Source organism: Leuciscus leuciscus (assembly GCF_965113295.1).
Source record: "Leuciscus leuciscus genome assembly, chromosome: 11".
Lineage (NCBI taxonomy): Eukaryota > Metazoa > Chordata > Actinopteri > Cypriniformes > Leuciscidae > Leuciscus > Leuciscus leuciscus.
Genome location: NC_138735.1, coordinates 24,514,959 through 24,659,137, shown reverse-complemented (window position 1 = coordinate 24,659,137; position 144,179 = coordinate 24,514,959). Strand labels below are relative to the sequence as shown.

Genomic DNA, 144,179 nt, shown 5'->3' with positions numbered 1-144,179 from the left:
TGTATTAAGTCCAGATTACATTCATACTACACACATTCATACTATATAGAACATACTTAGCACTCGCAAAGTAAGTGCTTGTTCAAAATAAGTACCTACTCGAGAGATTATGTGATTTCATACGCAGCATAAGAAGTGTCTAATATTTCACGCAAAAAAAAAAAAAGTAAAAATAATTTAGAGCATCATCCATATCGTTTCTTGGTGTGAACATGCCTGTTGTTCAATTGGTCTTAAACTTAGGAATTTTTTTATTTTTTTTATTCCATGGGACAGTGGTTGCTTTGTGTGACCAAAAATCTTTTAAAAGCAGAAAATCTCAAATCACATGCAATGTCAAGAGCAACATGATTGATAATGAAAACCAAATAAACATTTGGAGTCCCAAAAATCCATCCTGTTGCAATGCATCTTGAGAATCTTAGATCTCAGAACTACAGTCTAAAGTGCAATAATCAAATAACAGCTAATCTTCCGAGTCGAGCCAGCCCTGGTCACAGTCTTTCTTGTGTATTGTTTGTGTTTGTCTGAGCTCTGCTGTATTGACAGCACCATCTGTTGCTGTGCTGCTGGAAGATGAGCCGGCTGACTGATAGCGACTTTTAAATTTATTCCCCTTCACTTCAAAGGCACATGTTGTGCGTGCAAAACAATACTGGTACCATTAAACATCAGGATCCGACCTTTTGCAACCTTGAGCGCACAAACAACCCAGATTAATAACAATATTAGACATAAAAGTATATATAAACAACATTGCTATGGTCTTGAAATTGGGCAGCAGTTTAAATGAAGATGCCAGATGGCAGAATTATTTCCTTTTATTTTACTGTATTATTGCGAGACATATCAACAAAATCAGTTCCTAAAAATAAAATAAAAATTACAATAGATGATGATGAACTTCAGCCCAAAAGGACTCAACAGCTGCAGTCTGCAATAAAATAGAAGGGAGAATATGTGAATAGTAATAAGATTTATGTGCGACAATGAATGGATTTTATTTTATGCTGATGCAGAAAAACATTGCTTGACATTTGGAAGAATTCAGTTATTACCTATATATTTTTGGATAAAAGCAAGCAATTTAAATAACTCTTTTAAAGGATATTTTAAAGGATATGAAGTAAAGATGGAGCTCCCGTAGGCTCATGATTGAGGTAATTTGATGCAACATCAACATCATCTTAAACAAATAGAAAACAAATCAAGCTTAAAAATCTAGAAGCTATAATAATAAATATTCAGTACATTTTCACCAACCCACTCCAACATACGGACAGCTTGAAAAATAAATACATATAGTGTTGATCTCAAAGTGATCCTTAACCCACCAGTTTAGTGTTTTTTCCCTCCTTTCTTTGAGTCAGCAGATTCCTGTTTAGGTTTTGCAGATCTGGCGAATTGCTAAAGTTCAAGTTAAGGCATAATGTTATTTTGACAGAAAAACATTTGTAATAATAAATCCTAGGTGAACCTAGACAAAAACATAAATTCCAGCATGTCTAAAAACAGCTTTGATTTGTCCAAAGTGGATTTCTATACATCTATACATGTCTGTCAGATTGTGAATGCAGAGAACGGCTGAAAACAAAGGATACCACCACAAGAGGTCTGTCGTTGAGTATATATCCATTGGTTTCCTTTAAGGCCTTCTCCGCGCTTCTCTCGCTGGGGAGTCCGACGAAGGCCTGACCTTTCATCCTCCCCTCTCTCATCAAAACAATATCAAACCTGACGGGAACAAGTACGCTTATACATCAGCACATGTTCATGAAGAACTCGCCTTTATTCATCGCTCCCGAGAACAATGTTTGCTTTTCATTGGCTTTGATAGTGATTGGAGGAGTTGAGGCCTCAGACAAGGGCCTGAGGCATTAGACAGTGGTGCTTACATGTTTCTCTCCTCCTCTGAGGAGATGTCGATATACCGGCCATAGATGAACTTCAGATCCTGCGGAAAAGATTGAGCTGGGTTATATATCTGGTACTAAAGTGAGAATTATGAGCTGTCAGGCTGTTCTAGACACATGCTGATGAAGTGGTATGTGAACTTAAGAATTTGCTCTATATAGAATACAAATATATATGGTATTATTTGGAGTATACTGTAATGATAAAGAGTAGTGATATCGGTAGCACTTTCCGCATGTACATACATTATAGTAATTACAATAACTGGGTAATAACTAGGTACTGACCCTGAACCTATCCTAAACCTAACCTTAACCCATGTAGTTACCTCATATTACCCAGTACTTTCTTAGGTAAGATACCTATATATATATATATATATATATATATATATATATATATATATATATATATTTATTTCCAAGACTATTATCCAGATACTTACTTTTTCTTCAATTTGCTTTGCAATATTCTTAACGTAAAGCCTGCAGGTTGGTTCTCCGGGTTCATAATTTTTAAACACAGACATTTTCTTTATCTCTGTAAATGTAAAAGAATCAATAACAAAATAAATCAATACAACAGACATACACAGTCATGTGAAAAGTAAATCTGAAACAAAGTCGTTAAAGGAATGACTGGCTGACTTAAAATAAATACCTGCCAGTAATCACTAGCAAACATCTGAAACATACAAACAGTCATATGACGACAGCCTGGTGTGCTATCAAATATTAATTTCCTCTTTAAAGACTGACTGCATCTTTCTTGTGAACACTCGAAGCTAAATTCTTTAGTAGAGCTTCTCAATTCTATTTGATGTTCGGTGTACTACAAAAAAGAGAGTGTTTGCGTGCACAATTTGAGAGTCTTTCACCGTCTCTGGAGAGTCTGCCTCTCTCTAGCTCTCTCCTAGAGATGAACTCCGAGGGGATGTCCTCATCTTCCTCCTTCTCTTCCTCCTGTCTGGGGACCTGAGCGCTTGGGTAGATCTTCCCGAACCCTTCTGAGGCTTCCTGAGCGGAAACCTCCTTCTCTGCCGTGTCTAGGAAGAAGTTGCATAAACATAATTAGAGCGTGTTTTGAACTGTCACGGTGCTCAATTTCAATCTGTTTGTGAAAGGCTGCCTGTTGCAGATTTCAATGATGACAAGTGAAAGGCGGCACCGAAGTCTTGTGTGAACAACACGCATCAAAATGACAAGCCTTTGACTCTTCAAAACAAACTAGAAAGCACAGGATTGTTTTCTTGTCATGCAGAAAAGCAGAATCAATACTTGTAATCAATAACAAAAGGCACGTAAATTCAGATAAAGTGGAAAATCCAAGCCAGAGGAAAAACAGGCGAGTGTATTAATCTCGGAGGGTGACACTGGTGTGTTTGCGGGGGGTCACGCTCCATGGGGTTTCCTTTCAGGTTCTTTCATAGCGCAGTTGGAGATGTCACCTGGCAGTTGGCAGTAAGCCGTAAGCAAAAGCGTATGAGGAATTATGGGAAGCAGCGAGGCTACACAAATCCTCTGGAAACTTGTCTGACAGATCTATAGTGCCTAAAGTGTACTAGAGCAGGAAGAGCTGATAAGTTCCCTCAGAGAGGTGGATTTCTTTGACGTTTCTCGTCATTTAAACATCAGTAGAAAGCGAGTATAATGAAAATAACTACCGGCCCTGTACTCGTTTTTTTTTTATAAAGAGGGTTAGGAAAGCTCTTTGACTTTGAACGGTTTTCATCTTTTGGTCATAGACATTAATGGAAAACAAACAGGAAGATAAAGTAAACAAAAGACCGGGAATCTCAATTTGAGAGCAGAGGATGACTTTTATTTGCTGTGTCTGCATGTGCCAACATTAAATAATTGCTAAGATGTATTCGCACCGAAAAGTTTAGTGTGCGTTTTATTTTGTTTAATAGTTCTGTCATTCCTAAATTTGGTTTGCACAACAATATATCGAAATAAAACTGATATCATAATAAGGCTTAGAGCACAGGCTGCGATTTAATTAAGTAAATATGTATGTGCTACAGGTTCAGAGTGAACCACATCATTTACACACGTGTAGTTCATGATACAGTGTCTCAGAACAGCTTGGTTCTTTTACTGTGAATAAAGCTGTTCTGAGATGCTGTGAGCTGCATGCGTGTAAATGAACATACAGCGCATTCACTCTGAAACTGCCAGCACATCAGTGTTAATTTCGTTGACGAATAATTTTCGTCATTATTTTCGTCAACGACATTTTTTCACAGACGAAAACGAGACGATAACTAAATAAAAACTAGTTTTGAATGACAAAAACTATGACGAAAATCTATTGACATTTTCGTCAACGAATAAAAACTAGACGAAAATGTTAGATAGTGACGATTTGGGAAGCGATCCAGTCTGATGTCCTGCATTTGTGGTAGATGCGCACAATTGTACTGTAACGTGATCTACCCAGCGGCACACGAGTTGGCATGCGCTGCATGTCTCATAAAACGTTAAAACATGTAACGTTAAACGTCTGGGAGAATGAGTAGAGCAGACATGAAGATCTGAATAAGAGTGACGACGCAAAAAAAGAGCTATTCGGTACGGTTTTCTGTGCGCACACACCCGACCCGAAGCGTGCAGCCATTCACATAGACACCTAGCCTATACAGCGCGCGAGTACAGAATTGAGCTTTCTTTCGTGTCTGAATGGACAAATACACACAAATATTATGTCTAAATGTCCGTTTTGGAGAGTATTCACGTAAATTATGTCGGTTATGTCTTAAACAGTTGTGAGTGTATCTATGTGCATCAGTGCATTGGATCCGCATGTCATTGGACATGATCCGATGTCTTAAAGTGACAGTGGGTAATAAACCTAATGCGGTCTGTGTCCTTAATATTGATCAAGCAACAAAAGAAAAAGAGGAAAGCATTCACTGCTCGTTAATAGCTTTAATAAGGATTAATTATATTTAATTCATTTAAATATGTCTGCTTGAAAGAATAAAGAATGATGTATGCAAGTAGTTATAAAGAATTCATATATCATTCATTGAAAAAAAGACTGTCTTCTACTTTAGGAAAAGTGGTTTTATTTAATTTTAAGATATTTTTTAAGTTACAGTAGTTAAATCTGTATCTGTATCGCAAGTTCAAACTTTAAAATCATTCATATTAGCAGGTTAATGTTTTCTCCGGGAGTATATGGGTTTGGACATTTTTGAGAAATTCTAAATAAATGCATTTAAATTGAAACCCATTATATTTTAGTCGACTAAATCTACTGTAGATTTAGTCGACTAAAATCTTATTGTATTTCGTCGACTAAAACTAGACTAAAACTAAAACAATTCAGATGACTAAAATACGACTAAAACTAAATGGCATTTTAGTCAAAAGACTATGACTAAAACTAAATCAAAATTTGCTGTCAAAATGAACACTGCAGCACATTTGTTTATCTGTTGGCTACCCGTCAAATTAAAAGCTTTAAGGTATGCAGTTTGAAAATGAACAAGTTAAGACGTAAATACTAGTACTGTAATTGTACAGTAAAATAAAATTAATTTTATTAATTAATTTTTTATTTTAAAGTACAATGGTACTATTACAATATAATTATTTTGTTTTGATTTATTTAATAATAAATCACAATAAAATTATAATTATGTGTGAATGTGGCCTGTGAAAACTCAAGTGTAAAGAGTTTTTTTATTTTTTATATTAACTTTATGGCTTAAGTTAGATTTTGCAAAGGGTAAACGCAAGTACATCCACATTTTTCAAGTTTTGCTCAAATAGTTCCGCCCTAAAAAGATTTTGAACTTAAAAGTAATTATTTACTCTGCAGAATTGTTTTATTTATTTATTTTATTTGTTTTCTATGCGGATCCCCAACAAAATCACCCCAATTATTCTAGAATTAATCACTTTCCAACAGGCTTGGGAGGGTTACTTTAAAAATGTATTCCGTTACAGTTACAAATTACTTCATAAAAAAAGTATTCAGTAACGTAATCCAAGTACTATAATATGAAAGTAATGTAACTGATTACTTTTGGATTACTTCAAGGTCACGTATATAAATAAAGTCAAGCAAGAAGAAATATTATAATTTTTTTTTTTATTATTTATAAAAAATTTGGTCCAGTGTACAATATTTGCAAAATATACACACATATGCCTGAATATATATTTATGTAAAGGGCTATACAGACATCTAGTGGCTAATGTATGGTATTACAGATTATTTTGTTTTATTTTTTACTAATTTTTAACTAAAAAATAAAAACACAACATTTAACATTTTTACACAATCTACATATTAGTTTATTTTAAAATAGGCCTACATGTTGACTAAAGCCGTGATCTTTCTTAATTTGCCTGACTGAACTTGGGGCGTTGGCAGTGGGAGTTCCCCTACGTTACCTAGACAGCGAACATCCCGTTACGCGAGAAAAGAATAAGAAAGGACATTTTGGGTACTAAAAAAGCTACTCTCCTAATTTCTACAAAATAGCAGCGGAACTTCCGTGAATTAAAAGCGATTTTACCCGCAGGCAGCATCGTTTCTACTAGCAGCAGTGATTCAATCTGCGTCTGAGGAGATTGTAGAAAGCTGTTATTTGCACATGCACCAGCGCGTGGCACACGTGAGTCATTACTGGCAACAGAACCAGGAACCACTGTATAATCAAGCAGCGCTTAATATAGTGTTATTATGCCAAAATACTTATTTATTTAGTTTTAAATGAAACCATTGTAATCCTGAAAGTATTCCCCCTTTTTTCAAAATGTAACTATAATCTGATTACTACGTTTTTTGACGTAACTGTAACGGATTACAGTTACTGGATATTTGTATCCTGATTACATAACGCCGTTACATGTATTCCGTTACTCCCCAACCCTGCTTTCCAAATAGAGCTATTCAAGTCATCTGGTGAAACTTCCTATACTTGTTCATATTGCAGAAAAACTAAATATTGCTATTTTGACGATTTATTGAGTTTTCTTTCCAGTATCGTGCAGCCTTATCCCGAATAAAGTTTCAGGGTTATCCTGACACAGGGGAGGGTCTCGGCGCCTCATGGTGAGAGCAGCTCGGTCTGCTGACAGCCCGATACATTAAATCTTCTCTCCAGCTGAGTCACTATTCTCAGGGCTAATTGCTGTGTTAATTGAGCAGGTCCGCTCAGGATGGATGGGTGAACCTGGGGCGCATTCGGTGATGCAGGCGGATAGATAAATGAATGATGGGATAGAAGGAGTGGCGGGGGACCTGCAGCCTTACCTTCAGTGGCATCTGTGAATTGCCGCTCTTGATTCTGCCCAGGCCCCTCGAGGATGGTGGACACCTCAGCCGATATATGGAACTCAATTTTCTTCTGTCCGAGCATCTGAGGTTGCTCGAACACGTCTGCTGGCTGCAGGGCTGGGCCTGAGGGTCTGAGAGATACAACATTGAGCTTTCAGCAAATCTCTTTGTATTATAAGGTGGTCCTTTGAAACTATAAGGCGTTGCTTAATTTTACTTAATTAATTATAAAGAAGCTTATGGTTGAGTGAAATGTAGCTGACAGTTTACCCGTGGGAATCCGGTTTGGGAATAGACAGGAAGTCTTTTAGTTTGGGTTTCTTTCTCTTGGAAGAAGTCTTTGCTCTCAGCGGTCTTTTGCATGGCTGGTTAGCAAGGCCCATCAGTCTGATCATCCTTTGTGGAACGCAGGGAGAAGAAGTGTGAAGCTATTAAACATGTATGGCTTTTGAAAGCAAGGCAAAATACGGCAATGAAACAAACAAACTGAACACTTTGCAGCTTTTAGCTGCTGCCATTCTGGAGGCTGACAATCTGTCATGAGAAAACATGCCAATGCTGATGATGCATAGTCAAAAATACTATCACATTTCTTTTTAGGCATTTAGATTTTAGACATGTAGCAAGCACAATATTTGTTAGTAATCTGTCTGTCTGCAGGGAAAATGCCCATTAAGGCCAGAAAAATCTGGTTTGTTTATTATTATTTGTTGATATTTTGATATTGAACATTTAATTGTACATGCTCATATCTCATATTTTTAACGCCCCAGTATAGTGATGGGGACACTATACTGTCAAAGAGCACCGTCCTTCGGATGAGACGTTAAACCGAGGTCCTGACTCTCTGTGGTCATTAAAAATCCCAGGATGTCTTTCGAAAGAGTAGGGGTGTAACCCCGGCATCCTGGCCAAATTTGCCCAGTGGCCTCTGTCCATCATGGCCTCCTAATCATCCCCATATACTGATTGGCTTCATCACTGTCTCCTCTCCACCAGTAAGCTGGTGTGTGGTGGCCGTTCTGGCGCAATATGGCTGCCGTCGCATCATCCAAGTGGATGCTGCACATTGGTGGTGGTTGAGGAGATTCCCCCCTTCTATGTAAAGCGCTTTGAGTGCTGAGAAAAGCACTATATAAATGTAATGAATTATTATTATTATTATTATTATTACATTTAGGACTCTGGTTAAAATATAAATTTTATCATGGAATAATACTGTTCAAAAGTTTAGGGTCAGTATGATTTTTAAATGTTTTTGAAAGAAGTCTCTTATAGTAAAACGAGTAATAGTGTGGAAATGCTACAATTTAAAATAACTGTTTTCTTTTTTAATATGTTTTAAAATGTAATTTATTTATGTGATAAAGCTTAATTTTCAGCATCATTACTTGTCTGATGTACTTGTCATTACTAGTCTTAAGTGTCACATGATCCTTCAGAAATCCTGATTTTCTGCTCAGGAAACATTTGGTATTATTATCAGTGTTAAAACAGTTGTGCTGCTTAAAATTTCGTGACATAAATGTCTTTACTATCTTGATCAATGTTTTGATCAATTGAATGCATCCTTGCTGAAAAAGATAATGCAGGTTTGCTATTAACATGTTCACAGTTTCTGAGAAACACTGTTGATGTTTGAAATCAACCCAAACAAACACACTCTCCCTTCTTTATCTCTCTCTCTCTCTCTCTCTCCTCCCCCATCATGAGTGTATAGGCCCCCTACTGCTGATTGGCTGTGTGGTGCGGTGCGGTGCTCGGTTCAATCCACTTTCAACAGCGTTTCTCAGAAATCTCTTACTGCACCTTTAACTTTAACTAACTCTATAGGCTATAGAGCCCCATTTGGAAACACTGAAGAATGCAACACATACAAGAATGACACATTCAACATAATTTACTACTGATTTTCTAATTCAGTTCGGATACATTTCAGAACACAACTTGCTTGCATACACTGCGCTTCAGACATTATTTTGATTGCACGCATCTACTAATAATATCAAACTACTTAAACAACTTGTAAATAAAATAGAAAGATGGAAACTTAGCTACCTCTCTTTATCTTCCTCATCTCCACTCTCATACTCGGATTCTTCTTCACTGCCCGACGCCCCCTCCTCGTGCTCCGGCAGAGGAGGGTTCTGTGGGGGGAAGGGTGGGGGCATGGGCGGCAGTGGGCCTGGGGGCATCTCAAACTGAAACGGTGCAGATGAGTGGGTTACACCTTCGTGTAGCTCATCAATATTAGCATAGCACTTATATTGATGGGATTCAGTGAAAGCAAAGCATCAGGGATGAGGTTGACTTTGAATTCAGACTTCAATTTAAGATAAGATAAACATTCACAAAAAGCGCATATACCAACTCACCATTGGCGGACGAGGCGTCACCGGGCCAAATGGGCTGGGGAGGTTCATCTTATTCATCAAGTGAAGAACCTGTGGAGGAACATGTTCATCTGATGAAGAAAGGAGTGTGTGTGTGTATGTGTGTGTGTGTGTGTTGTATTCACACACCTGGTGCTGCATATTTCTTGGGCACAAACATTAATTGTGACCCTGGCTCCATATGTAACCCAGATTGCTGCATTGGAATATATTTAGGCTCAGTGATGGCTCTAAAACGGAGCTCTGAGCAACAGATTTAATGTGATTAAAACACCAGCCTGTTAGAAGAAAGCTAGCGCCACCAAAAGGCAGGCCAGATTATATCATGCTGTTTCACAAAGTGGTGCGGTGTAGCTTAAGGGAAAATGTTAAATACATCACTCATCCCTCCCACATGAGCGCGATATTAATACCATCAGAATAATTCCCTCCAAATATTGTGGTTTGATGTTTTAGGGACTGGACTTGATTCAAAGAAATCACATTAGTGCCACTCTGAGAGCTGTGAGAACGTTTTCCTGTCTTTTTGACCTGATATGAACTAAAAACCTGAAAGAGGGAGAGAGATGCTGGTACACAAGAGGTAATCATATAGATGTGCTTGTTTACACATTCCCAACATGAACTGATAAATAAAACAACAGAAAAAGACAGGGGAAAAAAATACTTTGTTGTCTCTACTCACTTGAACGTAGAACTTGGGTACGCTCAAAAGTGTGTGTGAAATGTTTGTCAAAATTCCACTCGAAGGAGGAGGGTATAAATATTTCAGCGTTGGATTTGTTTGAAATTTCAACCTGCGAGATGAAAGAAAAAAAAAGCATACATGAAAAACTGGAAGTCGTTCCAGGAATGCTACCCATGACAAAATCCATGAACATAATGGTGAAGCATAAATATAAGAGCAAGGTACAAATATTTGGCTGTGTTTGGTAAATGCCCACGCCTGCATTCAGGAGCGGGTGAGCAGCAACCCTTAGTTAGCTACAGTTACAGCTACAAGTTACAAACAAAAAGTAACTTTTTTTTTTTTTTTTTTTTTTTTTATGGCCAACATTTTATATTTTATTATTTTTATGATTACAATCAGGTTATGTCAATTCTGTAAGAATTTACACACTCTAAGTAAGTTTGTACCATCATCACTTTTATTATACTACTACTCACCAATACTGAATATTATTACTATAGTACTTAATTTAGGGCAGGCAATATTTAAAATATTCATAATGATTTTGCTGGTAATATAAAATTAAGCTTTTAATGCATTTAAGTCTCATAAAGTCGCCATTAAACTAGTTTAACGATCCTTGCCAGTATGAGAGCAGTACGATTTTACCAAGATATTGAATTATAATATTTGTAATAATTACAATTAAAACAAATACCTAATTCCATTATGATTATTATTATTTATTAATAAGTTTGATGATAATAATAACAACAACGAGAATTTAAGTGTCTGCTATTAGATATTAAAAAAATTAAAAAATATATATATACATACACACACATAAAACAAACACTGGTGAGCCAAAACATTATGACCAGTCACAGGTGAAGCAAATATATCGTATCAGGTGAAGCAAATATCTTGACAAGGGCCAAATTGTTATGGCAAGGCAACTGGGTCAGAGTATCTGTGAAACAGCAAGGCCTGTGGGTTGCTCCTGGTCAGCAGCAGTGGTGAGAATTTACTAACAGTGGTCTGAGGAGGGACAAAGGAGGGACAAACCACAAACCAGCAACAGGGTGTTGGGACGCCCACGGCTCATCGATGCACAAGGGCAACGAAGGCTGTCATGTCTGGTCCGAGTCAACAGAAGGTCTACTGTGGCAGAAGTCACACAAAATTTTAGTGATGGTTATGGGAGGAATGCGTCACAACACACAGTGCATCACACTCTGCTGCGTAGCCGTAGACCAAGCCTATGTGCCTATGATGACCCCTTTCCACCTTCGAAAGTGCCTACAATGGACACGTAAGGGTCTGAACTGGACCTTGGAGCAGTGGAAGAAGGTCGCCTGAACCGCTTTCTTTTACATAAAGTGGACGGCCATGTACATGAGCAGGGTTTACGTGGGGAAGTGATGGCACCAGGATGCACTGTGGGACGACGTCAAACCGGTGGAGGGAGTGTGATGATCTGATGATCTGTTCTGCTGGGAAACCCTGGGTACGGCCATTCATGTGGACGTAAATTTGGCACGTACAACCTACCTAAACATTGTTGTAGACCAGGTACACCCCTTCATGACAATGGTGGTCCCTGGTGGAAATGGCCTCTTTCAGCAGGATAATGCACCCTGCCACACTGCACACATAGTTTAGGAATGGTTTGAGAAACATGATGAAGAGTTCAAGGTGTTGCCTTGGCCTCCAAATTCTCCAGATCTCAATCCACTTGAGCATCTGTGGGATGTGCTGGACCAACAAGTTTGATCCACAGCGGTTCCACCTCGCAACCTACAGGACTTGAAGAATCTGCTGCTAACGTCTTGGTGCCAGATACCACAGAACACCTTCTTGGGTCTTGTAGAGTCCATGGCTCAGCGGGTCAGCGCTGTTTTGGCAGCACGCAGAGGACCAACAGCATATTAGGCAGGTTGTCATAATGTTTTGGCTCATCTGTGTGTGTGTGTGTATATATATATATATATATATATATATATATATATATATATTTATATTTATAAAACAACACACACACATATATACTGTATATTTATTACAAACACATATACACCATAATTTTTAAAAAGCATATTTAGCTGTTTAAAATGTAAAAAGTAACATGGATACTGTGAAAAGAAAGTGCTAACCACAACTCCAACTCCAAGATCCAACTTTGTAACGGACTTTCCCTCGCAAGCCAAATGCTTTGAATGTCAAGACTCTTTCAAGTTGAATTTGATTGCATGTTCAATCATGGAAACTGTCTGCACCTCATTCAAAGCATCACAGCACTGAAAAACATGCTTTTCAAGCCACCCTGGTCTGTGCACGAGCTGCTCAGAATTAAATAAATAAAAATCTGTCACAGCTCCGCTCGTTAAGTGAGGGTGAAGTGCGGGCTCCTTGTGCAAAATTATATCTTAGCCCACGGTCTCTTTATCAAAGGCCACCTGGTGCCACCACATGGCAAGAGCAGACGGGCTGTCACCGAAGAACAGACACTCTGAGACATGGGCCTGTAATTGGACATGAGACGGATGGTGACAACCACTCGCCAACTTCCTCTCTCCCTCTTTCTCTATTCGCTATGGGCACTTCCTACAGGATTATCAGGGCCTGAACTACTGACACCAGGTACGGGATGTCAGCCGAGAGCGTTAGCCTGTCTCAAATCTCCAGTGACATCATAAACACAGTGACACAGTGAGATCGCGAATGCGAGAGGAAGTCAATGTGCTGATCAAACAAACACAGATGCACCTGTACACCTACCCCAGACTGGGAGCAATGCTGTTGTCCATCATAGGAACATTGTGTTGTTGTTGTTTTTCTTTCTTCCCCTTTTCAGCTTTAGCACCAGCACCACTGAAACAGGAGGAAAACTATTATGGGGGGCATTTTATTATAAATATAAGCAGTGTTGGGGGTAAGGCATTACAAGTAACACAAGTTACAAAATCCGATTATTTTAAGTAACTAGTGAAGTAACACTACTTTTACATTTACAACAAAATATCTGAATCACTTTTTCAAATAAGTAACATGAGTTACTTTGTTTTCCCATTTATTGACTGACACCTCTCCTGTCCCCATGTTAAGAGAAATTGGAAGTAAGTGCAGAGGCGTGAACATGATGGTTATTATAGATCTACTAAATGTGAGCATGTATTTATCTCTATGCATCTCATTTGCATAAAAACATTCAGTATTCCTCAAAATGAATAAAAATAGTGAAATGCAAAATCAGAATACGCAAACCTGCAATAATTAAATGTAAATAACACAAATATACTTTATGCATTTAATCTCACTTAATGAATCAATGTTTTTGCTGCTGACATTCAATGATCCAATTCAAGCATACCAATCAGCAAAAATGGCTTTAGATAAACATCACATTTGTGTTTTATTTTTCCTATTTTTCTGCAACCCAGAATGGTAGCACAGCCGAAAGGTTTGTCAGGCATGAATTTGCATTTCCTTCAGTCTGAGGCTTATTAATTTCACTTTTGGTGTGAAAAGGCCTTTACATTTGCTGAAAATAGATCTTTTAGTTTTTATTATTATTATTACAAAACAAACAAGCAAGGAAGCCCAGCCCAGGTGAGGAAAAAGTCATGCTAAAGTATAAAAAGTAACACAATTATTTACTTTTTTAGGGAGTAATGAAATATTGTGATGTATTGGACTGTTCCCCAACACTGAATATAAGGGTGTTTCTTCAAATATGGACGATTTTTGGTCAAGTGAACTTGTAGAAAATAAACTATCTTAAAACATATTTGTCATAAAGACTAGTTTAACTTGTCTACTAACGATGTTCAGCAGTGTATGTACATGCATTATGGGAAAATTGGCATTTTTCCTGAAACATCATGAAAATGTCCACATCATTTCTAATTATGAATCGTGTTTAATAGGATTAGGCTATGTGTTGGAAATTATATTTTTAACATTTTAAAAATAAAATAGCAGACTATTATGTCTTGCTAAGGCTAATTTCATAGCTATAATTATATGTATTCTTAGATCCTATAAATATTTTCACTATTGTTGTTATTTTTGCCATAAATAAATAAATAAATAAAAATACAGATTGATTAGAAATGACACACAACAAAAATATTTGTTTTTAACCTATATTTACCTCAATTTTTTTCTACACACTACAATTCTCATTTTACATCAAATAAACTGACAATTTTGTCGCAACTTTTGATAAAACTTTATTGGCAAAATTGTTGGTCAGAAATTCAATTATGTGTCGTTTTGTAAACAATGTGTGTAATCTTTGTGAATATTATCAATGTTTTTAAATTATGTAAGTCAATTGAGTTTTTCCTGAGACAAGGATCATGCAAATCTATTGAAAAAAAGGCATTTGAAAAGTAGCCAAATAAATGATTTAAAACATGAACAAATGAATTCCAAGAGAGTTTTAATGTGAACTATATATATAACTAAATGAAAAATTCTTGTTTAAATCAACCCGTGTCACATAAAAGTTCCCATATTTGAAGAAACATCCATAAACACAGTAATAATAAAATATAGAAATGGACAGTTAGCAAATCAGAGACACGTTTAGACAGTGTGTATTAGAGGAGGGAAGGAATATGAACAGCTGAAAGTCTATTGTTATGATTGATTTTGCCATTTACCTGTTAGACACAGGAGGGTCTTTCAAAATACTGACATTGTCTTGATCTTTAGCAAACTCAACCACTAGTGTGTGACCAAGGATTCTCAGCTGATGAAGTCTGTTCAGCGCCTGAGGGTGGAGAAAAGCAATTTGGATTACTAACATGTCGAAGCCATCTCTTAAACCACAAGAGGAGCATGGGTATTTTAATTTTACCTTAGAGGCTAAGGTCTGACTGCTGAAAGTTGCAAATGCCATATGCTTCTGCAGACGACAACACAATCAGGTCAGCTGTATTTATTCATTGCATCATTTACCCACAGCAATTTGCAACTTTTGTACTTCCAAATCTTATGACTTACTAGTGGTCCCTTCTCTGACAGCGCTCTTACGGAGGAGGCACCAAAATATTTCAGAAGATCCTCTTTCTCATCTCTGTTGAGTTCTCTGGGCAGATGCCGTACGATGAGGGTTTTGCTTTTCTTTGTTTGAACCTCGGCCTCGTCCGTCTCTGCCATGATTCTACATTCAAAGACAAACAATTAAGTCCATTAGTAACTTTGTTAGTTCATGATGCAAATGGCATGTGCATCTTTAAAGTGAGCAGAGGGTAAAAAAGCAAGTTTTCATTGTAGTTTAGTGAGCTAAAACAAAGACTTACTGCATTATAAAAGTTACAAGTCACCTTAATTTTGATTTCGTGACCACAGCTTTCCCTTACATTGCACACCAAATGAATGTTTTTAACATCAATATAAATGCAATAATGTGCATAATACATTTAACCAAATGAATGTTCCCAATCTAAAATAAATAATAATAAATGTTTGCAACAGATTTTTACCAATATTTTTTTCTTTTTCTTGAAAAGCCATTATTTTATGGCAATTATGCTAATTTCCCTCACCACATCCCAATACTGCAACATCAATACATATATCAATCCTGCCCAGACTCATTAAAAACAGCTGAACTGTATAAAATCTCAACATTATAATATAAAAAATAATAATAAGTATCATTATTTTTGCATTGGAATAATAATAATAACATGTTTTCACATTAACGAGAACTTGCGAGGGACATAAAATACTGTTCATACAATAATTGGCTTCAAACTGGATTCATCTAGACAGTTATTACCTTCATTATTAGGCTATATATTATAAGTATATTAAGTACATATAAAAAATAAATAGAATGCATGGGTTAATGCATTTTAGTTCTTTTCAATACTATGACAGAGCAAACTTTCTGCATTATCCTGCAGCGTGTCTGTCCGGAACTGAAGTTAAGCATCTATTGTTGTTCAGGGGGAATGAAGTCCTGGAAACACACAGTATCTGCACAGGCTAAAGAGGACTATTCTTATATCTGACCCTTATCAAAGACTGAAGGATACGTTGAATTTGCATTCAAGGAGTAATAGGCTTAAGATTTCGTTCGTAAGTAAACAGTTAAAAAATTAGCAAAAGCATGTTGAGAGGTTTTGTTGTGAAGCGAGCCTGACAAAACATTAGCAGCAACAGAAAACTCGAGTAGGCTACAGATAAAGGGACCGTTTATGGTTAAAATAAAAATGAATAAATAAAGCATTGCGCTTCTAAAGACATATAGAGCAGCATAAAGATAGTCAATGACACAGTCATGGGTTAAGAGCGAGAGATATGAGACACACATACCCGGTTCAAATTCACCCTCTTCCGCACTAAGTTTGTGGGCGTGTCTAGTGAGGTCAAGGAAATCGGATACCTGATTGGTTGTTTGCGGGCCATTTCCTTCACTGATTGGTGCGCAATGGACATCTATCACAAACGGTCAACTTCCAGAAAATTCTTCTCTCTTTTTTTTTGGCCAGGAGATGGCACTGCTGATAACGGAATTAATCACGATCAGCATTTTAGTCAGCATGTATTCAGTAAAGAGGTGCTTAACTTTCAGAAAGTGTTGAAATTCTAAGACTATATTAAATGAGCTGTTTGATTTATGTATTAATTTAATTAGTAAAAAATGTAGTATTGTTTGTAAAGTTGCGATATATATTTTTCTAATAATGTTGGTAACTGGATTGAATGGTTGGGCTTTGAATGCGGTCAGCGTGTATTCGTGTGTCAGTGTGTCAAACACAAGCTGACTTTTATGAGTGCTAATGGCTTCACTCTACTGGTCTTTCTCTGTAATGCTCATACTATGTGGAGATCAGACGAATGTGTGTATGGCTGGCATATAACCAAGCCAAATCTTTGCCTCCCTTCTTCCTTCCTAGTCATACTGCCCCTCTGTCTCCTGAGTCCTACTTATTCAGAATTTTTTTTCCATGACACCCCCTTTTCACATTTTCAAGAATCCATATTCAATGAGCTTGAAAGATAAATGTATCGTGTGGTAAGTTGGCAACAGTTTATATTTGCCTAGGGTGGCCTAGCAGTTGCAACTTGCAGATCTGGATTGGTTGTCACCATTGTGCCTTATAAATACAATATTTTTTGCCAAATTTCAGTCCCATGACATATTGTCTGTTAGTTTTTCATTTTTGAGTTATGAAAGGTAGTTGGAACCTCATTAGTATACAATTTCAAACTTGATGACAGCTTTTATGAGTTTGTGTTATACTCTGGTAACAGTCACAGAGCAGTGACCCTGGTTTAAGGGCCAACTTAACTTGGAGATCGTCCTCACCATTGTCAGACAGCCTCCAAATTCCAGTGCAAATGAAGTTTTTTTTTTTTTTTTTCTATTGCGGACAACATGGGCATTCCTTACGGGGGGAACAATACCCCCTTTCAGTCTGGCCGGCTCTGAAATTTCACAGGTGAAGGGAGGAGCGGAAGGTATCTAATCCCTGGCCTGAACAGCCAGAGCCTGGAGAGAGCAGGGAACGGGACTGCCCGTCTCTGACCACCCTGTCAGCTGGCTTGGCTAGTGACAGAAACGTGTCAAGAAGGAAAGGTTTGTGCCCCATCAGCATTGCCTTGTGAAGCATAAATCATCTATCATGCTGACTACTCGTGGTCGGACAGTACTGTGAACTCTCTAGAAGCCTGTCGATCATTGTTTGATGGTGGTGACGGATGTTAATGTAAAGTAGTTTGCAATAAAATATATTATAGACCTAATAACATGGTAAATGTTTATAATGTGTTTTTTTCAGTAAGTTTAAATGGTCCTGTGATGTTTATAAATGAGATTTTTTTTTAGATAAAGCATGCAATCTCTCTCTATTTGTATTTATTTATTAATATTGTATATTTTGCAGCTGCAGCAATAGCTTAAATGGTCCTGCAGCATTACAAATGATTTTTTCCAGGTAAACCATGTAGTCTTTCTTTCTTTCTTTCTTAAAAAAAGAAGAAATAAATAAAGAATTATTTATTTATTTAGTATTTTTTGCGCCTCATTTAAATGATCATGTGATGTTACAAATAAATGTTTGCCGTTAACCTCTTCTCTCTCTCTATATTTATTTATTTATTATTTGCAGTTAATTTAAATGGCATTGTGATGTTACAAATAGATTTTTTGCAGATAATCCATGTAGTTTAAAAATAAATATTCAATATTATATTTTCTGCAGCTCATTTAATTCGTCCTGTGTGGTTAATTCATCTTTGCAAGTAAACCATGTAGTATTTATATATATATATGTGTGTGTGTGTGTGTGTGTGTGTGTGTGTGTGTGTGTGTGTGTGTGTGTGTGTGTGTGTGTGTGTGTGTGTGTGTGTGTGTGTGTGTGTGTGTGTGTGTGTGTGTGTGTGTGTGTGTGTGTGTGTGTGTGTGTGTGTGTGTGTGTGTATTTCTATATATTAGTATTTCTATATATTAGTATTTTTGCAGATAATTTAAATGGTAATTTGGTGTTACCAATTAACGTTTGCATGGTCTTTAAAAAAATGCTATATTGTATTTTATGCAGCTTATTTAAATGCTCCTGCAGCGTCACAAATTCATTTTTGCAGGTAAACCATGTCTCTCTATTTTAAAACGAAGGGTAAAAATGTGTACAAATTAATAGATCAAATCAAAATTAATAGATTAGCAGTGGTTAGTGGACAAACATACAGTTGATTTTTATTGAATATTAATTTTTCTGATGAGCTAAATTAGAGATGACTATATTAAAACAAACTGATTCAGAACGGAATCCATATAAGAGTTTAAAAGCCAAGATTGAACTGTACCACTGTGACCATAGACGCACTGCAATGTGCCGTGGGCAGCACAGCAAGTCTGAGTTGTTTGCTTGTAACAAACATTAATTTGGGTGAGGGTGGGTATGGGGGCTAGAGATCAGTGTAACAGGCCTGTCTGCAGTAAAAGTGCTTTCTGGATCAACACAAGCAGAGACACTACATTCCTCTAGCTGTAATTTATATGACAGCTCTAAAACAAGCCTGCTGTCCTTGCTGGAGGCAAAGAATTCTTAATCCCAAATGTTCAGAAACAGCCGGAGTCCTATGTCTAAAGGAAAGTAAGTAAACAAATAAACAATCACAAATTTCCTGTTTATTCTCTTTGGTATGTGTGCTTTTCCCATTTTTCATGAATTCCTGGTTAAGACATTTTATCTGATACAACATAAAGGGAAGCAGAGGCATCACAGTTTTTTTTTTTTTTTTTACAGTTATTTTAAGATGCTTATAAACTTTTATCCTGCCTCTTAGAACATTTTTAAAGGGATGGTCCACCCAAAAATGACAATTCTATCATCATTTACTCACGCTCAATTTGTTCCAAACCTGTATGAATTTATTTGTTCTGCTGAACACAAAGGAAGATATTTTGAAGAATGTTGGTAACCAAACATTGCAGGGAACCATTGACTTCCATAGTATGGGGGGGAAAAAACGATGAAAGTCAATGGGGCCCATCAACTGTTTGGTTACCAACAATCTTCAAAATATCTTCTTTTTTGTTCAGCAGAACAAAGAAACTCATACAGGTTTGGAACAAATTTAAATGATAAATGATAAATGATAGAATTTTCATTTTTGAAAAGTGCATATGCATGCTGTTTCTTGCCTTCAACCAAACTTGCATTAAATATGGAATTTTGTGGCTTTTTAGCATACTCCTAAACATATTCAAAATAGTTTTGTAGCGGATACAGCATGTGCATTTAAAATTTACAGTATTTTATGAAAAGTGAATAATAATATTGATGACTCATCATGCACCCACAGGTGTTTTTGTCATACAATTCTCCCTAACTGTCCCTGCCCCTAAAATAACTACTTCTGATCAGGAATAGCAAATTGCTAAATATTGTTCAAGTGTGATGTAAATTAAAGTTATTGACTAATTTAATTGAGGAAAAAGCATGCATGTCTTTGTTGAAAGTGTGTGGTTTATGTTAGCAAAATGACTTTAATTACTTAGCACCTTTAAATCACATTCGACAGTGAGGCTTACGCAGTTGCTTCCCTTTGCTGTCTTCTTGTCTTGAAAAGTGAAAGGAAAGATTTAATCAGAAATAATTTCACAGAGGAAGGAAGCTACATTCTGTCTAAGTAATTCCTTATGTCATTGTGTGCAAGCATGCATCAAGAAAACAGACGAGATCTTCTGCTGTTGCTATTATCTAAACCACCACTTTCAGATCTCTCCTTACTCTCCATCTTTTTCTAACCTCCTCTCTCTTTCTGTTTCTTTGACTTTCTCTCCAAAAGGCCTTCAGCACCTGCCAATGTCTAAACAACATGCTTTTGACACATAGTGCTTACTAGGGGGTTGTTTTGGATCTCAGTCAGGTTGTAATTACGACAGATGAAACACTGCACCAGTGGAGTGGATTAGAGTTATCATTTCTTTAATTAGTCCCAGGACAACAGAAAATCAAGTCCATATGATGGTGATATCAGCTCAAACCAGATTCCTGAGCAATGTGCCATGCAGATGTGAGTCCAATACAATGGGAACAACCTATCCTTTGTGATGCCTTGCTCTGGTTTTGATATGACAAAAGACACTGAAGCTTGTGACAGAATGTGAAGCAGACAGATTTTCCATTTTGCAAGACAAAACTGCGAAAGGTATTAAAATAAATTCTTTTGTAAAGCTGTGATCCTTTTTTTTTTTTTTTTTTTTTTGCAGTTGGTAGGTTGATATACAGCAGATGTACATAATACCAGTGCTCCAGTGTTTTCAGACAGTGACTTTGCTCCAATGTTTAAAGTGATTGTTTTCTAATGTTTCCAGACAGTCACTGTCGTTGGCTATCCTGTGGTTTCAGATGGCACCTGTGCGCCAGTTATTTCAGACAGTAAGCTACCATTATCCAAGTGTTTGTTTTACAGTAAATTCAAACAGTGACTGTTCTTTTCAGTGACTATTTTGCCAGTGTGAATAGGAATTCAAAAATTCGAAGTAAAAACGTGTCATCTGAAGAAGAATTTCAACGTTTTTTTCCTCCCTCTCTCTCTGTACCATCAATTAAGGGAGTTATAAGTCCTGTGGCATCATTCCCTTGATCACAAGAGCTTTGAACTGTGTTGCTTTGACTGAAGTTATCATATAACTGTTTTGACAGATCAGCCAGGCTCAAAATGAGTCCTGCATTGACATGTAATATCAGATTAGAATCATTTGGGATGTTTTCAGAAAAGTCTTGCCTCATGCACACATTACTCGATGTGTTAAATGACTGACCTTATTCTCATGTTTCAGTGTCCCCTTGTGCAGGATTTGAGTCGAGTTTGTTAACAAGGAATTTGAGGCAGGGCGCTCCATACTTCAGCAAAAATGGGAGATTCACAAATCAAACCATGTCCTTTGGGCTGGGAGGAACCCAGTGTTTTACTCTAGCCCAAAGGACTTTGCAGTTTTTCGTTTTGTGAAGTGTTTTTGTGGTTATGCTCAGAATGCTCATAGACTAGAAGTGATGTACATAATTTGAATTAATCATTTAGATGGAAAGTCTGAACGAGGTTGAATTTACACAACAAAGAACAGCCTTGTTAGTTTTAGAATTAGACAAGGCTGAATTATAAAGAAGTAAGGAATACCCTTCGATGCCAAACCCTAACTGCAGCTAATTGCTATAGCAACATCATTTATTACTCAACTTAGCAGTGCATAAAGCTTCAAGGTGACCACAATGTTCATGCATGCGGAGGACATGCTATTTTGGCTTTTGAGCCCCACTAATAAGAGATTTGCTGAGCAGTCTAGCTGTATTTTTTCTTTTGATGTACGTTTCATGCACCTCGCCCAATGCATAGGCCCAACCAGGCAGCAATATCCCAGCTAGCAATTATCTCGGTGATGCTGCGCCCCACCCCACATGGACCACATGGCCATGAACACGTTCACCATAACCAGTATAGCGGTCTCCTCATTCACCCTGCACCATTAATAATCACTTTGATGTTGCACACATGATTTCTTTCTCTTTTTTTCCTTCCTGAAAATGTCTTCATTGCTGAGTGGGCAGGCAATCTTGAAATTCTTGATGTGTAGACCACCTGTCCCACGTTTTGTGGGATATGTCTGCACAGCCGTCATGTTCTGTAGAGTGGGAAAAATAATCAACCAATGCATTGGTTGCAAGATGCTCTGAATTTGATAAAATGCATTTACTGATGTATAGTCTGCAGGGCTGTAGTAGCTAGGCTATCCGGGGCCCTGGTGTGGGTTGTTTCTGTGGGCACCCCTCGGTTGAAATCACGTTTTCGTGAAACCAGTTTCCCCTTCAGTCACTGCATGTCACTTTATGTCACTGCAAATAAGCTTTCCAACTTATGTAAATCAATATTGGAAGCAATACAAGGACGCTAAAGACCTTAGTCTCTAGCGTCAGTCACTAGTGCACTTCTTGAGGCCAGGGTAGTGAGCTTTACCTGCACAGATCTTGCAGCTGGCCTCCGTTACACTAGTTTAGTTTGGATTTCAGTGTCATGCAACAGAATCCTGAACAAAAGGGTCCAGATGATGGCCAGTGAACAGACATTTCAGGAAAACTTGTCCATTAGCATTTAGCTGAACTGTAGCTATGTTGCCATCTTAACCTAGTTTGTGTTTCACACTACTGTACATGCTTATTTAGTGACTTATAGGTTTTATTTTGCAGCAGTTAAAACATATAACTATCATAAATGTATACTGCACTGAGGAACAGCCCTAAGGGATTTTAAAGCATCTGCACAGTGTAAGCTTTTACACTGGAAACTGACAAGCATAGACATGCTAGTGGTTCAAGTTTTTTTGCAAGATGAGGGTCTGCCTCCTCACCTTTTAAACTGCCATACTTGTTGCTAAAGCCTTTAGTGATGAAAATGTCTGAAAGTTATGTTTCAAAGGGCTACTCCCCCTGTATTTGAAGCTGCTGGAACGTTGTGATTACTTCAATAGAGACATTTTCTTCCACGAGGGGTGTGTTTGAATGAGGGATGTGAATATTATCTTTCCCTTTTTTGCGTTTTTTTACTCTTCAAACCACTCATTACCTTGTTTAGGGTCATGACTCATGACTGTCTGCATGCACATGGCTCCATTCTTCAATATAAAATCATGCATTATTTTTAATTTTTTTCATTTAAAGCTGAGCATATCTTCTCTGAAGCACTCAAATCTTAAGTAGGCTACATCATTACCTGTCAGCATACAATATGATTTCACATAATTTTGTTGAGAAAATATCCGTCAGTATGTACCAGTATAGTTCCTCTGTGATTATTCATAAAAAATGGTTTAAATATGTGGCTACCTAAGTGTTCATTTATAGTCTGCCTTATAAAAAGGTTTTAGGTTGAAGCTTTAGTCATTGTGCATCAGGTAGCCTATTGTTTATTGTGTTATATGTTTAGTTGTTATTTGATGGTGGTGAGTAGCCTAAGACAAATTTCTCAGAGTTCAGACACTAAACTATTATTATTCATGTTTTATGTCAGATTTAAGGTTTCAATGTAATTGTGTGCTTAATTTTATACAGTACATTTACCTTTTTTGGTGTATAGACTAAAAAATGTATACTAAGTAATTGTTTTTATATCGGAAATATAATATTGCATAAATATATATTATATAATGTATGTAATATACTGATTATGTACTATTTTTTCTTAAGAGATACTGTTGTAGGTCGCCAGGGAGTTGCCATATGACTATATAGGCCATTTATATGTGGTTGCTAGGGTGTTCTGGATGGTTGCTAGGTACTATATACTGGTTTTGTCGACAACAAAAAAAGCCTTTGTATTTGGTTTTTTGGTTTTTATTAGTATTATTATTATTATTTTTATTGTGTTCCACAGAAGAAATAAAGTCCTACAGGTTTGGTGAGTATATCTGATGATGTCACGGTCTCTTACTTTTGATGGAGTGCTTTATTGAATCAGTCTGGAGCTCCTTACTTTTTATCAGCTGTGTCTTATTTAGTTCGTAGTTATCTCCTTCATATATATATATACTCTCTGTTTTCTGTCCTCTGTCGGTTGTTGTCTTTCGTGATGTGTTTATCTCCTGTCTATTCACCTACGTTCATCATTAAAGTCAATTTGGATTATTCCTATCTTGTGTGTGTTGCCTGCTACACCGACACATTACAGATGTCAAAATGTCCTCTCTTATAATTACCTTACAATTAGGTTCCTAACTTTTGGGGTTTGTTGCAATTATCCACTTCTCTCTTGATATGGCTTGGACTACCTGGTTAATCACTAATTATAGACTAATTATATACTAATATAATTAGGTTTTGAAATTGACACAAACCAAAGCCTGCTTATTTTACACTGCACCTGCAGGAACTATAATCTCAGTGGTTAAATGTCTGACTGTGTTTGGCAGCGTCGGCCGAGGCTGGAAGTGGTCTGCAGTTGGTGGGGCATGACTGGGATAGGGCAGAGATCAGGCTGCTGGGAGAGGAAGGCAGTGCAGGTCTGAACAGAGCCGAGACAGACTATGCAGTTAGACTAAGAGCGCGAGACTTGGATTGCCATGGGTCACAGCGTTTAGGTCACTTACGTCAAAGTCCCTTTATGGCAAGTCAGCTTTTTTAAACTGACAGGCGGGTCTTCCATTCCTACAGCCAGCATATTGAATGATTTGCATAATTTTAACTATGCATGGTCCTCTTCATCCTACTATAAAATCTCTGCTGCAGTTCAATAATAAACCATGTTTGTTTTAATTCTATCTTTGCAATAGATTTGTATTTGCACAAGCATTTGTAATTAAGGAACTCTTAGTGTGCAATCGTGGAAAATGTTCTAGAGAGGGATGGTAATTTAAGAAACTGTGATTACAGACACCCAGTGATCAGCATGTGAGATTTGTTTTTATTTTAGTGACTCTGAGAGGAAAGATGTCTTTACTCTGTTGTCTTCACTTCCGTCATCCTGAATGCATGACATTTTATATACATATATCTAAAAAGTTTTGAAAATAAAAAAGTAACCCATTTTCAAAACTTTGCGTTTTCAGGCACTCAAAACACTGTTGTTGTGTAAGGGAACGGCCAAAATACATAAAAAGTTTTACGTTTTTAGTTGAAAACGGTGTTGTGTAAACAGCCCCTTAAGCTGTTGAGGGCATAGGCAAGAGTTTCTCTCAGATGTTTCTTCTAAAGTATCTTAAAGGGGTGGTATAATGCCCTTTTCACAAGATGTAAAATAAGTAATTGATGTCCCCAGAGTGTGTATGTGAAGTTTTAGCTCAAAATACCCCACAGATACTTTTATATAGCATGTTAAAGTTGTACAATTTTGAGGGTGAGCAAAAACGCACCGTTTTTGTGTCTGTTTCTTTAAATGCAAATGAGCTGCTGCTCCCGACACAGAGGACGGAGCTTCAAGAGCTTGTGTCCTTTAACCTCACACAGACATGCACTGGAAATTTCTAAAACTTTAATTTTTTTAATGTTCAAACCGAAGTCATAAAGATGGAGAGACTCAAGAAGAAGTGACAACATGTAGACAACCTTTCTGAATGGTTAGTTGGTGAATTTATGTAGCTTCTGTGTAGTTATCTTCTAGTCATTGATTAGCATATTCTGTCTTGATAATCTATAAATCAGGGGTTTATGTAAATTTTAGGGTTAGTGATGTCACTAATCCGGGAGGAAGCTCGTGTAGTCCCTACCAGCCGTTGTTGTAGTCCTTAAAAAGCAATTTCTTTAAAATAAAATATCTCCCTTTGCTTTTAACTTTGAGCATTGTAACTTTGCAGATGTTGTTTATGCTCAAACAGCAACATTACACACTAACTAAAGTTAAAAAAAGTGAAATCATATTCAACCACCCCTTTAAACGATATTAAACCAAGTGAATAAACCAAGTGAGAAGATTGTTGATGACACACAAAAGCGCTGGGCTATAAGATGAATGCAGGTTGAATAACCAAGATAATTTGGTTTTGGACGAATCTGATGAGAAATAGTTAAGTTTATAGTGAGATTACAGACTTTGTTGTCTTGGTTAATCTGAGCACAGTTTGAGTTATTGTTGAGGTCTCTCCTGAAACTAGAAACACTTCTTCACAAAAGATACAAGTGAGCTAACTGGGTTTTTTTTCCTCAGAAAAAAAACAAAACATCTGAGAAGCAGGAGATTTGCTTGATGCTGAAACAACTGAGACATTAAAGAGATCGCTTTTGTGATGGTTTTCTTGGAATCACTAACATCAGCAAGTCGGAGCCATGTGCATCACTCCAAGGCTGGGCAAATATCTCCTGGTGTGTCGGAGTGCTTTGTTGAATCAGTCTGGAGCTCCTGATGTGTTTGATCAGATGTTTCCTGTATCAGTGAGCTGTTGTTTTACCCTCCAGATGCTGCCAAAATTTTCAGTCAGGCTGAGTTTATCAAGCATGGAAATATAATTAGCTGTTGGAGTGGTCAGATAAATTCAGAGTTGTTGTGTTATGCATAGGGAGAAGGGTGACAGACCACACCTATGTGTTTTTAACAGTGTTAAAGCATGAAGTTTAACAGCAATGCTGCAGAGAGAAGATGTTATCTGAAGTTGATTTAAAGGAACACGCCACCGTTTTTTAAAATAGGGGTCATTCACTGTCTTCTCTACATTTAGATAGGTGGGCAAACGCATTTTTGTCTTAGTGCATTGTCTTAGTCTGGTAGCGCCGCCGCTAGCTTAGCTTAGCATAATGAATGGAATCCTTTGTTGCCGGATAGCATGTCGGGAGTAAAAGTGATAAAAAAATAAAAAAATAAAAAAATAATTCTTGTGGCCTGCGTATTCACAACGAGTACAAATAGCAATGCAGATTAAGACTAGGCGATTTCCTTGGCAGATATTGACTTGGGACTATATTGGGGGGAAGCACAGGCGAAGCACTGCTACTTGGGCGCAGAGATATCAGATATCTTGGGCGTGATATCGGATATAGCAGATTTCAGGTGTTGCGTGATATCTCTGCGCACTTCCCCCCAATATAGCCCCATGTCAATATCTGCCTAGGAAATTGTCTAGTCTTAACCTGAATTGCTATTTGTACTCATTGTGAATACGCAGGCCACAAGAAGTAATTCGTTTTTTGTTTTTTTATCACTTTTACTCACGACATGCTATCCGGCAACAAAGGATTCCATTCATTATGCTAAGCTAAGCTAGCGGCGGCGCTGCCAGACTAAGACAATGCATGCACTGAGACAAAAATGCGTTTGCCCACCTATCTAAATGTAGGGGAGACGGTGAATAACCCCTATTTCAAAAAACGGTGGCGTGTTCCTTTAATACCATTGAATAAATAAATGGGAATTAAAATGACTAAAGGGCTTAAGGGCTTTGATTCATTTATGATTGTCTTCTGGCTATGAGCTTTATGAGTCAGTCTCCCACATCATTTGACTTCTTAATCGATGAGCTGTAATTATATTAAGCAAACTTTTAACCGACTTCATGCAGCGTTCTCTTTAGATGATTAGGTTATTGCATTTGACAGCATCAGAGAGCATGAAATAATTGGCACAGCCACGGCAACTAAACATCATGCCCAGTGGCAGAGCTTGACTATGGTATGTGGCTGCTGAGAAAGGACTGGGTTAGATGCAATCTCCAGAAACTGGATATCAAAAAGAACATTAAAGATAGTATGGAATTATGTCTGTTCGTCTGTCTGTCTGACTGTCTGTCTGTGTGTTGGTCGGTCGGTTTTTCCAGTTTTCGACCAGTCTGTCTGTCTGTCTGTTGGACATATCAGTATTTGACTAGTCTGTCTGTCTGTCTGTTTGTCTGTCTGACTGTCTGTCGCTCTGTCTTTCCAGTGTTCGACCAGTCTGTCTATCTGTCTGTTTGTCGTTTTAGAGTTTGACCAGTCTGTCTGCCTGTATGTCTGTCTGTTGTTCCAGTTTTCAACCAGTCTGTCTATCTATCTATCTATCTATCTATCTATCTATCTATCTATCTATCTATCTATCTATCTATCTATCTATCTATCTATCTATCTATCTATCTATCTATCTATCTATCTATCTATCTATCTATCAAACACAAAGAGGGAGAGTTTCTGTATGTCTTGGCACATACTCAAGAAATAAGACTCCCATGCTGTTATTGTCATCCTTGATCTTTATTTTTTGTGATTATAAAATGATGTTGACCAATTTTCAGCCCTGGGTAATCCTGTGTTGTAGAACTTGACTATACTTTGAAAATATACTTATAAGCATGCTGACAGATGTTTACAAGTGTTGGTTATAAAAAAAAAAAAAAACTTCAATTAATGTTGGGATTTTAGGTTAGAATAGGCTACTTGTGAAGACTGCCCAAGAAATGTAAATGCATTTCCCCTACCCTGAGCCAGATGGGTATAGACAATGTGTGGTCCTCCTAAATGTTTACTGAGGAAGTTCTTTAAATAAGCACTTGGAGACAGGCACTTGTATATGTTTGGATAAATAAAACATAAAGTTTCCAGGAGCACTAAAGAGGCGTCTTCCTTTGTATGTTTGAATTATACACTTGTTAAACTTTATGGGAAATATTTCTAAAGTGTATGAGTCAGCAGTGGAGAGAATGACAGCAGAGAAAAGATGAGGTTGATGGGCCTTACTGAAGTCAGTAATGGAAGAGTAAATGATCTGATCTTTCATACGATGTCTTTTTTGACTAATTCTAGAGAGTGATGCCAAGGCCCTGACACCCTGACGCTGGCAGATCATATCGATGTCAAGACCATATTTCATGTTCCAAAAGGCCTGACGAATGGATCTTTCATGGGCTTGTCCATTTCGGCTACTTTCGGGGGTTGTGAATGCCCTCCTGCAGTGCCAGACCACCCATCTACTTTCCCTGGGACCTCATGTCCTGGACACTGGGTGCGTCCTGCTCACCTCACCCTTCCTGCGGTCCATCTGGGATCATTTGGTTTGACCCCCAATGACTGACTCACTGACCTTTTTTTTCACTCACCATACGTCCTTGGTGCTCCTCAGCAACCCAGGAGTGTTACACAGCTATGTAAAGCCTGGTGCGGTTTGTCTTTGCTGAAACCAAACTGCTTTTTAAATATAGTAGGTTTATGTATCATAGCATAATGTTCTTCATATGGTTTTAGAAGATTGCTGTTGCATAACTTGTTTTATTTTAAACACCATTGAGTCTGGAGTAATATTCTACATCTGAAGTAATGGGCGTCACGCTTCCTTAGGTGTAGAATGCTTGCCCAGACAAAATGGCATTTGTGAGGAAGCGTGAATGAACTACTGTGAGATTTGACATCTACAACCCAGCTTTGAATAACTGTGAGGGCCCTGGGGTGAGTTTCCAACCACTGCTAAACATGAGCAGAGAGCCATTCCCACCTGTAATGTAGTATGTTTGTGATCAAGGGTGTAAGAACGACTTTGAAAAGTGTGGTATATTAATGGAGATTCGCTACCTAGTTTGTGATCCACTTTGTTAGGTGTTAGGTGACTGAAACTTGACCTCCATCAACAATATACTAAAGCTTTTGATCATGTGGAGGTGATTCATAGGTTTAGTTTGCAATTATATCAGGACATGAGTCTTACATTATATTTGTATCTGTAAATAAGAGGCTTTAAACACTATAAAAAGGAGTATAAATCAGCCATAGTCAACAATCAATGTATATGATTTCTTAAACTTTCAGCATGGGCTTTTTAAATGCTTAATGACACCACAACAAAGTTCTGCACATTTATGAACCTCTAACCAAAGCTATTTTGAGCTTGTGTAGGCTAATTATGTATATTTACTCAAATAAGGTTAGCAGCAGTCCCCCCCTTTGGCTTCCACTATGCACAATGTGGACATTACAGATGTAGCCGCTCTTAAAATGGAAGCGATATTTAACCAGTATTCATTCTAGTACCAACCATGGTAGACCACAGTTAAAATAACCGGCTCACAATTCCAGAATGACAATCCTACCACTGTCTAGAACATTTTTTTTTTACCTCAGAGAGTAGTCTCAAACGTACAGTTTGAGCATTTTCGATTGTTTCTCATGTTTAAGTTCACTCCCCAGGTTGAGGGAATCTGTTCTGTGGGAGTTCTTTGTTGAACACAGAGCACAGGTTGTATGTTGAGTGACTGAACTCTCGGTCTGCTCTAGCCCTGAGCTGAGACAGAAAGAGCCCTTTATACTCCCTCAGGCTCTGTGTGTTTAGACTCTGATGGACAGAAGCTAGTGGCTGGATAGTGTGTGCCTGTGAAAAGTCTCCCCTTACGATTTCACTTAAGGTCAAATAATAATGCTGAAGGGACTAGTCATATCTAAAAAAAATTTAGATTTTTCAGATAGTTCACCCTAAAATGAAAATTGAGTCATCATTTACTCACCCTGGTGTTGTTCTAATGCCGTATGCCTTTCTTTTATGGAACACAGAAAGAGAATTTTTAATAAATGTCCCGCTCGCGCTCGTCCATATTATATAGAATAGCGACAGGCATCAAGCTTAGACTTAAAAGTTTCACAGAAGGATCCCATGTGGCATGTGCCATAATATTCCAAGTGTCCTAGGGGTATATGATAGGGTTTAGTGAAAAAAACTGAAATTAAATGTAACATTTAACGAAATTCTTGACCTTGGCCGTTGGGCTTCTCTGCTGGACATGAAATACAACTCATGTACCTTCTTTTCTGAGGTGTTATCGCATCACATCTGTCAACTGTCATTCAGACTGTCATCAGACAAACAGAGTTCCAGTCCGGTGATATTGGACAAATTTCATGTATTTCATGTCGCGTTTTTGTTAATTTCGATTTCTGTGATACTTTTGCATCTTTTTTAAAAAGCTGGTCACTATTAACTGCCATTAGCCTATATTATGAAGGTTTTTTTTTTTTTTTTTTTTATTCTCCTTTTGTGGTCCATAAATGAAAGAAAGGCTTACGACAATAGAGCAACACCAAGGTGAGTAAATGATTACTTAATTTTCATTTTAAGGCGAACTTTCCCTTTAAGAATTTTTTTTTTCTTTTAAGAATTGTTAACTGAAAGTTAACTGTTCTTAAAATATTTTTTTTTTCTTAATGTGAAGAACATTTTAGGAATCTAAAGAACCCTTTTCCACTTTGTTCATTTTCATTCGTTTGTTTGTTTGTCTGTGGTCATACGATCATAAGATTTTGAACCATCTCCTGCGGAGTTCACCCATGGACAGTCCTGGAACTGAACTGAATTTACTATTGTGAAGAGATCTAGACTGAGCCAAGTCATGTATAGTATCATTGAAGATAAAAATGCAAACACACTAAAAAGTTGCCTCTTAATGATCTTGCTCAAAGCATGCATACATCATTTTATACGACAGGAATATGAGAATCTGTTCTGCACACATCTTAACACATGTTCTTGGCAATGAGGAGCACTTTTTATGTTTTATTTATTAATGTATGTGATAACTTTGTTATTATCCACCGTGTTCACACTTACTGCACACAATATGATAAGTAGCCTATAAGAATGCCAAATTTGTTATATCAGAGCCATGTAACTGTCAGAATGTGTTTTGACCTTTGATCTCTGGCAGAGTCCATCAACACAGTGAAAGGTAAGTGAAAATTACTGCAAAATAATTTGAAATGCACTTCATCATAATCAAGTCAAAATATTCTGACAATGTAATCATGATCACAGGCGTTACTGCATGCAAATAATCTTAGGATTTGAAGATCTACTGTGCATGTTTCTGCAGACAGTTCACAGAGTGCAGTTCCAACTTGCCCTGAGGTGATGACACAATACTTTGTTGTATTTATTTGAAGATGAATTATCTCACTGATTTTGTATTAATCATTTTATTGTTTTTGAATCTTAATGCAAAATGCCACAGTCAGTTGTTCTTTTTTCTTTTATTCATTATTTAATCAATTCACAGAAGAGATTTGGCATGCTAACAAAAAATTCTTTCTGGCATGGATCACAAGCTGGCTGTGTGCCATTTGTTTGTAGAGCCAGTTGTTCATTTTATTCATACTACATTTTAGAAGCGGATCATTTACAGGTTCATAAATTATATAATGTTGAACAATTCCATTTCAAACTATCATGGTACTTAGCCTTTACATGGCTATTTGAATCGGAACTAGAGACATTTTTTACTGAATAAATCATAGCCTACTAAAGGAAGCATACCATCATTTTACTCATACTTTGATTTGTTTGTGTTTGACTCTGATTTTCAGTCATTATGTGGTTAATTCATTTCTTCACCTTTACATTGCAGAGTATGGAGGACTGAAACTGGGAAAAGTGATGGGCTGTCAGTCAAACTTAGCCCATCCCACACAACCTCCACATGCACTCTTGAAGAATAAAAGTCTGCAAAACATAAGGTGTTTTCATTTGATTGCTTTCTTGTCTTTTATACTTTTTCCTGCTTATTGACATTCAAAGCCAAACTGTAAAAAGTGATCAGTTGACTTAAAATTGATATAATAAACTTCATGCGTAATTGAAAAAAAAGTAAGTTATGTGGAATTGTCAAGTTCACGTGACTTAATTTTTTCAGTTTTCTTCCTTTTTTTAAGTTAAGTCAACTGAACACTTTTTACAGTGCAAGAGTTGACGAATTTCTCATGGATTTCATCAAAGTTTCTAAATAACCTTGATGAAATCCATAATAACAATAATAATGTTCTAAATAACAGTTTACGAAGGGATGTTAAATCCAGTATGTTAGTTCTGTTCAAAATGAATGCTAACTGAATGGATCATCATAAAACATTACAGCTAAAACACAGCTCTCTGGAATACTTGATTCGGTAACTTTATTTTAAGGTGACGTAGTTACATGTTACTACATGTACTTACTATAGTAATAACAGTAAATGATGCATTACAAGTAAATAACCCTAAACCAGACCCTAACCCCAACCGTAACTCTATAGTGTAGTTAATTAATTTTACTCTTTTGAGTAAGTACAATGTAACTACATAACCTTAAAATAAAAGGTAACACTGTAATTGTTACATGTTACATGTAGTTATAGTAATAATTATAAATATGCATAATTACATGCAACTAACCCTATAGTAAGTGCTACATGTAGTTAATTAATATTACTCAGTACTTAAATGTATAATTACAGTGTAACAGAGACACCTTAAAAAAGTGTAACCAAATAAAGTGTAACCCTTGATTCTGATGGGTCAATCGCTGCACTAAACAGTCAAATATTTCGGAAAATATTGTCCTAGGCGACGCTGTATTTCTATAGTAATATAATGTTGTCATTGTATGTGTAAAACATAGGCTACATAAAACAATATAGGCTACCTAAATTATCTGGTATAAACATATTCTTGTTTGATATAGGCTACATTAAATATCTGGTAAGCATGCTTGTTTATGTTATCAGAAAAGTTATAATAAATGGTTTCACCATTCTGTTGGTGATGCAAATATGCCTAATCCGAAAACGTACAAACATTGAAGAAATATGGAATTGCTTGCATGCGCTCTCTCTCTCTCTCTCTCTCTCTCTCTCTCTCTCTCTCTCATTCCCAGGCTACTCCAGGGATTTTTTTTTTACCGGCTTTCGTGGGGGACGCGCAAGAGTGCGACCAGGGGAGGCTTTGGAAAACTGATGGGTGGATCCCTAGCCAACTTTCAAGCCCCGTGATTTGCTAATCGGGGTATTTTTCCCTTGTCATTTTCCTGTAATCCAGGGTCTGGGTCCAGCCCTCTTGACGGTGAGGCGATCGAGCGCTCAGCGTCTCATTTTGATTAAAGCCCGTTTCCCTTCAGTCTGAAGGCTGGGCGCATGGAAAGGAGGATCTAAGGGGGCCCGGCGAAACAAAATACCCTTCACATATGGCTGTTTAGAGCAGATCGGGCACATTTTGGGATTGTAGAAGGGAGATCATTTTCAAATAAGCAGAGGTCGCCCCGGGTTTTGTACACATTTGTGGGCGCCCCAACCATGGAGAGGCCAAGGTGGTCCCCAATGTGGAAAACGAAAAGGTGGCTTTTGGATTCCACTGTTTTCAAATTCATCACAGTTTCCCTCGTCCTGGTTCTGCAGGCTCCAAATGTCAGAGCAGGTAAGGAAAGATAGACTTCCAAACTTTTGATGAAGTTGTAGGGACTGTCAGATAAGAGATGCGCATTTGCGCCCGCGGATTTTAACGCGTTTAATTTAGACAGGTGATCGTAGATCTGCATCCCATATGTGTGTGTGTGTGTGTGTGTGTGTGTGTGTGTGTGTGTGTGTGTGTGTGTGTGTGTGTGTGTTCTACAAGATAGAATAGGATATCAGTGATAAGAAATCAAAAGGCATTGTAATCATGAAATGAAGAAGACTGAATTCTTTGGAATTCGTTAAAATAAAGCCATCAGTTCCCCCAAATGATTTCACAAGCGTTTAATACAGTTAATTATGCGATTTCATGGGCATATAACACTTATAATGCTTATAATGCTTAACTTATCTACAATTTGTGAATAGCATGACTGTATCGTGATCACAATGTTAAACACAGAAAGGGTCTGAGTCTGTAATTTCAAATAGCCTAGTTATTAGTGAAAGTATGTAACTACCTAAAAGTAGACTTTTGCGCATGACTTTGTTTGTTCTGCCCTTTCAATTTGCATATATCTAAACTTTTGCGATTTTATTTTATGTCTATATATTTTATGTTATATTACACTCAATGAGAGGGTGAAGAGGAGGAATGTGTCAAGAAAGTGTCACGGAGAGACAGTTTGGGATTTACTTTGGGGCAAAAAAAAAGCTCTTTGTTTGAACCTGTGGTCCGTTAGGTGTGTGTGGACACGGTTAGCATGGTGGAATTCCTCAGGGTTTTAGACCCATGCCTTACATTTAAGAAAAAAAAAATGGAAAAGTATCTTCTTGAATGGTGTGATTGTGGTGATGAAGTTGTGTGCCAAATTAAGTGCATTCAAAGAGAGGCGAATTAATAGGAGATTATCTGTAATTGATATCAGGCTACTAATTTATGCTCATAAGACTTCATTGTGAATAAGTGTTCTGGCCGCATTGACATGATTTTTTTGTGTGTTATGAGCTATCTTACAATCTTTGACTATGATAAGAATTTGATTTATAGTAACTGAGACCTGGGAGGTCCAATTTACAATGGGCGTGACTGATAATAAGAACTGCAACAAGTCATTTTTCTCTTTTCGGTTACTGAAATATGGAAATGTAAATAATGCACTTGTAATTTATATATGGTGTAAATGTAACAAATAAAATCTTTCCCTTTTGAATTTTTTTAATTTATTTTTTATTTTTTTGTCTTGTCCGCTTTACACTGTTCATTAGAGATTGCTGTGAGGTAATGAACTAGCGTTGAGCCCACAGCGCTATAGCCAAAATCACCCTTTCCCCATTCACCCCTAGCTCCACCGAAGCCCAAGTGGTGGCTTTCGCAACATTGTGACTCCCATGTCTCTCTAGGTCCACATGATGAGTTTCCCAGTGGGAATGTTTCTCTACTAAGTGCCTTCCCGTTATTTGATGACTGTCCTCTCTGTCCATCCCTATTATTTTGGAGGCTTCAAAGGGCCCAGAGCCACCCAGGGGCCCCAGTCTGGCCTTATGATAGGTCTCACTCACCCTTACAGGAACAAAGTTCCTTGCAAAATTAAATTAGGCATTTATTTTGTTTGAAAATGACAAAGACAATGGATTGTTGTTGTTATCTTATTTGCCACATTTATTAAGGATGCTTAAAAATAACCTTAATCATTTTTGTACTTTTTTTTTAATCAAAACTGATAATAGATCTTATAATGTATTCATCCAATTGGACTTCTGAAGCAATGCATTATATCCTTTGCGGTTTGTGGCTTGTGAAGGCATTTCTACCGGGTGCCCTCTTGAGCTGGCAGTGTACTGACATGTTTTCTCAGCCCCTGGGGCTGAGGAACATCAGATGTGCATTCCTTCAAACAATGCACACATTTCAGAAATCTTTCCGTACTCTTATGGTAGATGGTGCTGACTAGGTATCAAGTCCATTTGGACTATTCACGAGTCATGCTTTTGCGAGTTAACTCTATGCATGCTTGTTGTAGTTCAGTCCATTTTTGAAGTAAATGTAACGTTTTGATGTTACATAATTGCATGCGGTTCTCTCTGTTGCATCTTAAATGTACACTCTCAAAAATAAATGTTCCTATAGGGGGTTTTCGCAACGATGCCATAGAAGAAACATTTGGGGTTTCCCAAAGAACGTTTCAGTGCTCAGTTCTTCATTTCACTTTATAATATAAAAAACATTCTTCCACTATAAAGTGCAATGGAAAGGTTCCATGGAAGTTAAAGATTCTGCATGAAACCACAGATGCCAATTAAGAACCTTTATTTTTAAGAGTTTAATGTTCAGACAAAATAAACAATCTGTCATCATTTGCTCACCCTCAGGTCGTTCCAAACCTGTAAGGCTTTCTTCATTTCACAAAGGAGATATTTATGTTGTAGACAAAACACATACTGTACCTGTTCCCCATCTGTTTCACACTAGAACGAATATGTTTGGAATGACATTAGAGAGAGTAAATGATGACACATTTTTAGCTGAACTGTCCCTGGAATATTAGGTGAACTGAACAGTGTTCTTGAGAGGCAGATGGCTGAAAGGCTTTATTGTTCTTTGATGTTTCTCTACAGTCGTGAGGGAAAAGAATTTTAGCAAAAAATTTCGTCAATGAGGTTGCCTCACGGAGAGCCTGTGGCATAATGCTTTCTTGTTCAAGCGGCACGCATGTGTCAAAGAGGGGAGAGCGAGGGGAGAAGGGGAGATAGAGGATGAAAAAGGGAGAGAGAGAGAGAGATTCTGACTGAATTCATTATTAGAGTCTCAAGGAGCAGCAGGTAAAAAGGTCTTCCGTTAATATCATCCCAAAAGACGAAATTCTAAAAAACTTTTCTGAATGTATTACATTGCATTCCCTTGACCAAATGAGAGCTCATCCATTGGAACATATGTTATTTTAGCACTACATTTGTGTCTTCCTGTTACCATAAAAGGGAATTTCATAATTGAAATCATTCCTTTAATGATTTATGCAAATGACAGAAGAAGCCCCTCCCACTTTGTGGTGTCCCTTGGAATAGTAATGATGGCAGGTTTATGATCTTGATGTGCAACTCTCTCTCAGTTAGTACCTCCCTCCACATTCACACTCGATGTCTAATCAACCTTCTTTCCCACACACACAAGCCTGCCTAATGCAAAGAATGAATGAAAGCGAAACAGATCAGAGTGTGTGTTTGCACAGCAGCCTGGTTAAAATCGCACCAGGTCATCAGCTGCGCTCTCCGAAAGGCAGCACATTCTCAATTGGTATTCTGAAGTATTTAGGAGTATTGACATTTTTCTTTGGCACTTGAATGACAAAAGGTCAGAGTCGAGCGACAGCACCACATCTGGATTATGTGAGGCCTGAGGTTATGGAGAACGTCTCAAGAAGATCCCTCATTGTATTAGATGAATTTGAGCTTTTCCTTTTGTCTAGCTTGTATGTTCAGCATAAAGCTCGGTCTAAGTCTCTCAGATCGTGAGGGAGCATTCCACTCAACACAAAAAAAAAACGGCAGAAGAATGGTGTGTCACCTTTTGCTTTTCAGACTTTTAAATGGGGTGGTAAATGTTTTCTCAGCACTGGGAATGCCTCAGCGTCTTTATTATAGCGGTTTAGACCTCCCAGTCCATCCTTTTGTGATGTAGCATGCCTTTATTGTTGGCGGTTTGAGCGTTCAGTTTTATGTGGTAGATGCCAAAAATTCACTCAAGTCCCAAAAGACACATATGGTACTGTTGGTAGATTCTATAAAACACCCAGATGCCAAACATGTGCCCCTTCACAATTAATCATGAAGACATCCTTCTCAATGGTGCTTTAAGGTTTTGAGTTCTTCCTCTCAGTGAAGTTTCAGGGTGATCCAGGGTAAACAGTGTTTATCTTTCATCTCGCTTCGTAAACCATAATGAAACCGTTGGTTCAAGTTTACTTAACCCAGCTGTTGCTGAAGTGTCTCCCAAAGAGTCGAAGGTGATATCGGGAATTTCACAAGGGTCAAATCTCATAGGAATGATTTGAGTTTTGATCCTATATATAGCCAAGTAAAACAGACCGAATTGCAGACATTGGCCTCTTTTTTGTGGTTGTGGGTCATAAAATAATGTTTAGAGATCATTTTGATGCAGTCACTCTCATCATTAGGTTAGTTTAGTTCATTTGACTGTGCAGCTTTCATTAACCTTACTGTCCACACACACGTATATAATCTGTTATATGACTAACCAATTATACAGTAAATATTATAGGTACAAAAGTATTAAAATACAGTAGCTGTTTCATATGATTTGATCCTAGATTTGCACTTGATATGATCTAATAATTACAGTATACATATTTTAAAAATGGAATAAAATTGTGTAAATAAATAGATAATATGTAGATTATCCTAAATAAGTCTTCAAAAGCTGTTCTGTTGAAGTTTAAGTTAAAAATACTGTACATTTCGAATTTTTAGTTGCTAATTTTATATTGGAGGTTTCCTACAATAGATTTACATGCGTCAAAGGCCCAAAAAAATGATACTAATATACATTGCACATCACCGATCCAGAGGCTTCCTCAGCGCTTTTATACACAGTGATACAAACAGTAACGATGGTGTTGGATTTTCTGTATTTTTCCATCTTTTTGACATGTCGACAACACAAACCAACCAATTCCAGGCCTCAGCTACAACTACAGTGTTTGAGGATGGGTCAAAGTAGATGTCGTTCGCTGTCAGCCAATGAAGACCATTATGTGGCATTATGCAAATGTATTACATTGTTATGTATATAACAGAAAGTGAGTCTGGAATTTCGAACGACTCGTTTCGGCAGTTCAGAATCTATTCTTTCTTTTAGGAGACAATAGCATTATTCGTCGTGGACTTTGATCTTTAAAACTTTGCAGACCTTTTACATTCACAAACAGCTATATTATACACTGCATGAAAGGTAATATTTTAAAAAGCATAACAGGGGCACAAAAAAAAGTGTTATTATAAAAAATGTTTATCTGCTTAACTATGAATATTTCTAATGCATTCTCCTTCTTTATTCATTTATTTATAATCTTTTTTGTGTATCTTCTCAACCCCATGCAGCAGAACCTGTGGATGTCCTTAAAGTATTAGATTTTCCCACTGTCCCAGAAGGAGTACAGAAAACTTCAGGATTTTGCACAAACAGAAGAGCATCACAGCCAGACACGGCCTACAAAATAGGCAAGAATGCCCAGATCAGTGCCCCAACCAAGCAGCTTTTCCCAGGTAAGCCGAACCCCATGAACATGTCTCCATATCCTGCCTACGTTTAGCTGCGTTTAAATGTGCCCTTTGTTGCGGTTGCCAAGGCTTTTGACATGAGATGCCATCTCTGATTGTGCAGGGCCATGTTTCACTCAGACGCTTGTATTGTTAAGCGGCAGGAGAACTTGGCTAAAATCTCTTGACCACAGCATGGCTCATCTGCTTAGTTGCATAAGAAATGAACAGAAATGTTTAAAGAGATAGTTCACCCAAAAATACAATGTCATTACGCATGGCTTTCTTTCTTCCATGAAACAAAACAAAAAAGAAGATTTTTTGCAGAATGTCCAAGCTGCTCTTTTAACCAGGCAATCCCACCCAAAAAAAGCCCCATGAAAGTATACAACTTGTATTCAGAACTACGTTACAAATCCTCTGAATTTAAACGATAAGTTTGAGATGCATTATGTAATTGGAATGTGATCATAATTTTGCAGATGTTTCTTTATAATGGGAAAACAGATGCATGTTTATTACTTGTTATTATTTCTTCAGCCCAGTTAATGCCATATATCTGATGTTTATTATCAAGGCTCTTGCATTTCCCCTTTTAAGTAGATATAAAGGATTACATCAGTGTTTAAAATTTCAAATCTTCTTCCAATGCTTTTCTCATTTATGGCCTTTTTTGTTGAACAATGTAAATGCACTAATATAACATTATAAAATAATTAAAGCATGAATAAAACTGCTTCATGAAAGCCAGAACATGCTTTAAATAGACAGATTTAATTCGAAACAGTTAAATAATAAATCCCGTTTAAATTTGACAAATATATAGACATTTTAGTAAATGTATTTTTTTATATTTAAAATGTTAATTAAATGTCACAATAAAATAAAATAAAAACACATGCAACTTTTAATCGCTAGCCAGTATAATTTAGCCAGATTCATTTGAAATTAATAAATCAATTGATTCCTTTATTTTATTTTTAACTGGCACTCCTATTAGTCCTCCATAATGGCTGCAAATTCAACAAAGCAATTAGCTGTTTTGATGGACCTCAAAAACTCAATGAACTCTTCAGTGAACTTGTTTCCTGTTTGTGCTGTTTTCTAGATGGAGTGTTCCCTGAAGACTTTTCCATCCTAACCACCATCAAGCCCAAAGCTGGGATCCAGTCCTTCCTTTTGTCCATCTACGACGAGAAAGGCGTCCAACAACTAGGCGTCGAGGTGGGCCGCTCACCTGTCTTCCTGTACGAGGATCAGACAGGCAAGCCTGCCCCGGAGGATTACCCCCTGTTCCGCTCTCTCAACCTGGCTGATGGAAAGTAAGTCACAGACCACAAAGCCGAATGTACAGGGGCTTTTTTTAGACCTGTTTAGATCCATCCTCAAAGAGAAAGACCGAGACTGACTCCAGACAGGGTCAGACGGAGGTCAGTCATCAGCCTGTACCAGCATGAAGTCATTTGTTACCAGCCTAGACTTTTACACTGTAGTCCTGATCCATTACATATATATATATAAAGACATTTCTGGGACCGTTTTAGAGTCTTTTCGGTTGACAAGCAGACAAATCAGAATTACAGGTGACTATTGAGGCGTTAGTTATGTGTGATTTCTTCTGCGAGGCAAGCCAGAGGAGATCTCGCTGTGACTCTGGATTGATGAAGTGAAGCGGACAGGGCCGCAGGTGATCTGACCTCCAGGGTTCTGTTATTTTAGAAAGATGGAAAGTCTGATCCATTGGGGCTGAAGCTTGATCTTAATTAACCTTCTTGGTTACATCATCAGGAAGCTCTTACCAACATGAACAGACATTTTTGGAAGCTTGTTCCTGCCTCAAAGTAAAACATAAAAAAGGTAATTGTGAGATAAAATTTGAAATAAGACAAAAAGCACATTGTGAGATATAATAGTTGCAGTTGCAAGAAACAAAGTCACAATTAAGAGATAAAAGGTTACATTGTGAGTGAGATATAGTCACAGTTGCTAGAAATAGTCACAGTTATGAGATAAAATGTTGCACTGTGAGATATAAATTCATAGTTGTGACAAATAATCACATTTACGAGATAAAGTCACATAGTGAGATTCTGTATAAAGTCACATGTGCAAGAAATAGACATAATTTCAAGATTAAAAAAGTCACATTTTGAGATAAACTCTGTTTTGAGAAATAGTCACTATTATGAGATATAAAGGTCAATTCACACCGCACAGACAAACACCATCAAACAAGTTGGACGTAGGATTTAGTATTTTATGAAAAATAACTGTCATGTTCATACTGCCCCAACAGACACCAACAAACGCTGATTGAACATGTGAATTGACCTTAAAGTTCACAATAAACACAATTAAGAGAAAAATTCACATTGTGAGATATAAATTCATAGTTGACAAATAATCACAGTTACGACTCACATTATGAGATACTGTATAGTCACATGTGCAAGAAACTGTCATAATTACGATAAAAAGTCTCATTGTGATATAAATTCACAGTTTCAAGAGATAGTCATTATGTGATAAAAAATCACATTGTGAGATAAGTCACATATGAGACTAAAGTCACAATTACAAGATATAAAGTCACATTTACAAGAAATAAAGTCGCAATTTTTGTAATCCGAGGTGATTATTATTAATGTTTTGCAATGCTTATTTTTGCCTAGAAACCCTCTTAGTCTTATTTTGACACCCCCAAGTGCTAAAATGAATTGACACAACAATGTAACTCAATGGATGTGCTTTGTCTTATTAAGTTTAAGAGGCTTTATTGTAGGTATCAGTTCAACGGGGTGTTTTGCTGAAAAAACAACAATATTTCTGTGAAGGATTAAAGCGCTTATGTTTCTGATAGGGATTTGGGGTTAAATGTACCGTGATTGTGCTAATTCTGTCATTCCAATTCCCTTGTGCTGGAAGAATTATAGTTGCAAGTGACTTTATAAAAATAATTTGTACAGCTAAACAGATGAGCTATTACCATTTTAATATAAATTCCATCGGCTTTTGTGGTTTATATTTCTTAGAAACATACAAATAATTGCTTTTTAGAACGTCATAATGATGGAAATTTTATCTTGAGGAAAGAATCTGAAATGCATTTATGAGAAATGTGTAAAATGTGTTGCTCTACCATACAGTACTATAATCAGATAATGCAACAATGTGTTGCTTACATAATTTATGCATAATGGTACATGGAAAGATTAATTACACCTCTGTACGTCCTTAGGGAAAATGGGTTATTTTTGATGTAAAAAATGTGTGACTTTAAATCATTGCATCTGGCAAGTCCAGGAATTAACTAAAGTTTTAGAATATTCCCAGGATGTTTTTAATACCTAAAGGCATGAAGTACGAGACTGTGGTTTTACACCGTCACTCATCTATCAATCATTCGATAAATCTATAAGTCTTAACCATGTAAATTGCCTCTTTTTATTCCGTTAACAGGTACTTTATCCAGAACATTGGTTTCTAGCCACAGTAAAGCTAGTTCAAGTTTGCCAAGTACTTTAAAGACACGAGCCAGAATAAAGGTTTTTCTTTCTAATGAAGTGGATTATGGGAAATTGATCACCCTCGAGGGTGCTATTGATACGCCTTTGAAATCTCGCTGTGGCTTCTTACCGCAAGCCCGTCCAACAGTTTCCCTCCCCAGCTCAATGTTTTGACTCTACAGTTCAGTTTCTCTGCTGTACCTTCCTGACACACACTTTCTACAATGTTCACAGTGTCTGTCATGCTGGATAACTCACAGGAGGGGATTTGGTCTAGGGTTTAATGAGTTTAATCCAGTGTTAAACAAGGCCAAAGTTTGAAGGCTGGAATGTGGTCCACTCAGGAATGTTATATCTCAAGAATGGAGGCGAATTGTCTAAGGTTTTAAAGTAAGACACGTCTCACGTGTGGCGGCCTTTAACCATTTGCTGGGTTTGTAATCGCCTACTCTTCTTGTTCGTCACAGGTGGCATCGTGTAGGCATCAGTGTTGAGAAGAAGACTGTGACCATCGTTGTCGACTGTAAGAAGAAGCTAACCAAGCCCTTGGGCAGGAGTGACCGTGCCATTATTGACACCAATGGTGTAACTGTTTTTGGCACCAGGATCCTGGATGAGGAAACTTTTGAGGTACAGCTGTTTTCAGTGCAATGATGCACGGATATCACTCTAAAGGCCTGACTTTGTGAGATGCTTGATCAAGTATAAATTGACACGTATTTGAGGTGTTTAACATTATGAAAACAACATCTGTTCATTTGAGAACAGGAGAGTAAGCCAGAGTTGGATTTATAGTCCAGCTCCGGGGGGTTTTGCATGCTCTGTTCGGCCCATTTAATGACAAATAAAACTAGCATGGGGTATAAATAAACTGGCCTGTAAATAGAAAAAGGTTCTTCTGAAAAGTTTTGGATTGAGAGTAAAAATCTGGCTTTTCCTTTTGTCCATCTTTTGGATTGCAAAGCCTTGTATATCCGTCATGCATTTATACGTCACATCTAAAATATTTAACCTTCAAAAACCCACTGCTTAATTTCATCACAATCAATTAAATAATACATGTTTTTCACTAAATATGTGTTAAATCTGCATACAACAACAGCTCAGGTTTTAAACTCTATCACACCAACAAGTTAAGCAGGAATATGTACATTTTGCTATATTCATTCATGCTTTATATGGTGGCTGCCTATTGGTACCTATTTTGCTGAAGGTTCAAGATCGAAATGTTCAGTTATGAAATTTGCAAATAACTATTTGGCCTGTAACATTTTTCCTCAACATGTTTTGTTCTAGATGAATGGCAACGCTTTGCAATTTGGGGGTTTCTGAGGGTTAAACGACTGCCTACTTGTATAGTTAAGGACTATAAAAGGAGAGTTTCTTTGCAAATGTCACAAAAGTGAAGTTTGTGGCATTTTATGTAGGCCTATGCTTTGTGTTTTCCACAAGCTAACAGCTATTTGCATTAGCATCCCATTCATTGTTTTGTCTTTTATAGTTCCATCATGAGAAAGATCAGTGTTTACATCTCTATGGCAACCTGTCAGCATATTTTTATGTAACTTTGTGGTAACATTGTTCTCTTTATCCTAACGCAGTCTTAATTGCACCTTAAGCAATTTACCTTAAGTTGTTTTAAAGGCCATGGAAGTAAATTTAGCCCTTATTTCTCCACATATTAAAGACGCAATACTCAGATTTGACCAGTATTAGAGATTAGTTCCATAATGGCAAAGTTGAATATCTGTCCCTCTGGACACTGGCTTACTCAGGATAACACAGACAGACCTTGTGTCACTGTTTACCTTTAAGCGGTCGGGTTTTCCCCTCGCTTCCTGTTATGAAGGCTTCTTTCACCTTGTAATTAAAGCTACTCAAAGCCAGAGGAGCCTCTTCATGCAAGAATTGCTCGCTGCCTCAGCTGAGGCCTTCATTCGACATGGCTAATGTTGTGAATTTTCTGAAGTAAAAGTATAGTATCTGCACCATCGCACAATGCATTTTAAAGATTAACCCGATTATATTCGTTTGGTGGTTTAAGGTATTAAAAAGTGTTTTTTTTTGCCAAATTACTTCACACTGTACAAAAAATATTTTGTGTGTGATTCAGACCATAGAGATTTATGTAGGGGTGGCATATGCATGTATTTATTAGCAGACATGACAAGTTACAGGTTTAAAGGAAAGTCAGTAGCCCTGCCATCACCTCGATTAGAGCGGAAACCGCTAATTAATGCTAGTTATTAAAATATTTTCACAGTCATGACTGCATGTGATACATTATGGCATATATAGATGTGCTCAGAAACTTGTTTCTGCACTTTTTATTCATGTATTTCACATATAAAGTTTGCTGGTAAACTTAGGTATCTTGTTTCACAGTGTTATGTGTGCGTTTGTTCTCTTGCGTTCTTTTAAAAGTCACAATTGAGGCAGTGTGGAATGTGCAGGGTCAGAATGAGTTAAAGCTGTAAATAATGACATACAATGGGCCGATTGACAGGTGATATTAAAATGCATTGCTTCTTGTTAAAAAGGAGGGCTAGCTGAGGCCTTGGATGTGTGTTTGCCTGTGTAACTGAGAACTTGCTTACTGGGGGATGGGAATTATTTCTTATTAGCCCATATTGTTGTTAAAATTGCTTTAATTTAAGTATTTTAATTGGGAATTCTTGTTGTTAGTGTGTGGTGACATTATATATTTGCTTGACCCTTACCCTTGAGGTTTTGCACTGTTGTGAATCTTGTTTATGTTACCGTAATTCCTCATGCATTGTTTCAAAACCTATTTTATGAAAAGATGATGTTGACAGAGCTGTCAGGTGTTCCACAAATCTATGATGGCTGTGATCATTTGTATATGTCAAACTTTAATACTCAGTATTTGATATTTATCTAGCAGGGGAAAAACAAGATATCATGATCAAAATTAAGAATTCATTCACAGAACGTATTAATTCATGTGCGAGGCTCCGTATATGTGCAACTTCTTTTTAATTATTATTATTTATTTTTTTGCAATATAATATTTAAACTTATTGGGCTTTTGTCCATAAAAGTAGTCAAATGTTGAGAGGGTTGTGATAAAGGTCATTTCGAAGTGGTCTCATACAGTTTACCTGAGATATATTCTTAATTTTTTACCTCTTGCAGCATATATAGAAAAGCTATGTGAGGTAATCCCAGTATTTAGATTTGGCGTGTCATCTGGGATTTGTATGGATGGAAACACAGAGTTCTCTGTGTGAGAGCATGAACACCATGACTGTTCCCACTGTATGGCTACTTCTGAAGTGTATTTTGGGAAATATGGGGGAAATACCTGGTCAGACCCGTAGGAACAACATCCCTTACTAGCCCTGGATGAATCGACACTTTGTAGGGCCTGTAGAGAAGCCTCTGATTTTTGCAGATTCTACATGAGCGTACAATGCAGGATAGTGGTCCAAAATCAGATATAAGTTAAAATATAGAGTTTATTTTTTTACTGCACTTAGTTCCACAAGTCTAATATCTGTCTCATAATGAATAAGAACCTTTCTTTTTAACTACCGGGGTTATTATTGTTAACTAAAGCGAAAACCATTAAAAAAAACACCTTTGTTACTTGAAATAAAGTAAATGTTAACTGAAATCAAATAAAATGCAAAAAAAATTACTTATTTTATTTCAGCTAGTTGCCAAGGTATAATTTCTCCTTTTCAATTAGTTTCCAGTTAGCTGATCAACGTTTATATGGTGTAAAAAATAAAATAAAATAAAAATCCTAAACTAAATCTGTTCTTCAAATAAAGTGATCTTGTCTTTTCAGATGACTTGGATTAAAACGCTCAATTTCATATTACAATATCTTTATAAAGGTTTTGAAGCATCAGATTTTTGGTTGAATAGACTTTCAATGGAGGGACAGAAATCTCTCAGGTTCGATAAAAAATATCTTCATTTGTGTTCCGAAGATTAATGAAAATCTAATGGATTTGGAACGGCATGAGAGTGAGTAATAGAAGAAAGAAAACTATCCCTTTAATAATAAATAAATAAATAAATAAATATGACAAAAACACACAGCTAAATTAATGAATATTTAAAAGTAAGTAACCTGGTTGCCTTAAAATAAGGTCATTGAAATTAAGTTAATTTTTTTTATTTTTTTTTATGAGTTAATAAAACAGAGATTAGTTTTATCAACAGAAACTGAAAATATTATGTTACCTGAACCACATAAATTATCTAAGTTGATTTGACAAAAGAAAAAATGTGATAAATCATGATTTTTTTTTTTTTTTTTACAGTGTATGCCTAAATATGACAAAACACACAGCCAAATTAATAAAACTAACTAAAATTAAAGTGAAAATATAAATGTTTTAATTATTAGTAAAGGATATTTCCTGAGTGAATTGTTGCATTGATCATTGACGTTTGAATGACAGTTCAGAAACCCATCCACACTTTTTCCTGAATGGCCAGGTTGTTCTCTTAATTACTATTGTCTGTGAGGTGAGGAAATAGCGTTGACCGCAGCTAATAGTGTTGGGTGTGTTGCCAGGCCGATGAGTTCACGGCTCTAGGCTTGGATACATCAAAGTTCACTGCTCCTTTTGTTTCCGATTTGGTGTTCGCCACCATTGGCTCCCTCTAGTTCTGTAATTAGAGCAGTTAAGCACAATTAAATGACTGAGGAAAATTGACCAAATTCTCTCATGTTGTAAAGCTGAGGCATTATGGCACTTAATGAAAGGTTTCCTACTGTGCTATGTTGCTATTTGAACAGTTTACTGTATACTCATGCTGGGGGTCTGCATCTTAAATAGTTTTTCACACACTGGGCCTTACAGACAAACAAGCTTTTTAGTACAAAGCTGAGATGTTTACGAATGACTCATGGGTCATTAGTGAAAAGCTGTTGAGTGATGCTATTGGTTCATGTTATTTAAACATTTCTGCATAGATTTCCCCTTAACATTTTCCCTAGGTTACATCGTTGTATGGATTGCACTTTATATTGTATCTGTGACAATAGCGAGAAAGCTGCTGTAAAATTTTTTACAGTTACCAAACAAACATCTTTTACGATATACATTGCAAGCCAGCATTAAAGTCGGCATGAAATGGAAGTTGCGATAGTCTTTTCTTCCCTATTGTGACCTATATCATAGTGAAATTGTTTCTTGGAACAAGAAAAATTTAGGACTGGATTGTGTCGGTTGGGAATTGATTGATGGTTGTGGTATAATAAATACTGCAATATTCCATAAAAAAACAAGAATTGTCCATTTTGATTTCATGGTGACTTTAACATAAACCACTGGGTGGGCTTGATGTTTCTATAGTTTGCTTAAGTTTGTTTGAACTGATTCAGTGCTAGTCTTAGACCAGGCTTTCATGCAATTCTTATTCAGAATAAGCTCTGCAGGGTCCAGGGAGTTGTTAAGGTGCATGGGTTTCAAATGAGGTAATACGTGTCACTTTTATTCAGCCGTTGGCTTGATCTCCCTGTTTTCCCCTCCATCTTGGCACCAGGCTCTAATGCCAAGCCTGGCTTTTGGGGCCAATCCTGGCTTTCATGGTCTGGTAAATGTACTGTATGCTACTGGGCCAACAGGTGATTAATGCAAATACGGCCTGGATTTACTTGACTACAGTTTAGTAGTGTGATTTGACTATTGATATTGATTGTTTTTTTTTAATGAATTATACAACAAATCGTCCACGTTCTGCTTCTCTCGTGAACTGTCATGAGTTTGGATCTAGGGTGGTTTTCAAGATTTTCACAGAAAAATACTAGTAAAACTAAAGGTAGGACAGGCAATTTTCAGGGAGACTAGCAATAGCGAGTTAGCTTTGAAAGAATAATATCCTACTCTCCCTTCAGAACTTCTCAAAAGCCGTGCATCCTTCAAAACATGAACTTGTGCAGCAGGGAGCAAACAAAAGCATCACGAGGGACTGCGTTAAAATACCTCATGTACCTCAAAGCACATAACATTAAAATAATAATGAACGTAAACAACTTAAATAGCACTGACCTGTACCAACTGACTGCTGCAGATTCATTTCGGCATTGATAGTGTTGCTAAAACGCGAAATAAGTCACGAACCGCTCTGAGATTATAACATTATGGGTTTCCATCTCTTCCAAATTACAATAGTTATGGCGTAAACGCAGCATAAGCTTGTTGTTTTGGGTTAAGAGGAACTGTAAAAGGTGGCTGCTCTCTCGGTTACGGTGTTCAATGATTGACGTTTGTCTAACTCTGCATAGCATGAAACGCGCTGATGTCTGCGCAAGCAGGTGCGAATTTAGGTGAGGTATGGAAATACACCGGTTGACAGGCTTGTAGGACATTCGGACCGAATGCAATGATTGGACGAACATTTTATGGTCCTACACCTTCCATATACGATATACATATAAATACATTTAGACCACTTAACGTAGTGATTGCTATCACGATGTCAAGAGACTTTCAACCAGCTTAACAAAAAAAAATCTGTAACAAATAACCTACTCTGCCTTTAAATTTCAATCTGTTCTTCTCACAAAGCCACTAGATGACTTCATAAGTTGTTAATTTTAACCACTTGTTAATTTGAAGCTTTAAAGCCCCTTTTCTCATTCGCTTTCATTATTTTAAATGATTGTGTTGGATGTTATTCAAAAATTCACATTTTGTATCCTTCTGAAGAAAGTAAGTCATGTGATGGTGGATTTATAAGTGCGGATAAACTACTCCCTTAAGTGTCTTATTTGCGTTAATTAAATTATAATATTAAGAGCTGGTATTTTGTTCAAATGAGGAGGTCAAACACACCACTTTTTTTACTATGGGCACACCTGAGCATTTTGCTGTTTATACAGTTGAGTTTACAGAGAGCGGTATAAAAATACACAGACACACATGCCCCTAACAAGTCCAAGCCTGCTGTTTTTTTTTTCTGTTTTTTTTCAGTGGTTGCCTTGCTGCTAAATCGCACAGTCTCTCTCTCTCTCTCTCTCTCTCTCTCTTTGTGACAGTGCCAAGGAGAGACCTCAGGTTCGAACACATCCCCCAGATCTACTTGAGGAGTACTCACTGTAGAAGTCATGCACGTTCCTCGTAACAGACCCTGGTCATACTGAACCAATCTAAAGCAGCAGCTGAACAGAATGATCTGAATCAGTTACAGCCTATAAGAGACATGTGGCCTTAAAATGGACAAAAATAATCGCTTAAATCAAAACCTCATACAGTTAATGATGTTTTTAATCAGTAGGTTGTTGATCATAATGCAGGATGAATGCATGCTATTGTTTCTGACCAGAATATGTCAAGAAACAGATTTCACTCATTTGGAAGAAAGACGATGTGCGGTTTCTTTAAATGTGTGTTTAATGTGCTGTTGACCAGAAGGTTTTATGAACTGGTGTCTAACCATTGTTGGAGGCCGCATTTTATATGAGAGGAAACTTCCTGTCTGGGTTTCCGTTACCAGGTGTTTCGTGATGAAACATGTTTTATTTACCTGCTTATAAAACAGCAATTTCCTGAACCATCTGACCCACGTTCCTCATTGTGAAAGTGGTTGATGATTTGTTATTTTGTTGCCTTGACATTCCATCATTCCATGCATTTCCTGCTATCCAAAAGTGGTATTTTTGTTCTGTTTTGACCAACCACAACCTTCAAAAGTAAAGGTGGGATTTTTTACAATGATGCCATAGAAGAACCATTTTTGGTTCCCCAAAGAACCTTTCAGAGAACAGTTCTTAAAAAAAATAAAAAAAATTCTTAGTGTGAAAAACATATCTTTTATAGTCTAAATAACCTTTATAGCTTCCCACTGTAAAGAACCTTGTGTGGAATGGAAAGGTTCCACCAATGTTAAAGGTTCTTCAAGGAACCATAGATGCCAATGCCAACCATTTCAAGGGCCTCATCAGTATTACTTGATGTCTTAGTATAACAATAGAGGTATTTTTGGTAAATAAGCACATGTATCTCATGTATCTTTCTGTCATTTGTTCCCTCAGGGTGATATCCAACAACTGCTGATTGTGTCCGACCCTAAAGCAGCTTACGACTACTGTGAACACTACAGCCCAGACTGTGACGTCCCCCACAAGGACACACTGCAAGCACAAGAGCCCGGGGAGGAGGTTAGTATAGACCATAAGCCTTCCAGAAGGCCAAACGTTTCTGGAAGTCTGACACGTCGTTGATACTTTTGACACTACCGGTCAAACGATTGGACACACAGACTTAGACTTTGTCGTTGTTTCCCACATGTTAGAATTAGAGGGAAGTCATCAAAATTATGAAATAACATTGAAGAACAGGAAGTGACCAAAAATGTTCATTAAAATCATACTTCGACACATTCTTATTCTTATTATTAAATAGATACAGTTATTTTTAGATAAAGAATTTGCAAACAAATACATTTGCAAACAAATACATTTTAGATATATATTTTACACTACTGTTCAAAAAATATTAATCATACCTAAATTGATACAAAATTCCAGTAAAAACAGTAATATTCTGAAATATTATTACAATTTAAAATAGCTGTTTTCTATTACAGTATATTTTAAAATGTAATTTATTCCTGTGATGGCAAAGCTGGATTTTCAGCAGTTTTCAGTGTCACACGATCCTTCAAAAAATCATTCTAATACGCTTAAGAAATGTTTCTTATCATTATCAATGCTGCTTAATTTTTTTTTTTCTTGTGGAATCCATTCTTGAGGTTTCTTTGTTAAAAAGAAATATCCAAAACAGCGCATTTTTTTAAAGTGCATTTTTTTGTAACATTGTCACTTTATTGTCACTTTTGATCAATTTGACATGTCTTCGCTAAAATAAGGTTTTAATTTCTTTAAAAAATACATTACTGACTAAATTTTGGACAGTAGTGTATATATTATAAAAACATATCACAGGTCAAAGGTCAGCCTCACCTTGACACTTCTGACCTCTGTGATGGCTCCTGTAAGCACAGACACCATATGTCATTTTATATCCTCCTGAAACAGGGAGAGGGTCGTTTCCTGAATGTGAGAAATCAATAACCCTGAGATGCTCTGCTCATAAATCATCCTGGGCCAGGCTGAATGGGGTCCAATCAATGCTGAGTGATCACCAGCCGTGGAAGAGGGCCTGATCATCAGCGCAGTGTTTTATGAGCTCTTATGCTGTATGCAAATTAACATATACTTATGTTTGATGGATGAAGCCCTGAAGAGCCCGACTCAGTGGTTTTATTGGCTTTTCTGCTCCTTTAACAGACGTTATTTGTGTTGAAGAAGCAGAAACAGAGAAACTGCTACAAAAACATAAGCAAAATATTTATTAAACCATCCATTCATTAATTAAAAATGTCTCATAATTGATGAATGCATATAGAAATTCCCTTTTATTATAGCCAAATCTAACAGTTTTTTATTAACATTGAACTTAATATTCTAAACGTAACACTTAACATTTATTTAATGACAATTATGAAGTCTAGATATTCATTTAAAACTTTGTACCAGACACAGGAAGTTTTATAGCTATTAGGACTTTGAAATGTGTTAGAAATAGGAAATCAGAGTTGACTCTTTCTATAGGTCTGAGCCTTTAATCTGCCTTTGCTTTAGAAGGCAGATGGGATTTTACACTCATATAAAGATGAGAAAGAATAAAAAAGGGGGTTCACTGTGAAAACAACCAACATGTGGCTGTTCATCTTCTGCTTCAGACATGCAGGGCCTTTTTATAGGCTTTTAAACACCCACCTGTAAATCAGAATAAGTACATCACATGTTATACATTAAAGTAATTAATGCAGTATGTTCATATATACTGAACTCTCACACAATCCAGTAACACAAACGCAGTAGTTTTGCTGTCTTTTTAGGATTCTGAGATTGTTTTGATCAAGACTTAGCACTCTAACGTGGCTTATTTTCATTGGACGCATTAGCAAACATGAAAATATGTTTTAACATGATAAACTTGTGATCAGGATTGCTGTTTCTAATTCATCTGTACTGTATAAAACCAGCTATACAGTTTACCTAACCATCAAGTATGTAATGCACCCAAGGGTAGATTACATTCTAAATAAATGCTGTATGCTTTGCTAACCTCTCTCTCATCCTCTCCCTGTGTGCAGTACCCAATTGGTGTTGAATATGGGGATTTATTTGATTATTATGAGGGAGCGACCCCCACAGCGACAGATGAATATTCTGAGCCGCAGGTAAATAATGCAGGAAATGTGTGATGTGTTTATGTCAATCATGAGGTAGCCACACCCCCTTTTATTGTCCTATTTACAGTACATTACATGGGCAAAAGTATGTGGTGTGGGCTGACCGGTGTATGGGTCTGTCAAGTTGTTCCACAGTGGTTTCTTGGTGGCATCCTGTGATGCTGACAAGTCATCGAGCAGTTTGGTACACCCTGTACTACTGGAAATGTTTGTTTAAGGAGATTATATGGCTGTATGCTATACTTTTACTCTTTTTTAACTGTAGTGATTTACACTACAGTTCAAAAGTTTGTGGTCGGTAAGATGCTTTAATGTTTTTGAAAGAAGTCTCTTATGCTCACCAAGGCTGCATTTATTCAATCAACAATACAGTAAAAACAGTAATATTGAGAAATATTGGTATAATTTAAAATAACTCCTTTCCATTTTAATATATTTTAAATTGTAATTTATTTATGTGATGGAAAGCTGGAAAAGAAGTCTTCAGAGTCACATGATCCATCAGAAATCATTAAAATATGCTTTTTTGTGCTCAAGAAACACAAATATATTTTCTTCAGGATTCTGTGATAAATAGAAAGATGAAAATCACAGAATTGTTTTTGTAACATCACTCTACTGTCACTTTTGATCAATTTAACGTGTAACATTACTTATAATTATCAATATTAAAAACATTAGCATTTTTAAACATTTTTGATACATTTTTACTTTCAGGATTCTTTGATGCATTCAAAGTTCAAAAGAACAGCATTTATTTGAAATAATATAAAGCATGTAAAAGCCACTTTTGATCAATGTAATACACCCTTGCTGAATAAAAGTATTATTTTCTTTCAAAAACAATAATAATCTTACTGACCCCGAACATTTGAATGGTAGTGTATCCCAAGTTATCTTGAACCTATCCAAGTAAGCCACATTTGAAGAATAATAACTGGATCTTATTTACCTTCTAACATGGATGCCTTGATGTGTTGTGTCTTCTTCCCTTCACCATAACCTTTTTCCAGAGAGTGAAACGTAGTGTCTCCATGAAAACGAAGAGGACGAGAAAGTCCCCTAAGTCTTTTTCCAAACCCTATAAGTACCAGGAGCAAAAACAGGCTAAAAAGTTAGCCCCTAAGAAGAAGAGAGATGGATACCTGCCATCAAGAAACGTCATTCTAGGGGTAACAGTACAAGTGTAGTTCGTGTCAGAACCCATCAAGATCTCTCTTTCAGTGAGGGAAATCTCTGATGATAGTCTGAGCGTGCCGTCCGCTACTTTTCCCTAGATGCTGTCCTTGCGGATCCGGTCTGTAACGCTTGTGGAACTGCTTGAACTGTGTTAATTCCTCCTTTCTTATCTTCTTCCTCTTTTTTTCTCACTTTGAAACTGCTATAGCTTAACAATGTAGATGGGGAGTACTATACAGACAGTGAACTTGACTACGGAACAGTAGATGCTTCCAAAACTCGGTCTCCTGTCGCAACCACTGGACCAAACCAGGTAATCTTTTGATTATATACTTTGACAGTAGGGGTGAGGGTCTCTAAAATGTGGGACAGAAAGAGGAATATTCCAGGCACACGTCTTATAAGGAAGTATTTGATTGAAATGACAAAGACAAAACAACAATTCATGGCAATTGTTTTGTGTTTTTTGACTCCGGAACTGTCACTGCAAGGGAACTGTTTTATCCAACAACATAAAAGCTGATATTCACCATGAAACCGCCAAGTTCTAAATTTAGCCAATCCACTTCCTGTCATGTCTGAAACTTTGGACATGTCTAGAATATCAAGTATGTTTCTCAGTGGATTGACTTTTAGTTGGTTTTCAGCTTTCTGTTGTGGATGTTAATGATGTTTAAGGCTGGATTCAAGAAAAAAACAGCAATGTATGAATGATCAACCATCCTATCTAAATCTAATGCAGTGATATTTTGTCTTAGAATTGATTGCTAAATATGGACAGGTTGCCGATTTTCTAGCCCTGAATATCATTGAGAAGATGGCACATCCTATTCAAAACAGTTCCCTTAGTAAGTGACCCAAAGAGGGCTGATGTTGAAGCGTCCACATGCTAATATGTGGACCTCTGATGAAGTAACAAAACATCATAGCATTAGTCCCTGTTGTAATCTGGTTGAATAGTTCTAGCACTAGTTGGCAGAACTATATTCAACAGAATCGAGCTCTTTCACAGCCATTTAGATGTACGTATATACAGATGTTTATCTTTGATATTGCATATCTTATAATAAGCTTGAGTGTGTTTTTCTCAAATAAAAAACAGTAAGAAATTGTCCCATGTGCTAAGTACATTTTAGGACAGAAAAAATACCTTTTGTAATCAAATGCAGATTTCAGAGACACACTTTTAGCTGATATGATAAGTTCATTTAAATATGATATTTTCCTGCATTTGATCACACAATTAACATTCATAAACACTGCAGTGTGATTTATTTCTGTCTTCTTTTTTCACCTCTAAACATAATTCCATTTTACCATTATGTTTATTGTGGACAAAAGACAGGAATATCCTAATGTCTGTCATAGACTTGTATGTGTGATTATTAAATTATTAAATATAATAATGTTTTTTATATAATTAACACTTCATCTGTCTCTCGGCTAATAACACACAAAAATGCAGCCAAAATTTAAACGTGCACGTTACTGATTATCCCTGTCCATTACTGTAACCTATGCAAATTGTCATTTACACATCCACAAATAATTTGTGCCATAAATTCTCATCAATTGATCAAAATCCTTTTATACAATCCAAATCATCCGAAATATTTTCATTGAATGGGACAAAGAATGTAACCCCAGCTAACAGGGAATATTCTCCAAACTTTAGCTATGTTTAGCAAACTTCATGAAATCTTTTAGTTGGACGTTCGTCTAACATTTTTTAAATGTTACTACTTGTTAAAGAATGTTCAGAGAACATTCAAAAGTAACAATCCCATAATGTTTAGAAATGATCAAATGGAATGTTCCATTAACATTTTAATTTTGTTTGTAATTCAGAGAACATTCAGAAATAAAGTTTGTATAACTTAAAGTTAGCAAAACGTTCTTAAAAACATATTTCCTTTAGCTGGGACCTTGTTGCTGCCAAAAATTGATGTGATATTCGTAGTAAATATCTCTCATACAATTAATTTTGCTTTTGCTTTGCATACAGTAGTAGAATAGATACGGTAGTATTTGCTTTAACTGCTTAAACTAACATCCATCTTCCCTCGAACTCCCTTCCCCTCGACCCGGCCGCATTGCTTGGGTATAATAAGGCTGTGGAAGAGGAAGTTTTCGGTGACTATGTCACTGAGACGTCCCAGGCTGGTCTGGATGCGACCGCTGTCCCGGAGGCCGTGCTGCCCAGCGGCACCGCCGACCCCGTCGGAGTGGACGAGTATGACTTTAAGGAGTATGATCTTAAGGAATATGATGTGACTGGGCTTGACAAAAATCAGTATGAGTACGGGGCGTATGATGAATTTGGCAATGCGGCTCCGAACCCTACGTCCACTTATGAGGACAGTTTTGGGCCAGGGGTCGCCGCCGAAACCGACATCGATGAAACAGAAGTGACGTCGGACGTAAGTATTCCCCTCCCCCAAAATGAGGGTGTCGTCCTGCAATCGGGAGTGTTGGATGTGGGAATCTAGCATGCATTGTTGGCTTTGTAGTGCACCATTTTGCATGGGGTCCATTCATTTTTCTGTTCAGTGCGTTTGTTTACACTAATTTCTGTCCTCTGGATGTTATTAGCATGTTTTGAAGCACACAGACCACTGCACTTTTCCCTCTTGTCTGTATTAGTTTCGCATTATAGATCACATTGATTCACAGATCACTTACATTCACACTCTCATACCTGAGACCCATGGAGCTGCTGTAGATTACACTCCCTGACTGTCAGCACCTTATCTCCCATATTGCCCCAGGACACAACAATTACCCCATACCACAGACCCAGCTGTCTGCTCAGACACACCCTTCTCCTAAAGAAGCTCATACTTCCCCTCCGTCAAACACTCCAGTACCTGTATCTTATCTATCTTATCTATCTGTCATTCTATCTATCTATCTATCTATCTATCTATCGTTTTATCATTATATGGTTATATCTGTCATATGTAACCTCTCTTGTATGTTTGCAGTTGGGTAGAGGTGCTGATCTGGGTCAGAAAGGAGAGAAGGGAGAGCCTGCAGTGATTGAGCCAGTGAGTGAGACGGCAATTCTGGATTTTTTTATTTTTTTTTATCGCTTTGTCATATTTTTGTATATATAAATAAATACAAATGTATTTACACAGTATTGCTGTAGCTGCTGTTGTTTAGGGTTGTGATGTTCCTCCATGTTCAAAAATGGTAGTGAATGTGCTGGGCAAACTCCATATATAGATATGATTCCAAACTTGATTGGTTGATTGGCAAGATTGGGATTCCTTTTACATATCTTTTACAATGGTCGGCCATTTGCCAATTTAACAGACATTACAAACATTCCTTGTCAGATATTTATGGAATATACATGCATGTCTGACAGATTTTGATAACTGAATGGATCATTTTGCATGTGATGGCTCACACGATGAAAAAAAGCTGTGAAGACCTTTGACGGTTTTGCTGAGAATCAACTCATCAGTTTTGAACAACAAGCCATGTGCATTTAGTTATTTTTCAAATTGTAGACAATTGTACATTACTGTTTCGCTCACATCTTCCAAAATACATACAATTTACTTCAATCAATAAGATATTCAAATATGATGTGAACAAGAAACTAATTGTTCAGAGATCTGAACTTACTTAATAAATGAGAAATGAGCCAAAGTTAATGGATATTCATTTATTAATTTGATGTTTTTGATTGTAATTCTGATTTTGTTGTCTGATTCATAGGGCATGCTGATTGAGGGACCTTCTGGACCACCTGGGCCTGCTGTAAGTTACTTGCATTTAGGTTTTTTTTACCTGCATCAGTTATAATATGAAATATTCAACCGATGTGTTCTAGTGAATTTCATGAACAACAAAATGATCTAAATTCTTTTGTAATTGGGTTATCATTGTGATCAGATCTGTCTGTGTTTATTTCTGTTTTTGTTTTGTCTTTAGGGTCTTCCAGGCCCTCCAGGTTTACAGGGCCCCCCTGGTTCGGCCGGAGATTCTGGCGACAGGGTAAGAATTTGTTCCAGTCTCCGAATCCAGGCTATGTTTACATATGATGATCACAGTTATTTTCAGGATTTTAACAAAGGCTTGGTTAACGTTTAGGTCTCCAACTTTTTCTATCATATTTTGGATTTTGTTTTACAGAAATTGAATTAGTCTTTGACAAGAAATGAGACACTGATTAAGTGACCAAAGAAGCATGTCAAATGAAATGTGTGATGAACAGCTGCGACACAAAGAGAAAAGCTTAAGCCTGATATGGGTTTGCTGGAGACTAAGTAAGAAATGCTTAGAAAAAGTCTTTCTGTAGTAAACTGCAAAGACCCCTTGTGTCAGTAAACAGTACATAATGCTAATTTATTCTGAACCGGGTCATGGAAGATTCCTGACCCTAAGGGCACATTTACACCCTCTCTGACATATTAGGTTTCAGATGTGAAACTCTGAGCTTCTTTTTTAGACACACAAATTAGAGCAAGATAGTAATAGTGAATACAGTAAGTACATCGGGTAAATCGGGACAACATTTCTGATTAAATGCACCACAAAACTCTATCAATTTCTCTATGCATAATACATCTATTGCTCACAATCTTCTGTCTTAAACTGTTTGAGGATAATTATCAATAGGGATTTCCAACCAACTCCAAAGTCTATCTGGCAGTCAGATGTTAGGTTTGTGTTTTGGGTATTACACATCTACGTAAAAACACACTCTACTGAACAGCACACACACACACACAAGAATGATAATGATGACACTCACTTGCATCTGAGTATAGGCTACTTAAGTTGTAGACAGATAGTTAGTAGTTTACAAGTAGCCTAAATAAAGGAAAGAGCACTACAATAGAGGATTTCTAAACAACTAAATGCAAAAATGCATATCATTAAAATGTCGGACTGAAATGAACATTGAGTACTTCCTGTTAAGATTTTGTCCATAATGCAAAAACTAAGGGCCGGTTCACACAGAATATGTTTTTGCTGTTAAAACCGTGAGATGCACGTTGGTTACCCTGTGAACCTTGCCAAGTAAGACATGTTCCTGGATCAACATACTTTGTTGATAGTGGAACAACATTCCTGTCGGAAGTTTTAGTCCAAACCCTGTCCCTTCCTATAAACCTAAACCTACCCATAACTTATTCCTAAAATCAGAGGGAAATGATAGGTGAACAGCACTGATGTAGAAGCACTTAACCCTGGTTTTAAGCCTAAAATTGACATAAACTGTACATTTGTCTCTCAAATCTGAGTGGTTGATTGGAATGTTGTTCCAGGATCAACAAAGATGTTGACCCAGAAACATGTTGTACTTGGTGAATTCACTTTTACCGACACTGGTCAGTGGAATGGAAAAAAGTGCAAGAGTCTAGAGACTCGTTTTTTAAAAATGTTTAATTTCTTTTAACTTGAGCACCGCGTTTTTAGAATGCTGTCATGTGCGAGACGCTGCAAAGTACTGCGAGCGCAACGGTTAAAGACGTTCATCTAGTGCTATTTACATTGAAAAACAATGGAAAAGTAAAGCGCAGTGGAAGGGAAAATAACATTGTGTTTGACTTTTCAAAATGTGAAATGACTTTTAATATCCTTTATTAGTGTTATTTAACATCTGCTAACCCAAGCTAAACCTGTTGCAAAAGTAAAAGCCTTTCTTTGTTTGTTGGAGACAACATGGAACCATCTGGACGGGGAATATGAAGTGTCATTTAGGCAAAAGTAATTGTTACACAGTGTGTCCCCCCTGTGCTCATGAGCTTGGAAATGAAACCAATCAGTATCTTTAAAATGGGCAACTCCACTTAAGGGTAATGGAAGTGAGAGGTCTCTCTCTCTCTCTATCGCTCTTTGATCTTCCTCCCTTTCTCATTCCTCTCTTGGCATTCTCTTACCTGGGTGTTGTCAAGTCAAGAAGTGTCAAGTTACTGATTTATCCCATCTCTCTCTCTCTCTCTCTCTCTCTCTCTCTCTCTCTCTCTCTCTCTCTCTCTCTCTCTCTCTCTCTCTCTCTCTCTCTCTCTCTCTCTCTCTCTCTCTTCCTGCTTCCTCAGGGTCCTCCCGGCCGCGCTGGTCTTCCCGGAGCGGATGGCATGCCAGGACCCCCTGGTACTATGCTGATGTTGCCAGTAAGACCCCTTAATCCTCCAAAAAATCTTCTGCTACACAAGTTTCATGCATCCATTCAGCAATAATTCATACATTAAAATAATAATAGCATACTTATTTAGAATATATGATTTTGTAGTAGTTTTTAAAGGGAATTAAAATCCCACTAAATATTAATTTAGCTGTTTTTTCATATATGTGACTCTGGACCACAAAACCAGTCACATGGGTCAATTTTGTGAAATTGAGATTTATACATCATCTGAAAGTATGGTTTGTTAGGATAGGACAATATTTGGCAGAGATACAACTATTTGAAAATCTGGAATCTGAGGGTGCAAAAAAATCAAAACATTGAGAAAATCGCCTTTAAAGTTGTCCGTTTGTGTTTGTGCTGCATTCACTCACAAAAATAAATGTTTTATATATTTACGGTAGGAAATTTACTAAATATTTTCATGGAACGTGATCTTTACTTAATATCCTAATGATTTTTGGCACAAAAGAAAAATCGATAATTTTGACCCATACAGTGTATTGTTGGCTTTTGCCACAAATATACCCGTGCGACTTGTGACTGGTTTTATGATCCAGGGTTACATATAAGTTCAAAATTATAATGATTTTTTATATTTGAATGACTTACATTATAGTATAGTGAAGAGTTATAAGCTACATAATGAGACATAAATGCAAATAATGACTGCATTCTTTAGAACATATTGTTGTTTTCAAAATGTATTGAAAATCATCTTAATCCTAATTAAATATTCATAATGTTGTTTTTCGTGTTTGATTGACTTAATATTTATAGTATAGTATGCAACTGAATTAAGTGTTATATGTAATGATGATAGGCTAAATTCCATCTAAATCCTTATTTATTCATTTATTCAAATCCTATATTATTCATAATATTTATTTTCGTATTTGATTAAGTTGGATTGCACAGTATAATATAATATAGTATAAAATGTTATAATGATACATGCAATTGCAAGATATGAAAATAATGACTGCATACTTCACTTTAGAAAATATTTTTGTGATTTTAGTCATATTTTTATATTTCTATATGTTAGTAGTAGATTTTAAAATATTGAAAACCATCTAAATCCTAATTAAATATTCATAATTTAGCTTCTCGTATTTGATTAACCTAGAATTTACAATATATTACAGTATAAAATGTTTTAGATAATGACACATATACCGTATGAAAATAATGATTGCATACCCCACAAACATGTTGTTTAGTAGTTTGCGGAAGTATTGAAAACCATCTAAATCCTAATTAAATATTCCTAATATTGATTTTCGTAGTTGAACTTATTATTTACTGTGAAGTACACTGTAGTATGTAGTGTTATATGTAATGATGGTGACACAAAAATGAAAATAATGACTGCATACTTTTATAAATATTTTTGTGATTTTTATATTTTTATATTTACATTTTTATATGTTAGTAGTAGATTTTAAAGTATTGAAAACCATCTAAATCCAAATTAAATATTCATAATTTAGCTTCTCGTATTTGATTAACCTTGAATTTACAATATATTACAGTATAAAATGTTATAGATAATAAGGACACATATAAAATAATGACAGCATACTTCACTTCTTTAGAGCATATTGTTTAGTAGTTTTCAAACGTATTGAAAATGCCACCTAATAATCCTAATTAAATATTCAAAGTGTTGCTTTTAGTGTTTGATTGACTTAATATTTATAGTATAGTATATGATGGTGTGAAATGTTTTTTTCTAAATGAAAATGATCATTAATACTCTGCTGGTGTTTGACAGTTCCGTTTTGGCGGAGATGGGGAAAAGGGTCCGGTGGTGTCGGCTCAGGAGGCCCAGGCTCAGGCCATTCTGTCCCAGGCCAGGGTGAGTACGAGACCAGGGCCAGGCGAGCAGAATTAAAGGGCCAAATGGCCCCGGAGCTTCAGCCAGCTGTTTGCTAAGGGGGGAGGTGGGGTGCTCTTGACTGTTTGTTGGGAAGAGGTGGAGCAATGGGTCAAAGGGTGGAGAGGGGATTTGCTCCGGCCTTGTTTGCGCTAAAACAAGAGTGAAACGGAGCAGCACAGGCTGCTTTGACTCTGCTTTGACACTAGTTAAAAATACTAGCAAGGTTCACGACCCGCAAGAGGCCGACCCTGACAGGTGTTGCAGATTAGTGTGAGCGCTCAGATCTGTCCTTGACAAATGCACACACGGCTCCACCTCCTCTGGGTAAAGAGAGTAGATGTTCGCCAGTCGTGATTGATGATTTCGATTTTTTGGTTTGTGTCCGCAGCTCGCCATGAGAGGTCCATCAGGTCCAATGGGTCTCACTGGAAGATCTGGCCCAGTGGTGAGTTTCAATGACCTCATGACCTCTGCAGAAGTCTCACCCAATCAGCCTGGGAATGACCATTTGACTGACTGGAAATCTAAGCAATGCAATTTAATGTAATGATTCAAAGTTCATCACCACTAATTATATGCAGAACACCATCACTGTCCCATTCATTACTCAGCCCTGCATATTCCCAAAAATAATATCAGTATGCTGAATTGAAAAATAGCAATAAAAACATTCCATCATGTACAGTTTTACACAAATTAAGAATGAAGATTTTCCCGTTTATATATACTGTATGTATCAGCTTTAATGCACTTATCAATTATTTTTTTTTATTTTTTTTAAAGGAAGTCAAATGTAAATATTTTAATTGCAAAAAGAATAATTCAAAATGTGTCTTTTAACTTACAATACTGAAAAGAGTGGAACAATATGTTCAAATACTTAATTGCAAAGAACTTTACATAAACATAAGGTTATAAATAAGCTTTTTTCCTTAAATATGTAATTTTCTGTCGTTTTTTGCATTTTTTTCAGTCACTGGCCATAATTCTAACCTTGAAATCAGGATTAGCCATAAAATAATGTCATATACAGTATGTGAAAATGGGCTGAGAATTGAACAAATAGTTCTATCCTGGCTCAGAGAAAAATAGGATTCATGTATTTCAATGTATAATAAAAGACTTCTTCACAGTACAAATGGTTGTCAAAAGCAAAAATGCAATGACATTCATTTTTTGAGAAAGTGTGATGTGCTAGAGCGATACCATTATTGGATTTCATTCAGCAAATATGATATATAATTTTTACAACTCAGATCATCCCACCAAGGGGGATAATGTCCGTAGGCTCCAAAATCTTAGCACAATATCACAATATATTTTCTTTTACTGCTTATTCAATGAGTAGAGAGGCCAGGTAACCAGATTAATGAACTGTCTGACCTGTTGAAACACGATGGGCCAGTGAACTCAAGCCTAACCACTTCAGGCGAGAAATTATCCAGCTCAGATAGAACAAAACTAATGACAAAAAAAACCTAAAATAAGCATGAAAACCATAGTCATGTCATACTTATCCTGCATAATTGACTGAGACTTTGAAAATCACGAGAACTGTTAATGGCTAGTTGCGAATCCTCAGATGTGTCATTTGAAAAGCAGACAAATGAGAATCTTTGAGTTTCCAAATGATTCCCTATGGTAGGGTACAATTTTAGGAATAAACTCTTAAATTATCTTTTAAATTAGCCATAAAAAAATAAAAAAACTAGGACTGTCTGTCTGGCATAGCAGCAATTTTAAAATCATCTGTTTCTCAGAGGCATGTGGTGCGGTGCTAAGAAAAACAGCAGAACTACTATTTTAACTTCTGTACTTTTATTCTGGGCTTATTTTTATGCTCTAGGAGAGTGCAGAATAATGTGGAATTGTTTGTGCTGTGAAAGATTGCCATCTGCTGTTTGGTTGTATATAGTGCAGGCATTTCAATCTTTCTGTAACTGTGTTAAAAATGTGTTGGTTTGTTCTAGTCTTGGTCTAATGCATCTCTCTAATGTCAAACACATTCAGGGTCTTCCAGGTCCTTCTGGACTGAAGGGAGAGGGTGGAGACCCTGGTCCTCAGGTAAGACACAGCGTTGCTCACCACCCATCACCATACAGTCCATAATTACAGAAATACTTACCTAAATAATCATGTATCTTTCCACCATAGGGTCCAAGGGGTATCCAAGGCCCACCAGGGCAAATGGGAAAATCTGGCAAGAGAGTGAGAGATTTCTCTTTATCTTTCACACACACATATGCATTTCTTACATTTTGGTCAGTGGATAGATACACTATGGTTCCCAGTATAATCTCTGATCTCTGTGACAGGGGCGTGCTGGAGCCGACGGGGCCCGTGGAATGCCTGGAGAATCTGGATCTAAGGTACAATAAATATTTTCACCCACATTTATGCCATACTATGCTATTACAGACAGTATTGTGCCATTATACAGTATATAAATATATTGCTTGACTGTTTTATCTGGTCTTCTTCACAGGGTGACAGAGGTTTTGATGGGCTTCCAGGTCTGCCTGGTGAAAAGGGACACAGGGTGAGTATGAACACATACAGAACTATTCAATAGACAAATACTGTAAAATCAGAGTAAATGATCAGGGTTGTATAGAGGGGGTTGTAAAAAGTAGACGAAGAGGTTCACAACAATTGTCCAGCTTTTGCTAATTTCTGTATTATCTCTTAGGTGGAACTTTGTGGTAACTTTGTATATCGTGTTAAAATAAAATCAAGAAAAAAAATGTATACAATATGCCACAAACAAGTTAGTTTCTTCATGTTGCATTATCTCTACTTAGGCTTTGATTTAGCTAAATTATGGGCTTAAATACATTAATTCAAGCTGAATTCTGAATGATTATATTGCCCAATTCGTTTAACTCACATTTTTGGTAATTTCCCATCCATCCCCACTATAATTTGTCTAACTTGCTTCCAAACAGGCATATAACACAGCTTCTTTTTATCAAAGTATTTTGCGGATTATTATCATAATGCTTTTGATTAGCATTTTTATATTTTGCTAAATTTATATTAGCAAAATTGTATATTTCTTTGCAATAAATGCCATGTTTTTAAACAAAAAGTAACAATAATTCAAGGTACAAAAAAGCTACATAATTCAATAATTCATCATTATTTTGGTGCATAAAAACTGATTCAGTAATAAGCACCAACAAACAAAAATTCTCCTTTATAATAAATATATGGTACTGAGAAGAAGTAGAAAGAGCCTCCTATTAGGAAACCCTACAGTAGGGTATTTCCATGCTGTTCCCACCTCAACAAAGGTAATAATTATAGGGATCCAAAATGGCTCCCTAGATCACTTGCAAGCAAAGGTGAAAAGATTATATATTAAGTTAGATGTAATAAAGTTTGATGTCTCTTTATGACAGGGTGAGAATGGTCCTCCTGGTCCCCATGGACCTACCGGAGAAGACGGACCAAGAGTAAGTGCTTTTCTGAATTTTCATCATTTTCATCATTTCATTGGTTCAGCCGTTAGAATAACCATATTCACTTCTTCCTCCTTTTCAGGGAGAAGATGGAGAGATTGGACCAAGAGGACTTGCTGGTGAGAGCGTAAGTGTGTACTTTTTTGTTTTAGAAGAAGAATAAATGTTTTATTTCTAGTTTACCACCAGGGGGCAGAGACACCCAACAGCCTATTATGATTCCTATTAAAATTCAGATGAGAATACTTGCCCTTTTAAATCAGGACCTTTTTATCTCTTTTTATCTCAGGGGCCGCGAGGTCTGCTCGGCCCTCGAGGCCCTCCTGGACCTCCTGGACAACCTGTAAGTGATTGAACTTTTAAATGTATAATCTTGTGGATCTCATGCTGATTGCTCGCTTCTAATCTTTCACTATGGATTTCTGCAGGGCATTGCTGGTGTTGATGGCCCACATGGTCCCAAAGGAAACATGGTAAGAGACATGGATCTTGTAAACCTGGCATTTTGTAGATAAAATCAGAGGAGCATGCTGATAATATTGAGTAAATCTCTGTGGGTTTTGAATGTGTCGTGGCCTTGTTGAATCTATAGGCCTAAGACAGACTACTGTGAAGTTTAAATCGCATTACTTACTGCCACAGTAACAACGCTGGTGGATGAATAAACCATGTGTAACAAAACAGCTCTACATTTAGCGTATCAAATCCGAAACATCTTTTGTTTTTCAGAAACCAAATTATGATGACTAATGAAAACAGCTAATTCAGGATAAATGCTAAGTCATGACCCTCAGATATATTCAAGAGCTTTTTTTCAGAACTAAACTGATATGCCATAAAAAAGAAGCTACTCTGATGGCAGGTAATATTGTACAGTAACTAAACACACTTTAAAACTTCGGGTGAACGTACTGTCAAATATGAGAATAGTTTAATCATAAGTAGGCCTACTAGCATTCTCCCAGCTAACAGGGAGTTAAGCAAACATTCTTCCAGTAACATTAATAGAACGTTAGGTCAGAGTTATTTGGTCTTTAATAATGTTTTTAAAAGGTTAGCACAAAACTGGACGTAACATTCAGAGGACTTTCAGAAATAATGTTTTCATAACTTAATGGGAATGTTAGCGAAATGTTCTTAAAACATATCCTATTTGTTAGCTGGCCTGAAGCTTACATGGTATAATGGCCTGCCACCTTTAATAATAATCATTTTGTCAGCATCGTGTTCACCATATTAATGTTTTAGCATCATATTTGCATTAGAAATATATAGACCAGGGTCATATAGCAAATAAAGCTCACATGTCAACACACACAGAAATATATTAAACATTGCTGTATATTTGACATATTCAGGGTGCAGTTGATGCAAAGCATCTTTTTCTGTTGAACAGGGACCCCAGGGAGAGCCGGGCCCTCCTGGACAGCAGGGAATCCCAGGAACACAGGTGAGTACAAACACTTTGACTTTGCATTGAGCACAAATGACTTTGGATCATTGCAATTTTATTTTTTATTTTGTTCCCAAGGTCCTGGAAATGTCGGCGAAATTAATAAAACCCCAAAGGTCATGAAAAAGTCATGGGGATTTAATTAGGTCTAAATTATATCTTAGGTGCAATCCCTCTAATATTTTTATATTTTGGAAAGAAAGTATGGTATTTTAAAGAAAAGAAAAACAGTAAAGTAAACAAGTGTAAAAAATTATATATATATATATTAGTATATAGAAATATATATTATTATATATTAAAATAAATATATTACATGAAATCTTTATTTATACACTAAATTACATATATTAATTGCCACACAAACATGCTAGTTTCGTCACATTTCATTCTCTCTACATTTAAACAATTTGGTGTAGAACCAATTACAAAGAAACGGTAAGTAACACTGAATTAAACCTGAAATTTTAAAGTGGAAAATGCACTCTAGTTATTTTTTTTTCTGTGTACCATGGTTTTGATTTTGCTAAATTATTGGCTGAGTTCTGAATTATTATTCAGCCCATTTCATGAAACTTTAAAAAAATATATTTCTCATCCCCACCATAATTTTTCAATCTTACTTCCGAACGGCTTTGTCGCACTGAATCTCAGAGGGCACGATGAAATGATCTGAAATATTTCTGTAAGCCTCTGCTCGGCCCAGAGGAAGTGGGCAGCTGAAAGCTTCTCATTCATAACGCCCCACCTGCAGCGGTCCAATCAGAGCAGGGAGATCAAATTTCCCTAGTGAACTCCTGGACAGCACACACACTCTTACATTCACAAATACACAGAATCGGACACTGTAAACACACACATAGAAATCACGTGTGTATACGCACACACTCTTCAAGCACAACTGTGCAAACACGAATGACCCTGCCAACACACACACAGGGACAATACAATACGTCTATTATTGGGTTTAAGTCATCGGAAAAGACTCCTCTTTACCACACACCTATCCCTCTATCTCTCCCCCCGCCCCGCTGCCATGGCAACAAAGCTTGACGTTTGCTGTCTGTTTTCTGTTGTACAGGGTCTTCCAGGTCCGCAAGGCCCTATCGGACCGCCTGGAGAAAAAGTAAGTTTTCTGTAATTTTCATGCATATAATTCTCAAGAGAAAAGAATGAGACCAAAAAGAAAGATTATCCAACATATCATGGTGATATAAAGCTTTAGATAATATTGTTGGTTCTTTATTACTTATCCCTTATATCTTTTTTTGCTCCTGTTCTTTGGATGAATGCATAAATGCAAATGTTAAATGTAGCTTCAGTGCAGGATAGATCATACATCATTGGAACATGCATTTACTTCCTTTTTCATAAGACAGATGGGTCATGATTCAGTGCATGTTTTTTCCTGTAGGGCATCTGTGGTCTTAGAAATCCTTCTTAATCCATTCGATGTTCTTTTTCTCTGTCTCTTCATTCAGGGTCCTCATGGAAGGTCTGGTTTGCCTGGATTGCCTGGCGCAGATGGACCTCCTGTAAGTATCAGTGATACTAATATACCAAGTGATTCATGCCTACTAAACTACTGATAGGAGATGATTGAAATACATTTTACAGTATCATTACTTTAAAAGTAATGTGCTACAATATTGCATTACTTCCTTATAAAGTAACGAATTATGTTACTTACAGTAGTTACTTGTTATGGAAAGTAATAAGTTACGTTACATTTGTATTACTTTTTCTCACCTGGGCTAGGCTTGCTTGTTTTTTGTTTTTAATAATACACGTAAAAAGTTAAATTTTTGGGCAAATGTAAAGACCCTTTTACACCCAAAGTAAAATGAATAAGACTCTGGCTGATGGAAATGCAAATTCACTCCTGTACAGTAGAGGGCGCAGCTCAGACAAACCTTTCAGCCATTCTAGATTGCTGAACAATATGACACAGGAAAGAAAGTTCAACACTCTTATTTCATTTTGTGGAATTCTGAATCTGTTTTACTCCTGATTTCTCTCAACATGAGGACAGGAGAGATGTCAGTCAATAAATGAGAAAACAAAGTATTCAGTACTCAGTAGTATGTACATTTAAAAGTAATGCATTACTTTACTAGTTACTTGAAAAAAGTAATCTGATTATGTAACTTGTGTTACTTGTAATATGTTATCTCAAAAACTGAGCATCATAGCAGAGAAAATGTGTTTTGTGACTCAACTCTTTAAAGCAATCTTTGAGAACTACTAGACACTAAACGTCTCTCTGTCACTTTATAATACATATCTGTCTTTATTCTACAGGGACATCCTGGTAAAGAGGGCCCACCTGGAGAGAAAGGAGCTTTGGTAAGCTAACACATTTTTTGGGAGTATTTACACTAAATATGTCTTGATCAATTGGATTTTTTTTATTATATATATATTTTTATTATCAGTTTATGATCAGTTAGCTATCAGACCAGTAAAACTGCAAAAGTGAACAAATAATAATTTTTTGATTGAGTATGTTTTTTGTTAACTGCCCTTTTTATACATTAGTCTCAATTAGGACGTTTGAATGCTTAATTCAGTTTCAGATTAAGAAGTCAGTGTTTGAAAGTTTTTGATCTGTGTTTAGCTATAAACCTCTTGCAAGGTTACTTCAGCCACGGATTTTCATTCCTCGCCACACACATTTTATAATTTTTCAATGTTGTCATTTTCAGGGCCAGCCTGGTCCCCAGGGCCCCATCGGCTATCCTGGCCCTCGCGGTGTGAAGGTAAAGCAGTTTTTGTGTTTGATAGAGATTTATTGGTGTGCGATGAGTTCCTGAGCTTTGCTTGATCACATGCTATCGGTCTTGTAGGGTGCTGACGGCGTTCGTGGTCTGAAGGGAGGCAAAGGAGAGAAGGTATGCATAAATCCACATCTTCTCTAAAAGAAGATAGGGAGAAAGTGTCTGCGTCATGCTGTACCCTCGGCTTGACGTTATAACTTGTATTAAGAATCACTGCAATGACATACTGGTCAGTAAATCTGCATAAAAAGAGTTAGCTACTACACATTCTGTCCACTTAAACATCACATCATAAGTGCTGTTTAATCATGCAGAGAGAGTGTCATAACACTTATTCAAGACACAAAATCACTCCATCACCATTAAGTACATCCAGATCCACACAAACCTCTTCTCTCCCCTTTTCAAAAACCATCAACACATTTTGAAATGAATGCTAATCAGATTGCAGTCTCAAATGTTTGACAATAATACTCAATTGACGGTTGAGTTGCAGTGCCATCATGACAAAACTGAGTGTGTCCATATCCACATAAATAAAGCATGAGTTGAGTTGACAATGCAGGTAATGTGGTCACAAAGTTGCATCTTGCAAATGAATGTGAAAGATTCAGACTGAAGCTTAGTGACAGAAAATGACAATTCAATCATAAATCACCACCATAAATCACAACAATTAGCATACTTTTCTCCATATTCACAATATTGTTCCTTCCAGACTGAATACAAGTAATTGATAGTGTTGCTGTACTGCTTTGTTGTCAGCAGATGGAGGTCTAGTACAACTCCAAATAATTGATTGTTGTATTTATATGCAGAAGCTATAGCTACATCACTATATGTTTTCCATAATGTATTTTCTTCTCATCCCACTTTTCAGGGTGAGGATGGTTTCCCGGGTTTCAAGGGAGACATGGGTCTCAAAGGCGACAGGGTAAATAAACAGCCTCTAGCCTTGCTGGCTTCCAGCCCAAGCTAATTTTACCCTATGAAGGGCTGCACTGATTGGGTTATTTTCTGTGTATGTTCAGGGTGAACTTGGATTGGCTGGACCCAGAGGTGAGGATGGACCGGAGGGCCCGAAGGGTCGTTCGGGCCCCAACGGTGAATCTGGACCCCTGGGACCTGCTGGAGAAAAGGTACACTGCTTGTTGATTTCGGTTTACTGTGATTAGTTGATTAGAGAGGCGTGGAGAATCAGGAAGTGATGCAGAGTTTGTGTTTTGAATATTAATATTAAATTAGATTTTTGTTTGTCCAAAGATTTTCCTGCACTAATGATCTTTGGCTTGTTTTCCTCCAGGGCAAACTTGGTGTTCCAGGATTGCCTGGCTATCCAGGACGTCAAGGGCCGAAGGTATGCACTTATATTGAACATGACACCTGTTCGTGCATCACGATTGTTTCACTTATGAGCTAAACAACAACTTGGCTCATTAGCATGAACTAATGCCCTCCTGAGAATGCATTATGCATGCTGCACCGAGTAAGGCTCTTTTAAAATGAGCAGCTCATGCCAGGATTGTTCCCTGTGCTGTTGGGGATGCTGGTCACGCAGGCAGTGAGGAGAACTCTGAGCACAGATGCATGTGTCAGACCTCAGCGCCTTTCATCAACAACAGCATCAGCTGTAACAGCAGTACCCAATCTGGTTCAAGCCAGCCCCAAATTAGACCTTAAGTGGTCTTGGAGGTCTGGAAACCTTCTATAATGTTGACGTCATTACAGGCAGCTAGTTGGTAAAATAGAAAGACTGAGTTTTAGTTCACAATATTGTGCATTGCTTGGTAAATCTGTAAGTGCAATGGTCATTTATCATTTATAATCAGTTATTTTTGTCAATCAAAAATATCTAAACATCCTAAAACTAAATATACATGAGTAGCAAAACTGCACAAGATAAAAAGCTGCTTTAAGGTAATGACTTGTTTTCTGAGAATATAAATTTTTTTTTTTAAATGTTCTTATGCCATTGGAAGATTTCTTCATGTCAATTACTCAAGCCTCATGTCGTTCCAAACCTGTAAGACTTTCGTTTTTCTTCAAAACACAAATAAAGATATTTTAAATTAGATCTGAGTGATTTCTGTCATATGCAACTCCCACTTTCTCGCTTCAAAAAGTTCATGAAGAGATTGTAAGACTAATCCATATGATTCGGGCGGTTAAGTCCACATTTTCTGAAGAGACTTGATCATTTAATATGATGAACAAATTGAATTTAGGCTTTTATTCATATGTAAATATTGACCAGCAAACATTAAAGCAGCACTCAGTAGCTTCGGGATTTCTTCGCTGTATTCTCGCTTTTTGCTCGCAGGTTTCTCTCTAGAGCTCCCCCCACAGCTTCGGAATAGATATTTGACAACACTGTTGTAAAAACTCGTTGGTGATTCTCAGACACCAGAGGCTATAGATCAACGACATCAAAGCAGATGGGACATTCTTTAAAACGTCTTCTTCATTCGGGTTCGGACAGCGTGAGGGAGCGCAATAATGACAGCATTTTAGCAGATTTCTTTTGGCCGTAAAGCAATTGTTTACATCGCGAGACCTGATATCACGCGAGACTTCCTGACGCAGCGGCCGACGGCTCGCCGGCTCAAAGTTGCAAGTGCGTATTTTCCGCTCACGGGCACCAGGGGGGTGCGAAACGATATAATATAATATGGTAATATAACCATTCCAATGACTCCTAAGCTGTTCAGTTAAGGTAAAAAAAGTTACTTAGTTCACCTTTAACAAGCTCAATCGTACTAGCTTGATGTGCGAGAACAAACCTCATTGGTTCTTGTTAGAAGCTCAATTGTGCTGCCTAACGAGAATGAACCTCATTGGTTCTTTCACGTCAAGCGAACATGCTTGAGCTTTGGTTTACCACAACTGATGTGTGCGTAAATGAGTGTTTATATGTGAATAAAAGCCTAAATTAAATTCGTTCATCATAAAGCGATCATGTCTCTTCAGAAAATTTTTACTAAATCGCTCAATTCATACGGATTAGTTTTACGATCTCTTTATGAACTTTTTGAAGTGTCAAAGTGGTAGTTGCGTATAGCTGTCAATGGAGGGACAGAAAGCTCTCAGATTTTATTAAAATACTTCATTTGTGTTTCAAAGATGAACAAAAGCCTATACGGGTTTGGAACGAAATGAGGGTGAGTAATTAATGACAGAATCTTCATTTTTTGGTGAACTGACCTTTGAGCCACTGACTTTTTTTTATAATAATTTTTTTGTGAATTCAGTACCAAACATGCTTCTGCATGCAGATGCGTCTGCCATCTTAAAAATATATTATAAAGACAACATTATCAAAATTTATAAATATTAAGATTTATGTAATATTTATTAACATGAATGATTTTATTTTTTTTATTTTTTTTCACAGTTTTTTTTTATTTTATTTTTTTTACTTTTCAGCAGACCACTCCATTTAACATACTATATTATAAAATGTTACTATGCTACTCTATCAAAACCTCACTCTGTAGTTTGAATGTCCCAATTTACTCGACAGGCTCAACCAGTGGCGTGTGGTTCTGTTTCTCAGTCTAATGGCAGAGTGTTCGGGAAACCTAATTCACTATTTTTGCAGTTCCTTTTTTGGTGCCGATAGTAGAGTAGAAATTACATAATTCACCTTTAATGCTTATCTTGAATTGAATGGAATAATATGGAAAAAAGCCCAGTCCTAGCAGTCTCGTAAATCCGCTTCTATTTAGCAGCATTAACGAACGACAGACAAGTGATGTGATTACAAGTACTTTGACATGCCATCATCTCTGGAATGGATTCAAACAGCCTGCCAACTCTCAAATTATCATGAAGTGCACTTTTGAAGACCAGCCATCACTGTCTGAGTGGTTATTCGCTTCAGAGTTGTGGCATTGTTTTATAGAGTGTCATTGCTTATTCGTCAGTGTCTCACCTTTATAGTTTCATAATATCTTTTATGGTAAATCAAACCCGATTTCTGCAGGGCAGAGGAAATAGAAATGTATGTGTAAACCAGTGTATTGATTTTCTTTCTTGAATGCTTATACTGCTGCCAGGATTGAGGAACGTGGGTAAGCTGTTTTTAATTTACTGCACTGAGAATGAGAGAAAGAAAGTGACAGGTAGTGAGAATGAGAGCGATTAAGACTCATGACTCTTAATCTTAACTATGTTTGGTTGTTTATCTGACTGAGTGGCCATTTGTTTTCGTCCAACAACTGTTGTTTTGGTTGATTATATCGTCCTCCATCCTTGGTGAACCCTGTTGTATTTCCAAACTGACAAGCGATCCCTTCCCGAGCTCTCCTGCGCTTAGTCTTGTGCAAACAAAACAAGGAAACTGATAATCGAGATCGACCTTGTTTATCTTACGCATTCAAGTCTACCGCTTGCTGAATTATGATTCTTAGAAAAAAGCTTGCCTGCAATTGGGACAAAGCAGTCTCACAGCTATTTAAAACTCTACAGTGGAAGTAGCAAAGCCAAAGATGCTAATGCTAACAGATTGTAATGGCATTTAACTGTCGGAATCAGTAGTAGAGTCGGGACTCTTGGAGTTCATCCCTCATTAATATGCAGGTCTTGCTGCCTTCCCTTCCTCCCTTAAGTCTTTTTCTTTGATTTGCAGGGTTCGACCGGTTTCCCCGGATTCCCAGGAGCCAACGGAGAGAAAGGAGCCAGGGTGAGATGGATTCTTCCAACCTGCTTTGTGTGAAGTGCACACTGCATTATAACAAACACATGAAAAAGGCTGATTGATTCCTTTTATGAAAGGATTTGTATGATGACTTCGTACAAAAACATGGACACGAATCAATACCTGACAACAAAAGATGCTGGAACGATTGTGTTCACATGATTTAACAATGATCACGCATCTGGAAAACTATTCACTTTCAGAAAGTATGCAAAAGTGCATGAATCCATTAAGTCAAAGGTCATCTCTGATTTACTTTTACATGTAGGCTATAGTTACTTTTTCTGTTCATGTTTACCTTTACATTTGCCTTTGCATTTACCTTCACACTTACTACAAATTTACCTTGCACTAGTATGCACTAGTAAAATCGAAGTAGTTTCATTCAAATTTGTTTCCACCTGTTAAATTGAGGCCAGATAAATTCCACTGACTGAAACTATTCAGTGCCTGATTAGAAATCTTACAAAGTCACTTTATGATGTACAGGTATGTTGTCTAAACTATATTATTATGGCCATTAATGACATTTAAATTATATTTTGCTTATAACAGTAAATAACCAGAGCTGTAGATGAAATTAAATGTTGTTTTGTTTTTGTAGTTAGCTTTTCTTTTTTCAGGCTACCGCTCAGTGTACCAGCTTAGCAAACTAGGCCGACTAGCCTACTAGCTTAGCTTATCCCCTATGCAAATTATGTTTTTAAATTACATTTTATTTTGTTTTGTTTTATTGGCTATCACTTTCAACACTAAAAATTACCTCATTAAGAGAGTTAGCAGCATTTTAGCACTGTTGTGCTAAAGAGAGCCTGCGGTTTACTGTGTAAAATTCCACTTACATTTAGATGCATTTTGTTTATCAAAGCAATGGATAAGTGTATACTGTATATGTTTGTGACCATTTCTTAAGCAGTATGCTGAGTAAGTATTTAATGTAAACCTGAAGCACTAACAAGAGCGAAATACCTGTACCAAAACAGCAGCATTGCTTGATATTAGTTAAATAGATGGAAACTATTAAAAAATGTCAACACATGTTGACTGAAATGGCATATACAGAAAAAAAACACTGACTCTGTGTACAGTACATCACGCTCTGCAAGCCCATATATGGTATAGAAAGGGTAAATGGTGGTGGCCACCGGGGAAAACTAATCAAGTATTTCCTTCGAGAGATTCTCGTCTATTATTGTAGTGGGGAATGCTCTTACTTGGAAACAAACCTTAGGTTTTCCCAGTATTGTTCATGGGAAACCTCTCAGTGAAAAAGCAACTGTGCTTTAAGCATTTATGATTATTCATAATTAAATGTCGAGTTAGCTGCAATTTTTCAGAGTGTTTAGATCGTGTGCAAAATGCCAGTGTGTATGGTTGTGTGCTTTCACTACACCTCATCTGAAACAAATATTGCTGTGGCTCCCAGAAATCCTAGGGGAAAGTTTCCAATGCTTGTTTTCCCCTGTACACACTGCCATCTCATCTTGGCAAAAAAGAACGGCAGCAGCTGCAGCGATTGGATTTGCTTTGTGTAGCTATTGAATTCACTCTCAATTTTTACCACACTCATTTTTCTTTCTTTTCAAAGGGGGTGGCAGGGAAATCTGGTCCAAGAGGGCAAAGAGGTCCAACGGTGTGTACCGCTTCAGCACTTACCCAATCACCTTCCATTTCCACTTAAATTTGCTTTTCAATAATAAGCATTTATGCTGAATTTAATTATGCAAGTCACCAAGTCCTAATTATTCTGAATTTTTAGGGTCCCCGTGGCTCACGCGGTGCCAGAGGCCCAACGGGAAAACCAGGCCCTAAGGTAGATCACTACTTCCTTCAGACTGTGCTTGTGTCAATCACTTCCATTGCACAGTCCTTATGCTTCACCTCTCTTATTATCCCACAGGGCACAGCAGGCAGCGACGGTCCACCTGGTCCACCCGGAGAGAGAGTAAGTGCCACCAAAAAAGCAATGCAGCAGAAAACATTGTCCTCCCATCATTCTATCTACAGTGAGATGGTGTACGGCTTGAAGCGCTCCGAGAGGGTGCTTTTGCAGGAAGCGCAGTGAGGATTAGCTCAGCATGTGGGTGCACTCCAGATAAGAGGACTTACCACCAGACCTATGTTTTCGTCTGGAAGCTATTATAGATTTATGAAGATCTCTTGAGCATTAGACCACTGGAAGGCTGTTTTCCAAGGCTCACATCACTCGAAATCTGATGTTGTACTGTGTATATCTGCTGTGTAATCCTCTCCTCGTTTTTTCCTCTGTTTTTTCAGTGTTTTCCTCTTTATTTATTCCGGTTTTCAGTCTGAATCTGTAGGATTTTTTTAAGCTTGTCAAAAGCCTGTTGACTGTACCTACATTGTACTTTCAGCATAGTTTCAACTTATAATATTTTATTGATGCTTTGTAATTTGAGTTTTTATAAATGTTGCTGAGTTTATAAAACAAATTATCAGGTCAGATAAATATTCACTTCTAGCACACATTTCTGATTCTGATAACCTTCTTTATACAGTATATAGATATTCTGATACATGTTCTGCTGCTGATATTCTAATGTGACAATCTGTCCTACTTTATTAAGAAGGTAAGACCAAGTAAAGGAGTAGACTTTTCACCAAATATACTTATTTTGTATGGTCTTTTCCAGGGACCTCAAGGGCCCCAGGGTCCCGTTGGTTTCTCAGGACCAAAGGGCCCCCCTGTAAGTACCTGTTTTTGTTACAGTATTATCCATGCTGTTTTATATGCTAATAATTTTAAAAGTGTCATTTACAATATATACCACCACATTTTGTGTTTTAGGGACCACCTGGAAAGGATGGGCTGCCCGGTCACCCTGGTCAGCGGGGAGAAACTGTAAGTGTTTCCAATCAATCACGTTTATAGATCTGCTGCCCAAATAGCAGTATCTAAATGATAACCTATAGCAGACATCACTGATCAGGTGCTCGAGCATCTAGGAAGAGAGACTAAGCATGTTAAAAGAAGCAACTAGAAACTGAATGAGCGTTCTTCCTCTGAGTAATTTGTAAACCTGAAGGAGTTATGGAGATTCTGTCTGATCCAGCCAGAGGCTTTATTAATAACTACGTGACCCAGTGGGAGATGTTTATCACATTTAAGAGCAATAAACATTTGAAGTACTGCAGTTACATATTTTGGCCAAGAAAATTCTGTCATATAAATTATAGTTGTACTTGATGGTCCATCGACGATAGATAAATGGATGGATGGATGAATATAGATAGATTGATTTATTGATTTTTCAGGTGGTAATTGCTGTGATTTTTTTTCTTTTTTCTAGGGTTTCCAAGGCAAAACTGGCCCGCCAGGACCTGGAGGTGTTGTTGGACCACAGGTAGGCGTTCATGTTTTCACAGCATTTGTTACTGTATTCTCATTTGAGCTAAGCAGGAAGACCATGCCTTTCAATATCACCCAAATATATCTGTAATGGCCTGAAAGGGTCCAACAGGAGAAACCGGCCCTATTGGTGAGAGAGGACATCCTGGACCCCCTGGTCCTCCCGGAGAGCAAGGTCTCCCAGGTGCTGGTGGGAAAGAAGGTGCAAAGGTAAATTACTTTCATGTTTACATGACTTTTAGCCGAACTGACATACAGAATTGAGACAATCAGAAAATATTTTGGAATCTCAATAGCTCAGCTATTATTCAGCCCCTTCTTATTGGAAAACTATAAAAACTAATAACAAAAGCAAAGTGCCTAGCAAACAAGTAAGGTCAAACGAACTAAAAATGATTGATTATGACCCACAGAGCCAGTAAACATCAATTTGTTGACCAAAAACCCGATCTGTCCAAGTGCATCCAAGTTTACCAGCTCTATAACATCAGGACTGTGGAAAATTGTTGAATTTCCTTTCTAAATAGAGTCTAAATTGTTAGTAGACGTGGCTTTTAAAAGCTAAACTCAACTTCTCTGAGTGTCCAGCCTTCCTGTCTCGGTTTCAATTCCTGTCACTCCTAAACGGAGACACTTTAATCAGCTTGATCGGCTCACTTTAGACAGTCTGTCAGACGTGAGTGAACAGCCCAGAGGCAGAGTATGCTGCTGAAGTCTGAGTGGTCAGACTCACGGCCCTTTGGTCATTTTCCTGATTTTGCTCTTTTGTTTCCTCTTCTTATTAGACATATGACACTTTCAGTGGTCCAATCAAAATGCAGAGACACTGAGGTCAAGTGGATATTGTCTTTCAAAGGGCTAAAACTGTAAAACTCAAAATTCACTTATGAGCCCCTCAGGCAGGCACGTATGATGATTGCAGTTTACTGCATTTGCCGGTCCCTTAAGACACATTTATTATTGTTATTACTTTTTTTGGCAGGCTTGCATTAATTGTGTTGAAATATTACCTACTACCGCTAGGGCTTCATGAACAGAGGTTTATTTGGAGCTATTAATAATGTACACTACTGTACAAAAGTTTTGGGTCATCACGTTTTTTTATGAAATAAGTTCATACTTTATTATGCAATGACACATTTAATTAATCAACAGTGACAGTGAAGACATTTATGTTCCAAAGGATTTCTATTTCAAATAAATGCTGTTCATTTGAACTTTCTATTCATCAAAGAATCAAAAGAATAAAAAATGTCACAAAAATAAACAAACAAAAAAAATATTTAGCAGCAACTGTTTTAAAGAATTTATTTTAAAAAATTAGCATAAAATAAGCATATTAATGATTTCCGAAGTATAATTCGACACTGAAGACTTAAAGTTATGATGCTGAAAATTCAGCTTTACCATCATAGGAATAAATTACATTTTAAAATATACTGTATATTATATATAATATAACTGTTTTCTATTTTAATTGTAATAACATTTCACAATATTACTGTTTTTTTCTGTATTATATAACTATCCCACTATCCCCAAACTTTTGAATAGTAGTGTATGAAATTGTCTTTTAGTTGAAATTTTATCAGCATCATATTTATGTTTAAATGTTCTTTTCATTATATTTTAAAGTTCAAATGTGTTTTCTGGTGTTTAAATACTGATTCCTATTCCAGCCTGTTTCCTCAAAAAATGTGGTGTAAAAATGTTTTCAACAGGCCAATGTTTCATTATATAAAATTTACACACTTCAGTTTTAATCATGCTGTGAAGTCAGAAACATGAATTGAATCGACCTGCCAGTGCTAGCGACGGTGGATTTGAAGCTAGCAATAATTCTGAATAATTTCATCAGTTCAAAGCTCATTAGCATCAGCTGAAAATTCATTTGGTTTAAATTTCCTGTTCATTATATATGAAGTTCAATAAAATATGCAATTGCCAACTGTCTGTCCGCAGGGAGATCCAGGTCCTCAGGGCAGTCCAGGAAAAGACGGTCCTCCAGGACTGAGAGGGTTCCCGGGAGAAAGAGGTCTTCCCGGAGTGACGGTAGGATTGTGCTCCTTTAGCGAATAAATCACTGCACTAAATCCTCCTAATCTTAGAGGTAGACAGAGGGTTAGACAGCAGCATTGGCTCATTACAGCCACAGAATTGAACTTCAATAGACTCCACCAAGACTTTAATAGGGCAGATGACCTCTGAAAGGGCTAACTTTGCATTGTTTAATGCAAAGGTACATTATGCTAATTTGGCTGCGGCTCACATTTACCACCTTTTGAAGCTGCTGGGTTGTTGTCTTTTATATGTATTATCTGGCCAGAGAATGATTTAATTGGAAATGTTGCCAATTAGATTTTTGGAGATGAGGTTGTTTGTTCATTGTTGATGTCTGATCTCAAGGTCAGTGGCAGAGGCTGACTCTCCATTCGCTGCTTGATTATTTTCTACTGGGGTGATTTTTTTACCCCTCTTAGGACAGCAACAGTCATTACTGAGACCACTGTGTGTGTCTGCCCTTTAGAGAGCCAATCTCAAGCCCTCACACACATACGCACACGAAACACGACGACGGCACCTCCATAAACACTGACACACACACACACACACGAGAGCTCTTGTCAGCTCTTTGATTTTTACTGTGCCCCTGATGACAACTGTCCTGTGAGAGAAAAAGAGGCCAGTAAATATCAATCGTGTGGAAGCAGAACCAGCAGGCAGTCGAGTTCTGTGGATTGCTCTCTCAAACTGAGATTAATGAAACCCACAGTCAGAAGAGACCAAACCCACTGTCACTTTGCGCTGTAGTTTGTGCAAGTAGAAAAATGAGTTTAGAAGCAGTAGAACTCAATGGTCTGTAATGACATGGGTATGTGTGTGATTCTCACTTCCTCATTTACTTTCGCTCATTGTTAAAAAATAATTCACTCAAAAATAAAATGTTGTCATCATTTACTCATGTAATACCAATCCTGTATGATGTTAGTTTTCCCGTGGAACAGAAAATACAACTACAAAAGCTCCATACAAGTTTCCATACAACTACAAAAGCTCCAAAAAGGACCATAAAGATGCCATATAAGTGGTCCATATAACATGTGCACTATAAGAAATCATATGCTAGCTCTTTTGAGGAACAAACTAAAACATTTTCTACCTCTGACTCTTGAAACAAATATGGTGTCCACTGTCCATTGCACAGGTTGGATGTCAATAACATCAAAGGTCATTGGTATTTAGTCTTTAGAAGACTTGGAAGAAAGCATGCGTATGGACACGTGTCATATGGACTATGTTTATGGTGTTTTTATGGTGTGTTTGTGTTCCTTTTTCTATCTATGTAAAGATTCTTTGAAAATATTGGTTTGTAGCAACATGAGGGTAAGTATATAGTTTTGGGCTAACTATTCCTTTTAATAAAATGCTCAAAATTCTGTTGATGAAATCTATCACCATATCTCTGTATTTATTTATGGAATTGCAGAATAGTTCATAAGAATTCATTGGAGTAGTATCCTCTCAGGATTTTGTATCTCCCACAGTGTTCCTGGTAATTTTTGAAGCATTTAAGTCGATGAGCAAAACATCACAGAAATAGAATCATTTTGATCCTGTGAAAGTAATAATTAGTCTAAAAATGATAAATAGAAAGTTTATCTTAAACATCATTTACCGTCATGTTGTTCCAATCTTGTATGTGTTTATTTGTTTTGTTTAATATATAAGGAGAAGTTTTTAAAATGTTTATGTTGTTACACTTCAATTCCATTGTCCACTTCAGACATTTTACAACCTAAAAGTAACTTTGCAACTACATGTCTGTCACGGGTGACTATAAGTAACGCACAAAGATGAAGAACTAGGTCACACAGGCTAAACTAAAACACAACTAAACTAAACCAAAACAGAGCATGCATGTTACAATGTCTCATTAGAGTATTAGTAGACTGTTAGGTTAGGTGTTAGGGTTCGGGTTAGTAGAATAAGTTGAATGCAGTTGCAAAGTTACGTATAGTCATTGAATGTCAGTTGGGGGACCATCAAAATAAAGTGTTTGCAGATATTAAACAGACAGTCTACTAATACTCTAATTATAGTTATAGTTAGAATGTCTAGTGGACCATCTAAATAAAGTGTTACCGTTTACGTTTACGCTGCAAAAGCACACAGTGACAAAGCTCCAAAAAAGATAAAACCCAATATGACTTGTGCACTATTTTCCAAGTTATCTGAAGCCATATGATAGCTTTGTGTTATAACAATCCGACATTTAAACCGTAGTTCTCAAATCTCTTTCACACTTTCACTGGTTCCAAGTTAGCACGAAAGATGTGTAGAACTAGGTTTAATGTCAATAATGAAGGCAAGCGCCACAGGTTTTTTGTACGTCGTTTTTGGTCACGACACATTAGCAAGAACCAAAGTTTGAAAAAGAACAACCGTGAGCACTTTCAGTGTGGATTCTCAAAAGCTTTTAACGTGAAATCTCCATTATGAGTTATTTTCTGTGTTGGTCATATTGTGTGTTATCTCAGTTATGAGCTGGAGGTAGACTTGTTTGCTCAGATATGATGCATTAAAACATACAGTACATGTTTATATATGGCTTTGAGCATCAATAGATGATGTGTTGGATAATGTTCAAGATAAAATAGGCAATGCTGACACTTTGATATGAAGCTGTTTGTTAGGCCTATTCACTCACCCATATTTTGTTCTTCTTTCTCTTTTGCCCTCTGCAGGGTCCACCTGGTTTGAAAGGAGCTGAGGGCCCTCAGGGCCCCCCTGGTCCTGTTGTAAGTACTCTGTTTCCATGGTTTCCCTTCATTCAACGTGAAAAGCTCATTCTCCCAAAAGCGGCATTCAATATTTAGGAGTCTGAGAGGGTTGAGGGACTGGTCAGGAAGATCTAAGGCTCAAAAACACCATTAAGGATTTAAAAAGTGTTCTTCGCCACCGAACACACGCTCAAACAAAGAAGAGTGCGCAGCTGATTCATACTCTTTCTAAATGAGAGATACCGAATCGGACACAGTAGGATCGATGTCTCCCGCAGTGCCTTTTAAAAGAACATGCAGTGGCATTAGTTAACACTAGAGGGTGTGATGGTGACCACCACAGTGTCTTGAGATAAATTCACAGCACTACTTCATGATTACCTCCTCTTGACATTTTATACCATAGCTGTTTCATTAGATTTTATGTGATGGGCATGACGCTGAATGTCCTCAAGCTTCTTTAATTAAAATCAAATTCTTTTCTTCACCGATTCATTTCTCTTTAGGAAAAAAATAGGCAAGTATTGTCACCCTATAATTGCTCTTTTTCAGGCCTTGACAGTGCACTGCAAGATTAGAATAGATGGATGAAAAGTCATTGAGGAGTTTTAAATTCAACTGTGTCAGTCCGATAAAGGATACATTTGCATTTGTATGAAGATGCGGGGGTCTACAAATTAAACCACATTTAGAAAGCGAGATAAGGAGTCTAAGGGCATGTTCGCCCACTAGTAAGAGTATATTTGGCGCCGAACCGAAAGTTTTACGGTCCTTGAACAGCTCCCCTCAGAGCTGTCTGTGTTGTTCTGATCGTTTGATTCCGTCCGCACCACGCTGTAGTTTATTGCACTCGCTAGTCGCAAAGCATTGCACGGGACCGCACACGCATCCTCTGGGATGTTTAGGCCATTTGAAGACCCTCTGTACTGTCCCTGTGCAATGATTTATTTTGCATTGCTTGCAAAGGCAAAGATCACTATCAAGTGCAATTTGGTGCATAAAATGTCCCACATGAACATGACATGATACCACAAATTTATCGTTGGGAAATGGTGTGGGACTAAAGATTTTAAATGGGTGCTAAATCCCATAGTCTTTGATTAAAGGTATAGCGGAGGATCTTTCCAAATTTTAGATAAGACCCGCCCTCTCCACTTTTTGAAAAGTTTGATTGATTCACCAGAATGATTGACAATTAGGAGGACCAATAGTTTAGACTACCCACCAGGAAGTAAAACATCCTCCGCTATACCTTTAAGAACACTCAGAACACCTTAACAACCACATAAAAAAACGCCTACCATCCACATGGTAACAGCATAGCAATGGCCTAACATCTGCATAGCAATGTTCAAAACACTCAGAAAACCTTAGTAACTGTATAGCAACACCCTAAAATCAGCATAGCAATGTTTAAAATACTCAGAATGCCTTAGCAACCACATAACATCAGCATAACAACATTACACATTAGTAATTGTATTGCAACACCCTAAAATCAGCATAGCAATGTTAAAACACTCAGAATGCCTTAGCAACTGCATAGCAACACCCTAACAACAGGTCCGATGAAAAATAGCCTTTTGGCTAATTCTGGCTTTTTTTAACCATGTTTGTTCATGTGTTTTATGAAATTGCACTGCCCCCTTATAAACCAATAAAACAAAACAAACACCAAAACGTCTGAAATGGTTTGGTTTTTGTGGCTAGAGCATAATCATTCAAAAGCTAAAGCTCCTCATTTGGATTTTCTGCACTAAAAGTACATCCTTGAAAGGAAGTTGTCGCTTGGGAGAATCTGTTTTAATCCTTTATACATGACTAATGAGTGAGGTACGGCAGATCTTTACAAGCCTATTAATTCAGTACAGAGGTTTTCAAAGTCAAAGACAGTGGGCCTCCCTTCTAACACAAAATAGACAATGCACACCCCCCAACCCCCATTTTAACTTTATAGTCTGCATTGTATGAATTATACACAGATTTGAAAGCTTTGAAAGATATAAGCGCTGTGAATGATTTTTTCTTTTTCTTTTGTTGTTTGATTAACATTAACGATATAGACAGCAGCAGGTATGCCTATGTGAGGCTGCTGTCACTTTAAGACCTTATGCATGGATCTAATCATCATTTAGGCAAACTGCGCAATAAGCCGCAAAAGTAAACTAAATTCAGCACTCGTGCACGTCGGGTGTGCAACAGAAAGTCGCCTGTCAGTACCGAATTCAGTTATTTTTCGCAGTTTTTTGTGCTTTTAATGACTCACTTTACAGCTCTAACGTGTTTAAGTAGTCCTGCACTGCTGATAAATTTACATACAGAAAAGCTATATAGAAAAACTCAATCGATTGACATCGTCATATCACTCAGCCCTAGCCTCCCATTACATGCTCTCGCCCCCTGGGGAGGTGCGCCCTACACTTTAAAAAACCCTGATGTAGTATATGCTTCAGTAAATCAGACTTGTCAATAGTGTGTATATGTCTATGGTGTATCTCAGTGTCAAATATGTTTAATCGTTTTGGTTATAGGGTTCCCCTGGTGAGAGAGGAGCAGCAGGACCTGCTGGCCCCATTGGCTTGTCTGGACGTACTGGACCTCAGGGACCCCCGGGACCTGCTGGAGAGAAGGGTGCACCGGTAATCTCACTTATTAGATATGAAGATGATCAGTATGTGTTTCTTATATTGCATTTGTTAGTGAAAGTTTAAGGTTGCTTACAGCACAGTGACTGCATACCGTCTAACTTACTGTAGCACTTGCATCTTTTCAGCAAATGGAAAAAAATAGATTTAAATTCAGAATGTAATTTGTCACGAACTGAAAAATCGGTGTCTTTGTTCAGGGAGAGAGAGGTCCTTCAGGTCCAGCCGGTCGGGATGGAGTTCAAGGTCCAGTTGGTCTGCCGGGTCCAGCAGGACCTCAGGGTCCACCTGGAGAAGATGGTGACAAGGTTAATTGCAGTTTTAATTGACATTAATAAGCTTAGACAGTAGAGAGAAGGTGCATTACATTACCAAGCATTACATTACCAAATTACATTAATACAGTGCTTCTATTGATGTGTCCGTTCCTGCAGCCAATTCACAGTCGCCACAAAAGGACAGTAACAGATTTCACTTCATCTTAACTCGCGATTTAATGGGAGAGAGTTTTGTTCCAATGCATCTAAAGTTACTTTAACAGGCTTACACCGCAGAAAAATCTCAGTATGTCAGTACATCAATATATCTTTTCTTATACCAACTATCCCATAAATCTCACTAAATTGCCCTCGCTTTGTACTTAAAACATTTTAAGTACGAATTTTTAATCAAGAAAACTTAATTCAAGATAAAAGTCTTGTGCAAATTGGCTTCTCAAGTAAATTTTTCTTGTTTTAAATATTTTAAAATATTTGTACTATCACCCTAGCATATCTCACAACTCTTCCCAGAATTCCTCGCCCTCACTTTTTGGACAGCGATCATTCTTCATCATCACAAACACACACTGTACGAAGATCTGACGCCTATCTCTCAGTCGCTCTCCCCTGCCGCCAATCCATCATCATCAGCAAAGGCAGCCTATAATCAAATTAGCGCAGGGTACCATAAACGTTGTCTCTCCATCAGTATCCTCTAACCAACTTCATGGCTTACGTGCCAAGAATATGTTGTAGCAAAGCTTTATCTGGCCATGTCTGTTAGTTCAGAGACAATATTTGTCATTTCATTTACATTAAAACTCTATGCAGGTCATTGCAAATGTCATATTTTTGACTGCACAGTAAATGGTTTACTTCAACAGAGTTTCTTTCATTGAGAATCACCAGTGTGATATATGCATAATATAGTTTTTTAAAAGACAAAATGGATATTGCATGACTGATTTTAAACTTCTTTCCAGGGAGAAGTTGGCGAACCAGGACAGAAGGGAAGTAAAGGCGACAAAGGTGAACATGTGAGTAAATTCTGTCCTAAAATCCTTATTTATACAAACAGTAGAATTTGAATGCAGAACCGATTCTACTTACAAACCATTACCTAATGATTTTAAGGGAAAAAAAATTTGCATCTGTGCTCTTTCACTGATTCCACACACAAAAAAACATTAAATTGGCCTTCTTTTGTGTTGTCCTTGCTAGTTGTTGCATGCAACAAAAAACATACGCAACCGGTATAGTCCGATTTACAAATTAAATAAGTCTTATTAACCAGTTCCTTAAATAAATTGATCTAAAAGAGTCATAAATCAGTCTTGAACACATGAATTACACAATTGAATAGTCAATCACTGAATCGGTTTAAGCGGTTCTTGACTTACTCACTGAACCACAAGTCCTTACTATCATGTCCAACTCCAACAAGTGATTTCCTCAAAAGTATTAAAAGAGCCATTCATTAAATCTTTGAGGAACCAGAATCATTCAATTCCTTATGATTCCCATCATAGTTCTGTTATTCTGATCACCTTCTTTATTGTGTTGCCCACTAGGGTCCTCCAGGTCCACCTGGTCTTCAGGGAACTACTGGAGCTCCTGGACCAGCTGTACGTTGCACATTCAGAATTACCTTAGTTATTATTTCAGTCATTTTTACATTGACTCAGTCAATACATTGAGACTCTGACTAATGCTTATTTCAGGGAGCTGATGGTGAGCCAGGTCCTCGCGGACAGCAGGGTATGTTTGGACAGAAGGGAGATGAAGGATCCCGGGGCTTCCCTGGACCTCCTGGTCCCATCGGTCTGCAGGTGAGTCCCACAGTGCCATTCACGAGCTAACATTTTTCTTTTGTTTAGCACTGAGTCGCCAGTCCCATGGTAACCCAGACTAATGGAGAACAAACAACATTAGCTGGTGGCCCTGGGCAGTAGATGCAGTAGAGGTGTTTGAGATGTGAATTGATTTCCTTTTGATTCCACTTCTGCTGGAATTGTTCTAGTGAATAAGTAGACACTCTCTACAGACATGTAGGGTCCTTTACATGAACAGTTCAAATTTTGGTTTGCTGGTGGTATAATTACAACTGATTTATTTATTCTACTAATTAGCGGAATAATTAAAGAGAGAAGACAAAAGGAGAAATTAAGAGAATTAAAGAAAATTGAATTTATAAGTTTTTTTTTTGCACAATATCAGTCCCAACGAAATCATTGTCTATTTATATATATATATAAATGTTTTAATAAAAATAAAAAAACTCTGTCACTGAATATATTTGGTTGACCTGTTGCGAACCATAAAAATAAGCAGTCATGTCATGTTTGTGTAGTAAACACACTGTATTTATAGAAGATTTATTTTAATCATCTCATCTCTCTCTTTCTATTTGATCATATTATGATCTGAAGCCTCAAGGTTCTGCCATTCCTCTATCAATCAATTAGCTGATTCCTCTGAAGGCGAGTCATCGCGGTAATGGAGTAACATCGACTGCTCCTGTAGTCCTCTTACGCCACCAAATCTCTGAGCCATTTGATTCAATTGAGTTTTAATTGGGCGTAATGCACTTCCATTTGGATTTTATTAATTGCATTTAGTGACCCGGTCCAATAGACATTAGGACAGTGCACACACACCCTTCAGTGTGTAATGAGTGTTTATGTTAATGGTCTCTGACTAAGGGCTTCTGCCCTGATGAGATCTCTTACCAGCACGAGGATCAGCGTGTCGGTCTGCCAAGTCTGCAGGTCACGTTGGTATTGGGCGAGTAAATATCAGACAAAATTAGACTTTAGATGTCGTCGCTCCTGACATGTAACGGATGACGAAGAAACTCCTTTGAATGAGCAGCCCCCGAAGTCGCCACTCGGTGAGGCAATTAGGGAGTAAATGTCAAGGATCAAACACGCATGATACCGGGGTCACATGCCTAGCGTGTTTATTCGCCAATGCAGGTGTGTTTTGATCCGAGATCTCTGATGTTATAGTATTTTGGACTTCTTTAAAACACAAATGCTTCCCTGGTTACTCTCACTGATGGATGTTTTACCTTTCCTGCTGGGGAAAACATTTAATTGGCCATTAATTAAGCTGAAAAACGGCATGAATTTTTCAGCTTTAGTCCCTAAGCGGAGAGCAGCGTCAAATGAAATGAAGTGCATGCTGCTGGCCATCTAACTTCTTTTTGGTTGCCCGTTTTATTGCTCCAATGTTCTGGATTTAAAATGGGGTTCTCTTAAGTCCTAGGTGCATTTTTAGGGCATAATAATGGGTAAGACGAGGGACATGTTCTCCCCCGAATGTTCAAATGAATCCTGTGCCGCTCTGGGGAAATGTATTTGGCAAATGTGCATAGATGAGTTTCTGTGCCGGGTAAAATAGCTTTCATATTGTGCTTAGTGTTGAAAGTCCTTTACATTTTTCACCCCTCGCTTTTTGCCAGCTATGAAAAGGTGACAAATAATATAGTGTTCGCACTGAACATGAGCTAAAAATCTGACAAAGGATATTAGCTGCTCTCTTAGATTTCAAGATGACAGATACTAAAACTCAATAAACACTCCCGCACTCCGCCTCTGCCTCTTCCATTTGCCATATGGCCCTTTTGCCTTTCTCCGCCAATTCTGAAATGAAGCATTATTGCTGTCCTCTGGTAACTGCGTCTGGGCCAGATTCTTTTCCTCTTTTCTTCAGAGGGTCTTTTTTGTGCCTCACAGCATTACACATCTTTGCACAGTCAATGACATCAGTGTACTATATGTGCATGTATGGACGTTTATATATTGAAGATGCATATAAATACAACAATATCTATTTATTTATAAAGGGTCTTCCTGGGCCACCTGGTGAAAAAGGAGAAAATGGAGACGTTGGTCCTATGGTAAGATGTTTAAACCAGTTATTAAATACAGTTTTTTTTTTCTAACGAAATGCCTTTGACATGTCACTCCCCAATGCTCTATTTAAAAGCCAAATATGAATATAGAACAGAAAATTCTGCTCATAAATGCCTTTTAATTTCTTTAAAAGTGTCTTTAAGGGTTCTGTTTATTATTAGCATTTAATTAAATTTTGCCTTATTTTATTTTGCTTTTGACAACTTTGACCATTTGGTTTTTTGTTGACAACTATTAGTAAAATCTCATTTGTCTCTCTTCTTGTTTCTCCACAGGGGCCCCCTGGCCCACCTGGTCCCAGAGGTCCTCAAGGCCCTTCTGGTGCTGATGTAAGAGCATCTCTCAACATTGAACATTTTATCCAATCAGCAAATCCATAAAATTACACCACTTTAACTAAATGGCTTCAGTGTTAATGGTTTTCATGTATGCCTCTTAACAAATTGACGTAATCTCTTAACATATTGAAGGGTCCACAAGGTCCTCCTGGTGGAATTGGAGGAATGGGATCCGTGGGTGAGAAGGTAAGAGTATTCCTATCTTCAGTGTTTATTCCCAAATATATCAGGGCCAAAGACCTATTTCAAGTCTCTTTTGAAGACTTCATTGATTTATTATTCGTGTCATCCTTTTGTCTGAATTAGTATAACAAAACGATTAATGCCTACATTACTGCAGTTCTGATAAAACCCCTCCATTTCACTGCTATTTGGCAGGCCCACAGGCCATCAATATTTAATGCTTTGGCTGGCTGTGGATATGAATTTAGAATATGTAACAGGTCACCATGATGTTCCATCCATTAGTAGTTGAGTATTATGTCCACTACTGTCCAGACTAGTTAAGTAAGCTACTGCTAAGAAACACAATGCAGCTTTATTTCTGATTCATTCTATTCAAAAGTCAAATGTGCCATATTCTTACTTGGTATCTCTGATCTTCAAAAGGTTTTCCATTTTTCAAAGCATGGAGGATAAAATGACACTGGTACAGTTAAATTTGCTGGTGTTCGTCTAATAAACTTTTGAAATTGGAATTTGGAAGTTTCCAAAATGGAAGTTTGACAGCTGGAAGTTCTGTTTTTTAGAGTTGAATAGAACTCAACATTCTACTGCACAATCATATGGTATGGTGCTATAGCTTATAACTAGTAATATCCTTCACAGGGTGAACAAGGAGAAGCTGGCAACCCTGGACCTCCTGGCGAGCCTGGACCTGGGGTAAGTTAAGTCCTCAGGAGAGATCTGTGTGATGGTGCGGGTAATCACTTCCTGTAAGCTTTTCAGGCTTTATTGATTGTCTTGAATTAAGTGGCCACACTAAGTGAGTCGCTAAATTGCAGGAATGATTCCAATAAAGGTCTTTCCTCTCATAATACAAAGAATAGCTTAATACAGTGACATTTGTACTAAAATATCACTCAGTTAACTTTACATGGGTCATATCATGAGGAATCAAAATTTTAGAACATTTAGAATAAAGGTGTGCCTGAAAAATATACTGTAAAAATATACTCAAAACATCCCTTCATTTGAAAGTAAACTGGAAAAGCAGTTTCTTGGATTTCTGACACCAGAATATCTGGTTGGCATTCAGAAACTACACCTTTTTCTCACAAAAACCTTTCAAGTGGACCTCTGGGGAAAAATTAACTGAATAAAGCTAAAATGTTAACTTTGTTATTAATGGAATATATGTATTACAGATGGAAATGCAGCCTGTCAAAATTCTAGCCTGTCAATACTGACATGAATGGTTGATTAACTCTTTTGAATTGCCATATCAGGATGTAGAGCGTGGCTGCACTCATTGTTCTCAGGGTTCTTTTGTTCATTGAGTGCCTCAGGGCTCTTTATTCAGCCCTTTCGTCTTTGTTATAAATTCTGCAGGGCCCAAAAGGTGAGAGAGGAGAGAAAGGTGAAGCTGGTCCCTCTGGTGCTGCTGGACCTCCAGGTCCCAAAGGACCCCCTGGAGATGATGGACCCAAGGGTAACCCTGTAAGTATGACACAACTGACATTCATTTAGTTTAGTAGGTCCTAATATTTTTTAAGGACATTAAGGATGAATTCAGTTTTAAGTTATTGATATGTAACTGTGTTAAACCTGTTTTCAATCTGTTACTATAGGGCCCTGTCGGTTTTCCTGGAGACCCTGGTCCACCTGGTGAGCCAGGTGTTGCTGTAAGTAGCAAAATGTAATTTGCAGGGTTAATATACTGCAAGGTGTTTGCATGTTTTGTCAATTGTCAGTTTATCTGTCTCTAAAATGTTGTCTATAACATTATCAGGGAATAGATGGAGGCCCAGGAGAAAAAGGAGAGGATGGAGAGTCTGGTCAACCTGTGAGTACTAATAATATTTAGGCGCAACACCTTTGACTATAGTTTTTATAAACTGCATTTATAATTTCCTGCTGTATGCATACTTTGTCATTTTATTCAGGCAATAATTACTCGAAATATGATGATTTAAATTGCAGAGCACTGTGTTTTCCTCTTGCATAAGTATATATACAGTACAAATAGATTAATAAACTGTAATTGGATATACGGAAGTCAAACACAATTGTCTAAGCAGTGGCAGCCCATAAACTGAAGTCCTTATTAACATTTATTATAGTAATTTGGATTTTCCAGTGCAGGAAAATTGTTTAATTTACCATTAAATTCAATGTATCTGAATCTCTAGGTTTATTAATGTGAATGTCTAGCCTTGAGAGTCTTTGTGCGAGGCCCATTTATAAGCTACAGTTCTATGAAAGTTTAATGAGGGGAGGTTTGTTTTGAGCAACACACTTTCACAGAAATGCATGCAGCTTCTGATTAGAAGTTTATCATTTTAAAATCAAATAATCACACAGCTGAATAATTTCACTAAATTGTATCCATCGCATGTCTGTGTGCTTTTGAAACCCCTGTGTTTCTTAAGTGTGTTCAGTTAATTTCACAAAATTGGTTAAGGTTGGCAAGGCAAAAGAAAGAATGTTTAGTTATAAACCTAAAGTCAATTATCTAAAATAGGTTGGTTCAGTTGTTTTCTGTTTTTGATTCATTTTCTTCCTCCACTCTGTTTTAGGGACCCCCTGGTCCTTCTGGAGAAGCTGGCCCACCAGGACCTCCTGGCAAAAGAGTATGTATAGTCATCATCACTATTATACTTTAAGCAGAGCCAGTTTATCTCTGGCATGGATAACAAACCTTTTTAATTATACATTTTTTTCCAAGGAGAAGGCCAAACAATTTTTCTCACTAAGAATGGAATACATACTAAAACTGCTATTTATTAATTGATTGAAGATTCTGACCTGTGTAAAACAGTCACCATTTTTGTTAAAGACTGGTCTTCGTCAGCACGGATGATCAGTTGTTTTTCACCCAGGGTCATATCGCTCAACGGCAAAGAGAAAAAACAAAGTCCTTCACAGGGTGATGAATAGCGCATACTAAATCATGTCTGAAATCGAAAACAGCGTTTAAATGGCGTCAGAGCCAGAACTCATTTCCTCCACTGTAGTCCTACATCTCTCTCAGGATGAAAGAAGAAAATCAGTCAAGACGTTATATTGATCCTGGGCCTGTTTGAGTGACAGTGATGAGGGGACGGCGGTGTAAAGGATGTTACAGAGGAAGAGGAAATATAACTGTCACATTCGGGACAGGAATTGGAGATCCTCTCCCACTGCCACATCAAAAGAAATTTGTTCAGCCAAATGAAACCTCATCGCCTTGCAGAAAATAGTGTTGTTTCACTGGTCACGAAAATAACTCATAATTTTTCAGAGGAGGGAAAAAGTTAACTTTTTCAATTTATATTGAATTGAGGGAGGTTTCACGGCACTCCATTGAACTACCAAGCGAAATATAATTTCATTTTGTCTTTTGCACTAGATCAGTTTTGCTGCGTTTACACTGAACTTGCAGTTGATCGTTTGTGATCTTCATTGATGTACAATGTCATATAATTGAACAATGTGTACTTACCACATTTTAATGTGGAAAGGGCAATGAAACATTTAACTTAAGATTCTTAACCTTAGTTTTAGCTAAAGTTAACCTATTTTGTGTAATCGGTAATGGTTGATTGACATGTTAGTAGGTGGCTCTTCACTGTGGCCACATGTTTCTGCTGTTTTGGACCTTGTATTTATTTAGTGTACCAATTCTGACCAGATCACATGGGACGGATGTTAATGCCAGGTGTAAACAACTGCTGGACCCCCTATAGTACCTTTTTGGAGCCCCTCGGGGCCACAAACTGTCCTGCTATAAGGGAAGCAGTCCTGGTTGAATTGTATAAGCCAGCCCAAGCAACACTGTGCTATCCCATTATTCCTCCATAAAGCTTTATGGCATCTCTTTGCACAGACATCCATTATTCATGCAAAATGTGGAGAAAACACCACTCGCTTTCCCAATATGCTTGATGGAGCTCTCCCAGGGAAAATTATACACCCTATCAGCGTACACGGATAGCAATGGCTGACGAACTGCGGATAGAGAAACTGCCATTTCATCAGCAAAGGTGTTTTAATCCTGCGAGAGGAAGACGGTCGCAGGAAGACTGATCTTGTGGAATTAAGTCTCCTGCATCAATAATTCTGGCTGGAGCTTATTTTGCATCAAACACAGAGACGTTCTGCTTTCTCAGCAGTTTACAGACCGCAATTGGAAATGAATATGGAGATTCCCTTGCTTATTCTCTCTCTCTGTTTATTTCTTGGACTCTGTTCAGTCTTGGACCCGTGAGACAGTCCCTAGACTATTAAGCATCTTGGGAATTATTTAATTTGGTGAAGCTTCCAACTGTCATTAGTTGATTTCTTCCTGCTCTTCATTAAATTCACATATGAAAAATTATGCAGTGGAGATGGAGGTAAATTGTCACACAGGTTTTATTTTGGAGACAAAAGTTAAATTACACAAATGCATATTTTATCTAGTTGGTTCTCTATATTGTCTATATGTTGGTATCAAACATCTAGTCCGAACCCTCTTAAATAACTAAAGTTCAAATATTTTTCCAAATCTGACATACATTCAAAGGTTCAAATATAATATAATGAAGGTAGATTTTCACTGAAACATTGAACTCTGTTGCAAGAGCAAGGATATTTTTCATAAATGTCAGGGCGGGGCAAGTTGTCACATGTTGTATTATCTTGAACATTTTTGCGGTTTCATCATGAATTATTTTGGGGGGTTTTCTTGATATGATAGTTTTCAAAAAATCAAAAAAATTTCAATAGGCAATGTTTTAAGGAAATATTCACTGGAGTAAAAAATTTGACAACCAGCCGCGGTCACCTTTACGAATATCAATGAATGTATTGCTCACACAAAAGACCTTCGAAAAATGCAAGTGGATCCATTCACCTTATCGCCTATTAATAGCCATCAAGCAAGTTCCCCCAAGTGCTACCATGATGTCTCACTGTGACCTTTTCCCCATTTGTTTTTTAGTTCAGCAGAGAAAAATGCTCAAATACAATGTCCTTTTCTCTGTCCGCAGGGACCCCCGGGGACCGCTGGAGCTGAAGGCAGACAAGGAGAGAAGGGCGCCAAGGTAACGTATCATTCCAAATCAATTCAACCCAGGCACATACTGCAGCCTCCACTGCCATAATTAAAGCACAGCGAGCCATGGGAGAAAGAACATCTCTGACAGAGTGACTCACTGTTAATACATGTGGATACATTGTCACTGTGGGATTGAAGTGTGTAGGTTGTTTTAGTTTTAGTTCATCAACTGAACCCCTGTGATCTAAATTGCTTAAGAATACAGAGATTTATAATGTAATGTTGTTAAGGGTTGTTAGTCTATTATATTATATTATATTATATTATATTATATTATATTATATTATATTATATTATATTATATTATATTATATTATATTATATTATATTATATTATATTATATTATATTATATTTAGGGCTGTGCAACGATTAATCGCATCCGAAATAAAAGTTTGTGTTTACATAATATATTTGTGTGTGTGTACTGTGTATAATTATTTTGTAAATATAAATACACACACATGCATGTATATATTTACGAAAAAATGTGTAATTTATATATATTTAATATAACTTAAATATATAACTTTTATTTTGGACTTGATTAATTGTTGCACAGCCCTTATTATATTATATTATAATATTATAGTATAGTATAGTATAGTATAGTATAGTATAGTATAGTATAGTATAGTATAGTATAGTGTAGTATAATATAATTTTAAAGTCTCTTATGCTTACCAAGGCTATATATATGTAAACACAAACTTATATTTTGGTTGGATTAATTGTTGCACAGCCCTTATTATATTATAGTATAGTATAGTATAGTATAGTATAGTATAGTATAGTATAGTATAGTATAGTATAGTATAATTTTAAAGTCTCTTATGCTTACCAAGGCTGCATTTGATTAAAAATACAGTAAAAACGGGGTTGTTGTTTTTCCTTTTTATTGAATTTTTTTTATCGGTGATATTTCGGTGAGCATTGCATGCCGACTTTATGCATCATATTATAATTTCTCTAATCCTCTCTTCTCCTTATTTTTAGGGTGAGGCAGGATCTGAGGGTCCACCAGGTAAAACTGGACCAGTTGGCCCTCAGGGTCCCGCTGGAAAGCCTGGTCCTGAAGGTCTACGAGGAATCCCCGGTCCTGTGGTGGGTCCCCATGTCACTCATAACCCTAATAATTCCACCATTTTACATACACATAAATACAATGGCCCCAAATAGTTTTAGAACATTTATGATACACTCAGAGTACTGTGAATTTGAAACCAGGTAGCATCTGCAAACAAATGATGCTTGACCTTTTCTCTAAACTTTCTCTAGCTTTTCTCATGAATATTAATTATGTGACATGGCATTTGCCCAGTAGTTCTAACAGATTACTACTCGCCACTGCCAATGCTTGGTGCTTTTGCGTGGTCTTAAAGTTATTGGTGAAACGATGATTCTTTTTCGTTGCACTGCGGCCAAGCAATGCAACGGCATTCATGCACTTTTAAGTATTCAAATCATTTGTATGGCCATTGAATATCTTAAATACACACACACACACAGGGATAGAATTATATGAAACACCTCAATTCACAGAATAATAAATCACCTATCTGTATCTTTCTCTTGTATATATTTCTTGTCTATTTGATAATACTTTTTAGTATCTGGGCTATTAATCATTGTCCAGCCCGGAGTAAATCAATGGCAGACCATAAGCAAAAAACAATGCAATAATGGCTTTTGTAATTGGATGGATTTTCACAGGGTGAACAAGGACTTCCTGGTGCTGCTGGACAAGACGGCCCTCCCGGACCAATGGTAAGTGGAGAGACCCCATTCCCTTTGCTCGTTCTTTCTGTCAACCTTTTATCCTCTCTCTCTTTTCTGTGTGCGTGTGTACATGTGGGTATATGTGCGCAAATTGAATTCTCACTATTGGTTCTCTGATATTTAGGGACCTCCTGGTCTCCCTGGCCTGAAAGGAGACCCCGGCTCTAAGGGTGAGAAGGTGAGTGACATTCTATTTCTTTTCCTGACATTTTTATTAATGTGCTTTCAAAGAAGCTCAAGGTCAAAGATAAAGACTAGACTAGGTCACTCCATTCCAGGAAGCCAAGGGAAAAGTTTCAGTATAATATACATTTTATTTTTTTAGACATTTAGGAATCCTTTCTGAAGTGCTTACTGGTTATTTTCTTGGGCATTTAATCATATAAAAAAAAAAACATATTTTTGTGTCAAAATTTGTGTTTTTAAATACATAAAAAAAAAAAAAAAAACATTTATTTAAATAATTTATATAATATTCAAGCAGTTTAGTTCCAGGTTTTTCATGTTATTTTAGTTTTTGTTATTTATTTAGATTTTTTTTTTTTACATTTTAGTTTTCATTTAATTTAATTAAGATTAGCGTCCACACCAGCGGACTATAACATTCTGTTTATTTTTAAAAGAATTTAAATTTAACAGAATCTGTTTATACAGTTCTGTCGTCTGCCACTTTAAATGCTTGAGCTCTTTAAAGCAGGATGGATTCTGATTGGCTGTCAATGTGTTTATCGTTCATCAGCTGGGAATAATCATTCTAAAAATGTTTCCATCGATATCGATTCTCTCTCCTTTTATCGTTATAGTTGTGGTGTGGACACTATTCCTCACACTAATAGGATCTGCTATTATTTTATATTTCGATTTTTTTTTTTATTATTAGATCTTTATCATTATCATTATAGTTATCGTACTTGGTGTGAACGGTCCTCTAGTATAATGTAAATTGATATTCTTTGATGGTTTGGTTATGCTTATATAAACATTAATTCTTTGTACATTTCGAATATCAACTGATGTTCTGATCTGTGACGTCCGCTATAATACGCGTTTTTCTTCCAGGGTCACCCCGGCCTCATCGGCCTCATCGGACCCCCCGGTGAGCAGGGAGAGAAGGGAGATCGGGGTTTGCCTGGTCCTCAGGGATCTGCTGGCAGCAAGGGTGATTCTGTGAGTCACTAATGATTTATTTGTCCTTTACCCCACCACACAACAAATGTCGTACCTCCAGCAGCGCACCTATCAGGATTTCTCCTCCTGTAATGCTTGCAAATTAAAGTAACGACCGACCGAAACAATAACGTCTGCACTTATTGCATCTGTGTACATCATCATAATCGTGTTATGGATGAAACTGTCATGAAAGGTTCTCGGAGCCAGCAGTAATTCTATTACACCAGACGTTCCCATCAAACACCAGTGCGATTACATTTTTTCACAGTCAAACTGCGAAATGTTTGTCTTTCTTTGCCTCGTTGAAGAACCATGCAACACATATCCAGTGTAATCAGCAAATATATAGAAAACCTTTAAAAGTTGATTGAATAATCAATTAGAATTTGTATTGGCCTTTGCTATGGCCCTTGCTCAGTGGTTTAAAGCAATGCAGCTTTAAACGTATTACGATTTGGCTTAATGAAATTGTAGTCTCCCCTTCTGCGAGTTTGGAAAAAAAATCGAAAACGATCCCATCTCACTAACGTTTCCCACTGGACAGATTTGCGATCTGTTGCTGAGTTTAGTAACAGAGGCTGAATTTCTCCCCACAGAATTAACTCAAAAGTCCTTGACGCTAATGAAGTGTAATGATCAGTGTATACAAACTAGAGGAATATATGATTAGGAAGAGTCGTTTTCATCTCTCTAGCAAAAGAATTGTAATTTTTTTAAAGACAAATCTTAGAGAGAATATCAAACTCATCACCTCACACAGTTGTTTGAATTTCTGCTGACCAACATCTTTACATATCAATCTTAGGAAGTTCTGCTTTCTAACCATCTGCTCTTTAAATTGTAGGGTATCAGTGGTTCTTCTGGTCCGCTTGGTCCACCTGGTCCTCCTGGATTGCCTGTGAGTCTTTCTCTGTTGGTTGCATCTTGCATTCAGTGTTGTGTTATCGTCAAGGTCAAACTATACATGGCACCAAGGTGAAAATTGGTGTCACATTGCCTATTTAAAGCAACACAGTTTTTTTAGAGAACTATTTTGAGAGATCTTACAAAAAAATAACTTAGCATTAAAAGTAGTCAGTTTTAAACACATCAAATGTATTTCCACTTTTAAAATTATGATTTTGGTCTGCCCCACCTCAGCGGTCTTGCCAATTTTAACTGTATCCACTATTTAAATATAAGTGTCATAGTTTTGACATACACTACCGTTCAAAATTTAAAAACATACATGTTTATAAAATTATAATACCAAGGACAAATTAAATTGGTTAAAAGCGACAGTAAAGACATTTATAATGTTACAAAAGATTTATATTTAAAATAAATGCGGCTCTTTTGAAGTTTCTCTGAAGAATCTCTCGCACAACTTAGAATAGAATAGAATAGAATCGGGCATTTATATAGCGCTTTCACATGTACTACTATACACCCAAAGCGCTTTTACAATCATATCAGGGGATCTCTCCTCACACCACTTTTAACTTAGCTTTAAAAGCACAACTGTTTCAACATTAATAATAAGAAATGTTTCTTGAGAATCAAATCAGCATATTAGAATGATTTCTGTAGGATCATGTGTCACTGAATACTGGAATAATGTTGCTGAATAATGAGCATTCTCATCACAGGGTTACATTTTATCTTAAAATATATTACAATAGAAAACAATTATTTAACATTGCAAAAAAAAATTCACAATATTACTGGTTTTGCTGTATTTTTAATCAAATAAATGCAGCTATGGAGAGACTTCTTTAAAAATAAAAAAAATCGTACAGACCACAAACTTTTGGACGATAGTGTATGTTGAACTGATGTTAGTTTTATTCATTTGTTTTTCTAAAATTCGACACAAATTGTAATGTTAACCATATTTACCAAGCTCAATTTTAATCCTATTTTGTAAGTCAGTTTTCACAGAATGCATTTCCATTTTCCTTTAGGGTCCACAAGGGCCAAAGGGATCCAAGGGTTCGTCTGTAAGTACCACTTTAGCGCTGATCAATTTAATATGCTTGCAATAATAATGCCAGAAAACGCGCTCATGATTTTTAAATCATCTTCCTGCAGGGTCCCGCTGGTCAAAAGGGAGACACTGGCTCGTCCGGACCTCCTGGTCCTCCTGTAAGTGAACTTTTGCATGCTTCGAGGATCATTTTCTATATTATATATTATATAAAATGCAAGAGGCTCATAGATACACACTAATTTTCTCATTCCGTAGGGTCCTCCTGGTGAGATCATCCAGCCTCTGCCTATGCACAGTCCCAAGAAGTCCCGTCGCTCCATCGACATGCAAGCGGACGAAGCCGGCACCATGCTGGACTACGGAGAGGGCATGGAGGACATCTTCAGCTCTTTGAATAATCTCAAACAGGACATTGAGCGCATGAAGTACCCCATGGGCACGCAACACAACCCCGCACGAAGCTGTAAAGACCTTCAGCTCGCTCACCCAGAATTCCCAGATGGTAAGTGAGCAAGGTGGGAGGTAAAGGAGACAGTCTTGAACAGATATATCTGGAAAACATGCAACGTTCTCTGCTTTCCGAGCCACTCAATAGGTATTGGCTGCGCTTCTAAAATTCCAAACCCGTCACTCGGGAGGATTTGAATAACAACAGCAGCCGCAGACGGCTAATTGGGAAGATGTTTAGTATTCTGCGGATTCCAGCGGGAGCTAACCTCTCCCTCCCAAATCATGGCTTACAAAATGCCAGCTCTTACACTGACCTTTCAGAGCTGCTTTTACCGCAATAGCATTAGCCTGCTATTTTATTTACACAAGGCATTGCCACTGCTGATGCCCATGAAGAGTGTTTTTTTAGCTGAAGAAAGGAATAAAAAGATTGGCAAAGCTGCGGAGATATCTTCATATACGATCTAAATGATTTCTTGAAGTTTATGCTGTATGTGTCATTATTCTAGAGCCTGATGTCTGATGGGTTTTTTTCTCCTTCAGGTGAATACTACATCGATCCCAACCAGGGATGCTCCGGGGACTCCTTTAAAGTGTACTGCAACTTCACAGCGGGAGGCGAGACCTGCATCTTCCCTGATAAAAAGTCAAATGGAGTGAGTGGCATTCTGAAACCCCCTATGGAAGAGCTAGCCAATAACAGCCAGACATGATCACAACATCTTACCTCTGTCACATACAATAGGTTTCTCATAAAGACCATATGAGAATCAAGCAGTCACTTCAAATATATGTTTTCTTATTGTGACTATAGGTTATTGGAGGAATGATATTTATTTATCTATTTACATTTAGATATATATATATATATATATAGATTAAAAATATATAAAAATAGACTAATTATACATCAAAATAGACTATATGAAAGTTTTTTTTTCTTCACATTTCAACAATAGTGACAATAAAGCACTATTTATAATAAGCAATAAAGCATACATTTTGTATTTCAGCTATGATCCTTAGATTAAAAAAAGAAAATAGTGAAACAATAATAAATAAATAAAATTATATATATATCTCATTCATATTAACAAGCAATAAAACAGATACTACTACAATATATAAATACTTTACAATTGAAATATACGTCATCATATATATATTTTTTTTTTATATTACACCAGTGACATTACAGTGGGGGGAAATGTCCATAATTTACAAAAAATACCACAAAAGTACTGTAAAACATCTATATGAGGTCTTTTGACCTTGGAGTAAAATATGAGTCCAGGACATATTTTTCAAAAGACTGTTCGAGTGTCTTTCCAACACTATCACTATGTTTATTTGTGCTCTCAAATCCAAAAGATTAGAAAAATATTCATAATTAGATCACATTTAAGTGGAAACCTCATTCTCAAGATTAAAATAATCTGCTTTTCTCATGCTGTGTTAAACAGAGCTGTAATTTCAGTGAGAGAGATGTTCATTTAATTCCAGTTGTTGGAACAGATGCTGTATGAAAAATAGCTGGGTTTCATTTTATTTCATTTTCAGCTGAAGCAAGTTTGCTTTTCATTCACAACAATTCACACAGCAAGTATTTTTCCGTTTTCTTTGTGTCGTCTTTAAGGTAAGACTATCTTCATGGCCCAAAGAAGTTCCCGGCTCCTGGTTCAGTGAATTTAAGCGTGGCAAAATAGTAAGTGCACTTTATCATCCTTCTTTCATCTATTCCTTTATGAAAAACATCTTGTCCTTCGAAACTAAGAAAACCTGAGTGTTTTGCCTCATCTTTTCTTTACTCAACCATTGGGCAGACACCAGTAAGAGCTCAGCTTTTAAAAGATGCTGTCACCGCAGCCCTGGATCCATCAACAAGCCGAGCAAACCCACAAACACTCGTACAACAAACACAACTGAGCACATACATACACACCGCATTTATATTTGATGCAGTGGAGAGTTATGAAGGCATCGCTGCACCTCTGTGAAACGAAACGGCTTTGTGTTTCTGGTGTCTGTTCCGACTGTTTTCTATTTTGTCAGAAGCGATAGTTTTTCTATTATTCATAGTTCCAACTTTACCAGTTTTAAATCCATTTATTGGTGCCTGTGAAAAGTGACTTGCTTTATCACTTACACACACTTTATCACTTAACACTTACACAAATCAAGTACTCGAGTAAAAGTAATAAAATAAAAAACTTAATAAAATACAACCGGAGTAATTTTCCATATAAAATTATATTCAACCATATAATTTTCCATTTTCAAAATATAAAGCACTAATCACTGAACCATGTTAATTGTATATTCTATCCAGTACGCATTGCATTTATTTTATAACCAAAACTTATTATACATCAAAACATTAACACAAGTAAAATATCACAAACCTGAACAAGTTAAAAAATATATATATATCATATAGTATTTCAAAAAAAAAAAGGGAAAAACTAAATTTGTGCAAATATGTGGTGAAAAAATGTATACAAATACAATTTACAGACGTTATGTGGTGCAAAATGAGTTATGCAAACATACTAGTTTCATATCATTTAAAAATTCTACAGCAGTGGCGAAGATGCATGGGCATTCATTTGCATAATTTTAAGCTTGAAAACCAAACGTAACATTAAACGCATGGATAATATTTCATTATTTTTTCCTAATCTTATGAGAGCTGATTATAAATAAAATTGCAACTTAACACAACAAACCTGGACATATTATATTATATTATATTATATTATATTATATTATATTATATTATATTATATTATATTATATTATATTATATTATATGTTTCCTGACAGTAACAAAAACAATGTTACTGGAATGGATAATCACCTTTTTAAAAAAGTCATGCCTATTTTGTGGTAAAATCATTAATAGGGATAAAGTAGCCTAAATATAATATCTGCCTACTTGAATAGGTCGGAGAAACTTTATTCTTTTTTGTGAAGAAAGATTATTGCTGAATGAAAAAAATATAATTCTTATTATTATTATACTTATATCATTTTTGCTTTCACCCTCAAGCTTTCATACGTGGACGCAGAAGGCAACCCGATAAACATGGTCCAGATGACGTTCCTCAAACTACTGACAGCCTCCGCCAGGCAAAACTTGACCTACAACTGCCACCAGTCGGCCGCCTGGCACGACGCCACTACGGACAGCTACGACAGGGCGCTACGCTTCCTCGGCTCCAATGACGAGGAGATGTCATACGACAACAACCCCTTCATCACGGCCCTGTCAGACGGCTGTGCGGTAAGACCTCCGTCGTAGATCTGTACAAATCGATTAGTCATTTAAACATGCGAACACACAGTTCTGATGGTCTTGTTCTCGTCCTACAGGCGAGGAAGGGCTACGGAAAGACAGTTCTGGAGATCAACACTCCCAAAATCGATCAGGTTCCGATCGTCGACGTGATGTTCACTGACTTTGGGGATCCCAACCAGAAATTTGGATTCGAAGTTGGTCCAGTCTGCTTCCTTGGCTAAAAAACACAGACAAAGAACAAAAAATATCAATAACTTGGCAGGGTAGGACGGGTTAGCGCACGAGTCAAGACTTTTTTCTTGACGTCATCAAACCATCGAGCCCGTTCCTGCCACATGCAAGTTTTGAATTTAAAAAATGGGGTAGCGAACACGTCTTGCCATTTATGTATGTATTACCCAGGAAAATACTTGTTGCCCTTGTAGGGCAAGGATCACATGACATGATACCTGTTATGGAACGAAAAGGTGAAGGACAACGTCAAGCCAAGGCAATCGGTGAACCTGGGAGGTCCACGAGTCGGAGAAAGGGAGGACCTCTCATCCGGAGTCTATCGGTGCAGTGCAAACAATAAATTAAAAAAGAAAAAAAAAGACGACAACAATGGTGCTTGTTCAAAATAGAAAAAAATAGGTGCTATGAGGAAGAGGATGTATTTTAATAAAACTGTAATTATTATTTTGTACATTGTTGATGTTTCTGAATCCACTTTCAAAACTTGCATGTGTATCACAATTACATCTGGCTCTTAAATTCCAAATCCCTCACGAACGTTTATAAGTTATAGAACTGAATAAATAAAGAATTAAATAATGATATTTTGTGGATGAATACTGTGTACTTATTATTAAACAAATAAAAGACAGCATTCAAACAGTTCCCTATTATTAATTGTAATGTAAGTCCTTTGTATATATTGAGCATTCCCGAAATCGCTCGCAGTCCGGCCCACTGGACACCTCAAGAGGAACATTCAACAGCACATGCAACCTGTGCTTGATTTAAGTAATCTTGCCATTCGCTTTAATTTAATTTTTGTTTGTTATTTGTTTGTTTTATCAGTTGTAGGTCGGTCGTATACCTCAATCTCTCTTGAAAAAAACCATACCGATGCAAGTATGGTGTGCCCTGTATATACCTTGGTTATACAGTTAAATTTATATATTTTGGGTGGGGATTTTTTTTTTATTAATGGGAAAAATACATATCTGTTAGGCCTCTTTTTGTTCAAAACCTTCTGTGAATTCAATGATAAGGCCTTTTAGGTGACCCATTTTTGTAACTAAAATGAGAAATTGTTTTAAATGTGCTTTTTATGGTTCATTTCATTATTAAAAACTGGATTCCAACCAACCATGAAACTGAGGTGTGGATTGTTTGTTTGCTTTGTCAGGTCACATGGTTTTATTGTCTGTTCGTTCACCGAATAGAATCATAATATGTGATTTTAGGTTTTAAATGACATTGTGCATTGCGTCTGACTGATATCTTCAGTTTAAATCATGGCATTATAAAGGGATAGTTCACCCAAAAATGAAAATTCTGTCATCATTGTTCCAAACCTGTACGAATTTCTTTCTTCTGTTGAACACATAAGAAGATATTTTGAAGAATGTTGGTAACCCAGACAGTTGACGGTAGCCATTGACTTTCATAGCTGGAAAGAAAAATACAATGGAAGTCAATGGCAACCATCAACTGTCTGGTTACTAAATTCTTTAAAATATCTTCTTTTGTGAAGAAGAAACAAACTCATACAATTTGGCACAGTCTGAGGATGAGTAAATGATGCCAGAATTTTCATTTTTGGTTGAACTGTCCTTTTTAATGCCAATAAGTGAGCTGTTATCCCAAAAATGCACTAGTTAAAATAAATGTTTGCTAACTCATGCATAACACGTTGTTTAATTAATTACTTCCTCGTATCATTTATCATGCATTACAGCTCATTAGCAGGTCATCTGGGATGTCTGAACAGGATGAGAACAGCGTGTTTACTTTAGAAAAACTTTCATACTCATTTCATACAGGTCCCTCTGGCTCCTTTCCTAATCGAGCGCTGGAAGCTACACAATCTGATGGCACCTACACATGGAGTCTCATTAGACATTGTGTTTAATATGAAAGCCCTGTCTCCATTTCAGCCTCTATATAGTTTGAATAAAAGCTCTCTCTATCTGCTCTTTGATATATGCGTATCCTCATCGGTAAGATCAGCATTGAAGTCTCTGCATTATTGGACATCTCTATTCAAGCTTTCAAAGGAATGCCAATTTGATATTTTTCTTTAGGCAAAGACTTTGAGTTTGCCATTTCACCATGAGCCTTTGTGGCAGGCATTCTCCGCTTAGCATTTAAAAAGATTTTCAAAGGATTTGACTCTCGAATGGACTCCATTTGAGCCAGGATCTCAGTTTCTTCAAGAACTCTTCTGCATGATAAGACTTCAAACTACTAATATATATATATTTATATATATATATATAATATATATATTTGAGGTACGGTGTTGCATTTTGCAACAGTGAATGAAAAATATAGGCAAACATTAAGGAGAGAGAGGTGTTTTAATTGGGAGTCTTGGTGGCTCGTTGCCCAATCAAAGACTGGTAACCTCTTTATAGTCGAAATAAAAGCAAATTGGTTAGCCTACAATACATGCTTAGTCAACTTTACAAACCTAAAATAAATAAAAGACCACATGCTTGTGTGTGTTTTTGTTCTTAAACAGCACAAGAGCCAAAGCAAATATTCATGTTTGAAGCTTAAAAATCAGTTCACGCTGTCATAGTCAGATGTGGACAGGAACAAAGTACTTGAGTACTGTACTTAAGGACACTTTTTGAGTGTCTGTACTTTACTTGAGTATTATTTGTTCTGGAAACTTTTTACTTTCAGTAATCAGTAATCAGTGTATTTTCCTTGAGTAGAAAGTAGTGACGTCAGTCAGGGGATGATTTTGGTTGCAAGGGGTTGCATTTTGGTTGGAAATGAAAGTCGGATTGCCGTCAGAACTCGACGTCGGATTGACGTCAACATGCAACATCGGACAGACGTTGGATTTTGGTCGGAAATGAAAGTCGGGTTGATGTCAATCTGACGTTGGGTTTTGACATAAACCTGGTTTTCATTTTCAACGTTGGGTTTGGTCTTCTAAATGCAAATTTTGTCATTGTTTTGGAGCACACTAGCTTATAGATAACAGTAAGGCTAACATATTCATTCTAAAATCCAAAAAACTTTAAATAGGTCACTATTTGAGGGAACCATTGTGGACGTTATTGAGTGCACTTCAATCTCACATTCAATCCCACTACTGGAACTGTGTTCTAAATAAATTTGATATTGATATGAGGGTAGGCAGGCATATTTGTAGTATCTGTACTTTCACTCAAGTAAGGAAGTTGTGTACTTTGTCCACCTCTGGCCATAGTAGAACATAACTTCTCTATATTATTGTTTCTGGTGCATCCCAAGAGGACAGCCAAGACAAACACTGGAAGGCTTTTTCCCACAAAACTTATATCTATTGGGGAGAAAACCTAAACAAACTGGTTGAATGCTTCACATATCAATCTAATGATAATACATTTTTCAAGTATCTGCACTTTATCAGTGTATTTTCATTTTGGAAATATTTACTTCACTACATTCCAAAGCATAATATTTGACTTTGTTCTTAAAAAAAAAAAAAAAGTGATGAGATCAAGACCTGCTTCGAGTAGCAATAACATTGTCCTTTTGAGATGATTCTTTTGAGCTGATTTCTTTTAAAAAGTTTGAACCACTTCACTAAATTATTAATTTGTGAATTAGAACAATCTGATTGCAATGCTTAAAGGGATAGTTCAGCTAAAAATGAAAATTCTGTCATTAATTACTCACCCTCATGTCGTTCAAAACCCTCTAAGACTTTCATTCATCTTTGGAACACAAATGAAGATGTTTCTGATGAAATCTGAGCGATTTCTGTCCCTCCATTGACAGCCTATATGCAACTATCACTTTGACGCTTCAAAAGGTTTGTAAAACTAATCCATATGCATTGAGTGGTTTAGTCACTTGATGTGATGTGCATGGATAAATCATTTCTAACAATTACATGCAATAAGAAAATAGCATATAAAATTAAAACAAAATAAATAAAAAACTATTTCGGGTCATGTCCGATTTGAAACGCTCTCCAACAGAACTCTACTGTCTGACACGTGTATCATCCAATCACGAGATGATATGTCTATAAGCCCCACCCCCCATCACCTGCATTGCTCTGCTGGGTGCATGGACACTTGAAGGATGTAATTTGTCTAACCTGTTCCAAAGGATTAACCATACGTGAGGTGTTTGCCTGTGTTTCATCTCTTCACACTGTCAGTAATTACCTGAGCTGTCCAACAATGAAAAATGTTCAACTAATTCTCTGCATGTGCTGTCTTTTGCGCCATTATTGTGGAAGGGGGGGAGGGGAAGAACACCCACACATCTCTCTTCAGGGGCCGTATGGGACCTGCCCTTCTCTTCTCCGTCTTCTCAAAGGCAGATGAACAAAGATCAAACACGCTGGCCAATGGCATTAACTTTGAATATTCAAGCTGCATGGGTACAGAGAGATGCCACGTAACTGCCAGCCCATAATTCCCTCAAAAGGAACGCTAAGCCTCAAATCATAAAACAGCCACCCTTTTTGAGAAATAAAAAGCAGGAGAGTTTCCGTTGCTGTCGGTCAAGGCAATCCTCAAAGAGAAAAGCTGAAAGAAAAGCACCAGATATTCTGAATTGCTAAACTAAAAGGTAGCCGTGCATTAAAAGACTCTGAAGCAAACTTAATGAGAAATACAGCATAACTGAGATGTTTAACTACTGCAATGAGGATATGAAGCTCTATGCAGGTAATTAAGTCTGGCTATTAGAAAAATGCACAAGTGGAGAGGTGTTGTAAAAGCAACACTGATTATGATGGGAAGTACAGCAGGTGGTGTATGGATTTGATGCCATTTACAGAAACGAGCATTTAACGCCTGGTGTGCGGATGTAATTGTATACACAACCTTCAGAACTTCATGGCCACTAACATCTCGTCGCTGTGAGAGATATTAGATATCTGTATATAATGGTGCTTGGGCTTTATTACTGGAGGCCTGACACTGGAAATATAATATAATATAATCCTTTTATACTTGAGGGTAAGGTATCAGAATTCACACACATTTTCACAAAGAGTCTGTGTATAAAAGAACAATAGGATGAAAACGATGCTATTGTAAAAGAGACTGGGGCTAGTTGTCACAGAACTCATTAACTATGAGGTTTTGAGTATAATGTCTAATTCAAGCTTGTCTAGTTCAAATTCCAATACGACATTTTTGCAATTGATGTTTGGTAAAAAGGTGAACACCACTGCGATCTACTTTCTTACACCGCCGATTAAGTAGACTTACATTTTAGACAGAATATTGACAGTTACTTTGTTTTGTTCTGTCAATGAAAATAGTTTCAAACCAAAGCTACGGCCGAACCATTGCAGCAGTGAATTAAACAGTGTTCTGAATCATTCAGTTGAGTAAATGATTAATCGGCTCATTCATAAAAGTCACTTGCTTCGTTTAAAAAAAAATCGGTTTTTGAACGAATCGGTTGAGTGATGGATTCAAATGAATCACTCATTGCGATGGTTACTTGTCGCCACCTACTGGCGCAACAATGTAACTTGCAGAAAGAATCACTGAAAAAATCCCCAACTGAAACTGAAATGGTTTTACTGTTAAAATATACTTATATTGTTAATATTGCTATTTAAATGTAAATATTGAAAAGCTAATAATTATTTATAATGCATTTCAAATTAATATAAGTTAGTAAATAAACTATATAATGAATAAAATAGTAAATACATTTAAAAGAAAAAAAATCATAATTTGAAAAAAAATAGGTTGCATGTTTTTTACTCATGGAGTAAATAAAAATCATTGTGCAATTTCCATGACAACTACTTTGTATTTTCCAATGTTTAAAATGATCAATATCTCTTATGTAAACATTTAACAATCTAATCTCTTTTTTTTTTTTTTTTAAATACATGATATGCTAAAAGCTTTATATATAAGCCTACTTTTCGGTGTAAATGTGAAGGATCGATCTGAACATAAATGGTACACACACACACAAAAAAAAACAGCCACATTCTGATGAGTCTGCTGTAACATCCAGATACAAGCACAACTGGTCTGCTATTTATTGATCGTGTGATTTGAGCCTGTTAAGGGTCAGGGCAGCAAAGCTAAGAGACCGCAAGTGTGAGTGGGAGGACCAGCCAATGGCTTTAGTTTAGTGTGGAAGACTTGCTAATCTTTTTCACCTGCCCTGTGTTCTCATGTGGACAACGAATGAGTTTAATGGATGGAAAAGCATTCATTAAAGCAGAGGCATCGACTAATGAGCCGTTACAGCTCACAAGTGTCATTAAGATCCAAGACAGCATCTGATCTTTGAACCCCACTGTAATCACAGCTTTTGTGTACATGTGAGAGTGTGTGATAGCAATGGTGTCCGTGTTTGTGCATGGCTGCGTCCAGTGGTGTCTTAAACCTGTTCTTTTTTGATGCAATAACAGTCCTGGCACACTTGGTGCACTTTTTGTCAATTTTTAAATAGTTGTTTTTAAAAAAACAACAAATAAATAAAGCAAAACTGCAGCTGTACTAAAATGTAAAGAGGAACGTAATGTAAAATGTACACCTTCAATGAAATGTATGCTCTAAAAGTGCATAAAAGTAAATATGCCACTGCTGTTAATTGCTCTCTAAATTAACTGGCCAATTAAAATTTGATAAATTAGACTAATTGATTATGTGTAATTACATGAGCATATAAATATATGTATTAGACTAAATTATATTAGACAAACACTTCTGAATTTTTTTCTTTACACATAAATATATATATTTTTTGCACAATTTTTTTTTTTTTTTTTTCATTTATGAACTAATAAAAAGAAATTGTGGATCAACTGAAGTGAGTGAGTAAAAAAAAATCATGGATGGATTAAAAAATTTATACATACAATAATAAAATATAAATGAAGATGACATAAATACATACAATTGCATATTAGTCAGTTTAGACCAGCACCATTTTTTTTTCTCCAATAATCTACAAAAATGCACATAAATATAGCTGTTAAGGGGCCAAGCACAAATTAACCATAATGATGAGTTATCAGACTGCAATAATGAGTACTTAAAGACGGTTTTAGATTATTTTTCAGCAAAACCTCTGAAAATCATAAATACAACAACTCTTTCTCCGCCAGCATTTTAAAAAAAAGTTACCAGTCACAGCCAGCGTTTTTGATAAATGTCATGGCCCCCAGGATATTTTCTTTTATGAATATCTGAACATGCAATATATAAAAAGAAAAAGACCAAGCCTCTGTTTTTTATCAACACTCAAATGTGAAAAGTTTCCAACATTTTGAACATTTTGAAAAAGCTGAGAAAATCACTACAACGTGCATAAGCAATTCTTTTATCGATTGTTTCTGCAAATATTTTTTTGTTTGTGTTTTGATCCAGAGATTCTGTGCTCTTTCAGATGTTGCACAATAGCGCCACCTACCATATAACAATGAAAACACGGAAAATTCAGTCAATGGCGGGAAAGCGTTGTCTCATAAATGACGGAAAATTCAGTCAATGGCAGGGAAAGAGTTAATATTATTTAATTATTTAGCACTTTTGACCAATAGGTGGCACTGTTACCAGACTGATATTGGTCAGTGTGAGGTAACAGTGACACAAACAAAGTTTAGAGTCAATAATATGCCAAAGAGTTGCAGATTTACAGCCTCAGAATCAGCTTGGCGTTGTGCCTTTAATTGTTGATATGTTATTCAAGAATGGTTTGGTCAATCAAAAAGCTTTTAATATCTTCTTGCCGGCATGGTCTAAAGATGATATGAGACAATTTTGGTGAAAATCGGACCAACGGTCTAAGAGGAGTTTGAAAAAAATGTTGACTGACTATGGCATAATTGATATAAATTTCCTCTGTATGACTCAAGGTATCTATCAACACTTGTTTAATTAAAATAGACACAATCTCACAACTTTTTGAGTGTGTTCAGGGCATGGCACTGCTGACACATAATGCGTTTGTAGCGTTTTAGGACACAATTAAAAATGGCAGAAATGGCCAATATGGAAAAACTGTGTATCATTCGACTTGGTATGCTGAACTGAATCAAAAGAGACCAGTTGTATGGTTTTTAAGCAAACCGTTCATAAGTTATAAGCAAAAATAGCCACTTTTCAATTCTCCAGACCAGTAGGTGACGCTATGTTGAAACGCTGCAAATTGCCTCACATCTTCCCTTCTTCTAAAGTCGTCTTTTCCAAATTTGACGTCTCTGCAAAGTGGTGTCTGCACTCTCTCAACTCAGTACTCAAAGATGCCAAGTTTGAAGAGCAAGGAAGATGCTGATACTGACGTGAATCTGGCAGAAAGTGAGCCTTCATCCCTTTCATAGCGCGCACGGACTTCAAGGGAAGAGCTGAGACAAGAGGAGAGGTGATCAGAGCAATAAGAAAAGCGATGCTGAACAGGGCCCGAGGCGCTCCACAAGGTCTCCCTCTCTTAGAGACCTGAGAGACTGTCAACACGGAGCCCCACTGGGCCGCCCTACAAAGCCTCCCATCCACCCTCTTCAAAGACACCCCAGCATTTGAATAAGTTCAATCAGGTCCTGCTGCCATGGACTGTAACGTGATGCAGCAGAGTGTCGAGGCCAATTACACTCAAACCCCTAGGCTCATCCAGCTCAATCCTAGTGGCTTTTAGAAGATGGTCAGCGGCACCAGCGGGACGGTCGAGTGCTGGGCACGCAAAGGACAGGTGAGCAGATTGTGTTCGCCCAGCGAGGAGCCGTATCACCTGACAACTCTGATCAAAGGACGAATAAAAAGATGGGGAACTGAGAGCCCATGTAGGAGGATTCTGAATGCAAAGTGGCTCTCATCATAGATTATTCTGTGAAAGGATGTTTTATGGATGTTTCAAGGATGTCCTCTTAAGGCTGACTTCTATTTGATACAGCGTCAGTCTTTACAAAATTACACTCACCCAGAACTTCGATTTTTCAGATGTTCCAGAAACCTTATTATGGTTTAGATCCTATTTGGGAGAAAATAACCCCCATATTCCATGTTGGTTTGGAGCCAATAGAGGAAAAATTGACGTCTGGCCCTCGGCCAGCAGTCAATACATAACATTAAAGTTACATTAAACCCATATCAACGGTCTGAAGATGAATTAGTGGCTAGTTTTAGACTGGATGACTGTTGAAGTTAAGACTTGCATTAAACAATTGCACAAAAAGATCTAACGTGCCGTGCTGTGGAGAGTGTTATCGCGTCGTCTCAGAGTTGTTAAGCCAGAATCCAGCGGTTATTTGACACTGCGAGAGGGAGCCACGCTTCATAGACCAGTATAAATCTTTTGCCGAGATGCTGCTATCCAAGTGCTGTTGGAATTGATTGGCTGAATTATTGATGACCATGAAAGGCTGTGTTTAGATGGCTTAGTAATTACTGCTATCTGTATTAAGAATTAAACATGACTCTGCTCAGTGTCATTAGCTAAAATTGTTCTTTGGAAGTTGATTACTTCACAGTAAACACAACAGTTTAAGTCAACATGAAACGCCATCTGCAACCCATTTTACTTTCTGGAAAAAAGCACAAGTCCCAAAAATATGGAGCCTTGCACATAACATGCGGACAAATATATATATCATGGTCACGAATTAGGAATTTGTTCACTCGTTTTAGATAAATCGTCACCACAAATTAAGAATTAGTTCCATTGACTTATTAATTCGTTACTGCGTATGGCCATTATTTACTAACCACGAGGAAACAAAGTGAAACGTCATTCGTGGCCACGATATACATATTTTTTCCCACATGTCATGTCTGGGGCTCCGTACAAAAAGAATACCTAAAATATCTATGTTTTTAAAGGGATAGTTCACCCAAAAAGGAAAATTCTGTTTCAACCATTAAGTTGTTCCAAACCTGTATGAATTTCTTCTGTTGAACACAAAATAAGATATTTTGAAGAATATGGGTAACCAAACAGTTGATGGACGCCATACACTTCCATAGCATGGGGACCATAAGTCAAAGGGGACCAGAAACCATTTGGTTACCAACGTTCTTCAAAATATCTTCTTTTGTGTTCAACAGAACATCTCGGTTACGTATGTAACCCTCGTTCCCTGAAGGGGGCAACGGAGATGTTACGTCAGTGACTGATGAAATGGGGATTTTCACTGGAGAGCCCAGTGCTCAGAGAGTGAGGGAATACACCTTCGAGTATTAGAAAACGAGCCAAAGGTATGAAAATACCATTGGTCTGCGGAATTTGCATCGAGAACTCCGCCCCACCGCATGGGTGTTAAAGGAACCGCGAGTGCAATCTCGCATTATGTTACCTGCTGAGGAGCCGAGACTGTGCGCACCGGCCTGGTGGAGTGTGCCTTCACCCCTAGGGGGCATGGCAGGCCCTGCTCCTGGTAAGCCAAGACAATGGTGTCCACTATCCAGTAAGAGAACCTCTGCTTGGAGAGAACCTATGCTGCTCTGAGGTCTTGAAACACTGCGTTCTGTCCACATAACCACGAAGGGCGTGTATTGGACAGAGCAGTGCCAAGGCTGGGTCTACCTCCTCTGAGGGCAGCACTTGCAGGTTCACCACCTTATCCCTGAAGGGAGTGGTGGGAACCTTGGAAACATAACCAAGCCGGGGTCTCAAGATTACGTGAGAGTTAGCCGGCCCGAATTCCAGGCACGTTTCGTCAACCAAAAATGCAGGAGCGCCGTCTTCATGGAGAGGTACTTTAGCTTGACTGAGTGCAATGGCTCAAAGGGAGCTCTCTGCAGCGCAGACAGAACAACTGCAAGGTCACCAGAGGGCATATGTGGGGGGCGAGGAGGATTTAAGGAGGTTTCACTTCAGCGTAGGCGTGTCTTGTGAACAGGGCTCTGGCTGAAGTGATGGTAGCCACCACCTGAGGTGATAGGGTGCTCAAACCTTCCGTGTCCCGTCCAGGACCCATTTTTGCAGGTTCCAAAGATCGGGACGCTGGTGCCAGAGGGTGCCCCATCTCTGAGAAAGGAGGTCCTTCCTCAGAGGGATTGGCCAGGGAGGGGCTGTCGTGAGGAGCACCAGTTCGGAGAACCAAGTTCGGGTGGGCCAATGAGGCGCAACACAACAACATACCTGGACACTCGTTCTAAGGGCACTCCGGCCCGTAGGATAGGATCGGATAGGATCGGGCATTTATATAGCGCTTTCACATGTACTACTATACACCCAAAGTGCTTTTACAATCATATCAGGGGATCTCTCCTCAACCACCACCAGTGTGCAGCATCCACTTGGCCACAGCCACAGTACAACGGCGCCAGTGCGCTCACCACACACCAGCTATAGGTGGAGAGAGGAGAGAGAGTGATAGAGCCAATTCAATGTAAGGGGATTATTAGGAGGCCATGATTGGTAAGGGCCAATGGGTGGAATGTGGACACCGGGGCTACACCCCTACTCTTTACGAGAAATGCCATGGGATTTTTAATGACCACAGAGAGTCAGGACCTCGGTTTAACGTCTCATCCGAAGGACGGTGCTCTTTGACAGTATAGTGTCCCCGTCACTACACTGGGGTGTTAGGACCCACACAGACCACAGGGTGAGCATCCCCTGCTGGCCTCACTAACACCTCTTCCCGTAGAACACCTCTACGGCCCGTATAAAGGAGAGGTTCGACCACGGGGTGAAGGTTCGACCAGTTGCATCGCCACAGAGCACTCCACTGGGGGGACCCCAGTGTACCCTTTAGCTGCCGCACCAGGTGGTTCAGGAACCCCAGGAACTAATCATCCAGCCTTGAGAGCTCGGGGGAGGGCGGCGGGCGCCACTTCAACCCGATGCTCTCAGCTGCCCGGGCAAGAATGGCCGTCAGCTCTGGATCCGACTTGGACAACGCTGGCACTCCCGAGGGAGGCAACGCAGCCGAATCCTCATCCCTAGAGGAATCAAGCCCACCTTTTGATGCTGTGAGTGACATGGCATCATCCACGGGAGCACCGAATGAGACACTGGGTCCCCGAAAGGAACAAGGCTCACCCGGAAGCTCCACGGCTTGCGATGTGGAGGGGCGCGTGGCCCGAGGAAGACTCGTTGGGTTGTTCCAAACCGTAACCCTCAGATCACCCTGGCCACCAGCCAAAGTATCCCCTCTCGAGGAAGAGATAGATTGAGGTGTGGCAGAGGGGACTCTACCCCCACGGAGGTCATTGAGTCTTGATCTAAGCACCGCGATGGCCATGTTCCCGCAATGAGAACATGACTCATCCACAAGCACTGCCTGAGCGTGATTTAAGCCCAAACATGCTAGGCATCGCTTGTGACAGTCAGGCCATGGACCATGCGCCCACAACCAGAAACACACGGGCGAGACATCTTTAAAAAGACATGCCCGTTCAGCTCTTTTAGAAAGAAAAAGCTCTTTTAGTAGTGCTGAAGAGGAATCAAGCCCACCTTTTGATGCTGTGAGTGACATGGCATCATCCACGGGAGCACCGAATGAGACACTGGGTCCCCGAAAGGAACAAAGCTCACCCGGAAGCTCCACGGCTTGCGATGTGGAGGGGAGCGTGGCCCAAGGAAGACTCGTTGGGTTGTTCCAAACCGTAACCCTCAGATCACCCTGGCCACCAGCCAAAGTATCCCCTCTCGAGGAAGAGATAGATTGAGGTGTGACAGAGGGGACTCTACCCCCACGGAGGTCATTGAGTCTTGATCTAAGCACCGCGATGGCCATGTTCCCGCAATGAGAACAGGGGAGAGCCACTGCAGAGACCAGCAGCAGGATTGGGAATCCGCTGAAACGCGCCGTCACACCAACACCGACTGAAGAACGTTCGTTGCTTTGAAGGCGAAGGAGAAGCACATACACACTTCAGCTCTGAAGCAAAAACATAATGCAAGATTTAATTTAATTTAATTTAATTTAATTTAATTTAATTTAATTTAATTTAATTTAATTTAATTTAATTTAATTTAATTTAATTTAATTTAAAACATGCTCTTGATCTTGAAAAGGGATCTGCAAGATTTGGATTTCTAACATGTTTTTGAATAAATTAATAGATTGGACAAAAAAGCGTTCCATCATTGACCCTCATCAATACATGTAACCTAGATGATATCAGTTTCAGTCATTTTAGAGCCGAAGGTAGCAGTTTCATTTCAATGAAATGTTACAAAGACAAACTTTTTTTTTATTTTATTTTTTATAAACATGCACTGATGAAACATGCACAATAATTAAGTGTATAGGGTCAAATTTTATTTCAAATAAATGAGACATTGCAGAAAGCAATTTGAAATCTTCTCACTCATGTGAAGGTCTCTCGGTTTTGAAACTAAAATTTAAATTATTACTTTCAAGGTAGAGAGAAATAGTGTTTTCAAACTCATTTTCAAGAATGAGGAAATTATACTGACCTCATATAAAGTAGTTTGCAAATGCGCAAGGTCTTTTGCACTGAATGATGAGCATTTGCATGATTTTATATTTATGTTAATGTGCGCATGTGGTATTTGTGTGAATACCAAACCACAGGAGCCACAAGAGTCTTTCTCAACTTTAACCACCGACAATCACAGGGCATCTTCCAGCCCAGCAGCAGCTCCCTGCTCATGTTAAAAAGATTAGATGAGACATCCCAGACACAGTTATGTCTAAGGAGGCAAGCAACATTGAAAAACAAAAATCAATCAGCTGTGTATCGCAAACTGTCTGGAATATTGTATAGGTTTGTGTATGAATTATTCCCACTGCCTCTATTTAAATGTAACTGTCTAAACTGCAAGCAATATGGCATAGATTTCTCTATTAAAATCAACAATGCTGTCAACGTCACAATGCTTGCAGCTTGATTATAATGGGAGAAATATACGCGTACCAATTTGCATGCTTTTACTATGCACTGAAAGTAGAAATCTAAAATAAAAAAAATACATAACCAAACCTTCCAAAGTCAAAAGCTAAACTCTTCCTTTCTAATATCGTGTCTAGCATATCACACTTTTTTTGAGTAAAAATCTCAACACACGTAATAACCTTATTATAGCAAAATGTAAACCTTAAATCAGCTATGAATAACCCCCTATATTTCAAACATCAGAAGCACACGCACAGAAAGCTGGAAATCAGACGGCACATCCCGTGAGTATTCAACTAAGTTCTCTTTTACGTGTTATTGCACTTAAATTGTCAAATACACATAGGGTTATGTTAAAAATACACAAAGTTTACATAAACACAGTCGGTTATGTCTGTGAACGCAAACAGCAAGTAAAGAAATTGCATGTGTATATTAGATCTGTGTATTACTGTAAAGTGAAAGCAGTGTAATATACAGTACCTACTGCTATATATGCTGTTAATATGAATCAAACAACAAAAGAAAAACAGAAAATCACTCACTGCTCTTGATTGAATATCTTCAACTTTAATAAGAATACATTTCTTACTTGAATGCTGCTGTTAAATGCTCTGGCGAGGAGATGGACATGGCGGACTGTTTACAGCTCACTCAGGGCAAGCAGAGTCTGTCAGCAGTGGTGGGCGGGGCCTAAGCATTTGTGATGTCACAAAAGCTACAATCTGCAAACAGCTTGTTCTAAAACACTGCTTATGAATTATGGGAATTTAAAAAAAGAGGAGTGGGTGGATTTTTACCATTATAGGGTGGTTGTGCACACACACTACCGATACACATTTATGTTCAAACACCATGTAAAAGTGAATTTTGCAGGTCCCTTTTAAAATGAAAAAATATTAAAATTACATGAAATGTCAGGTTAGATCTATTACCGTTTTCCCCCTGTATATAGTAAAGTAACTAACTGGTTAACCAATTAGCAGGTTTTTACTGTAAAAAAAATGTGTACACAGTTAAATTTACAATCATTTTTCATTTTGACACATCAATTCTCACATACTTTAATTAGTGCTCAGAATATGAATTGTGTTCAGTTTGGTTTGAAAGTTTTTTTTAAAGAGACTTTGCAATTGTCATTTGTTATGGGAAGTAGCTCATGTGTTCAGCTATAGAGACAGAAATTTATCCCGCTGTCTGTCTCCTCACTCTATTGAACCGTTGTTGTTTTCTGTTTCTGTTGGCTCCCGGGATGCCATTTGTAGTGAGCATCTCTATTTGATTCCACATTTAATTGATGATGTTGGTGGAAGGATTTTGTGTACATCAGTGGGGGGAAGAAAACTAAGAAACAAATGTTTAAATGGTTTGAAGTCTGGGGCAATTATAGCCTATTGCCCAGTCATTGCCCGCGCTTACTAAGATATGAATGTGCTTTTTCTTTTGCCCTCTGGGATTTTTGCAGAAGACATTACTTTTTTCTCTCTCTCAAGACTGCCACTATATCACATTATGTGTACACTGCAAGCGAACGACTAATGATATTGTGAAATTAATGATAATTTCGTTTTTGAAATATTTCAGTCTGGCAATGAACAGCTCAAATAACATCCCAAACTATGAAATAGTTTGCCATCATCACTAATAAATGGATCAGATATTCACCAGAAGACACACACTCAGACACTAGAACATCTATCACAGCTTTTTGTATTTTTATACAACCCACAACATCAAGATTTCATTCATATTTCCCATAAAGTTGCTAATAAACGGAATTGTGTATGACTACTCATCAGTTGTGGAAGGAACCTCAATTGTTTGGCTCTAACAGGCTTCATCTGCTACCATATGTTCATTTGTTGGGCAGAAGCTTTCTTTGCCCATCCACAGCAAGCTGGAAACTGTGGAAACAATAGCAGCTAAACTGGCGTGACTGTGTTTCCAGCAGTCTGTCGATGACAGCTCCTGTGGCTCCAACACTCAGACTGCATATAGTTAGTCAATTAGACCTTGTTATTTCCAATTTGAGGAAACGTAGTTTTGTACTTCGACAGAAGCTGACGACATGGAAAGTAACAGGATTATATGGATTTTATGCGACTCTCCAGGCTAGAGTCACTCCGCTTAGCATATTTCATTAAATATTATATGCTGAAGTCACCTCAGGTCTGATATGAATTAGCGTCTTACATCTTGGGATGTTGTAACACAAAGAGTGGCAAAAACCCACATTTAGGAACCCACACAAAATGATTTGAGTACAAATATAATTAGATTTCACTTTAAAGCTGAGATTTGGTTTGTTCGTTTTAGTTTGCAAGTGTTATTTTGGCTTCAGAGAAAACAGAAAAACCTTTATATTTAAGTTGGCAATGCTAAAAATCTCTGATTTAACCTATGAAGTGACATCATATTTTCTAGCATTATTTTTGTTATTATCATAAGGAGCAATTAGACAAAGGTTGAGGGGTAAAACAGTTGTAATTCAGTTTTTCATTTCACTTTTCACTTTATCTGACCATTAGAATTCTCTCATGTTTTTGTTTTTATTTCTTTATTTTATATTATTTTATTTTGCTATTGTGTCTTAAAGACTTTGGTTACAACATATTTGGTCACACTTTATATTAGGTGTCTTTAACTACTGTGTACTTACATCAAAAAATAAGTACAATGTACTTATTGTGTTCATATTGTATTGCAAATCACTTTTGCTGCTGAGGTGGTACTAAGGTTAGGGACAGGTTTGGTGGTATAGGTAGGTTTAAAGCTGCGTTAAGGGTGTAAGGGAAAGATCAACAGTGTATATGGATGTAATTACAGAAATTAATTACAGCTGTAATTACATGCAGGTATTTTTTAAATATAGGCTAAGTACAATGGAACATATTTAAATGTTAGTGCATAGTAGTTAAGGACACCTAATATAAAGCGAGACCCTTTATTTTGATGGTCCCCTTTAGACTTTCTGTTGACTATAAGTAACGGTGCACCTACATATCAACTAACTCTTATTAGAGTCTTAGTTAATTATTAGTTGACTGTTAGTTAGGGTTAGTAGAATAAGGGGTTAGGGTTAGTAGAATAAATTGATATGTACTTGCAAAGTTATTATATACAGTATTATAGTCAGTAGAATGTATTTTGGGGGAGCATCACAATAAAGTGTTAGCAGACATTACGCAGTTGATTAGAGTTAGTTGACATGTATAAGTGCAACATATACTTATTCAACTTATTAACAGAATGTCTAAAGGGGACCATTAAAATAAAGTGTTACCAAGACTTCGTTGTATTTGAAATGATCAGGAACCCTGTAAAAATAGCTAATAAGTAATAATAATAATAAAAAAAGCGAATAAATAAACTTGTCCCACATTTTAGTCTGCCAGGTTAAGAACTGCCAAATAAACTCTACAATATTGTATAGCTAAAACCTATATGTTCTATAGATAGTAAAGCAATTTTTTTTATTATACACAGCATATATGCTGCTGGCAGGAATTGGAAGAAAAATACACTAAAATGCTCTTTGCAATTGAGTAGCAACATCCTCAACCTAAGCACAAGCTCTACTCTTCAGGATAATAACCACTGAAATTTCAAAGCGTTTCGAAACCATTATGATGTAATGAAGCCTTGTTTACTAAAAATTACGTGGTCTTTTGCAGTTTGATACAGATTGATGCCGTTTTGAAGATTTGAAAAGGCTTTGAAGCGTCACGAAAACCCCCAATAAATAATTTAATAACTATTGATAATTTAATGTGTTTCATGTAAATAAAGAATTTTAGTAAAGTTTTTAAATATTAAGATTTTTTATTTTATTTTATGGACTCTAATGAAATAAGTTCACAGTACTCAAAAAACATTGTTCACAATACACAATAAATAAGTTAAAATGTCTTGTGTTTCACAGTGTATCTTTCTCTCTCTCTTGGATGACCTGCACAGCTGTAATTACGTGCAAGTATTTTTTTAATATAAGTATAATGGAACATATTTAAACGTTAGTACATTAAGGACACCTAATATAAAGCGAGACCCTTTATTTTGATGGTCCCCTTTAGACTTTCTGTTGACTATAAGTAACGGTGCACCTACATATCAACTAACTCTTATTAGAGTCTTTGTTAATCATTAGTTGACTGTTAGTTAGGGTTAGTAGAATAAGGGGTTAGGGTTAGTAGAATAAATTGATATGTACTTGCAAAGTTATTATATACAGTATTATAGTCAGTAGAATGTATTTTGGGGGAGCATCACAATAAAGTGTTAGCAGACATTACGCAGTTGATTAGAGTTAGTTGACATGTATAAGTGCAACATATACTTATTCAACTTATTAACAGAATGTCTAAAGAGGACCATTAAAATAAAGTGTTACCAAGACTTTGTTGTATTTGAAATGATCAGGAACCCTGTAAAAATAGCTAATAAGTAATAATAATAAAAAAAGCTAATAAATAAACTTGTCCCACATTTTTGTCTGCCAGGTTAAGAACTGCCAAATAAACTCTACTATATTGTATAGCTAAAACCTATATGTTCTATAGATAGTAAAGCTATTTTTTTTTATTATACACAATATGCTGCTGGCAGGAATTGGAAGAAAAATACACTAAAATGCTCTTTGCAATTGAGTAGCAACATCCTCAACCTAAGCACAAGCTCTACTCTTCAAGATAATAACCACTGAAATTTCAAAGCGTTTCGAAACCATTATGATGTAATGAAGCCTTGTTTATTAAAAATTACGAGGTCTTTTGCAGTTTGATACAGATTGATGCCGTTTTGAAGATTTGAAAAGGCTTTGAAGCGTCACGAAAACCCCCAATAAATAATTTAATAACTATTGATCATTTAATGTGTTTCATGTAAATAAAGAATTTTAGTAAAGTTTTTAAATATTAAGTTTTTTTTTTATGGACTCTAATGAAATAAATTCACAGTACTCAAAAAACATTGTTCACAATACACAATAAATAAGTTAAAATGTCTTGTGTTTCACAGTGTATCTTTCTCTCTCTCTTGGATGACCTGCACAGCTGTAATTGCGTGCAAGTAGTACATAGTAGTTAAGGACACCTAATATAAAGCGAGACCCTTTATTTTGATGGTCCCCTTTAGACTTTCTGTTGACTATAAGTAACGGTGCACCTACATATCAACTAACTCTTATTAGAGTCTTTGTTAATTATTAGTTGACTGTTAGTTAGGGTTAGTAGAATAAGGGGTTAGGGTTAGTAGAATAAGGGGTTAGGGTTAGTAGAATAAATTGATATGTACTTGCAAAGTTATTATATACAGTATTATAGTCAGTAGAATGTATTTTGGGGGAGCATCACAATAAAGTGTTAGCAGACATTACGCAGTTGATTAGAGTTAGTTGACATGTATAAGTGCAACATATACTTATTCAACTTATTAACAGAATGTCTAAAGGGGACCATTAAAATAAAGTGTTACCAAGACTTCGTTGTACTTGAAATGATCAGGAACCCTGTAAAAATAGCTAATAAGTAATAATAATAAAAAAAGCTAATAAATAAACTTGTCCCACATTTTAGTCTGCCAGGTTAAGAACTGCCAAATAAACTCTACTATATTGTATAGCTAAAACCTATATGTTCTATAGATAGTAAAGCTATTTTTTTTATTATACACAATATGCTGCTGGCAGGAATTGGAAGAAAAATACACTAAAATGCTCTTTGCAATTGAGTAGCAACATCCTCAACCTAAGCACAAGCTCTACTCTTCAGGATAATAACCACTGAAATTTCAAAGCGTTTCGAAACCATTATGATGAAATGAAGCCTTGTTTACTAAAAATGACATGCAGTTTGATACAGATTGATGCCGTTTTGAAAAGGCTTTGAAGCTTCACGAAAACCCCCAATAAATTATTTAATAACTTTTGATAATTTAATGTGTTTTTATTGTAAATAAAGAATTTTAGAAAAGTTTTTAAATCTTTTTAATATTAAGAAATAAGTTCACAGTACTCAAAAACATTGTTCACAATACACAATAAATAAGTTACTGTAAAATAGCTTGTTGTGTTTCACAGTGTATCTTTCTCTCTCTCTTGGATGACATGCACAGCAGTCTGTAAATCTACAATCTGGCAATAGATTAACTTAAATTCCAATCGATGCTACTCAAACAACTTCAATTGTTTCGAGAGAGTCCAGTTCGAGAGAGTCTGGCTGTACCCAACTACGGTCAGAATCCAATTGTACAAACTGAGTTTCTGACTCCAGTACATGATTAGACTCAAAGCCTGTACTAAAACAAAGACGCACTTGGGTTTTGTGCAGTGAAGAACATTTACAGTGACTCGGTAAGTTCAGAACTCTAGAAAACTTTAATTCAGTTCAAATTCAAAAAAAAAAAATGCTCTGTCTGTATTTTATGTAAGATCAAACATGACCTTTCTGGATCTGTTACAGAAAGTCATACTCTGAGCCCAGGGGGAGGGGGAAATGAAAGACCAACTTTTTTAAAATAAGTCTTCGTAAAAATGAGAGATTGTGTGAGAAGAACTCTGATTCCACTGGGGGCGAGAGTAGAGGGGGGATGAGGAAAAAAAAAATAGGAAGGAGGAAATAGGGAACAAAGGGATTGTTGGAATCCCCACTGGAACCATGAAGCAGCACCTCGACAACAGAAACAGGATGCCTCGGTCTGATGGGCCGTGAGACAGATCACTCCTTCAGCCATTTTTTTGTTGGAGCGGGGAGCTGTGAAGCAGACGCACAGGAAAGCCTGTAGAATTCAACACGGGTTGTGAGGAAGATCAACCATGTCTTCCTCATCCCTGCAGGCAGACAGTGATGTAAGGAGGCATTTGGATGCATTGCACCATGCGGGGGGGTTGTGGGAGTTAAACGAAAGTACCCATGAGAGCCATTTCTCCCCGATGTGCTCCGCCGACACTTTGTTTAAACTAATCAGCACTGGATAATGACGGGAATGATTGAGATGTGCATCATGGGACGGGCTGGACAAACGCTGTGTTGGAATAAACTGTCGTTATTCATGTTCTGCAGAGGTGAGAGAGAGAGAGAGAGAGAGAGAGAGAGAGAGAGAGAGAGAGAGAGAGAGAGAGAGAGAGAGAGAGAGAGAGAGAGAGAGAGAGAGAGAGAGAGAGAGAGAGAGAGAGAGAAGGAGAGACAGTGGAAATCAGTTTAACAGCTCACTGGCTGCAACATAATTTGATAACTGCTATGCACTACAATTACATACTTAGCTGGTAAATAGAAAGTACATAGTTTGGAGTAAGTATTATGGCAGTATGTCCCATACCACATAATAAAACAGAAATCTTGATATCACGTATCCTTTATACAGTATGTAAGTCAAAGTTTATTTTAACTTACCATTGAGGGCAATATTACTTACAAATAACAAAACTTATACAAAACTACATGAATAAATAAAATGGACAGATGGATAGATAGATAGATAGATAGATAGATAGATAGATAGATAGATAGATAGATAGATAGATAGATAGATAGATAGATAGATAGATAGATAGATAGATAGATAGATAGATAGATAGATAGATAGATAGATAGATAGATGATGGATAGATGGATGGATGGATGGATGGATGGATGGATGGATGGATGGATGGATGGATGGATGGATGGATGGATGGATGGATGGATGGATGATGGATGGATAGATAGATAGGTGGATGGATGGATGGATGGATGGATGGATGGATGGATGGATGGATGGATGGATGGATGGATGGATGGATGGATGGATGGATGGATGGATGGATGGATGGATGGATGGATGGATGGATAGATAGAAATTTGCTTTTTAAAAATTAGTTTTTAACCGAGTGTGACCGAGTGTGAATCTGCCTTTCCAAAGTGGAAATAAAGTGCCTAACGTGTATTTAATAGTGGGAATAAAGTGTTTAATGGGTAGGGTAGGAGTACATGTAGGGGAGGTAATGTCCAAATATACAAGTATTGAGCCAATAAAGCAGCATCCATTTATGATTTTAATAAATATAATCATATACACTAAATATGTTGTTATTATTGAATACTGTTTTATAATATACTACGGTACAATACACTAAGGTGCAAATATTATCTGATCCTATTTCCACTATAGCAGAGGTGGACAGTAACAAAGTACATTTACTTGAATACTGTACTTAAGGACACTTTTTGATTATCTGTACTTTACTTGAGTATTATGTTTTCTGGAAACTTTTTACTTTAACTTCACTACATTTGAAAGCCAAATATCGTACTTTTTACTCAACTACATTTCTGTCAAGGTCCTTAAGTAGAAAGTAGTAACGTCAGTCAGGGGGTGATTCTGGTTGCAGCGGTTGCATTTTGGTTGGAAAATAAAGTCGGGTTGACGTCAGAACTGGACTGATGTTGGTTTCTGACCTCAACACGATTTTCATTTTCGGCCACAAAACAACGTCTATCCAACGTTGGAGATTAACATCAATCTGGCGTTGGAGTCTGACATCAACCTGATTTTCATATTCAACATTGGGTTTGGTCTTCTGAATGCGAATTTGGTCATTGTTTTGGAGCACACTAGCTTATAGATAACAGTAAGCTTAACATAACAGCAAGGTTATCTAGCTTATAGATAACAGTAAGGCTAACATATTCATACTGAAAGTCGCAAAACTTTAAATAGGGCAATATTTGAGGGATCAGCCATTTGGGTGTCCGAAACCATTGTGGACATTGTGGAATCTCACATTCAATCCCACTATTGGAACTGTGTTCGAGAAATACATTTGAAATTGATATGAGGGTATGTAGGCAGGCATAGATTCAGAGGCATAAGTTATTGTAAGTATTACATAAAACAATGCATTGACATTTACTTTTTACTTTTGATACTTAAGTACTTTTTTAAAAAAGTACTTCTGTACTTTTACTGAAGTAAAAATCGATCTTTACAACTTTTATTTGTAACGGAGTAATATTTGACCAGTTGTATCTGTACTTTCACTCAAGTTGTGTGCTTTGTCCACCTCTGTACTATAGTAAAAATAGAATCTAACAACTATTTGCAAAGAAAAGAATGCTATTTTCACTTAATAGCATCTATGGCTATTTGCAACTAGAATTTTTGCATACTTTGAAAATCAACCTGAAATAATTCTCCATTCGGTCACCTTTGGCATAGGCATACTACTTTTAAAATAATATGATTTTGGATTCAAATTCATAAAATCTAACTTACTATAGTAAATATTAATAAAGCAAAATTACACTTCACCTTGAACTTCCTTCTCTCCATTCCATCCACATTTTGTCTTTGTCTCTCACTTCTGCTGATACCATCGGTCTGCAACACATTCCTGTCCCTTAGACAAAACTGAGTGTTGTGATAAGGCTAAAATTTGATTATTATAGAACATCGACTGTTGCAGAGACCCCTCCAGCGCTTCAAGTGCTTTGTAATACGGAGCTGTTATTTGTTCAGCTGTAATGGAAAAGAGGTTTTCAGTGATTTATGGGAGGAAAAGTACCGTAGCTGCTTCTGTTTTCTGCATTTCTTGGGATTTGTATCATTGTTTTAGATCAGTATGTGCTACTGCAGATAGCTATGACTGCACAAGATTACATCTAAATGCAATGCCACTAATAAATACACACGCTTTCAAATACCGCACTCTATTAATATCTCAAATACTACAGAAACCACAGTCCCACTCCTCCAGTGTCATTTATCTCTATTCAAGTCATCTTTTTCAGATATTAAACAGTGAAAAAAAAACAAATTAAACCTGCATAACTGAAGAAAAAAATAAATTAATACCAAGATCAACTACAAACAAACTTGCTTTTAAAATCCAGAATAATTTTGGAAGCGCTGATCCAAAATGGTTATTTCAGGCAATCATTTATATCTGGACACACTGCTAAACTATGCTCTGTTACTAGAGAACGAATAACGCAGGGGACAAATTGTTTTTGCTGCATTGGGTTCCTCCTGCGACTCGCTGCGGTAATTAGTCCAGTGCCACTTGAGCTTCTGTGGTTTAATAAACTTTAGTTTATCAGTTTCCAAAAGCCACTAGTGCAGCATAAAGCATATGTTTCCAGACAGTTTCCAGTAGAGATTAATATATAATATGCAACAATTATTCATGTGCAATGGAAAAATGAATTTCCATTTTTTGTGGATGCATGTGAAGCAGTTTTTGTTATTTTCCAAGCAATCGCTGTACTGCTCATTACTGGAGAATGACTCCAGAATGAAAAAATGATGTTCCTTGGTTGTGCTACACATTAGAATCCTCTATAGAAACCTGCAGTAATTAAACATCAAAGTAATCTAAAACTTCACATTTACATGTAAGGGAAGAATTTGATTGTGAGTGATGTAAATGAGTACATATTGCACATCAAAGAGGCCATATTATGCCCTTTTACAAAGTCTTGTTTTTGAGGCCTACTAGAAGAGGCTTTCATGCTTGAATATAAAAAAAACACATTATTTTTCACATATTTTACATTGTTGCAGCACCTCTCTTCCCAATCTGTCAATAACGCTTTGTTTAGTTCTTGTCTCTATGAAGCCCCTCCTTCTAAAAAAGCACAATGCACTCTGATTGGTCGGCTGGACCAGTGTGTTGTGATTGGTCGACCACTTCGACCATGTTTTGTAAATATCTCTTCTCTTTGCATAACAGCGAGTTTCAGCTTTAAACACTAATGCACTTCCCTCACTAACTTCCATCTGAAAATTATAATAATACAATAAACTATGACTGTGTAAAAACGATCAGCTTAAGCAAGCAACAAAATATTATGCGTTTAAATGTGAAAATAACTCCAATTTCATATAGAGTCGTGTGGGGGTAAATTAAGTACGATCAGCTGTGACGTCACAATCGTGTTGCATTGTGGTCTATGGATCTGAGTACATATTCAGCAGACTCGCTCCCTCTGTCAAAATCGAGGAGTAGAGGGTCTGTCCAAATAAACATCCCTCACCCACTTTACGAAGTTGAACGCACTTCAAAATGGTGGGGATTCCTCTGAGGTGAAGTGCTTAGGGAAGTTTGTGAGTATGTCTAAAAGTGGAGTTAAACAGACGAAACTCAACCAGGCATCGCCCCTTTTAAGTGCTGCCTTGGCCTACTATTTAAATTGAGAATATTGAGGAATATTGTGAGTGTGACATATGTTTCCCGGATGAAAACTCAAGACTACAATTGAGGCTTTTGATGGAGTTCAGAAACAGTTCACACTGATATAGAAAATAATAACTCCCTTTGGAGTGGACTTGTGCTTTGCAACTTTGCAAACCATTTGCATGAACAAAAAGAAAGTCTACACACTTAAGACAGTGTAAAAAAAAAAAGGACTTCTTAATGAATGATGCACAAGATTAATTCAGTCCCAGGAAAACAATACTCTAACACTGTTGTGGTCGTTGAAGGCACAAGACGAAGATGTTAGTTTCAACGTTTTTTTTTTTAAACTAACTCAGGCAGGACAGACACAAGAACCGACAAGGGACTGAACAGAACAGGGAGTATAAATACAAAAGAGAAAATGAGGAAACTAACAAGACACAGGTGGAGAAAGGTAAACTAATCATGGACTAACGAGAACAGGTGCAGACTAGACAGAACATAACTGTGACAAATATGGATCATTGTAATGAACCACCAGACAAGACAATGCATTTAAGCTTTTAGTAAAACAAAATACTAAGAAACTCACAAATATCGGAGCCAATGAAAGCCATCAGCAGGTGTTGCTGAGCAACTGAACTCTTGAGTAAAGCAATAATAAGTAAGAAAGAGAAAAGAAGATGCCATGCCAAGTCACGTGGAAAGGAGAATGAGTGAGCAAGAGAAGATTGAGGAGGGCAAGTGAGATTAATGCGATGGTGAGGTGGTGTGGGAAGCTCAGGTGCTCGATGGCTCATTAACACACGACTACAACACATGCACACCTACTCTCAAAAAACACCACAAACACACATTCACAAGAGAAACGCAGACCAGGAGAACCGACATCCTAGCCTTATTAGTGTAAGAGTGTACAAAAGTAAGGAGGTGAATTTGTAACAATACCATCTCCTGATCATTAGCAAAAGTAAAGAGTCCTCTGATAGACTCATGAATAATGCAAGTAAAATATGAAAGGGCAAATTACAATATGTTTTACATAAACATGCAGAGAAAGATTCAACAAAAGCTCATTTTCAAACACTTGACTTTGTTTCCTCACAGAAGGCTGTGCGTAAAAAATAAACACCGGATGAGAATTTCTCCAATTTACCATCCTCAAACAAGACCCTCTTCCAGAGATGAACTCAAATTGTTTGCCGAGCATAATTTGCCCGTGATGAGGATTTGCTGTGTGTGAACAAAATCCTCTGACAACCATTACCATGTACGGCTGAAAACTTTCATAACTTTAATTTGTATTATTTCATTAACTAGAGAAACAATAACTTTTCATAAGATAATACCGCTCAGGATATGAGCCTGAAAGCAAATCAACACTCTTCATATAAGCTCTCAAGTATTAGCTTGAATTGGGGCTGCTGTCTTACCCAAGCTGCTTACACTCATGGAAAGCTTTTACATGCTCTACATGAGACCAGAGTAAGGACTAATTATGCTGTTGGCTGTATAATTAACTGATGAGTCTAAAATTTGCGCACAAAAAAAAGTGAGTGAAATGAAGGTGGTTAAAAACTATATTCATCTAAAAAAGAAAGGAAGTAGTAGTTATCTGTATGACCAGGTCTTTAAAGAATACCCACTGTGTCATACTGAAAAAATATCTTGGCAGTAGGTGTGTTGAGCAACCACCTTTGCTTCAATGAATCTCATGTAGACTTCCCTCATGGATATCAGTTCAACAGATGTGGGTGGTTTGGGAAGGTGTTTAGTATCTATTTTGCATACATCTTTAAACCTTCAGGATGCTGTATATTATTTAATGTTTCTGTGTGTGTGTGTGTGTCATCCTGGTAAACCCTACATTGTGGGGACAAAATGGACACTTTTTGATCCCCAAGAGAAAAACATATTCTAGATCATACTAAATTATGTTTTTTTAAAATGTAAAAATGCAGAAGGTTTTCTGTGAGGGCTGTGTTTTGGGTATAGATCTAGAAAACAGAATATACTATTTGTACAGTATACAAATCATTATGTCTATAGAATATCCCCATAAAACATGGAAATATATTTTACAAATGCATCTATTTCATTAACATTATTACTTTATATACCAACTTGAACTAAAATCTGTTTATAACAATCACCCTAATAAGGCGGGTGTTAATATAGAAGGTCACATGATGAATTAAAAATTCATCAAAATTAACCTTTGAGCCATGACAAATAAATGTGTAGATAAACACAAGATCTCATTAAAAAAAGCTAAAATAACATGAAATGCAACACGCTGTAAAAAAATGTCCACCTACTTCCACTTAAAAACATAAGTTATGTTTCTGCCTTAAGTTTAAGTACAATTAAATTGGCTGTAGAAGCCATTTCAACATTTTTCCCCAGTTCATTTAAATGATATTAAACTGACTTAGTGACTTTAACTAGAGTTGAATCTCGTATTATTTTATATATAAGCATTACATTTGATTATTATTTGAATATAAAAAAAAAAAAATTATTGTTATAAGTTATGAACATTGTTGTTTTATGCACTATATGATCAGTTAGTCATGGCGACATCAAAAAAATCAACAACAACAAAACAATTATATATATTTATATATTGTAATGCTTAAAGCAGGGACATCTGGGAACATCCTTTTACCATTAAAGACCAACAACTTTAACAATATTTTAAAGTACATGTATTCATAAAAAATGTTTTGACTATAAATTATTTAAAGCATTTCATTCCTTAACTTACAGAAAATATTTTTCCAGCAATTTACAGTAAAATTAAGTTATCCCATCAAATCTCGTAGAATTTTTACAGTAGTCGCCTATATGGTTAAGGTAAGTTACAGTTCAGGTAGTTTTTTATTTTTATTAACATTCTTTTGCGTTTACATTACAAATGTAAAAATACTGCACTTAACATTTCTTCTTTAAAACTGAATGACGTTTACATTTTTATTATTGTGTTATTTTTAAAAAAACATTTCTTTTTCTAAACCTAACAACGGTATTTTAATATTTGCACCCCACTGTAGCCTATATGTACTGGAGGTGGAACTTTTGCCGTGTATGCAACATTTGCTCCAAGCACCACATGCGACCACTGACAGCCTGACCATTTCAGCTCACAAGTGCTGCATGCATTGGAACGGTACAGTGGCTGCATTCACTCGCCACCGTGGCTCAACAAGTTAACGTTTGGAATAATCAAATGATGTCACATCCGCTGTCAAGTTCGACTTGGTAGTGTTGGATGCTCTCAAGCGCTGTCTGCTGAACCCTCATGCGCGTGCGGTCGTAACTTTGGACAGCGCGCGCTCAGTAATGGCTGCACGCGGGCACTCGCGCGGTGGAGCTGCACGGTAATGAATGTGGATCAATCCGCCCTGTTCTTTTCGGGCATCATCTGCCACACCGAGGACGTGATATTAACGGCAGAAAAGTGCGATAGAGACGTGACAGCATGATCCTTCTGTTCGGTGCATTAAAGCCCCTGCTTTTCCTCATTGTCTTCGGACTGTATCCATCCATGGTAAGTTGATGCGATGAGTTGCAAGCTAAAAGATTTCAAGATAATGCAATGCACTTGATTTTTCTCTCTCTCTCTCTCTCTATGTGGATCTATTTAAAACAGATTGCATATGCCGTAGTAGGAAATAAAAATTGATATTTTAAATTAAGTTGGCTGCTGAAATCTCAAAGTTACATTTTTTAATATAATTATTTCATATAATTTCATATAGGGTCCTCTAACACTGGAGTTCTCAGGATTATGCATCATATAATATGTACGTGATGGAGGAAAATAAAACTAGTCCACAGATATTAAACTTTGGTTTATTCAAGCATGGAGAGCCATTTGTCTTTCCAGATGTTTTCCAGGAATGCATTAGTGAGTTACAAACAGATAAAGGGACATGCAGCACATATTTATAAGCATTGGAAATATGAATTTTGTAGATTTTTTTTTCCAATTTTTTTTTTTCCAATTTTTTTTTGTCAGTGTGGATTCATACGGTGCATATGCTTATGATTTTACCAGCCAGTGAATATAATGGTGGATTGATCAATTCTGGTCCACTGCCCAACACAATAAGCTAAATCACCTGCTGCCCCTGTAAAAATGATACAGCATATACAATTATTGACAGCAGATTACAAACAATAGTATTAATTAAATGCAATGTTTAAAATGGTGAATAATTGAAAATGAGCAACTGCACAACATCAAATATAACAAATTAAATTGAAGTAACTTTTTGCCAAAAACAGAACTTCAATGTTAATGATTAGTATGAACTAATCTTTAATTAGATTAATTAAGTACAAATATTTCTGATGATGCTGTATCAGATGTTAAGCAGATTGTTCCCTTTGTTGGAAAGCAAAGTGCTTGTCTAATGACAACCCATAAATCCTCATCACATAAACATGTGACCAAAAAACAAACATGCATGGAATACCTAAAATGCGACAGCACAGAAACCAACTAGTGACAACAAAATCAAAACTGGCAAATGGTCAGACAATGCAATTATAATTATGTATGCCCCAGTGAACACTGGTAAGGGGACGAATGGGAATGAACCACAAGGAAATGTATGTTTTTTTCTGGATTTACTAAGTCTCTTCTATTTAGAATTTTGGCATTAACAAAATATAAAAACAGTCTGCATATAGCATTGTCATGAAATCTACAGATTTGTTTTAATCAAGCTGCTATCTCTTTTAATGCAATGTCATCAAAGAAAACAGCAGGACATTTTCATTTTAAGACAGTACTGCAGAAAAGAATCACCATAATGAGATGTAACAAGTGCTAAAATGAGTGTGGTGATGTGCTTCAGGTGTTTAGTCATTTTTAGCCGGACAGGAGCTGTCCACACCGCCGTGGTGCTGAAGTGAACTAATCACATACAGACATTCAGTACGTCTGCATGAACTAGACAGACAATTGCTTTTTTGTCTGAACAATTTGTTTAACCATTGAATAACATCGCTAGTACTTCTATGCCGGCATTTTGACCTCACCACATGAAGTCCACAAAATGTCACAGGTCCAAAAGTACACAAAACCCCCACAGACTCTAAGAAAGAGGGCTGTTTGTCTATTAAAATGAATGGACGTTGGTGTAATGGGCTTCTAATTACATTGTTGTTGCTTGTGGGATGAGTGATTCATGATGATTAATTTGACGTGCTGAAATGCGCTTTTTATGGTGACAAATTGCATTACACACCTACGGGATACAGCTTTCTAATGTCAGTGGAGGGATTCATAATAATACAGACCTTCACCTTATTTAGCATTCAGTGTTCGGATTTCTAGCAAGTTTTTGAATGACTTTGAATGGAAAAGCCGACTCAGTCATGTATTGATCTATTCACATTATGTTTCTTATAATGTTGTGTTGTGAATATCTAGACATTAGTTTTTTGTCATCTGGCCCGGAATACACTCTTAAGAATAAAGGTTATTTATTGGGATTGATGGTTCCATGAAGAACCTTTAACATTCACAGAACCTTTCCATTGCACAAAAGGTTAGAAAAAGGTTCTTTAGATTATTAAAATGTTCTTCACACTAAGAAAAAAATGGATCTTGTAAGAACTGTTCACTGACACATTCTTTGGGGAACCCAAAATTTTATCTTATACTACATGTCTGCAAAAACACAATTTTTAAACCTTTACCTTTATGTGACATTCATAAAAGATATGCAGAGCGTATCTGACTTTATGAAATCTCAGGAGATATGTTTGCTAACTATCTAATTTTCTAATCTGAACATTACAAACAACAAATAATGAATGAATGTCACTCGATGTTTGATAACCACATACGCGTGCATATGATGAATGAAATAAACCATACTTGTACAATATAATAATAAATCTGCTGTGCACGAACACTGCCACACCCTCACTTATTACTCTACAGATTTATCGCTGAGAAGATGTCTGATAATGAATGAAAGCATTCCTTTTATCTTTCTATGCCTCGTTCTCTTTCAGAAGTGTACTCAGATATTGAGATATAGTCTAGAGGTCAGAGGCGAACAAGAAAGCAAGAGTGAAAGCAAGCGAAAAAAAGAATCGCAACTCTGAGCAGTCTTTTAATTTTCAAACAGGTGTTGTTTAAATCAGAACTTGACTGAAAGCATGACCGCCAAATATAGTGAGAACTAAAGATAGGAGGGTTGTTTTCTCTGCTGTGTATTTATTATCACAGTACAAATCTCAGTCATGGGCATAAAAATATGATGATTTCCACCATCAGGACAGAAATGTGAGTCCATTTAAAAGACATGATCATCAGTACCTGTGTGGTCAATGTATGTTCCTCCACGCTCTGTCCAGTTATAGTGATATATCTGGTATTTCTCTGTCTGGATTGATGGTGGGTGCAATTTGTTTTCATCAACAAACATAAATGGAAGTGGATTTGAATGTTGTACTCTGGGTGATTGAAGAATCCATCATTTTGTGCTTTGTTAAGATATTGCTGATGTTGTACTTGCATAACTACCTTACACTGCATTTATTATAAATTACTCTATTACAGAAAATATTGCAACGCAAAATAGCAATTCCACTACTGGTCTAGACAGGTTGTCAGTCTTTGCGTTGGTGTGGGGATTTTTAGTCACTCTTTATACCAGTGACTGCATTAAAGTACCGATTCGAAAGCATACGGAACCATCTACTCTCCAGTCGCTCTCGTGGTACTTTGATGTCATGCACCAATCGATCTCGCTGCGCAGCATAGCGAAACATAGGCGAGTCGTATAAAACACCAATTCATTCAGGAACGACTCTAGTGAACATCTTTATGAGCGAGTAATCATTCACTGAACCAACTCGTTCAATGAAACATGACTGCCTTTATGAGTGAGTCATTGAATTATACACCTAATCGACTTATTCAAAAAACACCAGTTCATTTAGAAATACTAGTGCCAGGCCCTGAACTGAATGTCACACTTCATATGCGCGTGTCCGTTAAGTCCATGAGACCGTAGGGTGTCTCAATTGTCATTTTAGGTTTCAGAAGGGTCTTTTTGAGCGGTCAATCAATTCACTGAACCGATTAATTCAAAACACAGATTCATTCAGGAGGATCAAAACAAGAGGACATCTTTATGAGCTAGTCATTATTCATTCAGCCGATTTGATACAAGCACACATTCATTCAGGAATGACACAATTCAATCATTCAATTAATTCATTTGATTTGTTCAAAATTAATGATGATCATTAAATAAACAAAACTACTGTGTGTTACTTAGGCTTCCTTTTGTAACTATTTTCTTTGGCAGAGCAAAACAAAGTAGCCTAACTGCCCATATTGTGTAAGTTACTGATGTATAAAAGCAATGTCACACTCGCAATACAAAACATATAGAGAGGAGAAGAGTGGGGGGAAATAAGAATGTGTGACAGAGAGGTAGAAAAAAAAAGAAGAGGCAGAGGCAGTCAGGGAGGGCGTCAGTAAATTCAGTGTGTGCACATGCATGTATGACATGGGATGCCTCTGTCTTCAAAGGGAAAGCTTATCAGTTTGTCCTCTCAGGTGAATCCTCGAAACCTGCTTATCGTTTCTCCATCCGTTCTTTTCTCTATCCCAATTCTTTCTCCCTGTATTGTTTTTGTTTATTTTTTTTAAGCCCTGCTTGTATCCGTTGAGTGCACAGTTACGCGTCTCGCATTCCAACTCTCAGATTCGACTGTACAAATTATACATCAAAGCTGGGGAATTGGATCAGTTACAGCGCAAGTGAATTAGAGCGAGAGAACACTGGCATTATTGTGACTGACAGGGACACACCCACTTTATGATGTCACGGGCTCTCAGGTCCAGTAAAAGACAGATTTCCAATAGATAAAAGTGGTTTTATCGTGTGGGCTTGTCAGTCCAAATAAGTGATTTATTTCATTCATCTTCTGGGAAACTTGCAATGGCACGCCTGCCTGACTGTTTTCACTGGTAAAGCTTGTCTTTAACTGTTTGCAAGGCCTTTGCATGATAACAGTGGGGGTTAGCATCTTGCCGTAGCTTTGTTGTTAATGGTGATCTCAAGGCTGCACAAAAGAAAGATTTTAAATTGGCGTTCCTTTGAATTTGATCAATGGATCAAATGCAAGTCCTATTTTATACAGCACATTCAAATACATGAGTTCAATGATAAGTAAAGGGACAGTTTACCCCAAAATAAAAATTCAGTCATTTACTATCAACCCTCATGTCAATCCAAACCTGTATGCCGTTTTTCTTCCATGGATTAAAAGCTTTCAAACTTCAAAAAGGACTCAAAAGCACCATAAAAGCAGTCCATATGACTCAAGTGAAATATTCAGTCTTTTGAAGTCATGCTGATTGATTTGTGTGACAAATAGATAGAAATTCACAGAAAATCTTGACATCTGCCCTAGTTTTCCTTTGAATAGCAGCATAACTAAAGCATAACAGTGTGTGTGTGTGTGTGTGTGTGTCTACAGACAATTGGTCCCAAGGAAGGATGGCAGGTGTATAGTTCGGCACAGGATGCAGACGGACGCTGTATCTGCACAGTGGTCGCACCGGAACAAAACCTCTGCTCCAGGGATGCCAAGAGCAGACAGCTCCGACAGCTGCTGGAGAAGGTCTCACGTATAATAAACACACACATTTGATCTCTCTTCTTTCTTTTTCTGACACATGTATATACGTACATACTCTACCGTTCAAAAATGTGGGGTCAGTAAGATTTTAAATACTTTTATTCAGCATTAAATTGATCAAAAGTGGCAGTAAATAATTTTACAATGATAAGAAAAAACATTTCTATTTCAGATAAATAAATAATGAATAATGTTCAATGAATAATGTTCCTATTATTCAAAAAATCCACAAAACATGAATCATGTTTCCACACAAAAATTAAGCAGCAAAATAAGAAAGAATTTATATAAATAAGAAATATTTCTTGAGCTCCAAATAAATTACCATTTCTGATAGATTATGTGACACTAAAGACTGGAGTAATGATGCTGAAAATTCAGCTTTTCCATCACAGAAATAAATTACATTTAAAAATGTCTATAAATGGAAAGTTATTTTAATTTGTAATAATATTTCACAATATTACTGTTCCAAATAAATGCAGCCTTGGTGAGCATAAGACTAAGAGGCTTCTTTCAAAAGCATAAAAATCTTACTGACCCCTAACTTTTTTAAGGTAATATATATACACACATTTATCTTTTCCCCTTAATATATTCATGGAAATGAATGAAACTTGCCAACTCATTTTTGCAACTGAATATTGACGATATTTAATACTGTTAGAACATCTTTGTCTGAATGTTTTCGTACTCTCATACTAATGGGTGCAAAACTAGTCTACTCGGACGGTCTTTCGGAAATGTAATGGCCTAATAAACAGGCGCATTAAAATCATGATATTCACAATGTTTCTTCTATAGTAATACCTATTACCTATACAATAATACCTACTGTCAGCACATGCATTGCAAATATAATGTGAATATTCAAAATATTGCAAAGCCCTGTTTTTTCACTCTGCATTTCTTCTTGCCTTCTGTTCTTTCTATCAGCACACACACAGACACACACACACAGGCATCATTTGGCTAGTGTATATTGTGTCGACAACTAATGTACTGTTTTGCCTCAGGGATTCACATTTCAGGAGCTACAGTACTGTACGGCTCACCACTAATACTGACATAAATAAACACACACACTTGTCCTCTTGCTCTTTATTTCTCTCGGTCTCTCAATCACACATTGCATATTCCCCTCCCCCAACGTTTTTATCCTCTTTTGTCACTCTCATTCTCACTTAGGACCTTTAAAAACACACACACACACACACACACACTCAAAGGAAAAAGCAATAGCACTCGTGTGCTTCCATTGCATTCACAAGAGGTTGATTTTATGCAGGTCATTAATACCTGATTTTATGATAAATGATACATGCCTCAATTCAAAGGGAGCCTGACTGCCGTTAATATTGATATGTACATTTATTAACGCATCCATTTTCCCTATAGCCTGAAAAGAAATCCCAGGCCTCCATCTCATTCATGATTCATGGATTTCCACTTTTCTCGCGCCCTAGTCAAGGCAGATAATCAGACAGTTTGATGAGGACAAACACCATGAGATTGGAGTGACTGCTCTGTTTTTTTTGTTTTTTTTATCAGGCCCTTTTTAAAAATTCATTAATTGTAGTCAGTTTATCCATAACATATGCAAAGAAAATGTGTCTTTGGAAAGTGCTTCTCACCCGCTGAAGTTGAAGGGATAGTTCACACAATAATAAACTCATCTACTCACCGTCATGTCGCTCAAGCAATGTATTGTTTTCCATAAAACAAATATCCATGGTGACCAGTGGCTGGTCAAAAGGAGCAAAACAAACAAAAAAGTATTATGCATATGAATTGGATTTTTTGTTTACTGCATGATGCAAAAGTTCAAATTTCTCATGGTTTATTTTACATCTACAATATTGCTCAAATGTTTGGGGATAAAAAAAAAAGATTTTTAGTCTCTTATGCTCAACAAGGCTGCATTTATTTGTTAAATAATAAAAAAATTAAATGTAATTTATTCATGTGATGCAAAGCTGAATTTTCAGCATCATCACTCCAGTATTCAGTGTCACATGATTATTCAGAAATCATTCTAATATGCTGATTTGGTGGTCAATAAACATTTCTTATTATTATCAAATGTTGAAAACAGTTATTATTTTATGAGAACCACCCCTAGTTCTTAACTTGTGCTTTTGTGATGCAGGTGCAGAACATGTCTCAGTCCATTGAAGTCCTGAATCTGCGTACGCAGCGCGATTTCCAGTATGTCATGAAAATGGAAAATCAAATGAAAGGGTTACGGACCAAGTTCCGGCAAATTGAAGAAGACAGGAAAACTATAATGGCTAGAAACTTCAAGGTATGTTTTTTTATTAGGTTACAAAAGATCTGCTGCTTGGAAATGCAAACATCAGCATTGGGCATGAATATTTTTATGTGTTATGTCAAAACGCTAAACATTTGCAGGCCAATAATAGAACTACATGCGTTTCACGACTAAACGTTGTTTATTGGGACCAACGTGTGTGTGTGTGTGTGTGTGTGTGTGTGTGTGTGTGTGTGTGTGTGTGTGTGTGTGTGTGTGTGTGTGTGTGTGTGTGTGTGTGTGTGTGTGTGTGTGTGTGTGTGTGTGTGTGTGTGTGTCTACAGGAGCTGAACGATCGTATGGATGAACTCCAGCCATTGATTCCTGTGCTAGAGCAGTACAAAACAGATGCTAAGCTGATCTCTCAGTTCAAAGAGGAAATCAGGAATCTTTCTGCTGTGCTGACTGGCATCCAGGAGGAGCTGGGAGCTTATGACTATGAGCAGCTCTATCAGAGAGTCCTCAGCCTGGATAGCCGTCTACGAAACTGCATGAGCAAACTCAGTAAGTACAATCCACAGCTATCGTAAGTACTGACGGAATTTACTGCACTTTTTACATTCACAGTTCAAGAATTTTAAAGGGGCCATATTCCACTGTTTCATATCATTTTACATTATATTAGAATTAAATGGGTTGTGTTTGCTACTGTATCTGTCAAAATTCTATATGTAACTGCTATGATTGGCTGAACCTTTGGGTTAACCAAACATGATTAACTTGGTTTCAGGCTCAGCTGTGCTTGATTTTATGACACAGTATGCATTAATATTTGCTGAAATTAATTTAGCTTAAAGTGTATCATACAACCTGTAAAAGAAAGTTGCAGAGTAATGTTTCAATTAAAACTAAAAATATCTTGCCCAAAGCAAAACATAACTCAGATTTGACCTCCAGCTACAGTTTGTCCATATCGGATATTCAATTACTCTTAGTGAACGTCAAGCAAGGCAATTAAATAACAATGTGTTTTCAACAATCTTCACATAACACCTGTGATTCTGATGATGAAGTGCTAAAAAGCCTTACAATATAAATGAGTTGGTTAGGCAAATTCAACAGATGTTCTAATATGTTATTAATATCTCTGATAATTACATCCTAGCGTTGGGGTTTGGATGCACTAAGCTAGTACATCATTAAAAGTTGCTGTTGTTTTTTTACATGCACCGAAAGCAAGTCTTTAAAAGGAATGAAATTGCCTCTAGGAAACCAGCCATTTGAAAAAGAGATGATGATGATGTTAAAAATAAAGAATATTAATTTGGAATTTTGTAGCATGTGGGAAATTAATGAAAATCACCGGCCCTGTGACGATAAAGACATCTGGGACGCGGTTTGGCGCATGGATGACCGACCCTCTAGCATCTCCAAGAAATAACCGGGTGAGTTCTGGAGGGGGGCGGCGCTATGTTCTTCAAGCTGATTAATGTTCTGACATATACCTGATTAATCTTCTTCCTTCCCAGGATTGCTAACAACCGGTTTCCACCAGGTGTAAAATAATTTAGTGAGCCACTCATCTACATACTTCAATCTCACACTGTCTTTTCCCCACAGATTTGGTATATGGACACTTACACCAACAGCAAGGTGGTTCGAGAGTATAAAAGTATTGAAGACTTCATCTCCGGTCAGGAATCGCGAAGCTATTACCTTCCCTTTAAATGGGCTGGAACCAACCATGTGGTCTATAATGGCTCTCTGTACTACAACAAGGAGCAGAGCAACATCATTGTCAAATACAGCTTCGAGACCGGACGGGTTCTTGCCCAGCGTGCCTTGGAGTACGCCGGCTTCCACAACGTCTACCCCTACACCTGGGGAGGCTTCTCGGACATCGACCTGATGGCGGATGAGCTGGGTTTGTGGGCTGTATACGCCACCAATCAGAATGCAGGAAACATTGTGATTTCTCAGTTAGAACCGCAGACGCTGGAGGTTCTCCAGACGTGGAACACGGAATACTCCAAAAGGAACGCAGGCGAGTCTTTCATGATCTGCGGCACGCTGTACATCACCAATTCCCATCTGACCGGAGCCAAGGTGTATTATTCCTACAACACAAAGACCTCGACGTACGAGTACATGGACATCCCATTCCACAACCAGTACTTTCACATTTCCATGCTTGACTACAACGCTCGAGAACGGGCGCTTTACGCCTGGAACAATGGACATCAGGTCATTTTCAACGTCACGCTTTTTCATGTCATCAAAACCGACGATGATTCCTAATGGACAGTATACAGTATGGATATTGAATTTATTGTTATTTTCTACGCATTCATGGTTCTTTTCCCAAATGTTAATAAGACATGTTGCCTTTACTTCACCATAGACTGTGATTTGAATTGAGCATCGTCTCGCCTTAGGACCGATGACACATGAAGACTTGATGATGCCACGCCATTACAAACAGAAAGATTTTTGTTATTTTACTCATCTTCTCATAGCTGCTCTGAAAGTTAGGTCTTACTTGCAATATTTCACAATGTGAGCCACAGATTGCTCAACTGCATGAATGTCTGATTCTTTTGCCATCCTTTACGTGGTATTTGTATATCAGAAATCCCATTTTCTTATATAGTGATGTACTTTTGGCAACATTAATTTGTCCAGACTCTCCTGGTAATATCTTGTTGTGTCAAGTTTAGTTGTACAAACTGTAGAGCTCTGAATATGAACCTATGTAAACGATTGTAACATTCATTGTCACTGTGAGAGGAAATATTTTATATTAAATCTGGAACAAAACAATAAATCAACTGGAATGAAGCCGCAAATCTACATCCATAAATGTAAACAACAGAACAGAAAGGAGCCATGTGCGACACAGAGCAATTTCGTCGGAATTCAGCCCGAATTCACGGGGGTTATAATGAGGTCATTTGCTGATGATTGTGACAAGCCCGAATGCGGTTGCGTTCACATTAATTTACAGGCAGCCCTTCTCACTTGATGACTTTGAATGCTGTCCTATGGCATTTTCAATCAAGATCAAGGGCACAGGAGCAAGAAGGGGACGATTCCAACTCCTTTCTGCAATTTCCTCTCCCTTCATGTCTGTGTCAAGCCTCCCTGTCTGCAAGGGCACTGGGAATTTAAATGCACTTTTACCACCATCAATTCAACGCTGGGAATTGATCACCCACTGGGATTTACTACTGCTGTTTCCTCCCATCACGCCCAGTGCATCTCTTATGAATATTCGCCTACAACATAGTCTTGCAATAGATCTGCAATCAGAAAGTTTAAATTGCTTTTTAGTTTTGATGTTTTTGGAGTTTAGAGTTTCAATTACAAACCTAATTAGATCATTTAAATTGTTATTTTTTCTACACTTTCTCAATGTTTTATTGCCTATAATACTCCCAAATATTTAACCACTTAAAAGGAATAGTTCACCCCAAAAAAATCTGTAACGGTTTACACAGCATAATGTCTTTTAGATCTATAAGACTTCCTTCTGTGGAACAAAACGAAAAAAATATATATATCTTAAAAGAGACTTGTGCTCTATATTTAGCATTTTCTGGAGCTATACAATAGGTTTTTGTTGTTGTTTTTTATTTATTTATTAAAAATAACTTTTTTTTTACCCCTGCATTATGAAGTCACAATTTCCTGTGGGTCTATAAAACGTCCGTCAGAGTTTTGTGTTTTTTCGACCACATTATAATGAGGCAATTTCACAAATGCATAAAACTAATTGGCTCAGCAGAGGAGTAATATCAATATGAATATAAATATTTCATACTGTTTTATCAGAAGATAAAGCCAATACAGACTGATATTCACATTATCTTTTCAGCAGTCACCTGACAG

The 144,179-nt window shown here is 37.2% G+C and overlaps 3 protein-coding genes across 6 annotated transcripts; 2 read left to right on the top strand and 1 right to left on the bottom strand.

Annotated features, from left to right (window-relative positions):
- Window positions 1-805: 805 nt before the first annotated feature.
- On the bottom strand, window positions 806-16,676 carry rnpc3 (RNA-binding region (RNP1, RRM) containing 3). Of its 2 annotated transcripts, none has more exons than XM_082183244.1 (16): window positions 16,603-16,676; window positions 15,283-15,442; window positions 15,137-15,184; window positions 14,940-15,049; window positions 13,051-13,143; window positions 10,288-10,399; window positions 9,585-9,653; window positions 9,268-9,410; window positions 7,480-7,605; window positions 7,186-7,340; window positions 2,792-2,959; window positions 2,360-2,454; window positions 1,896-1,954; window positions 1,602-1,734; window positions 1,335-1,407; window positions 806-1,186 (listed from the first exon to the last, which is right to left on the bottom strand). In XM_082183244.1, exons 2-15 carry the CDS (start codon window positions 15,436-15,438, stop codon window positions 1,339-1,341), a joined length of 1,536 nt encoding a protein of 511 aa, XP_082039370.1. In that variant the 5' UTR covers window positions 15,439-15,442; window positions 16,603-16,676; the 3' UTR covers window positions 806-1,186; window positions 1,335-1,338. The 2 variants fall into 2 exon arrangements, with proteins under 2 accessions (XP_082039370.1, XP_082039371.1); XM_082183245.1 differs by having other exon boundaries at window positions 806-934.
- Window positions 16,677-33,933: 17,257 nt separating this feature from the next.
- On the top strand, window positions 33,934-105,564 carry col11a1a (collagen, type XI, alpha 1a). 3 transcript variants are annotated; one of them, XM_082184427.1, is made up of 67 exons: window positions 33,934-34,389; window positions 39,483-39,647; window positions 40,750-40,963; window positions 43,615-43,777; window positions 51,165-51,290; window positions 53,294-53,380; window positions 54,780-54,884; window positions 56,683-56,991; window positions 57,556-57,618; window positions 58,301-58,342; window positions 58,517-58,579; window positions 60,631-60,705; window positions 62,497-62,580; window positions 62,990-63,046; window positions 64,612-64,665; window positions 64,756-64,809; window positions 64,917-64,970; window positions 65,087-65,140; window positions 66,003-66,056; window positions 66,145-66,189; window positions 66,352-66,405; window positions 66,491-66,535; window positions 67,459-67,512; window positions 68,597-68,641; window positions 68,997-69,050; window positions 69,817-69,861; window positions 70,221-70,274; window positions 70,362-70,406; window positions 71,173-71,226; window positions 71,324-71,431; window positions 71,596-71,649; window positions 74,920-74,973; window positions 76,577-76,621; window positions 76,748-76,801; window positions 76,889-76,933; window positions 77,643-77,696; window positions 77,798-77,851; window positions 78,300-78,353; window positions 78,461-78,568; window positions 80,321-80,410; window positions 83,104-83,157; window positions 85,671-85,778; window positions 85,985-86,092; window positions 87,028-87,081; window positions 87,616-87,669; window positions 87,766-87,873; window positions 89,892-89,945; window positions 90,237-90,290; window positions 90,432-90,485; window positions 91,128-91,181; window positions 91,851-91,958; window positions 92,090-92,143; window positions 92,251-92,304; window positions 93,038-93,091; window positions 95,471-95,524; window positions 96,534-96,641; window positions 97,251-97,304; window positions 97,441-97,494; window positions 98,376-98,483; window positions 99,331-99,384; window positions 100,430-100,465; window positions 100,557-100,610; window positions 100,711-100,957; window positions 101,449-101,561; window positions 102,542-102,610; window positions 103,955-104,188; window positions 104,278-105,564. In XM_082184427.1, exons 1-67 carry the CDS (start codon window positions 34,269-34,271, stop codon window positions 104,422-104,424), a joined length of 5,463 nt encoding a protein of 1,820 aa, XP_082040553.1. In that variant the 5' UTR covers window positions 33,934-34,268; the 3' UTR covers window positions 104,425-105,564. The 3 variants fall into 3 exon arrangements, with proteins under 3 accessions (XP_082040553.1, XP_082040554.1, XP_082040555.1); XM_082184428.1 differs by lacking the exons at window positions 54,780-54,884; window positions 56,683-56,991 and adding an exon at window positions 54,406-54,564; XM_082184429.1 differs by lacking the exons at window positions 53,294-53,380; window positions 54,780-54,884; window positions 56,683-56,991 and adding an exon at window positions 54,406-54,564.
- Window positions 105,565-132,541: 26,977 nt separating this feature from the next.
- Window positions 132,542-143,882, top strand: olfm3a (olfactomedin 3a). The gene is made up of 6 exons (XM_082184950.1): window positions 132,542-132,911; window positions 137,879-138,022; window positions 140,190-140,345; window positions 140,636-140,855; window positions 141,630-141,736; window positions 141,912-143,882. Exons 1-6 carry the CDS (start codon window positions 132,843-132,845, stop codon window positions 142,587-142,589), a joined length of 1,374 nt encoding a protein of 457 aa, XP_082041076.1. The 5' UTR covers window positions 132,542-132,842; the 3' UTR covers window positions 142,590-143,882.
- The last annotated feature ends 297 nt before the right edge of the window (window positions 143,883-144,179 follow it).

Bases quoted from the DNA above. Each gene is read 5' to 3' on its own strand.
- col11a1a (XM_082184427.1), top strand. From the start codon at position 34,269: ATGGAGAGGCCAAGGTGGTCCCCAATGTGGAAAACGAAAAGGTGGCTT. The intron at 40,964-43,614 runs GTAAGTCACAGA...TGTTCGTCACAG, and splicing joins CTCAACCTGGCTGATGGAAA to GTGGCATCGTGTAGGCATCA. The intron at 65,141-66,002 runs GTGAGTATGAAC...TCTTTATGACAG, and splicing joins CTGGTGAAAAGGGACACAGG to GGTGAGAATGGTCCTCCTGG.
- olfm3a (XM_082184950.1), top strand. From the start codon at position 132,843: ATGATCCTTCTGTTCGGTGCATTAAAGCCCCTGCTTTTCCTCATTGTC. The intron at 138,023-140,189 runs GTCTCACGTATA...TTTGTGATGCAG, and splicing joins TCCGACAGCTGCTGGAGAAG to GTGCAGAACATGTCTCAGTC. The intron at 141,737-141,911 runs GTGAGTTCTGGA...TTTTCCCCACAG, and splicing joins CATCTCCAAGAAATAACCGG to ATTTGGTATATGGACACTTA.
- rnpc3 (XM_082183244.1), bottom strand. From the start codon at position 15,438: ATGGCAGAGACGGACGAGGCCGAGGTTCAAACAAAGAAAAGCAAAACC. The intron at 2,455-2,791 runs GTGAAAGACTCT...TTACATTTACAG, and splicing joins AGGCAGACTCTCCAGAGACG to AGATAAAGAAAATGTCTGTG. The intron at 1,735-1,895 runs GTAAGCACCACT...TGTTCCCGTCAG, and splicing joins TCAGAGGAGGAGAGAAACAT to GTTTGATATTGTTTTGATGA.